Here is a 138,523-nt window from a genome sequence, read left to right on the forward strand (position 1 = left end):
AAAATGTAATTAATAAACGAATATTGTTGTCTACACTTCAAATAATGGTGAGAAACATCAGTAAATAACAATTTTAACTCTGATTTCCATCGACAGTTAACTACCACCGGTTAAAATCCATTGACAGTTAACTGTCGAAGATGTTATGTTGATATTTTCGTGATATTTTCTACCACCCTTTAACGTGGGAACAACAATCTTCCTAATAAACCACACAAATTGTCCAATAGATAGTGGAAAATTGTTTGGATTCGCTTTAATTAGCATGTCTAAGGTGGAAGCAACATAGTTATATTTATGGTCAAATTAAAGAGCCTCATGTCATCATAATGATACCTATGGGAGTTAATTATCTTACTATAAAATGATGGTGGGGTACCTTTAATGATGGAGCTAGTACAAATGAATCTTCCAACTAGGTTATGTCCTAATAAGCTTTTTTAGTAGTACCTTCAAAAAATAAGTCAATTCCCAGAGTTATGTGTATCTTAGGCGGAAATCCATGTTTTCTTATAGAACTATAGAAGTTTCAATATTGCAACAAGATTATTGTGTAAGATCCCTCGTGTCTAGGCATTTTATAAAGCTGAGCTAATCACTTGAACTTATTGAATAGAACATGAATTTCATTACTTGCATGTTGAATAATGAATATGTACACTTAGTACTTAATCATAAATTGCAAGTAGGAATGCACGTTTTTTAAAGTAAATTTGCATTGAAAAATAGATTTTTTTGAGTGAATATCCAAATTCGTCCCTAGATTTTCACGAATCGGACAAAAACGTCCTCAAATTAATCGAAACGCACATTTTGTCCCTGAATTTAACAAACGTCAATCAAAATAGTCCTTCCGTCAAAATGCTCCGTTAGTGCTGCTGAGTTGTCTTCCTGCATGGCTTGTTGTCTTGTACACGTGCCTACAAGGAAGCCACATGTACAAGGACCAATTTGATTGAAACGCACAAAATTTCGGTTGTACTTTTTGAATTCAATCTTTCCTGTTTTTCCAAATTTACCCTTGTAATACCTATACCTTTTCATGATCACATTTCAGCCATAACATCAAAAACATCCCTGACCATTCTCCTTCCCGCTAAACCCTTCATCATCTTCATCAACATCATCTCCGGCGAGGAACGTTGCAAAAGATTCAGTTTTGATAGAAGATTTCGTCATTTCATAAGGTAACGTCGTTCCTGTTCGTTTTCCATTCAGTCATGTTTGTTCTCGTTCGTTTTCTCCCTTTTTGTGTCCATTTTTGTGATTTTCGTTTTGAGTTTTTAGGCATTCATTTTCGACTTTAAACTTCATTAGATGCTTGCTTTGATGTTCGTTCTTGTTTGCTTTGATTGTGTGTTTTAGATTACTGATATTAGGGTTTTGTGTTGAAGACGTAAAACATAAAAATGGCGTGTTTTTATGTTTGGTTACTAAAAATTATGCACATTAGAGTAGTTATGAACAAGATTATTGGTTGATTAAAATAGTATAGATATAGATTGTTTTTTTTTTTTGTACTGATGATTTGCATTTTTATGTTCTTTTGATTGTGCTTATGACTGATGCATTGCAAAATCTCTAGGATGGAAGACAATATCACATTAATCTTGCATCATGGTGGTTGTTTAGAGTGAGATGAGTATCGGAGGCTAACTTATGTTCGTGGTGAGTTCTGTGTGTGGGAAAAAATGGGTCTTGATGAGCTATGTTTGTGGGACATTGAGAATATGGTGAAGAAATGCAGAGGATACTTCAAGGTATCTAAGATGTGGTACTTGAAGCCGTTCAAAGGTGCTGAAGATGATCTTAATATTTGCTTGAATCCATTGACAACAAATAAGCATTTTTTGGATATGATGAAAGTTGCAAAGGCTAATGGGAATGAAGTGGAAATATATGCACAACATGTGGTGGATACAAGTGAGGTTGAAATTGTACCATTATCAAGTGAAGAAAGGGAAGGGCTTGAGAGAGAAATGGAAGAATCTCTGAGAAGTATGCAAACTGAAGCTGAACCATGCAATGTTATGGATGTTGACATACTTACTGTTGAGGAAAGTAGTGTTGTAGAAAGTTTGGTTGCTAGTGTGCAAAACAGGGTTGGTGATGAAGAGGACAATGTTGGTAATGTAGATAATGTTGGTGCTACTCAAGAAACTCAGCCTCAAGAAACAGTGACACAACAAGCAACTCAACCTCAAGAAACAGTGACATAAGAAGAAACTCAGATTGAAGCAAATAGGAACTTGGAAATAGGAACATTGCTTATCCTCAATATAATGAAAATGCTGAATTTGGTCAAGTAAGTTTGGAACTTGGAATGAAGTTTACTACCCTCCAAAAGTTAAAGGATGATGTCCAGGATTTTACCATTCACAAGGGAAAGGGAATTGACTGGATGAAGAATGATAAAACAAGGGCAAGGGCTGTTTGCAAGCATGATACATGTGATTGGGTAATATATTGTGCAAGGAATGAAAATAGGAAGTGTTTTCAGATCAGAACATTTGTGAGTAAACATGATTGCCCTACAGATTTCAAGAATAAACAAGCTAATAGGAAAAATGGTGGTTAAGATGCTTGAGAAAGTCTTAAGGTTTGATCCTGAAATAAAGCATAAACAAATATTTGATTTGTTCAAGAAGGATTATAAGGTGATTCTTGATGACAACTTGATTTTTAGGGAAACAAAAGAAGCAAGGGATTTGGTTGAAGGCAGTGAAATGGAGCAGTATGGTCTTTTGTGGGATTATGCAAATGAACTGATGATACTTGGCAGCAAAGCAGGCTAGAGAAAGAGAAGAATGCCAGTCACAATTGGACACCATTGTGGAGTGGTGATACTCCAATGCAAAGGTATCAGATAGAAAATAGCTACAAAGTGAAGGTGGATGTTGATCTGTTTAAGCAAACTTGCACTTGCAGATTTTGGCAATTAACAGATAAATGTTGCATTTTTAGACTTATTTTGTTATTTTATATTCGATATACTTAAAATTTTGCAAATGTTGGAATGTTGTATTTTACATTGGTTGTATTGTTGATTGTATTCACAAGAATGCCATGTATGCATGCATGTTCAACACTTGCTTTGAGATGCTTAAAGCCAGAAGAACATTGCCATGCTTGGTTGACCCTTGGATCATATAGGGAAACTTATAAGTACTTTATCTAACCAGTGAATTCTCAAATATATTGGGAACCAACTCCTTATGAAAAACCTGTGCTCCAAAGGTGAGAAGGTCTGTAGGAAGACCAAAGAAGAACAGGAGAAAAGATGGCAATGAAGAACCTGTTGGTGGGAGTCAAATAAAGAGGACTTACAATGACACTCAATGTGGAAGGTGTGGATTGATTGGTCATAACTTAAGAGGATGTAATAAGCAATGTGTTGGTAGGAGACCAAAAGTCTGGATTGATACTGAGCCAGAAGAAGAAAATGTTGAAGGGAATGCAGAAAATGTTGGAAATGTACCAGTCAATGCAGAAAATCATGTTGCTGAAAATGGTGGAGGTGTTGCAGAAAATGCTGGAAATGTTGTAGCTGGAAATGATCAACAAGTTGCACAAAATGTCAATGTTGAAAATGTTGTTGCTGGAAATGATGCAATTCATGGACAAAATGCTGTCAATGGTGTTGCAATTGAAGCAGTGCTTACACAGGTATGACTGTTAAATTCTAAGGATCGATTTACTAGTAAGTGTAGAAATTCAAGGACTAATTTGATTGAATGTTTTATAAGTCAGGGACTAATATGATTTAAACTCTTGTTGAAGGTTGTTCCTGCAAGGAGGTATGGCATTAGAGGGCCTATTATTTCAAATGAGAGGCCTAAGCAAACACCATTGAGGGGTCTTGCACCATCACATCCAACTGCTCCTGGCGTTATTCGAGTGCCATATCCAGATTATGGTCCATCCAATTCAAGTCAACCTAAGTTCATGAAGTTTATCCCAACCCCCGACTTTCCAAAGAAGTGAAGCTTGATGCATGCTTAGATTATGCTTTTTTGGAATATTTTGACTTGTTTACATTATGCCCCCTAATTGGGTTCTTTTTTGGCTATGTAATATTTAAGAACATCCTCTATGACTTATTACTTATGACTTGTTAATGCCCCATAGTTGGGTTGCTTTTGCCTATGTAATATTTCAACCTTAAGACATATGACTTATTTAATGGTATTTTCAAGGATGAAGTTGTGTGTTTTGTTATTTTTAATTCATTTTCTGCAAATATATGCACCAAGGATCAACTTGGAAATATGTTTTTATCATTCAAGGACTTATGTGACGGTTTTTTGAAATAATTCAGGGATCGATTTGATAGTAAGTTAAAATTAATAGGACTTTATAAGAAAATATTTTCTGAAATCAATCAATTTCGTCCTTGAATTTTTTTGACATTATACATCAATTTAGTCCCTGCTTATGTGACATCTGACATGGCACCGCATCTGAAACGTTAACAGCCACGTCATCACCGTTAACGCCCCAAATGGACGTAGGGACTATTTTGATTGACATTTGTTAAATTCAAGGACAAAGTGTGCATTTCGATTAATTGGGGGACGTTTTTCTCTGATCCGTGAAAATCCAGGAACGAATTTGGGTATTTACTCTCTTTTTTGTAGGACTAGGATAGTTCCCCTCCTTCCATTTTTATGGTAAGTATATATATATATATATATATCCATTCAAAAAAATTTCTTCTTCTTTTAAGATCATCAAGATGATTAAAATAAGGCTTAAATATGCAAACCGTCCCTGTAATTTGGGCGAATTTTGATTTTCGTCCCTGTAAAAAAAAAAAATTTAATTACATCCCTGTAAATTTTTTTTTGTTTTAAAAAGGTCCCTGGCCCCACTTCCTTGGTGATTTGGCAAGGTTTTGGCCACGTGGCAGTTGCTGACTGTGCAACTTTTGCCACGTGGCGGTCCACGTCATTATTTTTTATTTTTTTTAAAAAAATTGATTTATTTTTTTTTTCAAATTTTTAAAAATTTGAAAAAAAAACTGAAAATAAATAAAAAATCATAAAAAAAATTCCAATTTTTTTTTTTTGAAATGTGAAAAAAATAATTGGAAATTAGTGTTTTTAAAATCTACAAATAAATTTTTGAAAAATAAAATTAAAAATTATATAATCTCAAAATTTATAACTTTTGAAAATATAATTTAATTTTCAGAATTAAAAAAAAAATGAATTTTCGTCAATTTAATTTTTAGTTTTTTTTTTGTTTTTTAAATTTATTTTCAGATTTTTTAAATTTAAAAAAAATGAATTTTCAGAATTTTGAAGAATTTTTTTTTTAATTTTCAGTTTTTTTTTCCGATTTTTTAATTTTTTTTATGATTTTTATATTTATTTTCGGATTTTTTAATTTAAAAAATGAATTTTTAGAATTTTGAAAAAAAAAAAATTTAATTATGTGGCATGACACGTCAGCGCCACGTGGCAAAAGTTGCACAGTCAGCAACTGCCACGTGGCCAAAAATGTTGCCACATCACCAGCGAAGTGGGGCCAGGGACCTTTTTAAAACAAAAAAAATTTTACAGGGATGTAATTAAATTTTTTTTTTTTACAGGGACGAAAATCAAAATTCGTCCAAATTACAGGGACGGTTTGCATATTTAAACCTTAAAATAATAACCAATTCAATACAAGTTAACCATTGTACTTTGTACGAGGTAACCAGCCTGGCATTTTAATGTTAATTATTATCTGATGACTTTCTTAAACAACTTAAATAATAATTTTGCCTTGGTACCTTCCTAGTTGTACAATGAATTATAACCTCCAATTCAAGCGTACATTAATTTGTTTTTTTTTTTTTTTTCTTTCTTTTGTTTCAAACATACCCTATGAAGCCCGGATACGAGATACGATACGGATATGATACTGCACCGATATGAGAAAATTTCAAAAATCAAGATACGATACGGCTTGGATACGTTAATAAAAAAATTATAAAATTTAGTGTACAATATAATTATAACCATTTTTTTAATATACAAATATATTAACAAACAAAATAAACCAGTCATAGGCTCGGTGTAACGCCCTCTTTAATTATTTGATTGTTTTAATGAGTTTAGAATATACTTATATGATTTGAGTGATTTATATGATTTATTTTGATGAGTGATATTTTGTTATGTTATATGTTGGTATTTATTAGTATAATATATATGCTATTTGGTTTAGAAATATATATGTTATAGAAATATATTTGTTATAGAGATATATTTGTTATTTGTTATAGAAATATTTTATATTATATTATATATATATATATATATATATATATATATATATATATATATATATATATATATATATATATATATATTAGAATAGAATATTGAGTTTAGGGGTTGTTATGAGATTTTAGAGAGTTTTGGGGGAGAAAGAGAAATAAGATAAAATAGAAAAGAAAAGTTATAAATAGGAGAGACCTAGTTTAGAAAAACATAACGTACAATCAATTTTGGAGAAAAGGGAGAAAAAGCCAAGAGAAGGGAGAGAGGCCTACGGAGCTGCGATTTTTATATTCCAAGGTAAGGGTGGGACTAATATTCAATAATCTTGAGTCTATGATTCTGAAAATTGTATTTAATATGTTGTAGGTTTAGTTTTTGAGAATTTGAGAATTAGGGTTAAGAGTGATGATTGTGATGATTTTGAATGAAAGTGAAGTTGAATAATATAGGTTGCTTTTTCTGATTTTTCTTTTCATCTCTGCCCCGAATTTGAAATGAAATCTGGTATTGATAGGTCAAGAATTGGTCTTAGGTGTAAACACGAAAGTTGCAGGTATGAATGTTAGCTTTCTAATGCCGTTGGTCTGACGTCAAAACGATTTATAGAACTTGAGTTATGGTCAAATTACTGCACGTAGGTCACAATGAATTTTTATGAATTTCAGCACAACTTTGTCCGAATTTGAAATGAAAACTGGTATTGATTGGTACAAAATTGGTCTTAGGTGTAAACACGAAAGTTGTAGGTATGAATGTTAGCTTTCTAATGCCGTTGGTTTGACTTCAAAAGGATTTATAGAACTTGAGTTATAGTCAAATTACTGCACGTAGGTCACAGTGAATAATTGAATATGATTGATGAATTAGTATATGAATGTATATGTTTATGAGTATGATGTTGTTTATGATTGATGAATTAGTATATGTATGTATATGTTGTGAATAAGATATTGTCCATGATTGATGAAGTGTTATATGTATATATGATGTTTTAAGATGTTGATTATTATTTGATGTTGTTATATTGTGATATAATTGTATATGCATTACTTAAATTATATGTAAATAATTGAGACGTTGTTGATTTGCATTTGATATTATTATGTCATGCTGTTTTTGTATACTGTTGTGTTGCTGTTGTTATTTAACTAAGTTGTATGAGTCGGTCTAAGTTGATTAAGATGATGAAGTTCCAAATTATTGGATTATATAAGAGGTTGTCGATTTAAGATGTTAAGAGGTCGAGTCTATGCATTAACATTTCATTGTTGGGGGCTTGATGCCCTGGAGCCTTTGCTCAATTAAGTTGAGGGCTTGATGCCCTGGGAGCCTTTTTACGCTCAAATAAGTTGAGGGCTTGATGCCCTGGGAGCCTATTTATGCTCAAATACGTTGGGGGCTTGATGCCCTGGATTGGTACCACATGCATATAAGAGGTAAGTTGCATAGTCAAGTTGGAGTCGCATTTGTCGAGTCAAAGATGTTTAAGTTGCCAAGTTGTTGAAGCTGTGATTCTTTATATGAACTATTAAAGATGTGATATATGATATATTATTGTCTATGATGAATATTATGATGATTTTAGGTTGTTAAATATAATTATTGAATTATATGCTTAATATTATTGTTTTGTGAAATCTCACCCCTTCTGTTTGGAAATGTTGCTCTTCGTATGAGTAACTTGCAGGTAACCAAGAATAGTTGATGTCGTGTGAGCTTTCTCTCTCGTGTGTCTTAGGTGCTATGATACGTAACGGGATGAGAACTTTGTTATTGTTTTTCTATTCCTTACGTATTGTTTTTGAAGATTTAAAGACTATGTTTTTAGATTGGATTTTTATGAGACATTTATGAAGAGACTTTCGTGCCAAAGACTGTTTAGTTATTGAATAAATTCCGCTGCGAAGTATTAACTATTTTGTTATTGAATTTTAAAGGATAAATAGTTATTTATTCAATTTATGATTTTAAGAAAAGAATGTGACATTCCGTTTATGTGAATACTCTGATTATTTTTATGAAATTTTTATGTTGGAAAAACGGGGTGTTACACTCGTAGCACATCAACATAAATATAATAGTGACGATTAAGAGAGTGATGATTAGTCAATTACATACACAATTTATCCCAAAAAGAGCACCATAAGTGCTATACTATATCCAAAAGGAACATTGTTAGTGCTATACTATATCGATCCAAAAAAGAAGCACTATACTCAAGAGTTAAGTTATTTTAATTAACATTAATTGAGAAGTATTAGGGCATGTATTGGTGCAGGATAATTATCGGATACTCTCCTGATACGTATCGGAAAGTATCGGGTAATTATTTTTTAAGAAAATAAAATTTAATCTTCAGATACTCTTCTAATACGTATCAGGAAGTATCAGACAGATATCGATGCATGATACGCAGGGGATATAATACGTCATCCATTATGAAATATTGGGACTTCAGAGAACATACCACTAGAAGTTAGAGCTGTGAAAATATGTATTAATAATCTTCATTAAAGAACCCCCCTCTCGACAGAATTATTTTTGTAAGCTGATAATTTATTTTCATAATTTTTGTTATTTATCCCCTAAATATTACTCCTACCCCCACAGACCTTCTAAATTACAAGTTTCCCTTGATAGATATGTGCAAGAGATGCAATGTCATCTCACCCAATGACATCTATGAATCCGGGTACAAATATTTTTTCAAAAAATATTTTTTCAAATTGCAAGTATGCAAGGATTGAAATAATCAATATTTAATAATATAAATGTTCAACTCAACCAATAGAGGTTGGTTTAGTGGATGAGATGTGACTCCCAAAATATGACAAATTAAGATTTGAATTTTATTAGAAGAGATATTCGCAATTAATATCTTATATATACTCCATAGAAAGATTTTGTCGGGTCGATATAACTTATAAGAAAACAAAAAAATGTTCAACTCAAAACTTAATATTTCAAAAAATGTTAACAGTTTTTATGATTAAATACGAAAATTGTTTTCTCAAACTTAGTGAGCTCGTTTTTAATTACCTCTGATTCCATGATCATCCCATATTCAAACCAACATCAAGAGATAACAACGCATATTTGAGCTTCTTAAAAAAAAAAAATGCAATTTTGAAAATTTAATTGAAAAGTTTAATTAACACATAATTAATTTTTTTTCTCTCGCACCTCCACCTTAAAGACAAATATTAATAAACCTATATTCTCTTAAAGAAAATCATCCTATACGTAAAAATTGTCTTAAAAGTTAAACATTCAATTTTTTAAAATTCCTAAAAAGCTTAAAAATTGATTATTTACTATGAAATTTTTATGTTAGATTTTTTAACATATACCATTAATTCGCATAAGTTAAATTAACCTATTAAAAAATACTTTCTTTATCCCAAAAATATAAGCAAAAATAAATCAATATAAGTTGATGTATTTGGTACAAATTTTGAACTAAATATATTTATTTTTGTTGACCAATTTTTCTTATATTTTAGAAAGGACGGAGTATTTTATAATTTGTTTCCGGAGACACCCCGACCGCGGCTAAATTGCGTCCTCATGCATCAAACCTGAGAAATCTTGGTTATGAAGCGATAAAATATTTAAACACAGCCAACCTATGTGTCTTACTTTATCAGATAGATTTTAAATTAAATATGTGTATATAATATAGTTCACGTCTCCATAAAACATGTGGTTTATGACCTGTCTTATGATTCTCTTGTTTGTTTCGTATAGTCAGATATGTTCTTTTAAGTACTTGCATTGCATGTTTGCACGACAACTATATGCACGATGAGGAACGAATGATTTATAACCCTTGGATGAATCATGTACAGCACTGCCCTTGTTGTAATATTGTTTTAAGACTTTTTCTTTTTTTGGTACATTAAGACTTTAAGTAATCAAAAGATGTCATTTTTGTTTTTGTTTACAAAAATGTGTAATTATAACTTTGACAAATATTTGATTTTTATTTTTAAGATATATATATTTTTTTTTAGTTACTTAAACACTGTCCTTAAAAGACTTGTTATACTGACCTTATTATATTCTATCAATTGTTGATTTCCATATCTTCGGTTGTTGATTCGTGTTAAATAGCACCAATCTGTTTTAAATTATCTTAATTTTTGTTTGTTTGTAATTAACCATAATCTTTTTCAAATCTAAACTTATATGAGTTATCTATGTTTGTCGTAACTACAAAAAATGTAGGTTTAGGAGGAGTGATATGAATTTTCTTTCTTACACTCTTTATAATATACTCATTCTTTTATTGAATGAAATCTATAATAATACCACACTTTAGAAATGTGTTCCACATAAAGTGATGAGATACACATGAGTTTCATCCAATAACATAGTGAATGTTAAAATGTTAGATAGAGTGTTTCTAACATTTTTTTAGGTTAAAATATGTAATTTGTGGCTACAAATATACCACTTTTTGGTTTTATCTATGCAATTTTTTGTTTAGTTTAATTTGGTTCTTGTAAATACTTTTTATTTTGCTTTTGGTCATTGTTCTTTTGTTTTAATCCCAGCAAAATTGTTTTATATTGAAACAGATGCTTGTAATATGTAGAATATTTGATATTGTTGAAGTTGATTTTAAAATTGTTTGTAGTTTGTTATTTTTCCCACATTGCTCAGTTCTTATGCTGTTGAACATATAAATATGTTTGAGTACCCTCATCCTTTGAGTTAACTTTTGGAATGAGATTCAAGCCTATTTGAAAGATGTAAAGACTAAAATCAATTATTCTACATAACATCAATTTTGCGTTTCGAACAAGTGATTTTTTTCATCATTCTACGTTTTGAACAAGTGATTTTTTTCACCACAATTCCAAGAGAGTCATAACATCAAAAGTTTGAACACTTGAACTAGGATCTTAGATCCGCCACTGCTTAAATACTAGTTTAAGTTGAAGCTAGTCTATGATGCAGCAAGCACTTTCTATTTGCCCACCTGACTTTTGCCTCGGCTAGGTACCAAACCATTTTTACTTATGAATCCAAACCATTCCCTGTATCGATATAAGAGTATTGATATTTCAACAACCATTTGATTACAACTTTTATGACAATAATATTTTTCTCTATTTTTATTGATAAAAAACAATTGAGAGAGTGATAGAGAAAAAAAAAGAGATGATAAGTATATCATGTAAGTATAAGAAAGAGAGATAGTTGTTCAAACGTTGTCACAAAATAATTGTTCAAATATCATTTCGCGTAAGCGTAATAATATTCATCCTTGGCATTATTAAAAAGTAATCTTAGGCTTTAGTATTTTTTTAAGATAGAAAGCATCTTCATTTTCATTTAATTTACTAATAAAAAGTGATTCTAGGTTTTATTTTTCAAAGAAGTTTGTGTTTCCCGCCATTTCGTTAACTTGAAGTGATCTTACCATGTTAATCCCTTATATGCCAACTCAAATCACATTGGAGTTGCTTGTATGAATAGTTACAAATGGAACACGCAAATGTAAAAAATGTCAAATCTCACTACTATATAATAACGAACTATATACAGCCAAACAAGTACATATTACATAATTTGATTTTAGAGAAAAGTTTCTATATATCTTCAATCTTCTCAAACATGAAGATATTCTTGTTTTTGCTAGCATTGGTTTTTGCTTTTCTAGCTTCTTCACTAGTTTTTGCTGGTACCGTGGAACACACTTTCAAAGTAAATTGGCTATCTAATTTGATTTTCTTTTGCTCCACAATTTTTGGAATCATTTATAACTTATGTTGTTTTGTTTGTTTCTATAAGCAATTTTGTGCATGTTTGGTATTACCGTGACAAAATCACAATGTCACTTTGATTTTCTTTGAAATTCAAAAGTGTAGATTTTGCTAAAATAAATTGAGTAAAAAAAGAAGAATACAAACAAAATATACAGTCATTAAATTTTACCTAGATAGTTATTATTTGTTTGGACAGAAGCCTAGCTAGAACTTAATGATTACATATTGTTACATTATTGCAGGTTCAAAACATGACTATCAAACGCTTGTGCAATAAGAGAGAAATTGTTGCGGTTAATGGAAAATTCCCAGGACCAAAGATAAATATCCATGAAGGTGACACTGTGATTATCCATGTGATCAACAATTCACCCTACAATATTACAATTCACTGGTAAACTCCTCTCCATATAAAGGCTAAACATGAATTAATATACTTTATAATATTGTACATATTTCTGCACAATTTTATTAAGAGAGATTTTTATAATATTTTACATATTTATGTATAATTTTATTAAAAGAATACAAAGACTAAACATGAGTTGACTTAAAAGTAGGGAATAAAGTGTGGTGATTGAAAATTTTATAGGAACTAAAAATCGAAGGAAAATTTTAGAAAAACTAAAACGAAAAGTTGATATATTTATAGGAACAAAAAACATATTTAATTTTTTTTACCTTCTAATGAAGTCTTTTTCAGATGAAAATATATTTTTTTTAAAAAAGTTTTTGTTTCATCTGGATGTATACATTTTTGCCACATTTCGAAGTACACATCCAAAAATATTTTAGAAATACAAGAGATGGACAAAGTTGACATATTTTTCATCTCTAATTTATGTCTTCAATTAATTCTATTTTTCCTAATAGTAAAGCTTAATTTTGTGTAAAAATAAGATAAAAATAGTAACTCTGAATTTGTAAATTATTGCTGAATTTAACAAAATTTATTTTTAATATTTATTTGCAATGTCCTTGCATCATTTGGATTAATAGCTCAATCTGTTTAGAAATATTGGACTTAATTTATGTAGGCATGGAGTGTTTCAACTGTTTAGTGCTTGGGCAGATGGTCCTGAATATGCAACTCAATGCCCTATAATTCCAGGAAACAAGTACACATATAAGTTCAAAGTGACACAACAAGAAGGAACTTTATTTTGGCATGCTCATACATCAGTTCTACGTTCCACAGTTTATGGTGCTTTCATCATTCAACCTCATTCAAATCGATTTCCATTTCCTAAACCCTACAAGCAAGTTCCTATTCTATTAGGTATACAATTTAGCATTTGATAATTGATATACACGTTCCTCTACTCGTTTTTGACATCTACCACAAGGTCTAGCGCAAGTGTTTGGAGCATAGAGTGTATGAGTGTTTTACGCTTTAAAATACCGATATTGATTCCTACTAATAAAATAAATTCTTTTTGACATGTCTTTTCTTTAATTTATACAATCTCTCTTCTTTAATGACAATATTTTTTCTTACATGAATCCTAGGAATATAATTACAAAATTTGCAATTATTTGAAATTTGAAATATTTTCCATAACAAATGTTATATGTCTTTAAATATAGGTGACTGGTATGATGCTAATGTTGTTGACGTTGAGAATGAAGCTCTCGTCACCGGTGGCGCTCCAAATTCATCTGATGCCTACACAATCAATGGATTGCCCGGTGATCTCTATAATTGTTCCAAAAATCGTAAGTGATCACTTTGTAAGAAACAATACATTAGCTAGATTTTGAGATGATTGAGTTAGTCACAGAAACTCGATCCATACTTCATAGGTTTAAATTGATATTGTTGAGTTTGTTAGTCCTTGATCCGCGATAGAGTAATGTTTTAAGAGTCTTACATCGAGTAGTGATGATTTAAACTCACTTAATGCCTTTTCAACTGTCGTATTTGTTAGGAAAGTGTTGTTCCAATATAAATTTATTTGTCATTTTCAAATTGCAATATAAAATTAACGACATAATTAAAAATACATAATCTTCTTTTTAACATAATTCAGATATGTTCAAGATGAAGGTGAAACCAGGGATGACATACTTGCTACGGATAATCAATGTTGCACTCAATAACAATCTTTTCTTCAAAATAGCAAATCACAGTTTCACAGTTGTTGCACTGGATGCTGACTACACGAATCCATTCGAGACTGACATCATCGTTATCGCCCCTGGCCAAACAGTTGATGCTTTGTTCACAGCAAATCAACCTATAGGATCTTACTACATGGCTGCCTCTCCTTACGAAGTTGGTGTCCGCGACTTTGCCAACATCACAACTCGTGGCATTGTCGTTTATGATGCCTTATTATCACCACAACTACCTATCATGCCTTCCCTACCACCTTTCAACGACACACCAACGGCTCATAGATTCTTTAGCAACATAACCGGCTCGGTGAGGGCACCGCATTGGGTTCCAGTCCCACTTAATGTTGATGAACACATGTTTATTACCGTTGGATTAGGCCTTGAAAGGTGTGATCCTTCAAACGTCGCCAATGCCACGTGTCTTGGTCCGTTTAACCAACAATTGTCTTTTAGCATGAACAATGAGTCTTTTGTTATTCCTAAAGGGAGAGGACTTTCTATGTTGGAAGCATTTTTCAACAACGTGAGCGGAGTTTACACCGCCGATTTCCCTAACAATCCTCCGGTTATATTTGACTTCACTAACCCTAACCCGAATTTAAATACGAACCTTTTATTTGCTCCGAAATCAACCAAGGTAAAGAGACTCAAGTTCAATTCAACGTTGGAGATTGTTTTCCAAAGTACATCACTTGTTGGTGCACAAAACCATCCTATGCATATTCATGGTTTTAGCTTCCACATTTTGGCTCAAGGGTTTGGAAATTTCAATTCCACCACTGATCGTGCCAAGTTTAATCTGGTAAACCCTCAAAGACGTAACACGATTGCTGTTCCTGTGGGAGGATGGGCTGTCATCAGATTTCAAGCAAATAATCCAGGTATTAATTAAATCACTATAAAAAAAGTAAAAGAAATTGTGACAAAAAATTAGGATGTGTGTGCGTGCGCGTGTTATACTTATGATGATGATGATAACATATTAAAATTGATGCATACCTTCGTTATGTTTACAGGAGTGTGGTTTGTACACTGTCACATGGAAGATCATGTTGCACGGGGACTAGACATGGCTTTTGAGGTTGAGAATGGACCAACTCCTTCAACTTCACTCCCTCCACCACCTGCTGATCTTCCTAAATGTTAACCAGGTTGCAATGTGGAGGAAGCAAATTAAAGCGGGTTCTTAACTTGTCGAATAAATATAACTATAATGATATTGTTTAGGAATTCAAATTCAGATTTATGTTGTTACCAAACATGTCTGTCTGTAGTAGTATTGTAAATAAGACCAATTCTTCACATTGTGTTGGAATAAATTGGAGTTGTTCCTGTCATGTAGAAATGTAAGAGTTAGAGTAAATTGTGTGTGCATGTGAGTGATTTGATGTTATTAATGTATTTTAGTTTTTTTTTATTTACTTTTTGATTTAAGAATTGTGAGATTAATTGTAGTAATAACTACTAACAAGTGAGATTATGAAGGTTACTTGTACAACAAGTTAGCCAACAAAATAACTACCTAATAACTTTTTCTCAACTAGAATCTATAAATATTTGTATGAGCAACACATGTAGTTCAGTTTTTGTGAATCAATTAATTACATTTTTCAATTTCTTGCTTTCTAAGATTTTCTTCTCCATTAATGGAGATTCAGTTTTGGCTTTAACATGATATCAGAGCCCTACAATGGGGCCTTGCCATCAATATTGTGTTCTTCTTGATTAAAAAACTCTTCAGTTCATTATGAATTTAGTTTTCTTTTCCCAATTTTTTCTTTTTCGATTGATTCTTGAAAATCAATCTTGATTCCTCATATTCTTTGCAGCAATTTTTATTTCTTTGTGCAATTCATCTTCTTTTTTCATCATGTCTATGGATAGTATAGATGGTAGTGTCAATGGAGCACGCATCCTTAATCATTAGAAGGGTTATCAAACTGATCCTTTGAACCCTTATTTCATGCATCCTAATGAAAATCCGAGAAACATTATTGCTACACCATTGTTGAATGTAAAACCAATTACAACCCTTGGTCACGTGCCAGCATTGTTCCATTGCGTTCGAAACACAAGTTTTATTTTATCAATGGTGCTCTACCTCATCCTCTTGATGAAGATTGTGATTCCAGTTCTTGGGATATATGTAACCCGGTGATAATGTCATGTCTCAAGAACTCAAAGGAACCGAAAATATATCAAAGCATCTTGTGACATCTTTCATATTTCTGACATTAAAGAGAAGATTTACATATTAAAGCAAGATGATTGACTGATTGATCAATTTCCTCATATTATACAAAGTTAAAGAAACTTTGGAAAGAACTTGATATATAATTTTAGGCCTATTCATGTCACTTCTTGTATTGATAAAATGCGTGAATACAGAGATATTGATCAGTTATTCGTTTTCTCAAAGGGCTTAAGGATCAATATTCAGTTGTAAGATCTCAAATAATGTTCATGGAGCCTCTTCCTAATATTGACAAAGTATACTCTTTACTTGTGTAACAAGATACACAAGCTACTCTCCCTCTTGATGAATCTAAGATTCTGTTTGCTGCACAATACTCTCAATCTTATGGTAGAGGTTCATCTTCTTGTGGAAGAGGATATATGGTAGATGTAGAGGCACAAGAGTATGCACTCACTGTGACAAAGAATAAAAGTTTGGTGGAAAAAATGTTCAGTGTTTTACTATTGAGGTTTGTGTTAGGTATATAGTTCAAAATTAATCATGCTATTGACTTGGAATTTGTGAACATTCATGCTGTGAGCGCACTTGCATTGCATTTAGGAGTCACTTTACATTCATACTTTGATCCTAGGAAGGTTGTCAACATGTATCTTGCTTGTTCAATCTAGTGGAATCATGCATATTTCAAAGATTTCAAAATGATGTATTATTGATTAAAAACCTTGAAATTGAATATGCATCAATGTTGATTTAGTTTTGATTTTTTTTTTTTTAGGATAAACAAATTTCTAAGTTGGAGAGATTTAATAAATGCCAAATTTCGGTTATTTTTACCTATTTAGTTACGAAACTTATTAACTTGTTTTTCAAGAAATATCAAGAAAAACCCTCAAAATCATGTAAACATTAAGTCCTTATACTTATACTGGCAGTTCAACTACATGTATCTATTTCCCTTCCTTTTTGTAGGTCTTTTGAGTTGAATTGTTAAGCAGAAGGATAAGAGAAAAGATTTTGAGTTTAAGCAAATCCGCTAAGCGAGTCAAAACAATCCAGAAGTGAGTAAAGGCAAAAAAATTCCCGAATTTCCATTATTCAAAATGTTGTCAAAACCATTGATTGAGCATGAATTCCACTGAGCGAATTTCAGAATCTTGTCAATTATGGTGGGCGAGCAAAAATTCGGTGAGGGAAGTTAAGGAGGCTTAGAAGGCGATTTTTGAGCTAGAAAACACTTAATCTCGCTGAACAAACTATTGGATCACCATGCGAATTTTCACTCTTAAGAATCTATAAAAAGGAGCTCATATCTCATTTTTTGATATCGTTCCATATCACCATATACCATAAGTCTCAGGCAGAGAAGAACTCAAAAACTAAGCTAGGGAGAGAGAGTGATCTTAAGGGAGAGGTTTATGACGTAAGAGAATGAGGAATCGGCTTCGACATCAATCTCTTTTCTTCTTGTTTCTTATTGTAAGATTATGTATGACTAATTCTCTCTATTGTTAGGATTAGGTCTTGTTGCTATGAATTTGATGTAGATAATTAATCTAGCTGGTTGTATGTAAATTCTATTTCGTTATATCTTTGCTTTAATTATGTTCTTAATGCTTTTACTGACGTGAAATCCGAAAATGAATTTTTGTTTTAAAAAGTGCGAGACATTGACATTTTATCTAAGGGATCTGGATTAAATCATGTGTAGATGCTAATGCCTATACATAGGGTTAGTTTTGCATTCACACAAACACTGTCATGTCATATTCCATTGAATCAATTGTCTATTTTGCTTAACAACATAAGTTAATTGATACAATTAATTTTTTGTATGTACGATGGGGGACATGTGTGTGGAGATATAATTGAAATATGAGGAATATATAATTGATTAAGGAAGAACATTAGCAGGACCGTCTTAACAAATTCATAGGCTCAGTTTTAATTTTATAAGGGATGCAAAAAAAAAAAAAATCTGGGCCCCAAAAAAATAAATAAGTTATTTAAAAAAAATAAAATTAAAAATCACACTTTGTTGAGTCTTGAACACATGATCTCACACTCAACAAAAAGTGGCCATGCCACTAAAACAAGGTGTATAGACTACTAAAATAATTTGCTTTTAATAAATATATAACCATTATTTTCGTGTCTTACATATAAAAAAATATATTTTGGACCCCAAAAAATTGGAGGCCCGGTATCGTCGCCCAGCCTCGACGGGCTATGGGCCGGTCCTGAACATTAGACAAATGAGTTGTTATACATAAACCACCATAGGTGGCATACACCCTTTTACACCCACACACATTTGTGACATGTGGCAAAAACATTGAAAGAAGAGATGAAAAGGGGTGAGGATGTGATGTGAAATTACTAAAATACCTCTAACATATGAGATGTACATGGAAAATGTATAAAAAAGGATGTCTACCTATCTTTTTCCTAAACTTTAACATATGTTTAAAGCAACTCACTTTTCTTACACAACTATTTTAATATATCTTAAAACACAGTTATCACTTACATTGCATAAACTTTAACATATCTTAAAACACAGTGTTCAATCGACCTAATTTTTTTTTTTTTATTGCAATGACTTCAACAACAGTCTCTTAGCAAAAATATTTATTTGATGAAAACGGCTTTGAATAAAGAAAATGTCAATTTCTTTACCAACTTCCTTTTAATATAAATTTCTTTACCTACTTTGATGAGACCATTTAAACGATTTCAATAATTTGATTTCTTTACAGTAAAAAAATATAAAATTGATTTCTTTATGTTTTTTTTTTGTAAAATATATCAAGTGTGAGCTCCTTATAAGATATGCTCTTTCTTGATTTGCTAGCCTTTTTCAAACACGTTATAAGGTTCAATAGCTAATGATACAGACCTTTATTTTAATTAACATGTTTTTTTCTCAATAATTTCTTACTGTGGTGAACGGTAGCACTTAATTTTCACCAGTTTATTATGATTAAATATATAAATGACAAAATTTAAGTGCATTTCGTATAATTTTTAGTTAAAATATTCATGATTTACTCAAATATGCACAATTTTTGCAAAATATGACTGGTACCAGGCTAGAAGTTAAATTTGATTTTGAATATATGTGTTGATTTTACTTTGAAGAGTGTTGTTTTTATGGATTGCATGTTTGGTATTTCAGTTAATTTATCAAAATCATAGTAGCCATGATTTTAAAAAATTCATCTAAAGACGGTGACAAGTAATTGCAAATGATTTCAGATATACAAAATCAATTTTATCATTTAAATATCCTTAAAAAGATAAGCCATTTTCCATATGAAAATCACTTATTCAATCAGAATGCTAGGCCATGGATTGAGCAGAGCACCTAAGCTTGTGATCTCCATCTACTGACCAATTTGTAAAATATTTTACACCGTGTTGTTCATTTTTAGTTCAAATTATTGACTTTGGGATGTATTTTTTAATGTCTAAATATGTTTGTTAATCAACTAATACAACTCTTTTGTTTGATTAGTCGTTTTGTTCAGTCAAAATTAAAATAATCATATATATTATTATGTAAAGAGTTTACTTTCTCTCGTGAAATGGTGACAAAATCTTGTGAAAAGGTACTCTTTCTAATACTATAAAACATGAATTTTGCATATCTGAAAGCAGAGGGTTAGGGAGTTTGATGGAACACGAGAGCAACAACGTATCAATGATTCAAGATTAACAAGAGGGTTGGACACAATATCTCCATCCAAATTTGATATAGGGTCACCACCATTCATGTATCTGACATTCAATTAATTCATAATCGATATGAGACTAACCATTCACATTTGACCTAATTTAGTATACTACATATTATTCCTATTTATTCTTGTTAATTGAATTTGTGACACTTACAATTTTCTTATTTTATTTTGGTACAAAATTTTCTTATGCTCTATATAGTTTAAACAACCATGCAGTTGAAAAAACAATATATATTTGGGTCATTAACAGACAAAATTACATTGAAGAAATTCATGTCCCATGCAATATTTTATTTTGGTAAGACCAATCCTCATGCAAGTGACACTTAATTTATAACTGTAGTTGATAGCAACCCTTTATTTTATATTTTATTTATAGAAATCCTTTAACGACGGCATGCAAGTATAACTCAGTTGGTAGCTACCAGGGATAATTTGTGCAGAGGTTAGAGTTCGAACTCCGGATTCTCCATTTCTCTGCACATAATGTGTGTGAATCTAGCCACTAGATTACTTGACAAAAAAAAAAAAATCCTTTAATGACATAAATATCCCAAATTTTAGACAAATGTCTTCCTGTAGGCTGTAGTATTGACTTTCACAAATAAACTTCACATGAAAATTTATTATTCCAACTTGTGAAGCTTATTTTGTCTTCATTGCCAAACATGTCAATCAAGTGTGATAAAATAATCAAAGAATTATGTACCCTACATTGCAAGATATGACCAGGAAAAATTGTAAACAATATAATTTCCTCTGTTTCCGAAAGATACATGAGAAACATTATACACAATGGAAATACAATATTAGTTATAGTGAGAAAAATTAAAGTCAATATTATAATTTTTTTTTGAGAGAGGTCAATACTATAATTTTTATATCTTCAACTCTCATTCCAAATATTAAAGTATCTTTTTTGATAAAAAAATTTGAGATTAGGGAACGATGCCCTTAACTCAATCTAATGCTACTAAAAAAACACTTACAAATAAATTTAATTTTATCTTCATTCAAAGACAAAAGTAGAGTTCAAATCCAAAAAATTTAGATCCAAATCATGTCTTTTTACCACTTAGACCAAATCCACTACTCAACAAGTAGTATTATGCTACCACCTGTGATTATAATAAAATGGGTTTTTCTATCATGTGCAAATTTGCACACGTTAAGAAATTTAAAGTAGTAACTTTGACTTGGAACTTGTGTATTTTATATTAAATATTTAAGTTTTTAATAATTAATTGTTGGTTTTGAATGAAAAGTTACTACTTTTAGTTGCCTTAACATGTATAATATTGCACATGTTAGACAAACCCTAATAAAATATAGCGCACCGTAATTAAGAGGAATAAGAAGTAAAGATCAATTTGCCTAAGAACATTTTTTTTTGTGAGAGGCATTTTATTGATTACTTCATTCTACATCATTGTTGGACTTGTGCAAAGATAGGACCATACATGAAGCATATGTTTACGTCCAATGATATGTTACCATATCAATTAATGTTATATGACCGTCTTGTTTGGCTGGTTATGGTGTTCTTCTGGTGGACCGAGGGTGAGGGGTGCCTTCTAATTTGGTCTTGAAGTCTGGTGGGTCGATCGTTTTTGATTCGAGATCGGGAGTCAATTCCTTAGCTCAAGTTTGGTTTTGGGTTTTTTTTTTTTTTTTTTTTGTGTTCTTTCGGTGTATCGGAGGTTGAGAGGTGGTGACAGTTGAATGATCTTTCGAATATGAGCTTTTCGGATCTGGTTCAGCTTTGATGATGAGGACCGAGAATTTCATTTAGAGCGGTCTTCTTTTGGGGTGAGTAGTGATGATGGGTAGTTATGTATATCGTTTTTCAGTGGTTGTTTTCGTGAATGAGTCTGTTTTAGGTGGTGGTGTTTATTTTGGTGGGTGTTGTCCTCATGTGTGTTGAAGGTAAGGTATGACTAGGTGTTGTGTGTAGGGATGTCTTTTATGATGTTTATTTTTGGATGCTCCGCCTATATACGATGCCTTTAATTTGTATTCTCTGAATCACCGATCTTTGTTCGTTTTGAGCAGGTTGTTAAATAAAATTTTCGTTTAAAAAATTAAATAATATTATATGACAAATTATACATTCTAAATTCATTAAATGATGTGAGAACACATGATTAAATATATGTACAAAATTCGAATACACCAACTATGTATATAAATTAAACTCAACTTGTACATGTAAAACTCTTCCCAAACATGATGTTTTTGTACCAAAAAATCCTCTAACAATTTTCTGCCAATTGATATCATATGATGATTAGCACCCTTATCTATTTGGCAGAGATGTTTGTTTGTCGAAATTGAATATTGAAATTTCTTGTCTAACATCTATACATGAGCACCTACCTGCTCATTACAAAAACACGAGCATCTACCACCATCTCTATAGTTAACCAAAAATTCAAAGACAATGACCTAGTCATATATAATAATATATGTTCAAGTTGAATCATATTGAAATATTACATCACCATTGTTTTCATTTTTCGTATTTTAATTTCATTTTCTTGTGTCCTATGCATTTGTTTGTCGAATCATATTGAATGTAACATATGATCATCAATATCACCATAGTCCAACCTCTAAAAAAATATCAAACAAATTTCTTCTAAAAAATTATAAAAAAATTAAACTAACCAAAGTCCAAGATGAGGGAAGACATGGCCTGTCTAATGAGGCCAAAACTATATCAAATAAAAGAGGGATGACGTATTCACAGTCAAAAAAGTCTGCCATGATAACTATACTCATAAGATACTTACTTATAAGGTTTTGACTTGTAAATATAATTTTATTTGCAAAGGGGCTGTGTAGACCAAATCTTCAATTGATAGAGGCATAAAAAAAAAATTAATTCACAACAATTTGCATTATTTTATATCAATATTATTCAATAAGTAAACTGAAAGTGATCGATATGAAAACAACAAGAACCACACTACCTATTAACACCATAAATATAGGTTCACTTTCTCACAACTATTTTAAGTGTAATCATAAGCTATCTGCTTATTTATCCTACAAGTTGGTCACTTCAAGATGAATATTTTGTTGTGGCAAACATGGGCTTTTGCTCTAATTTTATCTTCATTTATGGCTTCTGCTGCTACAGTTGAACACACTTTCTTGGTAAGATTTTAATGTGCTTAGCTTAGTGTTGAATTTTTATTTATTTTGTATTGACTAGTCTTACTTACATGACATTTAATTCAATCAATCTTTCACTTTAACTCAATTCTTCACTTAGCTTACCCAATATAACTAATTGCAATCATTTCTCAAGGTGTATACTATTACCATGCCATAAAGTTTTGCAAGGTCGGTCTATAAGAAAGTGAGATTTAAAATAATATTCTATCTCATATCATGTGAAAAGTTAGTTTTTTACTGTTGGAAAGTGGCACGTCGTACGTGGTCAGGGTTTAATCCTCGATTCATCTAAAAAAATTATTGAAGGTCAAAAGTAAATATTATTTTACACAATTACTATTATATAATTTTCTCTTTATCTTTTGCGGGGAAGGGTTGGAGAAACTAGAACTCACCATCAAGAGTCAGAGTGAATGAGTTCCAATTTCTCTGACCTAACGCAAGGATGATCACTATATTTTCTTTTGGGACAGCAAAGTAAAATTGTCTTCTCTTGTATTTTTTGGTACAATTTGTCTTCGAATTTGTATACTTAATTTCATACTATTGAAATTGAATGAGTTGCAGGTTGAAAACAAGACTATCAAACGATTATGCAATGAACAAGTGATTGTTACAGTTAATGGACTTTACCCAGGTCCAAAGCTAGAGGTCAGAGATGGTGACTCTGTGATTGTTCATGTAATCAACAATTCACCCTACAATATAACAATTCACTGGCAAGTAATTTGAATAATATCATCTTTTTGCCAAATTTGGTTCGTCACAATTGAAAAATGTCTAGTCTCTACATGTTGATCAAATAGCTTAGTGATTAGAATTTCAAATGAATAAATGGAGAATACATAGTTGGAACCCGGCCCTGCATATATAATACGATGTCCCTACCCCAAACTAGTAAACCCCCAAGAATTAGAATAGATACATGAACAAATATTTCATTTAAGTTGTAAACAAAAACAGAACACACCACCATCAAAATCCACAGAAAGAATTCATATAAAATCTTAGCTATATATAGTTTTACTAGAGTTTTGCTATTTCTTAAGAAACTAATGTCTAATTGTTTATGAATTTTTCAACTATGTATAGGCATGGAGTGTTCCAGCTATATAGTGCATGGTCAGATGGACCTGAATATATAACACAATGTTCAATTCGTCCTGAAAATAAATTTACATACAAATTTAATGTGACACAACAAGAAGGAACATTATGGTGGCATGCTCATGCATCAGTTGTACGTGCAACAGTTCACGGTGCCATTATCATTCAACCTCGTTCTGGTCGATTTCCATTTCCTAAACCTTACAAGGAAGTACCAATAATACTAGGTGATTGGTATGATGGAAATGTTGAGGAGATTATCCAAAAAGAACTCGAAACAGGCGATAAAATAGCATCTGATGCTTTCACTATCAACGGCTTTCCTGGCGATCTCTTCAATTGTTCAAAAAATCGTATGTTTCTATTTCGCCCTTCTCTAATTTAGTGTAAATTAGACTTGTATACTCGAATTCATGTGTTATGTGTATATAATTTGACTTATATATTTCAGAGATGTATAAGCTGAAAGTGAAGCAAGGAAAGACCTATTTGTTCCGAATGGTCAACGCTGCACTCGCTAACAATCTTTTCTTCAAGATTGCCGATCACAAATTCACAGTTGTAGCCATGGATGCCGCATACACCGAGCCCTATACCACCGATATAATCGTCATCGCGGCAGGCCAAAGCGCTGATATACTTTTCACAGCAGACCAACCAAAAGGTTCATACTACATGGCTGCATCACCTTATGTTGTTGGTGAACCAGTAGGACTCTTCGACAATTCCACAACTCGTGCCGTCGTCTTTTACGAGGGTTACAAAAAATTAAAAACAAAACATATAGTACCTTTAATGCCAGCATTACCACTTCATAACAATACACCAATAGCTCACAAATTTTTCAGCAACATAACTGGTCTTGTAGGGGGTCCTAATTGGGTCCCTGTCCCACTTGAAGTGGATGAACACATGTATATCACAATTAACATGGGTTTAGTACCTTGTCCTGTAAATGCTAAGTGTACAGGTCCACTTGGACAAAAATTTGCATCTAGCATGAACAATGAGTCATTTTTGCTTCCTGTTGGAAAAGGATATTCCATAATGGAAGCATATTTTTACAATGTGAGTGGCATTTACACTACAGATTTTCCAGATAACCCTCCAAAATTTTTCGACTTCGTAAACCCGAAAATATTTTTGGATCCTAATGTTACATTTACACCGAAATCGACTAAGGTGAAGCAATTCAAATACAATTCAACGGTGGAGATTGTGTTTCAAAATACAGCGATTTTGAATGCGCAAAGTCATCCCATGCATCTTCATGGTATGAATTTTCATGTTTTGGCGCAAGACTTCGGGATTTTCAATCCTACTACTGATAAACTCAAGTATAATTTGGTGAATCCTTCAATTCGCAACACGGTTGCTGTGCCGGTGGGAGGATGGGCTGCTATTAGATTCCGAACAAACAATCCTGGTATGTATAAGTATTTTATGTAACAATAGTTCACTCTTTTAAAAATTTATTAAAAAGGACAACTTGGTGCACTAAAACTCTCGTATACGCAGGGTCTGAAAAGGGGTCCTACCATTTTTGGTGTATAATAATTTGTTAATTGTTTATTTTGGCAGGGGTATGGTTTTTGCATTGTCATGTGGATGATCATAATCTTTGGGGATTAGTCACAGCATTCATAGTTGAAAATGGACCAACGCCTTCAACTTCACTTGGTCCACCACCTGCTGATTTGCCTAAATGTTAATTGGCTATATGCTAGAAAATGCAGCTGTATATTTTAGAAGTCAAAGTCTCCTCTTTCATATTTTTCTTTTGATTATTCAGTCAAACGTTTTAATTTTAAATTTCAAGCAATAAGTACAACTTTTGGTCACGTGGTAGGATGAAAATTGTACCCATATCTACAATATACAACTTTTGGTCATGTGGTAATCATATCCATGGGTATCTAGTAAGTGAAATTACCAGAGTCTTACATTGATGCTATAATTGATTAGTAGTCTGTGAACACTGAAAGCTGTTTTTTGATGAATAGTGTGATGTTTAATTCTGCAATTATGCACCAAATCTAGTGTCCCAATGTTATCTAGCCTCAAACTCAGCTTATTTCAACCTTATTTTTAAATACTAGCGATTTCAAATAGTAATTTATCATAACACCACATAAATCATTTTCCATCTCTAATCCAAAGGCTTAAGAAACTATTTTAGATTCATGCCTACTTAAAAGAAATGCATTTGTTTTATTTTATACATGAATTCAAATTGAATTATTAATATAATAAAAAATTGAAGATTAAGTTGTTCGTTAATGTGGTTCCAGGTTGTTTAGGAAGAGATTAAGTTGTCTCCACTTTCTTTTTAGCTTAAAGTGCAAATGAAATTGAAAGCAGAGAGTAGCAAAACGAGTTTGGTCAGTCGGACCAACCGCTATTTTTATTTTAGATGATACTGATTGAAGTTTTAAGTCAGCTGATAAGAAGTTGATTCATATGTAATGTCATAGATTTAACTTTTATTATCAATATGAAATCTCTTTGATGAATAATATGTAACAATCTCGTAAGTTCAACTCATGTAAATTTTTTATTTAATAAAATATTTTTTCTAAAAATTCTAAATAGACATTTAAAAATGACAAAAAGTGGATTGTTTTATTAAAAAAATAGATTTTTTTTTTCTAAAAAAAAAAATCTTAAACAATGGCACCCATCACTAAAAATAAAAGAAGAAATTCACTGGAAAACAAAAAAAAAAAAAAAGACAATGTCCCCACCACCCACTATGTGAAAAGGCTTACTCACTCTAACGGTTACTTCTTCCACTCACTCTGTTTTCTTCTCTGGGAATGGAATATGGAAGAAGCAGATCGACAACAATCATGGCGAATCCGCGTTACTGCTAAAGCAAAGCATTTCAACTTCAGATTCAGATTCGCCGCAGCAACTCACTCATCAACCACTCTTCAATCCCTCTCCTTCTTCCGCTTCTCCCTTCTCCTCAACCTTCCTCATTTCCTTTTCACATTCACCTCTCACCCCAAAAAACCCAAAATCAATCAATTTTTCCAAAAATTTCAACTCAGGAACAAATCCAAATCCAACATTGTTTCTAAGTTAAAGACATCATCAAAATTTTCAGATCAATTGCAGTTGCATGACGCGATTTGTATTTGCAAGAAATATTGTGTGAGAATTGTGACGATGCTGATTTTCCTTGCTTCAGTTCTGCTCAAGAAATTCAAGATGGTTAAGGTTATGAATTTTGCACCATTTCGTTTAGTTGGGGCAGTTACAATGGTTTATTACCTATTGATATTTTTTTATTATAATTATAGTTATAATTTTTGGGAATTCATGGGTAGGTCTATGTGGAATAAAATGAGTAGTCTCAAATAGATAAGAGGATGATGAGTGTTGTTTCTGTTTCTTTATTTTTTTTAATGATATTTTATGTAATTTTGAACTGTTTCTGTTTTTCCTTTGCTTAGCAACATATTTGTATGATTGAGATTTGAGAGAGTTAGGATTATCAATTCTCTAATGTTATTGAACTTAGGGCCTGTTTGGATTGGCTTATCCGAGCTTATCCACTGATATAACATAAGTTTTGTAAGACTGTTTGCGAGAGAAGTTACGAAAACAGCTTAAAAGATAATTTCATAAGCTTTTTTCAACTTATTTTTCATAAGTTCTCCAATTATCGTTATTTTATCTTTTACTATAAAAATAGTTTATGCAAACTTATACATAAGAACTTATCATGATAAGCGCGTGTACTATAAGCTGCAAATAAGTTGTTACTCCAAACAGGATATATGTTTGGACCGGTAGTGTGTTTGATGAAATAGTGGTGGCACCTTGATTTTATAAGCTTTGACAAAAATCATGTTGTGATTCCAACAAACTTCTCGTCAACCCAAACATGCACTTAATGTTCCATATAAAAAAAGTGAAAACAGTTTCAAACAATTTGATATGAGGTAACATGATTGACTTTGCAATCGAAACATGAATGTCATTATAATCCATAAATTTAGTTGGATGCAAACATCCTCCTAATCTCTTACTGCTAAAAGTTGTCAACAAATGGATTGCAACATGTTTTGAAATTCTGCAAACTAATCACCTTGTGTCATCAGCTATTGGTTTAAGCAAAATTGATTAGCTACATGAATGTGCTGAGTAGGAGGAAAGGATGGGAACAAATGCACTCTAACCAACCCTGCTGCAAGGGAGATGCTAGATATCATTGATAGTGAATGTGTAATACAGAGATTTAGCTGGAATGCTTGAACAACTAAATAAAAAACTAAACCATTTGTTATCTTTGACCTTTAAATTTTGCATACTACTCTATCTTCATGTTATGATTCTGGTAGTTTGGTTTGATATAGGTCAATAGCACAGAACAGAGTTCATAGGATGAATATATTAAGCTCATAATCTCACTTATAGTGAGTTTATGTTTGGATTGGCAGGGAGATTTACAAAATCACGGTGAGCCACTGTTATACTTTTGTAGCTTCAACAAAATTATGGTGCTATCCTGATTTAATAATCAGATTCGCCCTCAATCTAAACATACACCAAGAACAGGTTTTCAAATGCAAAATATTGAGTTTCTTTTATGTTGTTTTTTAATATTGATTGGAGACCAGGCCTTCAACTAAATGCTCATAAACAAGGGTAGAATAATCATTAACATTTCACATTTTTATGCACTTACAACTGATGTTTTTTTTTCTTCATAAATGCAGCTTAGTCTAGTTTACTTAGGAATTTAATCTAGTTTACAGTGAGCAATTACTTCTAAAAAAAAAAGATGCAAAAATTGTACAGCATCATTTGCAAGACAACGACTATATAATATTAAGGGCATCCTAGGCTTCAGCGAGTTATTTTTTAGATGCATTCCAAAGTTAATGTCGACAAGATTCATCTTTAGGGCTGAAAAATAAGTCGAGCTACTCAACATTTGAGTTCGTCTGAAAGTTTAATTTGGAATCGAACTCGGCTCAACTAATCATCACAAACAACTCTGTTCAGTTGGATAGCTCGAACTCGATTCAACTTGATATAGCTCAAATTGAATTTATCTTGACAACTCACTTTATTCATAGCTTGAATCAAATGGACTAAAAGCACTGCATGTTCCTTCAACCTCAAACTTAAATATAAATCAAATAATTGAACTAAGGGCCATATAATTTACACAAGGCTTGAAGATCAATTTTCTTAGAAAAGAAAATTGCGCATAAGACTTGGATTAGGGATGGGAAAGAGGACTCCTCCGTCCAACTTTTAACCTTGAAAAAAACAGTGTCATGTGAAGTTGCACATTAGATATAACAGTAGAGCTTGAGCAACATATAAGTGAGTGAATCCATAAACTCATTTCTTTAAAGTTTGGGATGAACATGTGGTGTCTAATTTCCATTGTGGGGTTGCTCTTAGCCTAATAGGATGATCCAACCCAATAAGACTCCCTCTCATGAACCAATAATGGTATTAGATTACTCAACTTTGTGGGGGAGTGGAAGCGATACTTGGTAATAGATGATCAAACCTAGACTCCCCCTCATGACCCAACAAAACAAGACGAGGCAGGGCAATCCAAATTAGATGACTGAGTTTGAATTCTAACCCACCCCGCCTTTTGGTGGGTTGACCCATAAAACATTTTTGTTTTTCATTGACATGAATCATAAAAATTTGTAGTTTTGTTGTTGTTATTACCAAAAATTAAAAAATTGGGTTAACTGATGTTTACCCTTAGAGCATATGATGGTGCAAACTAAACGAGGTTTTTAATTATTTTCATTTCAGTTGAAAAAGAAAAATTACTTTGAAAATTGTATATTCTATTCTGTAAAGTTGAATAAGTGTTATATTCAATGCAAAATTTGTCTTTTCTTTGTATTTTTAATTGCTTAACTACCTTTAAAAAAATTTGCTTAACTAGTGGTCGGACTTTTTATTATTAATTAACACTTAATTAAAAAAGACATAATAAAATAAAATAAAAACTAATACAAAAATGTCCGTCATGATTACACATTCACCTATTAATCTTAGGAAAATGCTATTTCTCTAGAAACATAGTATCAAGAATTTTTCAAGACACAACTGACAAGTTTTAATTGCATGATATTTTTGTTCACTTTCTATTTTTCAGCCACACCTCCTTGAATTGTGGCAAATAGTGCATTGTGATAGGCTGCTCTTTATTCTTGAAGAATTCTTGATGTTATATTTGTAGAGATATAACATTGCTCTTAACCTTAATTCTTCTTCCACCCATTCATCCTACACCACCATTGTCACATATTCATCTTCTTTCTTCCGCGAGACCTCTCCTAAGTTAACCCATCTTCATCCTCGAATTCTTACACCACCACCATCCCATCGAATTCTTCACTTTCAAGTCAATGTAGCACACTCGGCTCTGCGGTAACAGTCACCGCGGCTTGCCTCTGCTCCATCACTCTTTGTTATGCTTCTGGATTGTACAAAAGGGAAGCACGCAAAACTCCTCAAGGATTGAAATCCAAGAGAAAAAAAGTTCTCTCTCACCTGGGCCCGCAAACCACAAACCTTGGCCCATTAACAATAGTTATATATAGCATCGATAGAGTTGCATGCGTTAGGGTTTTTCTGTTTCAGATTTGAGTTCACATTGATAGAGTTGCATGAGTTAGGGTTTATTCAACTTCAACACACTATACTATAATGGATATTCCTCCAACTAAGAAACGACGATGTCGATCAGGGAGATCTATTGCACCGTATCCAACCTTGTTCCTCCCGGATGAACTCATCATAGAAATCCTATCTTTTCTTAGGGTTAAAAACATTGTGCAACTCAAGTGCCTGAGCAAGTCATGGTTCACTATCATATCCGATCCAACCTTTGTCGAAAAGCACCTTAAGAATTCATCTAAACACCCACATCTCACATTATTTTGGAACCAACGCAAAGAGGGGTTTAACATCGCCTCCTTCCCCATGAATCGTTTATTCAAAAATCCATCCATCACTGTTTACAGCCGCAATCTCCATCGTTTGAAGAACCATTGCATTGTTGTTGGTTCTTGTAACGGATTACTCTGCTTGGTTTTCCAATCTTATGTACATAATAAGTGCTGGCTCCGTTTCTTGAACCCTGCCACCAAAACAAGATCTAAAAAATTAGGGTTGTTATGTTATAGCACCCCTCACTACACTTCTTATTCATACTACCATTCTAAGTTCAGTTTTGGTTACGATGCTTCAACAAGAACTTATAAGGTTGTAGTGGTTCATGCTGAAAAGAATGAAGCTTCGTGGAAAAGCGAGGTTGAAGTCTTCAGTCTAGGTAATAATTGTTGGAGAAATATTCAGAGCTTTACTGCGGTTCCTCTTAATTGGTTTAATGTTCATATTCGACACAGTCACCTCAACGACGGTGTGCATTTTAATGGCACTATTAATTGGATGACTTACAAGTCTATTATTCATGCTGAGCAATTTCAGATTCTTTCACTTGACCTTTCAACGGAGACATACAAGACGTTTCTGCTGCCTTCAGATTTTAATGGGGTTCCATCTCTTCACATTCAGCAGCCAGTTCTTAGGGTTTTGAGTGACAGTCTCTGTTTTTCTCACGATTCCAATGAAACTGAATTTGTTTTATGGCATATGAAGGAGTACGGGGTTCAAGAGTCTTGGACTCAATTATTTAAGATTAGTTACCAGAATCTTAGAATGCATAATATTCTTGATGGTTATCAATTGGCGTGCATTTATGTAAATGGTGATATGGTGATTTTTGCAAATGAATTTCGCAATTGGGCATTTATCTATAATTTAAAAGATAAAACAGCAGAGAAAATTAAAACGAGAAACTCCATACAGTGGTTCCGTGGGGCAAAGGATTACGTAGAAAGTTTGGTTCCGGTTCATTAAATTAGAGTAAGTATATCTATAATTTACTGATTTTGTACTAATAGATTGTGTAAATTTTTTTGCAGTTTGCTTAGGTTGTTTGGATTTGTTTTAGTTTTAATATTTATTATTATATAAGATATAAGTTTAGTATATTTCAATGTAACCAGCTAGAACTTGATTCTCCTAAAGTGAAATTCATTGTCCGGGAAATATTTACATAGAAAAATTGAAGAAGAGTGAAATAGTACTTGATCTGTAAGGAGATTACATTACTTGAAATTGATTGATTGATAAATGAGAATTCTTCTACTGATAACATTTTAGTGTTAAAACATGTTCTGGTTTTTTTCTCTAAAAAATATGACGTTGACCATAATAAATTTTTTCAGTTCTTGTTTGAATGAATATTAGTACTGCTTAGAAAATTTATATTGATTTCTTTACTTCAAATTTATAATATATTGAATAAGCAAAGTGATTCTCTCATAATGTTTAGAATTAGATTCATGTCATTCTGGTTGTAGCTAAGATATTTATTTGTTTGCATAATGATTCGCTTTTGAGTTTGTGTTTACATTTTATTTTTGTTTTGTTTTTTCACTTCTTGTCTAATGGGTATTTTTTAAATATTAGATCTGCGACCCCAAGTCCAAGCACATTGAGGACTATCGTTGTTACTTGGAAGTTTGGTGGAAAAATCTTGGGAGAAAGGAAGAGGAAAAGCATTTGATAACACAAGATGCGGATAAACTAAGCAACCTTGGTTAGGGGATGATCAATGAGACAATCGCTTAAATTATTTTCTAGGATCTAAACATATGAAGTAGGAAATAGTAATTTTCATTTTGCCATTTTCTTATATTTGTTTTGTGGGGACCTGTGCATTTGATCTTTGATCAGGAAGCCATTTCTTTGTAATTATTTTCATGATTTGGACCTTGAATTACCTTGATGTTTATATATACTATATCAACTTATATAATTCATCCGGAAATGATTAAGTGATGATGTAGATAGTGTGTAGTGTAGATGGTGACAGATTTGATGAAAATTTCTCTCTACAATTCCAGAAACAAAGCACTAATGTGAAATCTAAAAGTTAGGATTCAAGTCATAAATTTCATACATCATATATCATTGATAAAGTAGTTGGATGATAATGTGAAATTTGATAAATTGGAGATCTGAAAGACGTAACTTGGAGGACGTATGCTAGGTGGCAATGCCAAAATTCACTGCTAAGATTGTCAGCATATAAAGGCAGAGAAGTTCTTCTAAACTCAAGGTGGTCCAATAATTATGTCTCGGGTAAATAAAGAAAAAATGATTTTTAAGGAATAAATTTATGTCATTTCCATCGGAATAATGTTAGGCATAGAGGTTTGAGGAAAACCAACTATTATAATCTGCCAATAATATACCATGTAACTCCTGATTCGTTTATCATCACACGTTGTTTTGAAAATCTGTTAACCGATCACCATATATATGTCATCAACTATTGGTTTAAGAAAATTTGATCAGATGCATGAATCTGCTAAAGCATTTGTTTTAATATTTGTTCGGAAGAACTTCATAGGACTTCATAAAATTTGATCAGAAGCATCTGCTAAAGCTAATAATTTGAGCAAATTTGAACAAAAAATATTTGTTCGCCCATGCGTTGCACGGGTGGAAATACTAGTTGTTTTAATATTTGAACTTTAGACATTTGCATACTACTCTATTTTCATGTTATAATAATGGTAATCTGGTTTGCTCTACGTCAGTACTAATAGCACATAGCATAATTCATAGGACGAATGATTTGGCTCAGAATCGTTTATACTCAGAATAGGTTTTAAAATGAAAGTAAGATGCGATTAAATTTAGTACGATGATCAACGGAACACAAAAAAGCATACCTAACTCTGAATTTCTTTTTATGCTGCTTTTTAATATTGATTGGAGAGCATAAGCATTTCAAATTTTTTATGTAGTTGTAACTGATGTTTTTTTATAGATGCAGTTCAATCAGGTTTACTTGATAGGAATTTTTGTGTGTGTTTTTGCATTACCGGCTCCTCAAATGCATCTTCACCTATGTATGATAGTTTTAAACATTGCGGGCATGGTTCAGTCAGGCATGTTGTGAATATTGATATACTATGATTCAACTTGCTAAGAATATGAAGGTTAGATATGGAATGTTTAAATCACCTAGTTTGAGTTTCAAGAGTTTTGACATTAGACAAGAGGGGACAATGATATATCATCACTATATTTAGAAATGGTACTTGGAAAACTTTTTAGTTATCCGACACCGTATATGTATACGCCTAGAACACTGCTCTACAAAACAATCCACACCTATGACCAGCTGCACACACGCCTTCACTTCACTAATAAGATATGAAGTTAGCCAGAATAAAAATATCAGGAAATATGAGAAATTCCTCTTCAAATTTTATCTTTCTGCATAATTAAATCTTGGAAGTTAGAAAGCTCAAATAATTCGAACCTCAAGCCACCAAATCCACCGACCCTTCCTCATTTATCTTTCGCTAATGAGTTTCTTTCTCTCCATTATACTGTACTGCAGAAACTTGGACAAAGAATGAAGAATAGCAATTGTGGAAGAACAATGATTGACGATAAATGAAAAAAGGAAGGGGATAATCTTCAGTAATGGCCTACAAATAGTACTGCACTAATTTGGTTTCTACTAATATTTTTGTACAAGTAATTGCTTACTAAATTTCCGTGTTTGCAATTATTTGATACTAATTGTTTTTGTGAAATGCTCTCACACATCAGAATTTGAACTTGCAACGGTGGTTGGAAAGGAATTTGACAGGTTGGTAATGCTAAACAAACACATGTAAACAAAACTTCCTAGAAAACAATCTGTCTCCCTCTTTTTTTTATCTGGAAATGAACTTCTGTTGGTAGGTGACCATCATATTTTACTTACTTTTTATATAGTAGCATTGACAATATATTTTGTTGCTGAGATTTTGAATGGCCAGATGTATGATTAAGTTTCTCAAATCTCTGCCCGTGCAAAATCGCTAAAATCTTAATGTATACTTAGAAATTGTATTTTGGTCTGATTTTTTTGCATAAGTTTTCCTACTTGTGAAGTTTGGTGTCATAAATTTGGTTAGATTCATTTCAGCTATTGATCAATAGATAAATGAGAATTCTTCTACAGCTTTCATATTAGTTTTAAAGAATGTTTGTTGTGTCTTCATTTTAGATGATTATAGCACACAAGTGTTTATTATGGTGGGCGACCTAAGCATTAAAATTTTAGTTCGCAATAAGGAGGAGGATACTGTTGTAGTATTTCAATTTTATCATTTAAGAGTTGAAATTTAGTCAAAGTTTTCATTAACAAAGAAAATATTTTCTTAAACATTTCAGTATTTTTAATCTAGATTAACATATTTCAGTATTTCAAACAATCTATTTTAGCTAGTGACTTGCAACAGGAATACATATTTAGAATTGGATTCATGTCATCCTAGCACTAGCTAACATATTTATTTGTGTACATATGAATAGTGATTCATGTATGAACATTATGAATTCATTTTTACTTTTGAGTTTGTGTTGAATTTTATTTGTGTTTTGCTTTTACACTTCTAGTCTAATGGATGTTTTTTTCAATATTAGATTTGCAAGGACTATGGATGTTACTTGGAAGTTTTGTGGGAAAGTCTTGGGAGAAATGAAGAGGAAAAACATTTGATATCACAAGACGCGGATAAACTAAGCAACCTTGGTTAGGGAATGATCGATGAGACAATCACTTATAGTGATGCATGTTATTTTTGATGAGATGCTCTAATAAGTCTCTTAAACCAGAGATAATTTATTTGTTTTTTGGATGCATGTTTTGTTTTGCAGCAGTTTTTTAAAAAATGTATGTAGTTTGAACATCCACAATTTTACCTATTTACTTTTGCAGCTCAATGGCTTTTGAAAATATATATAGGTAACACATTTGGGCCTGGCCATATGTATTAGATGAAAATTTCTCTCTACTATTCCAGAAACAAAGCACTAATGTGATATGTGTTAAATTAGATATATGAAAGACCATAATATCCATGATGTGTGCTAGGTGGAAATGCAAAAATCCAGTACTAAGATTGTCAGCATAATGAAAGCAGATAAGTTCTTATAAAGACATTGACACCCTAACAAGGGTGTGAGCAACAAGGTTTGGTTGTCTTATGATAAAATAATATTATAGTTTTGATTAACATTCAAAAAAGCTTTATAAAATTGAAGAATATATTCAAATTCAATGGCATCAAAAACCTGTCCATTGAAATTATCTACAATTGCTTTGCAATTCAATTTGACAATGACATGTTGAAAACCTTTGCCGTGTTACCAAATTAGAGTTTCCATAAGTCTCGTTGACTCCTCCTCTTTTTGTTTTTTGTTTTGGTAGATAAACAAAATGACAATATCCACTTAAAAACTTACATACAAGTGGATGAGCCAGAGTTGCAACCCCGGTCACGACGTCCGGCATAGCTATATCAACATTTTTGCCTCCTCCTCTTTTGGTGATAAAACAAATTGACAGTGCCTGCATAAATTCTGCTACAACATCATGGAAAGGTCCTTCTGCTTCTGTTCACATATCGATGCTGAGAGGCTCAAAAACGCTTATTCATGTTTAGATTATAGTACGGAATTCATCTTGAACTTGTACCTCTAGAAACTATTATAACCATAGAACTATACTTATTCATTTAATCATCGCAAACTGTTAACTGATCACCATGTGTCATCAACTATTGGTTTAAGCAAATTTGATCAGCATAGGAGAGGCTTGATATCACTCTGGTAGTCAAAGTGCAGCATAGAGGCTTAGTGAAAATACTTAGTGAAAACATTTGTTTTAATATTTGATCTTTAGACCTTTGCATACTACTCTATTTTCATTTAATGATTCTGTAATTCTGGTTCGATCTTTGTAAATAGCACATGACAAAATCGGTAGCATGAATGATTTTTTTCATAATCACTTATAGTCAGAATATATTTTAAAATGCAAAATCTTGAAACATTTGCATGCTACTCTAGTTTGTTTCATGCACTTACAAAGGATTTTTTTTTTCTAGATGCAGTACAATATGGAATGTTTAAATTCTTTCAGGTTATTTTTCATCCCTTGTTTGAGTTTTGACAATAGTCAGTGTTGTCAGTGTCTAATGTCCAAAGCTGATTGTGTGGTGGTCAGAATATATCATCAATCAAAGTCTCTTCTTTCACTTGTTTTTCTTTTAATTATTCAGTCAAATTTTGAAGAAAATTATGCATGCTTAAGAATTCAAAATTTTTATATACTTATTAGTTAGGGCCCAAATTAAAGATTCGCCCTTAGGCCATCAAAATCTCAGAAGTGCCCTTGTATAGAGAATGTGCTTGAGTCGGGTTTCGAGAACTATAATTCAAAAGATATCCATGAGTTTTGAAGTGACAAAATAAAACACTAGAAAAAAAATATGAATGCATAATGATAATGGTCAAAAGTGCAGCCATATCCGTTGGTAAACAAAGAAAGAAATTGGCTTGAACCACGATGCCATGAATGGTCATTTCAATAAATAATAAGTTTTATTGCATTATCACTATTCATTTCAAAATCAAAGTAGTCTATTCTAAATAACTAAGTCCACGACTTTTGAACTCCAAACTCCTTCATTTTCCATATAACAAATTCAGTTAGTTCCCTTGAAATCATGCAAAAAAGCAAAGGTAGTCCATGAAAACATGAAGAGTTGGCTGAAAGTGTGGGACTTCATCAAAACTAGGAGGTAGCAAAAATTGCATGTATGTATTGGTCAAAAGATTAAGGGAAACAGTCATGGAATATGCAAGACTTCTAATATAATGTAAGTCAATAAGAAAATTGATTCATAATTTCTGGGTTTGCAAGGCTCTTTTGAAGATGCCCATCCACGTATTGTTGTAATTATATCTTTTCTACGGTCTATCCTATCCATAGCAAAATTGTCGAATAACTTTTCCAAGTTTTCTGGTATGATAGTAAATTTCGAAAGTTACGTAGGGGGTGAATGTCTGTACAAGTGAAATGCTAAAATTGATACTATTATGGTTTAAATATGTCTTTAGTCCTTGCACTTTCATCAGATTTTGACATTGGTTCCTAAATTTTTTTTTGTTTGGAATTGGTCCCGGCACTTTGTAAAAATATTGGTATTGATCCCTCTATTAACTTTCTATTAAAAAAAAAACACAAAATTATTGGTATTGGTCCCTGCACTTTGTAAAAATATTGGTATTGATCCCTGCACTTTGTAAAAATATTGATATTGGTGCCACGTGGCGTGAAATGATTGGGCCACGTGACACTCCGTTGGTTTTGTGTTTTTTTTTTAATAGAAAGTTAACAGAGGGACCAATACCAATATTTTTACAAAGTGCAGGGACCAATGCCAAACAAAAAAAAGTGCAGGGACCAATGCCAAAATCTGATGAAAGTGCAGGGACCAATGACACATTTATGGTTTGTAGTAAATGAATAATGAGTAAATATTACTTTTAGAGGGAAACATATTATATAATATTTTTTCATAAAAAAGATAATACATTGATTAATAGATCTTTACCCTCGTGATATAGGTCATTTCTAGTTTCACCCTGTATAATATTTTTTTTGATTTACCCCCTGTAAAAAAAAAATTGTTTAGATTTACCCCTCTCATAGGCCAAACAAAAACCAATTTCATTTTATTTTTTAAAAAATTTTCGTTTTTGTTTGGCCGTAAATCAAAACAATTCTTTTTATAAGGGGTAAATAAAAAAAAAAAGTTTACAGGGGGAGACCCGAAAATGATCTATATTACAGCGGATAAAGATCTATTAACCCATATTATATATAAAAAAAAAAATTATAAAAAAACAATTTAATTGAAAAATCCCCTAAAAAAAATATTTAACTAGAAATAATATCTTGGTGACAAATTGACAATCAAAGCATCAAGAGTGGTTTCCTAAAAAAAAAAAGTATCAAGAAAAAGAAGATATCTCTCTTATGTCCTCTCACCTGGGCCCGCAATCCTTCAACCTTGGCCCATTTACAATAGTTATAGAGTAATGATACATGTACCACCTCATGTGGCAATACACCCTTTACACCCATACAAAATTCTGACACGTGGCAATCTGGACCCCACACAAATAGAAGATAAAGTGTGGTTGTGAGATGAACTTACCAAAATATCCCTAATACATAGGGTGTACAATGGGATGTAGGAATAAAGGGTGTTCATGTAACATTTTCCATAGTTATATATAGCATTGCACAACTGAGTTTGGTGGTACGTGTTAGGGTTTGTTCAACTCTCTTGCCGCATTTGCAGAATGGATTTGCGTTGATAGAGTTGCATGTGTTAGGGTTTTTCAATTTCTTCAACCTCACTATACTTTGATGATGGATACCCCTGCAAATAAAAAGCTACGACTTCATGACCTATGCAAGCAGACTTTGTTCCTCCCAGACGAACTCATAGCAGAAATCCTATCTCACCTTACTGTTAAAAACATCTTAATATTCAAATGTCTGAGCAAGTCATGGAACACTTTCATCTCCGATCCAACCTTTGTCCAAATGCATCTTAAGAAGTCATCACAGAACTCACACCTAACCGCCTTTTTTCGGGATAGATTCGATCGTGTGAATGTCAAACCTGTCCCTGTGCATCTTTTGCTCAAAGATCCATCCATCACCGTTGATAGCAACGATCTCTACCGTTTGAGTAGCCATTGTATGGTTGTTGGTTCATGTAATGGATTGATCTGCTTGCTTTTCCATTCTGAAATAACTTCACCAACAGTTACATATTTAAAGAGTTGGTTTCGTTTCTGGAACCCTGCCACCAGGATAAGATCTGAAATATCAGGGTTGCTACGCAATATCATCCCTCATGACGAAATTGGTATTCACACTTTTTTATGCCGTTTTAAGTTCACTTTTGGTTATGAATCTTTGTCAAAAACTTACAAGGTTGTAGCTTTTCGTGTTAAAAAGAACGAAGGTGAGGTTAAAGTTTTCAGTCTTGGAAGTAATTGTTGGAGAAATATTCAGAGCTTTCCTGTGTTTCCTCTTAATTTGTTGCCTCGTAGACGTGGACGAGGACCATGCTGCCTTAATGATGGTGTGCATTTCAGAGGCACTATTAATTGGTTGGCTATGTACAACCAGCCTATTATTCACGTTGAGCAATTTGTGATTGTTTCACTTGACCTTTCAACGGAATCATACAAGCAGCTGCTGCCGCCTCCGGGTTTTAATGAGGTGCCATTTTTTCAGCCAGTTCTTAGGGTTTTGATGGACGGTCTTTGTTTTTCTCATGATTCCAAGAGAACTGAATTTGTTTTATGGCATATGAAGGAGTACGGAGTTCAAGAGTCTTGGACTCAATTACTTAAGATTAGTTATCAGAATCTTCACATCCGTAACATTAATGATACGTTTGAATTGGTGTGTCTTTATGTAAACGGTGATGTGGTTATTTTTGCAAAAGAAAACTCCAACCAGATATTTATCTATAATTTAAAAGATAAAACAGTACAGAGAAGTGTAAACCGCATACGGTGGTATCGTTCAATGGATTATGCAGAAAGTTTGGCTTCAGTTTGTTGATTGAGGGTTAGTTTCTCTTAATGTTGTCTTATTTGAATTTATTTTAGTAAACTGTTTCTGTATCATTGTCATTATGTATAAATAGATTGTGTTATTTTTTGATGATTGCTTAGGTTGATTCTATTGCTAATTGATTATATATTGAACAATGTTAATGGTTTCATGATTTACTTCATTGAATGAGTTTGTTTTATATTTATTTACACCGGCGTGTTCCACGATTTGTTGTTATATTTTTATGAATTTTGATGTTATATTATGTGTATTAGATGTTAGATATAACATATTGCCATCCAGAGACCGTTTTGTGAGTTTTCACATCCAAATTTGTTATCAATATAGTTGATGGTTGCACAGAGTGTGAATATCTCTTTAGTTATTATTGCAAAAATCTTAGGAGTTAGGACCTTCATCTTAGGGGGTGATCCTTTTTGCTTCTGTTTGGGACGGCTCTTTTTCAGCTTTTCTTCTGCAAGCTTTTTGTAGTTTTGGTTTCGCACAGGATTGTGTGCTGCAGGCCAGTTGTGTTTCACAGTGTGTGTGGGGTTTAATTGGATACTATCACTTAAGGAGATTTTGGTGTTATTCTGCTAAGATTCTCTCAAGGTTCTGCTGAATTTCTGTTTGCAATCTCATGCAGTTTTCTGTAGTTGTATACTTAGTTTGGTTGAGTTTATTGTTATACGATGGCTGCTCCTTTTCTTTGACAGTAGTTGCCCTGCTCTTTGTGAGTTATTTCGCTTGTAGTGGTTTGATTGGTGGGAGTTTTAGTACTTTATTTTAGGTCTTATTTTGGTTTCTTTTGTTCCTGCGTGGTGTCCCATTTTCATATAGAACATTGCGAACGTCGGCCACCAAACATGTAATTGATACCCCAATCAGAACTTGGAAATCAATACTATGTTTATTAGTGAATGGAGTGAATGTTCAAAGTAGATAATAGAAACCAATGAGCATTTATGTTGGATAGGAAATAGAAGGAAATATTTTCATCAATAAACCTGTAATTAGTGGCACAAGCAGGGACAATTTGAGGAGAGTGTTGGAGAGATGTTACTCATTGAAACCATGGGCATTCTTAGAACCATTTATAGATTAAAGGAGGTGATTATTAACTAAGTATGTTGAAAAGAGAATACTTGTTGAAGCAGTAGAGAAAATTAAAACTAAATACTCAAAGGATTACGTAGAAAGTTTGGTTTCAGTTGAATGATTTAGAGTATAAGTTTCTCATAGATGCTCACTTATTTGAATTTATTCTTGTCTTTATGTACTAATAGACTGTGTGAAAAGAAATTCATTTTGCTTAGGTTGTTTGTATTGCTATTTGGTTACATACTGGCCAATGATAATGGTTTGACAACTTACTCGATAGAAGACGAGTTTCATTGTATGATATATGAAATAGTTCTTGATCTGTAAGGACAACACATAACTCTGAATTGAGGTGCAGGAGAAACATTTAAGATAATAGAGTGAAAGAGGATAGTGGGAAATGGTTAATGGGGAAGGAACATTTATCGGAAAACTTAATTAGATTTATTTCGGCTATTGATCGATAGATAAATCAGAATTCTTCTACTGATATGATATTAGTCTTAAGATGGTCTTGTTTTTCTAACAAAATGCCCTTGACCATATTAAATTCTTCTATTATTCTGCTGATTTCATATTCTTCAATTTTTCAGTATTTCAAACAATCAATAGTGAATACATTTTTGCTTGAGTTTGTGTTTACATTATTTTTGTGTTTCGTTTTCTCACTTCTAGTCTCTAATGGTTGTTTTTTGTATATTAGATTTGCGACCCCAACTCCAAGCACAATGGAAGTTTTGTGGGAAGGTCTTGGGAGAAATGAAGGGGAAAAGCATTTGATATCACAGGAAGTTTGGTTAGGGCTTGATGGATGAGACAATCAGTTAATTTACCTTTTGCCATTCATCTGATCTTTGAATAGGCCACTGATTTATAACTATTTTAATGAGTTGGATCTTGAATTATTTTGATGTTTATATATGATGTTTAAGCAATTTTGTCCTAACAGTTCTCCATGCGTTCCCACTTCTACAGCTACAGTCAGAGATAATTTAGTTGTTTCTTGAATGCATGTTATGTTTTGGACATGCATACTTTACCTAATTACTCTTTAAATCAAAGCACCAATGTGAGATCTGAAAGTTATTTTCAAGCTCAAGCTCAACGGAAGATAAAATGTGAGGAAATTGTTTCAGTTATCAATAGATATAGGTAACACATTCGGGATGTGCTATACCATTAATAAAAAAGTAAGTAGAATAAGACCATAACTTGCATAAGGTTGTTCATTAATCCCCTCAAATTGCTGCTCAACTGATTGGTTTGTAACTATCAATCACCTTTTTTTTGTGTGTATACTTCGATCGGGTCGTAATTGCTAATCCACTTTTTTCAAAAATGTGAGCAATTTTGAGGAGGCTATTTAGCAATCATATATTTAACGGAGAATTTCAAATTAATTTCAAAAATAATGTTTTTTCTAGAAATGGTTTTAAAGGCCCAAAGTTTTTTCTAGACTGCTGTACTAGTGTAGCTTGTTGAACCTTTGTCAATATCAGTATTTTTCCACCTTTGTAAGGCTTGATAGCCACTTTTGACTGTATAGATTCCATCTGCATCTAGCATCCACATAAGTTCATCATCATACCTGGGATGTATAATAGGAATTTGTTTAATAATGTCTTGTTCATAGGGAATAAAATTAGCTGAAATGACCTCTGAGTTCCACTCAGTGCCATCATCTTGGATGAGGTCTCTAACAAGAGTGATATTGGATGAGTTCAGTTTAGGAGATAACACTTTGTAATTAGAATGGTAAGGGAACCAATTGTCCTCCCAGATTTTAGTGTTGAGTCCATTCCCAATTCTCTTACAACTACCCCTATTAATGATCCAAATGGACTGGAATATACTTCTCCAAGCATAACTAGGGTTGTAACCCTGGGAGGCTTGAAGAACATCTGTAGTAGGAAATTATTTGGCTTTATAACATCTGGCAATAAGGGATTGAGTTTGAGTGTGAAACCTCCAAACCTGTTTGGCCAACATTGCCAGGTTGAAGTCTCTGAGATTTTTGAATCCCATTCCTCCATCATGTTTGGATTTAAACAAATGGTCTTTCTTAATCCAAAGGATTTTCCTTTTAGAGTCAGTGCTTCCCCACCAAAAGGAGAAAACAACTCTTTCAATCCTGTCACAATGGGAAGTAGAAAACAACTCATGATATAGGTAGGGATTGCTTGAGCAACAACCCTAATAAGAATTCCTCTGCCTTCAAAGGAAAGACATTTCTCTTTCCAACCTTTCAACTTTTTCCATATTCTGTCCATGATAAAGTTAAAGTCCTGCTCCTTAGATCTTCCAAAATGCGTAGGCATACCCAAATATTTGTTGATATTGTCACTGATTTTAACTGGAAGAATGTCTTGAAAGCTTTTCATGTAGTCCATAGAGATGTTAGAACTAAAAATCATTTCAGATTTCTCCATATTAACCTGTTGTCCAGATGCAGTTTGATAAGTCTTTGGAATTTGCATAATTGCAGTTGCTTCTTCTTGTTTGGCTCTACAAAATAGGATGCTATCATCATCATAGAGAACATGAGAGATAGCAGGAGCATTGGTAGCTATAGATATACCATGAATAAAACCATCTTGCTGACTTTTATTAATAAGACCAGACAAAACCTCTGCACAAAGAATGAATCGATATGGGGATAGAGGGTCCCCTTGTCTAATTCCTCTTTTAGGTTGAAAAAAATCAGTATGTTGGCCATTGATTAAAATAGAGAAAGAAACAGTTCTAATGCAAAGCATAATGGTTTTGGACAAATCTGATAGGAAAGCCCATGATGCATAGAGTATTTTCTATAAAATTCCACTCTAGGCTATCATATGCTTTGGCAATGTCCAATTTTATGCCAACAAAACCATTATTTTTCTTCCTGGGTTTTTTTAGGTAATGTAAGGTTTTAAAAACAAGTAAAGAATTGTTTGTAATGAGTCTACCAGAGAGAAAAGCACTTTGATTTTCATGTACAATATTGGGGAGAATTTGTTTGATTCTATTAGCTATAATTTTGGTAATGATTTTTAAAATAACATTACACAAGCTTATAGGTCTATAATCAGAAGGGGTGTTAGGAAAGTTGGTCTTGGGAATAAGACTAATATAGGTTTTATTGATAGATAACAGTGGAGCACCATTCTTAAGAATGTTAAGAGTGTAGTCCAGGATATCAGGACCTATGATTTCCCAATATTTTTGATAAAACAAAGCTGATAAACCATCAGGGTCAGGAGCTGAATTAACTTTTAAATTCTTGACAGCTTCTTGGACTTCCTGAATTGTAAAATCTTTGTTTAGGAAATCATAATCCTGATTGGAAACCCTGTTTCTAATAACACTAAAAAATTATACTGAAAAATTAATTGTTTAAAAATATCATAACTCAAATTTAACTGTTTAAATTTTATTGTATTGTCAAAATTATACTTATATTAATTTAAAATCTCAATATTATCTTTGTAACAATTATTATTATTATTATTATTATTATTATTATTATTATTATTATTATTATTATTATTATTATTATGTTATCTTTGTAACAACTTTTATTATTATTTTTACGTTATACAATCCTTGTAACCACTTTTATTGTTTTTGACAAATGTAACTACTTTTATTATTATTATTAGGTTATTTTATCCTTGCAATAACTATTATTATTAGGTTATCTATCACTCTTATTTATTACCGATAAAAACCACTCTTCTAACCCTACTGCTACTCTATTGCCGCCAACTGCTGCTTCAGACCTCCTCCAACATAAACTGTGGAAAATCCATTATCTCATCGTCAACATCGTGTTGTTATTGATTACATCTTTATTGTTTCATTATTTTATTATCCTTATTGCTATCACTGCTTCATATATCGTTATTGTTTCGACAACCTGTTTACATCATTCATATATTTAATTACTAGCGTAATTCCCCTGTGTTGCCTGGGTTAGATAATTATACAATTATTGCTCACGTTATGCAAAATAATTTCAAAAAAATGTATATATTTCTTAAATTATTATCAAAATAATTACTATTGATCATTTGATATCATATTTCAATTCTGAGTTATAATAATAAATTTAAATATGTAAAAAAAAATGTGGACTCATTAATGTAGATCATCGAAAAAGTTGACAAATTTATAAATTAAATAAAAGTAAAATAATAATAATTATGATAATCTTAACTATACTATATCTATATATAAAGAAAATAACTCATTTCAATTCTTTTGGGTTGATTTTTTCTCTTTCACAAAATGCTCTCAATTTACAATACAAATAACACATGTAACAAATAGATAATAATAAATTTAAATATTAAAAAAATATAACAAACATGATATAAATACAAACAGACATACACATACATACATACATATATATATATATATATATATATATATATATATATATATATATATATATATATATATGGTTTTATTTACTTTATCATTTTAAAAGTGTAACATATTTTTACTTACTTTTCATTATTCCAATTATACCCTTAAACAATTGTGTTTGCTTGGCAACTTTTGTTCGCCCGGATCCCTATCAGTTAACTTGCAAAGAAGAGGTGTGCTCATGGGAAATGGTGTATGTGGCTGCATTTGGTGCTAATCGGTGGCTGAATCGGAGGACCACTTATTTGTATGGTGTTTGGCATGGGATTTTAAAGTGGCTTGAAGTAATCTTAGTCTTTCCAGGTGAGGTATTCATACAATTACTTCTTGGGACTATTCCTGATCGACTGGGAAGACTTTGAAAGGATTATTATTGATATGACATTGAACTATTTGTCCAATTTGTTGTGCACAAAAATCATTCTTCTTTTCTGCTAAGGATCATTTGGTTGAGGAGGTGGTCGATTTAATATGCACTTGATGGAAAACCTTCCTGGCTAAATGTCCTTGAAATCCTTGTATGTATTATGAATAGTTTGATAACCCAATAGATTGTATTTTAAGATAGCATTGATGTAATAGTTTTTTTAAGAGATTGATATAATAGTTGTGGCACCAAGGGTGTCATCTTGATGTACTTTTTTTTTTGGGAATGTACCCATTGTACTTTATCCAATCATTGGATGTAGTACTCTGATTATTGTAGTTGGTTCTATCTTCAATATGTGAAATATTTTTGCCGTTAAAAAAACTAATTGAAACCATCTAAAAAAAATATTAATGAGAATAGCTTATACCCAAACATTTAATTATTTACCCCTACAAATTATTAAAATACCAATTTAGCCCTTTTATCACTTAACTTCACCCCTCATAAAATTTCCAGAATACTCATATTAAAGGTTTCTGGTAGATTAAGCTGTAACAATTTGGTAAAGAATGACTATTGGTATTCTTTCTTCTTACATGGAGGTTTGAGAGGAAGTGAGAAAGGGCAAGTAATAAAAGGGTAAAATTGACGGCAATTTCTATGGTACACTCGATAATTTTGAGTGTACCGGTACACCCGTGTATTTAAATGAATAATTTAATGATTTATTTTCTTTATAAAAAAATATTTTCTATCATTTATAATAATAATAATTATATTTTATTTTTCAAAAGTGTCGGAAAAGCAAAATTCAAATTATGTAAAAGATTAAATGATAATGGACAAATAGCATGGTGACAAATTGACAACCAAAGTATCAAGAATGGTAATCGAAGGAAAAGAAGTTCTATTATTCTAGGCCCGCAATATTCCAACCTTGGCCCATTAACAGTAGTTATTATATATAGCAATGCACAATTGAGTTTGGTACGTCTTAGGGTTTTGTTAACTCTCTCGCCGCATTTGCAGAATTGATCTGCTTTGATAGAGTTGCATGTGTTAGGGTTTTTTCATCTTCTTCAACTTAACTATTCTATGATTATGGATACCCCTCCGAATAAAAAGATACGACTTCATGACCTATCCAAGCAGACTTTGTTCCTCCCAGATGAACTCATAGCAGAAATCCTATCTCACCTTAGCGTTAAAAACATGTTAAAATTAAAATGTTTGAGCAAGTCATGGAACACTTTCATCTCCGATCCAAACTTTGTCCAAATGCATCTTAAGAAGTCATCACAAAACCCACACCTCGCGGTGATTTATCGGGACATAATTAGTCGTGTGAATCTCATACCCGTCCCCGTGGGCCTTTTGCTCAAAAATCCATCCATCAGCCTGGATGGCAACGATCTCTCAAGTTTGAGTAACCATTGCATGGTTGTTGGTTCATGTAATGGATTGATCTGCTTGCTTTACCATACTGAAAGTACTTCACCAACTGTTAAACATTTCAAGACTTGGTTTCGTTTCTGGAACCCTGCCACCAGGATACGATCTAATATATTAGGTTGGCTAACTTATAGAATCCCTCGTGACGACATTGATATGCTCACTTTTTTATGCCGTTTTAAGTTCACTTTTGGTTATGAATCTTTATCGAAAACTTATAAGGTTGTAGCTTTTCGTATTATAAAGAACGAAGGTGAGGTTAAAGTTTTCAGTCTAGGAGATAATTGTTGGAGAGATATTCAGAGCTTTCTTGTGCTTCCTCTTAATTTGTTGCCTCCTAGACGTAGACGAGGACCATGCTGCCTTAATGATGGTGTGCATTTCAGAGGCACTATTAATTGGTTGGCTATGTACAACCAGCCTATTATTCACGTTGAGCAATTTGCGATTGTTTCACTTGACCTTTCAACGGAATCCTACAAGCAGTTGCAGCTGCCTCCGGGTTTTAATGAGGTTCCATTTTTTCAGCCGGTTCTTAGGGTTTTGATGGACGGTATTTGTTTTTATCATGATTCCAAGAGAACTGAATTTGTTTTATGGCATATGAAGGAGTACGGGGTTCAAGAGTCTTGGACTCAATTACTTAAGATTAGTTATCAGAATCTTCACATCCGTAACATTAATGATACGTTTAAATTGGTGTGTCTTTATGTAAATGGTGATATGGTTATTTTTGGAAAAGAAAACTCCGACCAGATAATTCTCTATAATTTAAAAGATAAAACGACAGTAAAGAGAAGTGTAAATCGCACACGGTGGTATCGTTCAATGGATTATGCAGAAAGTTTGGTTTCAGTTTGTTGATTGAGAGTAAGTTTCTCTTAATGTTCACTTATTTGAATTATTTTAATTCACTGTTTCTGTATCAATGTGATTTGGTATGAATAGATTGTGCAATTTTTCTGTATCATTGTCGTTATTTACAAATAGATCATGTTCAATTTTTTGAAGATTTCTTAGATTGATTCTATTGCTAATTGATTGTATGTTGAAAAATGTTTATGGTTTCACAATTTACTTCATTGAATTAGTTTGTTTTACATTTATGTTTATCCGCATGTTGTTCTATTTTTATATCTTTATAACATATGGCCATCTAGAGACAATTTTGTGAGTTTTCACATCCAAATTTGTTATCAATATAGTTGATGGTTTGCAGAGTGTTAATATCTGTTCCGTTATTATTGTAAAAATCTTAGGAGTTAGGACCTTCATCTTAGGGGCTGATCCTTTTTGCTTCTGTTTGGAGCGGCTCTTTTTCAGCTTTTCTTCTATAAGCTTTTTGTAGTTTTGGTTACGCAGAGGATTGCGTGCGGCAGGCCAGTTGTGTTTCACAGTGTGGCGTTTAAATGGATACTATCACTTCATGCAATATTCTGTAGTGGTTAACGTAGTTTGGTTGAGTTTAGTGTTAACTGTTATACGATGGCTGCTCTTTTTCTTTAACAGTAGCAGCCCCGCTCTTTGTGAGTTATTTCTCTTGTAGTGGTTTAATTGGTGGGAGTCGTGGTGATGTATTTTAGGTCTTGTTTTTGTTTCTGTTGTGGTGTCCCATTTTCATTATAATAGTTAGAATACATTATATATATAATAGCAATTGAGTGGAAGGAAGGCTGTATACCTTATATAGAACATTGCGAACGTCAGACACTGTAAATCCATATGACCTTTCAATTATGTTCTTAAAATAACCAAGTCAGCATAATTCTAACATGCAATTAGGAAATTGAAAATTCAAACTAAAAACTCACAAAAGATTACTTAGAAAGTATGGTTTCAGTTGAATGATTGAGAGTAAGTTTCTCATGGATGCTCACTTATTTGAATTTATTTTATGTCACTATTTTTGTATCCTTTTCTTTATGTACTAATAGATTGTGTGGAAAAAAATTCACTTTGCTTAGGTTGTTTGTATTGCTAATTGGTTACATATTGGCCAATTATAGTGTTTTGACCACTTAATAGATTGAATGAATTTGTTTTATTTTTATATTTCTTCATAGTTATTAGCTATAACTTGATTCTCCCATAAAGTGGAAATCATTGTTTGAGATAAGAAATAGTTCTTGATCTGTAAGGACAATACGTTACTCCGAATTGAGGTGCAGGAGAAACAGTTAAGATAATAGAGTGAAAAGGGATAGTTGGAAAATGGTTAGTGGGGAAGGGACATGTATCAGAAAACTTGCTAGACTTATTTCGGCGATTGATCGATAGATAAATGAGAATTCTTTTACTGATATGATATTAGTCTTAAAGGATGTTCTTGTTTTTCTAAAAAATTTCCCTTGACCATGTTAAAATCTGATTTCTTCTACTGATTTCATATAGGTCTTAAAGAATATTTGTTTTGACTTCAATTTAGATGATTATAGCACACAAATGTCAGGTGGCATAAACATTAAAATTTAGTTTGCATTCAGCAGGAGGTTACTGTTGCAGTATTTAAATTTTATCATTTAAAAGTTGGAATTTAGTCAAAGTTTTCATCAACAAAGAAAATAGTTTCCTAAACATTTCAGTTTTTATAATCTCGATTAAAATATTTCAGTATTTCACACAATCTATTTTAGCTGGTAATAACATATACCAGGAATACATGTTTAGAATTGGATTCATGTCATCCTTGTTGTTGCTAGCATATTTATTTGTTTACATATGAATAGTGATTCACTCTTGCGTGATTCACAATTTATTTGTTTACATATGTATCATGAATATGTTTCGTTTTCTCACTTCTAGTCTCTAATGTGTGTTTATTGAATATTAGATCTGCGACCCCAAATCCAAGCACATTGGGTACTATCGATGTTACTTGGAAGTTATGTGGGAAAAGCTAGGGAGAAATGAAGAGGAAAAGAATTTGAAATCACAGGAAGCCGATAAACAAAGCAGGAAAATCATTTGGAAGTTTGGTTAGGGGTTGATGGGATGAGACAATCAGTAATTTACTTTCTGGGAGTTAATTTATATTTTGCCATTTTCTTAGATGTTATTTTATGGACACCTTAGCATCTAATCTAAGTATGCACTGCTACTATTTTAATAAGTGAGATCTTGAATTACTTTGATGTTTATCTATGCTATACCAACTTTTATATCAAGTTATGCAAATATATGATGGTTAAGCAATTTTTTCCTAACGTTACTCCATTCGTTCCCACTTCTACAGCTACAAGCGGAAATAATTTATTTGTTTCTTGGATGCATGTTATGTTTTGGACATGGCTTTTGGAGCACCTTTTTGAAAATTTATGTAGTCGGAATATGCACACTTTATTTAATTACTTTTTAGATCAAAGCACTGATGTGACATCTGAACGTTATTTTCCAGCTCAAGCTCAACGGACTGTGATTTCGTCCGGAAATGAATAAGAGAGAAAGTGAGGAAACTGTTTCAGCTATCAATAGATATAGGTAAACACATTTGGGATGTTCTGAAGCTGAATCTATGGCTGAATTCATAAATAGCATACATCAGATACCTCATACCACTAATAAAAAAGTAAATAGAATAAGACCATAACTTGCATAAGGTTGCTCATTAAGCCCCTCAAATTGATCAACTTGTCATAACTCCCGATCTACTTTTTTCATATATGTGAGCAATTTTGAGGAGCCTATTGAGCAATCATCTGACTTACATGATGTATTTTATGTGGCTATTACAATAATTATCACTAATTAACTAATAATTGTTTCTTGAGGTGCAAGATCCTTGAAGTCCAAGTTTCTTAATGATAATTATTCTAATAGTGGCAATGCCAAAATTCACTACAAAGTTTGTTAGCATTATAAAAGTAGGAAAGTCCTTGCAAAGCACTACAAATTTTCTTTGCCAAAATCATCGATTATTGATTGTTCTCCTAATCGTTTCCTTTTTCTATGTTTGTTCTTTTGCTTAATCTTTCACTGGAATTAGAATTATTGATTGAGGTTTAAGGTTTTTTGGGTTTGTCAAGGTTTTCAGGGGTAGTGGGTTACATGAATCCTTTATGGAATCGTGTTATGAATTACCAGAATCGATCTCCGAATTATTGATTCCCGGAACACGTATACGAAGTGTTTTGGTTCTTGCAGTTTTTTGTCCTTCCGGAATCGTTTCGAATTCTTCCTGGAATGGTTGCGTGAAGATTTCCGGTTCAGGCACTTTGTTTTATTTTTTTTTTTCATTTTTAAGTTCTTACTTTTTTTTTAGACTCAAACTGTTTTAATGAATGAATTATGCCCATAAATCAAAGACATTGTTACTGTAAATCAATGAAAATTGTTTCTTTGTAGGCCTTTTTGTTCAACTTTGTGACTTGTGAGGGTACTTTGTAGATTGAATGTTCCTTCCATTGATCTATGTCATTAGCTTCTGAAGGAGCATTGGTCTTGATCTCCTCATTGATTTTATCGGTCCACCTCATTTCTAACTTTACGTATGCCTAAGATGCAAGGTCTATCTAACCAGCATGAACCGGAAAGGTAGTTGTGATATCCGCTATATATTTCGGAAAGCTAAACATGAGTTTTCCGAATTATTTTCGGAATCGTGTATATGAGTCTTTCGAAAATATTTTCGGAACTATATATGGTGGAAAAAAAAAATGGAGATACGTAGCTGGAAAAATATCAGGTGGGGTGAACTCATACTCAATTAGGAGATGTTGAAAATGTGAGTGAAAAATTTATGTGTAAAAGGTTTAATAGCAAAAAGGGTAAAATTATAATTTTCAATAATTTGTAGGGGTGAAAGTACATTGTAGGGGTATCGGGTAAAATTTTCCACTACTAATTAGGTATGGCTCAATTTTCCTAACCCATTAATCAAGCGGGTCGACCTACTCTAGCTTATTTATATCAGCTCGCACACCGGGCCGCAACAAGGGAGCCTTGAAAAAGAAGAAAAACAAAGTGATCAATTTTATTATGTTAGACAAGAAAGAAATTTTACTATGTCATAACATTAATTTATTACAATAAAATACTTTGATTGTTTATTTAAGAATTTTTTTTATAGTTTTGTTTCTCGTAAATATTTTTAAGATTGCAAATTTACAGTAAATATTAAAAATACTGATATTAATGTAAATAGTTGTGTTTAAAAAAAATAAAAAAATTTATTCTCATAATTTGTAAACATATAGTTTAACTTAAATAAATATTTCACAAGTGTGTATATATATGTATATATTTATCATAGAACAAAAGTTTAGGTGGGTTGAATTTTACGGGTTCACTAGGGTCACAAGAGGTCTATAGGCTAAACGAACCCTACTAGAGGTTGTTTACCGATCCTCCACCAAATATGTCCTCACGCTAGTAATGGGAGTTAAACTGATGACATTTCGATTGAGTCAACTTTTTAACAAATTTATTTTGGTGCATAAGTTGTTGAGGTGCTACAAATGATGTTTGGACCGTTGAGATCTCAGTTGCTAATACAACAAATTTTTTAGTAGCACTTCTAATACAACTTATCATACAACAATTAGCCAGAGGCTACATTGTTCAACTGGTTTTAGCTAAACTTATCATACAAACTCGAAAATTGACCCCCTTTATTTTGTTTTGGAAAATCAGAAATTGACATTTGCTTTTGAATATAAAAAAAAATATTTAGCAGAACTCTAACATTTTTACAGGGGAAAGAAGATAATCTCATTTTAACTAATTCAATTCAACAAAGAAACTAATTTGTTCCTTTGTCCTCACATGAAAAGCTAATTTATTGATTTCATTTAAAGTTTATTCAATTTAATAAAAAGATACCTAATTCGTTAGTCAAAGTCAAAAAAAAAAAAAAATACCCATATTTTTTCTTACTAAATTTGAATTCTTAATTTATCCTATTTTATTTTTAAAATATCCACATATTTTAAAAACATATAAATTCTAGTAACTTCAAAATCTAAACTTTTTTTTGTGGAATTTCAAAATCTATATTATTGTTGACTGAATTGAATTCAAAAGTTTTCTTTTACCCTATTCTATTTCTGGATTATTTTTAGGTATACCAACAAATATGGTTATTTTCTGCAAAAAAAAAAAAACACTTTAGTTTTAAAGATACAATTCATTTAACCAAATAATCGGGTTCAAATGGCTAATGAGCTCATTCGATGGAAAAATTATTCAGAAGAACCTAATTGGATTCCATCAAGGAATGAATCATTCGGGAGAAATCATCAAATGCAGGGTAAAATTCTGGATTACCAGAGACATTTATTTTAAGAACTTGAGAATTAAAAAAAAATTCTTGTATGACAATTCAAGAAAATTCACTCATCTTTGGTCGTAACGACAATTCATATTATTTGAAGTATGGTTCTCATATTGCCGGTTCCTGCAACGGTTTGATGTGCCTGTTTTCCAAATTTCTTGATAAACCACATCAATACTACTCCATCTATTTATGGAACCCTTCAACTAGAAAAATATCTGCAGAATTACGGTCGTTTCATTGCAGAATCCCACAAGAACATAACAGCAGTCGTTTAGAGCTTTTTAAGTTCGCCTTTGGTTATGATGATTCAACGAAAACTTATAAGGTTGTAGCGTATCGTGTTGAAGAGAATAAAGATTCAGTGAAGCCAAAAAGTGAGGTTAACGTTTTCAATTTTGGTGGTAACAGTTGGAAAAATATTCAAAGTTTTCCACTGATTCCTCTTAATTGGTTGGATGATAGTAATACTAGTCTTAACAATGGAATGCATTTAAATGGCACTGTTAATTGGTTAGCTATTCACGAGCATTTCTATTCTCATTATAAGTATGAGTCTATTACCAATGTTAAACAATTTGTGATTGTTTCTCTTGATCTTTCGACGGAGACATACAAGCAGTTTCTGCTGCTCAAGGATTTGACGAGGTGCCATGCTTTCAGCCGGTTCTTAAGGTTTTGATGGAAAGTCTATGTTTTTCTCATGATTTCAAGAAAAGTGAATTTGTTTTATGGCAGATGAAGGAGTATGGGTTTCAAGAGTCTTGGACTAAATTATTTAAGATCAGTTACCAGAGTCTTCAATTTGGTGATGCTTTTCAAATGGTTTGCATTTATAAAAATGGTGATACGGTGATAATAGCAAATCAATTTGGCCAATCAGCAATGATCTATAATTTAAGTGATAAAATAGTAGAGTATATTAGAATTACCAATTACATAGAGTGGTTCTATCATGCAAATGATTATGTAGAAAGCTTGGTGTCAGTTCCTTGAAAGTAAGTTTCTCTATTAGAATTACCGAATACACTTAATACTATTAGATTGTGTGATCTTTGTTTACTGGATTGAATGAATTCGTTTTAATTTTATATTTATCAAATAAAACCATGCTTGACAAGTTAGTGACATGTATAAGCAAACGTATATTGAATTCATTGTCTTCACGTATGAGCAGTATTGTTTCATTTTTTTACTTTTGTTTTCTGCTTTTTCATTTCTATTCTAATGTGTATTTTTTGATTATAGGGGATAGAAGTGAAATTTCAAATGGAGTTGGAGATACAAGGAAGAGGAAAATCATTTGATGTCATAAGACCAGGATAAATTAAGCGACATTGTCTTGGGGATGATGGATGAGAGAACCAGTAATTACTTTGATGTTATTGTGAAGAAGGGATAATAATCTGATCTTTTTCTAGGTAGCCAATGTTTTTGTAATTTTGTTTTATGATGATTTGGATTTGAATTACATTGATGTTCATATATGAACTATCATCTTACATATGATATATCAGTATGTGGGATTTTTTCATTAACTGTTTGACTTAAAAATGTGTGTTTTAAAAGTCTTTTCTGCTGAAAAGTCAAAGCCATTAGTTTTGAAGTTTGATCATGTTCTTTAGTTCGAGCAACACTTAAATGGACACAGCCTAAATAAAAATGATTTAGGTACACACATCAAAGTATATATTGTTTATTTATTTAAAAAATAACTTTGTTTAATTATATTTTCTTTTACATTTATGCATTCATGTGTGTATGCCTAAAACATTTATATTTAGGTTTGTGACCAAGTAAGAATTGACCCTGTCGTTCTATCCTTGCACTCATTCCCACTTGTTTTGATAGATGTTTTATGATATGATACAATTAAATTTCTGTTGATTTGGTATTTTAAATTATTAGATTTATCGTATCCGTGAGCTTAGCTCAGTTGATAGGGATAATGCAAAAATTATGCAGGGGTCAGAGTTTAAACCTTTCTTTTTAATGCTTTTATTCCAAATTTAACGGTATACGCACAGCCCTAATTTTATTCCTTCCCACAGGGCAACCCATATGTTGTTCTCGGTGTGCAACCCCATATAGGTTTGTCAGTTTCCACATTCTTAACCCTCTCACACTCTTTTGCAGTGTGTCTTAAAGAATCTTTGTATATAGAACCACACAATTTCTCATGAAAAGGAATCGCCGCCTATTACTCTTTGCAATGTTGTGTATAAGATTGTAGCCAAGGTTCTTATAAATAGACTTAAACATGTGTAGGATAAGTGTATGTCTATTAGCCATGCAGCTTTCGTCAAAGGTAGACTAGGAATATTAGTAAAGTATATGACAGGTTAGACTATGAATATTTGTTTGATATTATGGTTCAAAAGGGATTTTCATCTTGTTGGGTTAGTTTGATTATGTTATGTGTTGAGACGGTAGACTATTAGGTTCTGGTTAATGGAACATATGTAGTTCCTTTTGCCCCGGGTCGTGGTCTTCGTCAAGGTGATCCTCTTTGACCTAACCTTTTTATTTTCATTTGTGTTGAAGTCCTTTCCTCCTAAATTTGTGAAGTTGAGTGTCGTAATGATATCAGAGGTGCTATGATATGCACAGGTGCACCAGTTATTTCACATCTTCTCTTTGCGGATGATTGTTTCCTATTTTTTAAAACCTCTGAAAGAGAGACGGTTGTTATGAAAAACATTTTAGGTACCTATGAAAAGGCTTTGGGACAAGCCATTAATTTATAAAAATTAAAGTTATTTTGTAGTCGCAATACTTCGGATGAACTCAAGAATCTTATTGCCACTACTCTAGATGTTCCTCATGTTTTAGGAACCGGTAAATATTTTGGATTGCCTTCTATGATAGGGAGAAGTAAACACGTGACGGAGAATACCCTATGTGCAATTCAAAAATTGGGTATGTTGAGTTGTGAGGACCCAATCTCAGGTTATTATTGGTACACAAGGCTAACATTGACCTATCATATATTTAGTCGAACAATCTTAATAAATAAACTATAACATATGCACCTCTCTGAAATACCGAAATATTTTGGTAATGTCTAGTAAAATTTCATAATGCAAATTAATTATTACGAAGTATATAAAAATATCTCATCATTTTCACACTTCAAAAGAGAAGAACAATTATTATTCCTAGTTGCATTGTATATAAATAACATAAATGATCACCATTCAAGATAGACACCTACCACAAAGAATAAATTTTTAGGTACACAAGATTCCTATTTTGCAAACAGAGAGAAAGTAAAAACATGACGTGAGTATTTTTTTGTTACAAGGCAAAAGACAAAAGGAAGAAACAACAAAAAGAAGAAGAAGAAAAAAAAGACAAGATAAAAAAAAATAATAGAAGGAACTACTCTCTAGAGTAGAGGGTTCCAACTGCGTCCATCCTAAGTAGATGCAAGAGATCATCGGGAGGATAGCCATGGTAGAGCAGCTCAGTATCTGAATTAGGTCTAAGTTTAGCAAAGAAGTCCGCACAGTGATTTTTCTCTCTAAGAGTATGGCAAACAATGACATTATGTTGCCCAATTAAATCCTTAACATCTTGAATCAAGACAACATAAACATGGTTTCTCGTTGGTGGCCCCTTGAGGAGGTTGATACAATGCAAGGAGTTGGTATAGCAAATAAGCTCAATTATATTCAAGATTTTTGCCAAAATAAGCTCCTGCTAGATAGCGTAAAGCTCAGCATACAAGATGTCAAAAGAAACATTGATGCAGTCAGAAAAATTTGATAAATAGTATTTTGCACTATTTCGGATAATTCCACCAAAACCAGCTCGAAGGGTGTATCCAATCAACTACCAGCGACATTAAGAATGGGACAAGTATAATTATCATTATTCAATCTAATGAATCTGTCAACCTGAGCAATTTGGGAATTATTTTTGAACCAAATATTGAAAGAATCTACCATACTGTGAATGTTGTAGGAGAGACGACTGAGAGTCCAGGTCTCGTTGTTAAGACAAATGAGATTTCGATCACGCCAAACCCACTGAAAAATGGCTTGTATAAATATTATTTCTCTAAAAAAAAATATGCGTCATCATTAAAAAAAAGAATAAAAATAATAATAAAGTGGTTATAGGGAGACACCAATAGTTATGGTCAAGTACAAGTTTTGCGTTATGAATAATTCTAACTGTGATTCAGTGCAGTCATGAAAATGATGTAGTCACACATTCAAAGAAAAGAAAGCCATCCGATCAAGTCAATGGTGAAGATTGAATTTTTTTAACTATTCCACTTTAAACTGACAACACACGGAATGAAAAGTGAAAACATCACCACATCTCGTCTTAATGGGAACAAAGTATAATCAACAAAATGAAAACACAGTCGCGACACAACACACAAGATAATCACCTTTACCAATGTTGATCTTTGTTGAATATTGCATTCACTGGAACAGTTAACCTGAAATTCATTCTAATCAAAAACAAATGAATTGATTATCGAGAGGGAGAATTTGCTCATTTACAAGAGAGTTATAATATCAAGCAATGAATTTGCTGCAATCATAAGTTAGGGTTTTTCATTGTCGCATAGCTGATTTTCATTCACTGAGCTGTGTCAATCAATATTTCTACGTGAACCCGTGTTATGATGGATATCCCTCTATTATGATCATCACTCAAGGTACGATCCGGTGTTTCTAATGACTTTGTGTACTGTTTCGTTTCTGTTCTTCAACTGTTAAGGTTTTTTTTTTCAACTTCAATATCACTGCCATGATGGATACTGCTCCGATTAAGAAGCAACCTCAATCCAATGCACTGCAGCCGATAGGACAGTTCCTTCCGGACGATCTAATCGTCGAAATCTTGTTATTCCTTGACGTCCAAACCATCTTTCCCCTCAAATGTCTTAGCAAGTCATTAAACTCTCTTATTTCCGATCCAGAGTTCGTTAAAAAACACCTTAAAAATTCCTCTCAATACCCACACCTCATTCTCACAGAAAAAAATTCAGAATATGTTATGAGTAGTGTCAAGACCTTACCGGTTCGTCGTTTGCTGGAGAATCAGCCGTTTACTTTTTCCGGTGATCGTCACCGTGGTGGTATGAATTCCAATCGCATGGAGCTAATTGGTTCTTGCAACGGATTGCTATGCTTTCTGTACAATACTTTGAATGGGAGGAATGGGAGGTATGTTAGGTACTGGTTTTATATATGGAACCCTGCCACCGGTACAAGATCTGAACCATTTGGGACTCGATTTGACTATTCCCTTCGTCAGCCTGTATCAGAAGTTTCAAATTTCTCTTTTGGTTTTGACATGTTAACTGGAACTTACAAGGTGGTGGAGTTTCGCGTTGGGGAAAGAAGCTACCCTTCATCGAAAATTAAGGTCAGAGTTCTCAGTTTGGATGATGATGATTGTTGGAGAAATATTAACAATTTCCCTTTAATTCTTTGGAATAGTGTCGTGCATTTGAGTGGCACTGTTTGCTCCTTGGCTGTTGTGGACTATGCTGATCCTTCTTATGATTACGAGATTATTACTCATGTTAATCGATTCGTGATTGTTTCCCTTGATCTTTCGACCGAGACAACCATGCAATTTTTGTTGCCTTCCGATTTTGATGAGGTGCCATGTTTTCAGCCAACTCTTCAAGTTCTTTCGGACCACATTTGCTTTTCGCACGATTTCAAGAGAACTGAATTTGTTATTTGGAAAATGAATGAGTTTGGAATTCGAGAGTCTTGGACTCGACTATTTAGAATTGGATACTTTGATCTTGAAATGCATAACCTTCCAATGGACAATTACTTGAATTCTACATTGTTGATGCCATTGTATCTCTCTAAGAATGGATATACCCTGATATTGGATTATTATGGAGATGATGAAGCAGTTATCTATGATCAAAGAGAAAATAGAGCAGAGAGAATTAGAACTTCTTACAATCTATGTCGGTTCTTATACGTTGAAAGTTTGGTGTCAACTTCGACTCATTGGAAGTAAGTTCTTTCCTAATATCTTTTGTTGTTTGAATATGTGGTAATTCATGCATGTGGTTTTACAGTCTTTGTCATGTTATAATAACATAGATGAATGATTGTCTATTGGTCATTGTTAATAGTTTGGCAATCGATTGGATAGAATGAATGAGTTTGTTTTGGTTTTATATTAATTATTATTAACTAGAATGATTCTCATAAAAGAAGTTAATTCCATTTATATAATACAAAAAATGTTAAATACGAAGGAACCCTCGATAAAACAAAGTGGAAGGTGGGATATAGGACACAATAATTACTATATCTATAGATCTACTGATAAATTACAATCCATTGATATGCTAAGAACAATCCCTTGAAAAACCAATGTTATTTCAATTCTTCATACTATTTTAATTTCATTTGCTTCAGCATTGTATTACATATACATTAAATGAACATAGTGATCAGCTATCAATTTGTCATTTAAGCTAAATACTTTTGCAAATTAATATTATTTAAGCTATCTAGTTCAAGCACATCCATGTATACCTAATGATAATGATATTGATATTGCAATAGAATCTATTGTTTAATGACACAACCGTGGTATAGCCTGTTGTACTGTACAGGCTCGTATCCATGGTTGAAGGTTGATACTGCTTTCTTTTTAACAAAACTTTTGACCGCTTTCATTATGCATTCATTTTTTTTTTTTCTTCTGTGCTTTTGTTTTATGTTTTACTTCTAGACTAATGGATATTTTTGAATTATAGGTCTGCAAGACCAACTCCAAGCACATTGGCTATTTAAGGAATTGTGGTATGAAACTCTATCTAAATGGGGGATGAGAGTGAAGTTGGAGATACAGAGGAAGAAGAAGAATGCATTTGTTACCAGGGAACAAAATAGATAATTGATCTTCGGTATGATGGATGGTGTACAATTTGTTAGATTTTCATTCTGTACTATGATCAAATCATAGGAAATAGTACTCTTCATTTTGCTATCTTCTTTATTTAATTTATGACTTGGATCTTTATTTATGTTGAAGTTCATATATGATATATTAACTTACATATCATCCATGTGCAAATGGTTGTTTACTTGTTTGATTTAAAAATCAGAGATGAGAGTGAAATTGGAGAGATATCGGAGATACATAGGAAGATGAAATCATTTGTTACGACGGGACACATATTTTCGGCTGTAATAAACGCACGCTGTTTCATGCTGTTTTTGATCTCCCCCATTAATCTGAGATCGAACAATTAAGATTGATAACTATGTCTTTTTAATTAAAAGGATCTCGGCTGTGCAGTTTTGCAATAGGAAGTTAACCTTTTGCTACGTGAATGTTAATTCTGTTGTTGTTTTATAGATACCATTCAAGGTATGCATATTTTTTATACTTTAAACTTAAGTATCTTTTATTGGTTCCAAAATCACAAAGCTAGAAAAACACAGAAGAAAAGGTTCACTTCTGATGTTAATGTTGTTCCTATTATTCAAAGAGCACCTAAGGGAACTGGAAAGGGCATATACCTTGAATACAGGCCAAGAATTGATAAAAATTAAGAATTTTTTTATTTCAATACTTCACGATAATGACATTGCTATAGCATCTATATTTTTTTTTTAAACATGATCCTGGGATTACCAAATTTCAAAACAATATAACACTTTTTTGTTATAAGTTCTACCCACCGACTTGTGGTGTTGGCTTGAGACATTGGAATGTTCTCCTCCTCATTGTCATGTTATAATAACATGTTGATATTAGCTTCAAATTTGTGGTCTGGAAGAACAGAGAAATCGTGACACGATTGTGGCATCGTGGCACGATTTCAAGTGGCAGAGAGCTAGTTTGCAGGACGCCAAATCGTGGCACGATCTTGGGAAATCGTGACACGATTCAGAAACTTGCTCGTTAAGTATCACTGATAAGGACTGGTCAACCTGGGGACCGTTGCAGATCGTGACACGATCTAGGGAAATCGTGGCACGATTTCTTCAGGGGAAGACTAGTATATAGTGTTCTTGTGCTTTTTTGAAGTAAGACATAAGAGAGAGCTTGTATGAGCTTTGAGAGAGAACTTGGATAGCAAAGGAGGGAACCAATGGGTTGAGTGTCTTTGTTGAGAGTGTCTCTTGGGTTTGGAAAAACATTGTAATCACCGTGGGTTTTAGGGTTCATCGTGTGAGAGTGGGAAAATACCAAAGGGTAGAATCTAGGGTTTGTTCATGTGTAAAGCTTGAAGGCTAGAGTCTTGTAACCTTTTGTAACACTTTCTCATATTGGATTGGAGAGCTGCTCTCTCCCCCAGATTAGGCCATATTGGCTGAACTGGGTCAACAATCTTGTTCGGTGTTTTTGTTCTTCCTTTTCTTGCTTATCTTGTTTATGCTTGTTAGCTCTTTGTGTGGTTTTGCTATATACTAGTCATAGGCTGTTTTGTTGTTGTTTGCTTGGAGACCATTTGTTCTCATTGATTACCACTATCACTTGCTCCACACATCATTGTTTATTTCATTGGTGTGAAGGTTTTCTTTGGAACCGGATTCACAACATAACATGTGTGAATGATAAATTTATTCCTTCTTGTATACTATAAAAAATGTTAAATACAACTGAAACCTTAGATAAACATAGTGATTGTAATCTGTTCAAAACTCAGCTTTCTATTTGTCATTTATTTTAAATAGATAGATGTGCACAAATTATTCTTGATCTTGTTTTATTTACTCCAGTTCAAGCACATACATATTGCAATAGAATCTATTTTAATGACACCACCCTAGCATAGCATGCTGTACATGCTCAGCTTCATGCTGTAGACTTTTGACCATTTGTATTATGCATTCATATGTTTTCTTTTGTGATTTTGTGTTATGTTTTGTTCTTTCACTTCTTGTGTAACATTTATTTTCGGATTAAAGGTCTGCAACACCAACTCTAAGCACATTAGATTTTCGTGGCAAAATGGTAGGAAAATCTATCGTAAATGGGAATGAAAGTCAAATTCCATCCTAAAGGGGGAACTTGAGCTGAAATTAGAAGAATGCATGTGTAAATAAGCGACATTGATCTTGGTCGTGATAGATAGTTCAATATGATATATTTTGATCATCTACTATGAAATAATGATATTTTTATTTTGCCATCTTCTTGATTGTATTTGAAGTGTAGAAATGTAACAATTATGCGCTGATTTATAGTTAATTCAATCAAAACAAGATCACGAGAGAACCCATCACAAAGTTGTAAATCGAATACAAACAGAAGGACCATTCTTCAAAAAATTTAATTCAAACGATAAATTCAAATCCGTGGATTTTAACCACTAAGTGAAGTAACGTTAACTCCTTGTGATGGAAAATTATGGAATTATTTTCCTTCCCAAAAATCCAAACGCAAGCAAATTATATCAAACGTAGACAGATACACACCTTTCTAGAAAACAAAACGAACCTTCAAACTAAAGAGCATGGTCGGAAGGAGAACAAGGAACATCACAATACGAAGCCAATTTAAAACATGAATCCAAACATTCCCAAAGAATTCACATTCATAAAAAAGTGATTAACAATTTCATCTTTCCTCATTCCTCCTGTACATAAAAGTGATTCAGAATTTAATATTCCACAACGAGTCAAGTTTTCCTTGTGGAAATCCTATTGTTCAAAAGCCTACATACATATAGAGAAACATTTGCGAACTTGATCAAATCATAGGAACTAGGAAATAGTAATATTTTTTTCTGCCATAATCTTGATTATATTTTACTTTTAAGTTTTGAGGGTCTAAGAACTTGAACTTCTTAAAGCCCGCCATACTTTTTTCATTTTAATTTATGACTTGGAACGTTTTTTGTTTTGAAGTTCATATATGTTATATTAACTTATATATCATCTTATACAAAGGATTGTTTACTTCTTCTATTCAAAAATTGGGTATGGAGAGTTGTCAGGACCCAATCTCAGGTTATGATTGGTACACAAGGCTAACACTGACTCATCATATATTTAGCTGGACAATCCTAATAAACTATAACATATATACCTCTCTGAAATACTGAAATATTTTGGTAAGGTCTAGTAAACATTCAGAACATCTCAAAATGCAAATTAATTATTACGAAGTTATTAAAAAATATCTCATTACTTTCACACTTCAAAAGAGAAAAAATATTCCTAGTTGCATCATATATACATCACAAAAATGGATTTTTTTTTTTCTGACCCACTTTTCGAAAAAAAATTCAAGTATGACCCCCTTTGAAAAAAAATTCCCAAAATGACCCACTTTTGGTTTTTTTTTTTTTTTTTTTGTCTTTTAGTGGCGTTCCCGCCACCTGAAATGGCGGGACTGGCCGCCGGAGCTGACATCCGTCGCGTCAGGCTGGCGCTGCTTTTTTTTTCGTTCCCGCCGTTTCATCTGGCGGGACTGATTATTTTATTATTTTTTTCGTTTTTTCTATTTTTCAATTAAATAATGATGATAAATAATAATAATAATAATAATAAATAATAATAATAATGATAAATAATAATAATGATAAATATTTAATAAAAAAACTACTTTCTCCGCGGAAACCAATTACGCCAATGTAAACTATGACCTCCCGTAGCACATAATTTATCTTTTTTTCGTTTTTCTTTTTGTTTTTTTGGCAGCATTATTTTACATTTTTTTTTTGAACAAATAGCATTTTTTTACATAAAATAAAACACAACAAATAATAATGATAGATAAAAATATATTAATTTATTTGAACACATAATACATAACGTTATTAACTACCGATTATTTAAACTCGGACAATTTCTCCTAATATGACCGGTATGCCGACACAACCCACACCGTCTCGGCGTTGGAGTCCTCTCCACCACCTCCTCGTCCATTTCAGTCCTTATGCGGGTACTATTGGGTCGACCTTTCTTTAGTCTTCGCATGTTTGGATTATGGCAAAGCACGGGACCGTCGTATGGAAGCCAATAACTCTTGTCGTGGACTACTTTGAAGGCTGTGTTGTAGATGGAGTAAACACTCTCGTTTTTGAACACAGGTGGAATAAGGGTTGTGTAGTCATGGCGAAATGAAGAACACGCGGCTATGACATGAGAACATGGCAAATGTAAAGCTTGAAATTTCCCACAATCACACCACCCCGCTCGTAGGTCCACCTTGAAAGTTCCCATTGGCCTTCCTTCCCTGTAGTTGACGGTCTCACGGACTGAGAAGGTATACCTTTCTCGGTCAAACTGTTCGACATGATGGGTGTTGGACTTAACAATGTCATCCTGAATCGCATTTTGGCAATATTCACTGAACAAATCTCCGGAACCTACCCTTGCAAACGCTTTTTGAGCCCTATCAGCAAAGAGACATGCCAGCCTATAGTAGGTTGATTGAACTATAGGTGTAACAGGTAGGTTGCGTGTTCCCTTAAACACAGAGTTCCACGACTCAACGATGTTGCTTGTCATTTGGCCCCATCGTCGACCCTCATCATATGCTTGAGTCCATTTTTCTTTCGGAATATTGTCCACCCAATCTAATGCACGCTGATTTGCCTCCTGGATTACACCATGATAGTAATTGAACAAGGGTACGTTTAGGGCATATCCTGCATGTTAAGAAAAAACAATTAGTTAGATAGTGAACCTATTTAATAATAACACGATATAAAAAAAAACTGTAACATAATATTGTTACCCATATTATTGACAACATCCTTAAGATCTCCATCCTTGATTGTCCTCATGAAATTCTGCTTAATGTGTCGAATGCAGTACACATGAGCTGAACCAGTTGCTTGCCAACCATTCCTTGGGTCATTGAATGCGCTTTTAATTGATTCATGTCTGTCGGAGACCATGCAGACAGATATTCCCTTTGTGACGTGCCTTCTTAGATTTTTCAAAAAAAAACTCCAGCCCTCCTTTGTCTCACCTTCGACAAGCGCAAAGGCGATTGGAATCGTTTTGTTGTTTCCATCTTGTGCTACCGCAAGCAACAATGTTCCTTTGTACTTGCCATACAACCACGTCCCGTCGACATGGACAACTGGTTTGCAATACTTAAACCCATTGATGCATGGATAGAAGGCCCAAAATAGACGATGAAATTGTGTCTCTCCATTCTCGCCAATCTGCGTTTTTAAATCGAAGACGGTCCCTGGCATCGTCTCCTTCATCACATTCAACCATTGCGGAAGATCATTATATGATTCCTCCCATTTCCCGTAAATAGATTCGATGGCAGCGTTCTTTGCTAACCACGTCTTTCGATACGTGGTTGTGTAGTTAAACTTTTCTTTAATGTGCGCAATGATCAATTTTGGCGTTACCGAGGCATCCGCATGCACAAGTGTCTTGATGCTTTGGCTTATAAGCTTGTAGTTGAGCTTGCGATGATCCTGCGACATTAAAGTCGATGTGCAATTGTGTGGACCCATCATGGTCCCAATCTTCCATTTGCCAGTCTTTTTTCTAAAGGAAGCTCTCAACTTAAATTGACAAGTCTCGAGTGTACATTGAATGACATATCTTGTTGGATCTGAGTGTATAACATCGTAATCCAGCGATTGTCGAATGTGGAAAGACTTGATTGCATGCAAACAATCTTCTTTGTTGTGAAATGTCATTCCTTCCTGAATAGCCCCATCGACAGGAACATTCGTATTCCAGTGATCGTCGGTAGTCAGAGCATCATAAGCATCAACGTCAACGTTACGCATATGCAACGGGGGACAGTAAGCGGCTCTGATCGGCACTGCCTGTAGCGGTGGTTGTGGTTGTGTGCCAGCCATAATGTTCCTCCAAATATTTTCTTCTTCATTTCTGTTTTCATGTTCGTCTTCTTGATCCGCATCATGCTCAAGTGCCTCGTCTTCTTCACTTTCACTTTCATTACTAGTTTCTTCTTCTTGATCTTGAATGGTGTCTGGGATGTCTTCAAACTGACGAGTGAAAAGATCTTCTAGGCGGGTTTGTGTTTGTGGTTGCGTTTGCGGTGGTGGTTGTGAAGATGATGGTTCAAATTCACATTGTGTTTGTGAAAACGGTTGGGTGTACGGTAATTGTTGTGATGAAGAAGGGGGGTCAAACTCATATTGTGTTTGTGAGAGTAGCTCGGTGTATGGTAATTGTTGTGATGAAGATGGGTGTTCAAACTCATATTGTGTTTGTGAAAACAATTGAGGTGTTTGACGCGGTTGTGGTGTTTGACGCGGTTGTGAAATCTCCCGGTTTTCAATAATAACCGATAACTCAATGGAACCAACCGCATTAAAATATTTGTGAGTGGCAAACATATCTGCAATGTCATCGTTGTCGTATATTTCGGTGTCATTATACTGGATATGACCTTGAACGAAGGCTTGTGGTGCTCGATATATAATTTTAGATATCACCTGAGATTCAGTGAGATGTAGTTTCTGCTCTATTCTTTTTTTCAAATGATCAATGTTGCTTTTGATGCTAACATAAAAACATTTTCTTTGCTCACTTTCAAAAAATGAACCAAATTGATTTCTTGAAACTTTTCCATTGTAGTGGACAATGAAAAATACATTCTCTGGTGTGGGTGCCATTGTTGTTATCTTTCTTAAATAATTTTGCTTGTTTCTAAGTGTTAAGAAGAGCACATAATATAGAGGAATAACTGATAAATGCCATGCCACGTGTCAATTTTTTACTGGGCCAAGCCATTCCCGCCATTTGGACTGGCGGGACCAAGGGAAAAGCCTGCACGCGCTACAGTAAAAATCAGCTTTGCAGGCGCGTGTACAGTGTTGCCAGACGCGGGAACAGTCTTTGCCAGGCGCGTGTACAGGCTTTTCAGGCGCGTGAACAGTCCTTCCCTGAACCAGAGGACACGTGTTGAGTTTTCATTGGACAGGACGGTCATTCCCGCCGTTTGGAACGGCGGTAACGGAAGGCAAATTCTGCAAACGTGAACAGGCATACAAATTCAAGATTCTTGGTACAATTGATGCATGCATTGGTTGAAAAGACCAAACTTAATAATTGAAAGTAGTAGTAGTTGTGGACATTAATTCAAGACTTCAATTTTTCTTCTATAAAATCAGTGTTCTAGTTTCACACTACTACACACCAGTTTTAAAATTCCTCTCAATCTAACATTTCTTTCCTTGTCAAAAGAAGCATACCGTAAAGCTTTTCTTACCTTCTAATATCAAGATGGGAGACATCCTTTATTTAGGCAACAAACATAGATCTCGTCATATTACAGAAACTATTAATGTAAGTTTATATTATTTTATTTTAATTGAAAGTTAATTATATTAAAATTATTTTTGTTTAATTATTTATGTATATCAATTCTATTAAGATTATGTTCTGTATGTATAATTAATAAGACTTAATTATTAACAATATTAATATTTTGTAGAATGAAGACCAACATTACCTTCGAGTTCGATGTCATCGTAAGATTTCCCCGGCGCCCCCAACCATTGAAGATAGCTTAAGGTCAGCCGGATTGTGGGACTTTGCTAATTTAAACAAATATAATGTTGATAATCGTTTAATTGTCGCATTATGTGAAAGATGGAGGCCGGAAACCCACACATTTCTTTTTCCATCGGGCGAGTGTACAATAACGTTGGAAGACGTTCATATGCTCCTTGGTTTAAAGGTTAACGGTGAACCGATTACCGGTAAAACAGAAGTTGGGTGGGAGATTGTTGAACCTATATTAGGAAGTAAGCCATTAAACTCTCGCCATGACGGGAAGAGTATAAGATTATCATGGCTTCAAGAATATATCAACGGTGTTGGTATGACAGGTCCACCCACGACTCTACATATGTTTAGAGCCTATGTCTTATACTTGATAGGCTCTCGAATAATGCCTAATAATACTGGTAATCTTGTACATTTATCGTTTTTGCAATTGTTGGATAAATCACCTGAGGAGGTTGGACAGTATAGTTGGGGTTCAGCTTGCTTGGCCACGCTATATAGATCCTTGTGTGACGGTGCAATATATGGCAATATCGAAATGCCTGGGTGCACAATTCTCTTGCAAGCATGGGCGTGGTCAAGAATGTCATGCTTAGCTCCCGTGCCAAGGATACCACCACAAGCTCATGCACAACTTCCGTTGGCAAATATGTAAGTAAAATAAATGTTATTTTTTTATTAATTTTTACATAAATTTATACAGACTTTACTAATTATAACATTTTCAAAATTAACTAGATGGCTAGAACATGGTAATAAATTCGTGGAAAATCCTCGGAATAATCTCGTATGTACGCGTTTAAAAATCGACACCATGACATATGATCAGGTATTACACTTTCTTTTAGTCATTGCTTTTTAGTCAACAATTGAAGACTAATATTCATTCTTTTTAAACAGTTCTCCTGGAGGCCTTATGTCAACTTCAATTACAACAACGAAGAAGAAAGCCAGATATGGTCTGCAAACACATATCTCATCTGTTTTCAGATTGTCGAGAGACATCAGACAGACAGAGTAAGGCTTCAATTTGGCTTACCGCAACACCCACCTTCCTTACCAAAAAATTTGAAAGATTTCCACAAAATTAATTTGTCAAAAGATAGAATTAAAGGCTCGTGGGGAGATAAGCATCATCGTCAAGTCCAAAACTGGAACCAACGTCATCAATTAGCACTTCACGGCGTTCGGTATAACCATGAGGTTTATCCAAATCGTCAATATTTTGCATGGTATTGGGAATTTTTCGGAGATTATTTGTGGCTTTCTAGACAAGTATTATTTTCAAACCCAAGGCAAGCATGTGAATCAATTTTACCAGGATTGCCGCGTGACTATCCTGCATTCCCACAAACTTATACGGTGCCAGATGAAAATATGTGGTCAAATACACCTCCACCCTATAACCAATTCATGACACCTCCACCCACTAACTTTGACCAAACCTTTAACCCATCCACCAACTACAACTACAACCAAACTTACCAATCACCGCCACATCCCACAAACCAAATCTTACATAACACCCCAATCCCATATCCAAGCTATTCTCAACAAAGTCATCATGGAGAAAGCTCTCGAACATCAAACTATTCATTTGATGACTACAATCCAACTCAATACACCACACAAACCGGTTATCCAGACCAATCACAATACTCCTCGTTCAACCTACCAACCCCTCCACACTTTGTCAACTATCCCCAAACAAGCTATGCACCTCAATGGCCAAATTCACAAACAAATACCATAGAAAATCTGGCAGCAGGGTTTAATGACGATGACTTTGTCAATGATATCTGGACCAATTCAGCTTCCCAAATGCAAAATGAAGTCGCTATGGAAACTAATGATGATGCTGAAATTCTTGACGAGGATGTGGAAGAGGAAGAGGAAGAGGAAGAGGAAGCGGAAGAGCAACACCAACGACCCGTACGGAACAAAAAAGATAAATTATGTGCTACGGGAGGTCATAGTTTACATTGGCGTAATTGGTTTCCGCGGAGAAAGTAGTTTTTTTATTAAATATTTATCATTATTATTATTATTATTATTATTATTATTATTATTATTATTATTATTATTTATCATCATTATTTAATTGAAAAATAGAAAAAACGAAAAAATAATAAAATAATCAGTCCCGCCAGATGAAACGGCGGGAACGAAAAAAAAATAAAAAAATAAACAGCGCCAGCCTGACGCGACGGATGTCAGCTCCGGCGGCCAGTCCCGCCATTTCAGGTGGCGGGAACGCCACTAAAAGACAAAAAAAAAAAAAAAAAACCAAAAGTGGGTCATTTTGGGAATTTTTTTCCAAAGGGGGTCATACTTGAATTTTTTTTCGAAAAGTGGGTCAGAAAAAAAAAAAATCACAAAAATGACCACTATTCAAGATAGAGAGACCTAGCACAAAGGAAAAAAAAATTGGGTTAATAGTGCTTTTCCGCCCGATAATATAGGTCATTTCCAGGATACCCCTTAATCGCCCATTTTCAAAAAAAAAAAAAAAAATCCAAAATTCTTGTTTTTAAATGGCCTGTTAGGGAGGTATTCTGGAAGTTTTTATTTTAAAAGGACTGATTCCAAACCAAAAATTTTCTAGGGGGTAAACCGGAAATGACATATTTTACAGGTGGGAAAAGCACGATTAACCCTAAATTTTTAGCTAAACAAGATTCCGATTTTGCAAATCTAAAAATGAAATAAAAAAAAAAAAGTTTAGTCACAAGAACTCAATGATAGCATGATATAAAAAATTGGAAATAATGGAAGGCTGAAAATTTCACATTTTTTTTTAACTCAATGATAGCATGATATAAAAAGAAAAGTTTAGTCACAAGAACTCAATGATAGCATGATATAAAAAAGTTTATCCAAACATTTTTTTTTAACTAAAATCTCATCCTTCGGAAACTCATCCATGCTTATAAAAATACTTACAACATTAAGGACAACATTTATTCGACAAAAATCCTTAGTATGACCAATTCTTAGTGGTACACATAAACTTATGAAACCACATCTACAACAAAAAAAAAATTAAGGTTTAAGGGATCAAATTGAAACAAAAAAATAAGTTAAGGGACCAAATGTTCAATTAAGCCAAAAAAATAATAATAAACTCAAATATGTCACTGAGTTCGACCAAGCATTGGTTTATACTAAAAAAAATTTCCAAAAAATTGTTGGAAAATTTGTTTAGCACCGAGTTTGGGTCCAGAAATTTGAGGTGCCGTCCCCATGAGTTTAGCTCATTTGATAAGGGATAATGCACAATATGTGTAGGGGCCGGGGTTCGAACCCCAGACACCCCATTTATTCATCTTTAAGGTGAATTTCTCTAGCCCTAGACTACTTGACCAAAAAAAAAAATTGAGGTGCCTATAAGTATTCAAAGGGGCCTATTAAATAATTTCACTTGGTGTTACCTCATGGGCCCGCATATCTCCAAATTTGGCCCATTAACAATAGAGTAATTATAACAGCACGCTTAGAACTTGCCGCATTGTTAGGTTAGGGTTTCTCTTGAAATCGCACAACTGGTTTGCATTGTTGGTGTCAATCAATACTTCAACGTCAACCCATTTTTCAACTTCAATGCCCTCACCTCAATCCAATGCCCTTTCGTCGACGGAACAGCTCCTTCCCGATGATCTGATCGTCGAAATCCTAGTATTCCTTGACGTCCAAACCCTCTTGCCGCTCAAATGCCTTAGCAAGTCATTACACTCTCTTATTTCTGATCCAAAGTTCATCAAAAAACACCTTAAGAACTCCTCTCAATACACACACCTCATTCTCACAGATGAACTTTACGATTACAGTATGAGTAATGTCAAGACCTTACCCGTGCGTCGTTTGCTCGAGAATAGGTCGTTTAACTCTTCCGGTGACAGTTGCCGCGGTTGTACCGATTCAAATGACATGGAGGTAATTGGTTCCTGTAACGGATTGCTTTGCCTTCTTTACAAGAGATGGCATTGGACGTTTAATCTTAGGTACTGGTTTTATATATGGAACCCTGCCACTGGTACAAGCTCTCCAACATTTGGGACCCGATACGACAGTCTCCTTCATGAGTCTCTCTCAAATGTTTCAAGTTTCTCTTTTGGTTGTGACATTTTAACTGGAACTTACAAGGTGCTGGAGTTTCGCATAGAACAAGATAAAGACAACCACGTTCCATTAAGAAGTCAGGTCAGTGTTCTCAATTTGGATGCTGATAATTGTTGGAGAAATATTAACAATTTCCCTTTGATTCTTGGGAATAGTGTTGTGCATTTGAGTGGCACTGTTTACTCATTGGCTATTCAGAACTATTTTAATCGTTGTTATGATTATGAGACTATTACTCATGTTGATCACTTCGTGATTATTTCCCTTGATCTTTCGACCGAGACAACCATTCAGCTATTGTTGCCTTCCAAGTTTGATGAGGTGCCATGTTTTCAGCCAACTCTTCAAGTTCTTTCGGACCACATTTGCTTTTCGCACGATTTCAAGAAAACTGAATTTGTCATATGGAAAATGAATGAGTTTGGAGTTCAAGAGTCTTGGACTCAACTATTTAGAATTGGCTACTTTAATCTTGAAATGCATAACCTTCCAATGGATGATTATTTGAATACCACACTGTTGATGCCATTGTCTCTGTCTAGGAATGAAGATACCTTGATATTGTTGTTTCCATTGACTCGCACTAAGGTTGGAGATAGATGGATATATTATTATTATGGAGATAACGAAGCAATTATCTATGATCATAAAGAAAATAGAGCTCAGAGAATTAGCACTGATGACAATCCATGTCGGTTCTCTTATGTTGAAAGTTTGGTTTCAACTTCAAGGCATTGGAAGTAAGTACTCTTAAACTATTTTCAATTGTTTGAATATACTAGATAGTAGATTGAAAGATAAATGAAATGGTACTTGATTTGTAAGGACAATACATTATTCCAAATTGAGGTGCAGGAGAAACATTATTAGATTTAATGATATGATGGAAGAGAACTAATATTCTTTCTTGAACTCCTAACATTGCTGGTGCTTATTACCTATGTCATACACCAGTACATGTTTCAGCAAATGTATCAGTAAAAGTTTGATTTAATAATAAGATGGAAGCAAATTTTCAGATGAAAAAGAGAAATTATATGCTTTGAATGTACCGACCAAATCTAAGTAGAATAAAGTTCCTTCCTTATATTGATTTGTTTGCTTAAAAATTATAATACATTGAATAACCAAAGGGATTCTCTCATTTTGTTTAAAATTGGATTCATGTCATCATGGTTTTAGCTAACATTTATTTTTTTACATATAAATGTTGATTCACAGATGAACATTATGAACTCGTTTTTACTTTTGAGTGTGTCTACATTTATTTTGGTGTTTTGCTTTTTCATTTATAGTCTAATGGTTATTATATGAATATTAGATCTGTGAGCCCAAGTCCAAGCACATTGGAAACTATTGATGTTACATGGAAGTATATGGTCGAGAATCGTGGAATCCCAGCACGCGGATAAACTAAGCAACCTTGGTTCGTAGATGATGGATAAGACACAGTAAGTAGGAAATAGTATTTGATATCACAGGACGTGGATAAACTTAGCAAACTTGCTATTTTCTTAGATATTATTTTGTGGCGACCTAAGCTTTTGAACTTTGTGGAGCAAGAGGCCACTGTTATTGTTTAAAGAGTGCTACTGAAGAGATTCGTACTTGTTTTGTTTTAATCAACCATTTTGGTATTGCGGGTCTGTTAGACTCTGGCCTGAGCTCGTTATCAGTTTAGATGTTGTCTTCTGTTTTGTTGTTCCGAACAGTTTCCTTTGCTGGTATGCAATTTTGTTGCATTCGAAGGCTTAAGTTAAGCAAATGCAACACATATTATTTATTGACACCTCTCAAGAAAGAAAAGAAAAAAAAAACATTGACAGTATTTGAGAACATTATTTGCTTCTTTTTTTTTTTTTGAGAAGATTGTCGATTTGTACCTTTGATTAAATTTGAAGTTAAAGTGTTAAATTAGGACAGAAAAAATTAGAAAACATCCTGTTTTTAATGCCAAATATTAGGAATTAATTGTTAGATTAGTTTTTCTCCTTCCACAGGGGTTGAACCTAGGATTTCCAACTCTTTATCCTTTATGTCAGATTAGTTATCCTTATTTCGTTGAAATTTCACATTATTGGAAGGTTCTTCAAATAAAGACGGCAAGCATGAAGTTTTCAACACTAATAATCACTAAGGTGCAATTATTTGCGTTGTTCAAATAAGATGAAAATTTGGGTTGAAATAAGTATGATTTCATTGACATTTTATAAACAATTAAGCATAAATATAAATGCAACTTTCATTCTATTCAACCCTCCATTTAATATCCATTTTATATGTATCCTGCCATTCGCTCCACCACAGCTTCTGATGTTCTGCATTGGTATTCTAAGGCACCATCCACGGCCTTCTCTGTCTCCAACAAACACCGTTTTCTCGAAGAAGCTATTGAGAAAGAACATAGACCCTTTTGCAACTCCTCACACATAACTTCAGCTGTCGATTGAAGATAAGAATTAAAACATATATCATTTGTATATAATTTTAAAATAAAAACTTTGTAATATTAACTAGATATTAATTGGAAAATATTAATCAGAATGTATAAATAGTGTGCGTACCTAAAGATGAATGGATAATAAGGGAACAAAAAAACATAATCAAAGGTAATTTGGATGAGAAAGGCATGGTTTAAAATTATGGCTTTTATAAGATTTGTGCATTGTGTATCAAGAATTAAGGAATAGAATGTAAAAAATGAAGAATGTATGGTTTGGAAGATATGCGAACAAATGCACCAAAGACTTGGTTATATATAAGTAAGAAATGGAACACAGTGTCTCTGATTAACGCATTAAGACTTTAGAAGAATAAAATGGTCTTCATTTCTAGGCTAGTTAGTTAGAAAGTCGACATTGTAAAACGACATTCAATTAGTTTATTATTCCCCACGTTTAGAACTTCATTCAAAGAAAAAGTCATTATAATGGTGGAAAAAATTTACTGAGGCGGTATGGACGAAGGCTCGAGAGCATAGTTTTAAAGATCAGATCGGTCATCTCTTGATAACAACAGAGAGTTATTTACTGAGTCACTTATTTGAGCACAACCGGAACATAATTTATTAAGTATGTATCAATTACACACGATATTTTAAGTAAATTATTAAATCTTAGCCCTTAATTAAATCATTTAAGATATTGGTTCTCACAAGATATATATTGTGAAACAAACTAAATAAAACAAATATGATTGCATAATAATTATAAAATAAAATAATGTTTCGTTTTTTGTGATTTTATAATTACAGTGATCAAGAGAGCAAGAATCAATAAAAAGAGAAACAAAAATTTGTTTTGACAACTTGGTTCCAGGATCAATGATGCAACAATAAATATTTTATCTCACATATGTTAAGATAACTTACATATGATAACAATCACTATTTTACTCTCTAATTGCTCCTTTAAAATTACACTAAATCACTATTTTACTTTCTAATTGCTCCTTTAAAATTACACTATCTCAGTGTGTCGATGATAATTTTTCTTTTTTTATTGATTATATTTATAGTGACATATATTTGATCTGGTTTGTTACACTTTTTTTTTTAAAGATAAATGAAAAAATTCGATATATACTCATAATGTGGTTGTTAAATGATATATTTTGCATGGTAACCAAAAAATATATATTGTGTTTGTTACACTTTTTTAATATTTGAATTCGCTCTCATTCATTATATTTTTTAAATCACAAAGGAAAAAAAATCGAACATATACAATATGTTATATTTTATCTATATGTATGTTTGTTTGTATTGAAGGAGGTTGAGAAACCTAGAACCGTGTATAGAAAATCTTGATTTTCTTAACCTATCGTTGTTTCAACACCTGGACCCGCAAACCCTCTAACTTTGGCCCAATGAGAAAAAAGTTTATGTTATATATAACGCTGCATTGCACGTAGTAAAAACTCTCGCCGCAATTTCTATTTTCGTTGTGTTAGGGTTTTTCGACTTCAACTCCGTTACTGTGATGGATACACCTCCTTTGCAGGCTTTGTTCGTCCCCAACGAACTCGTCTCTGAAATCCTATTTCTGCTTAGTGTTAAAAACATCGTACGACTTAAATGCGTGAGCAAGTCATGGAACGCTCTCATCTCCGATCCACTCTTCGTCCAAAAACACCATAACTTATCGTTGCAGAACCCACATCTCATGCTATCTTGGAAAACGATCACACCAGCCGTCAAGTTCGTTGTACCCTTCCCGGTGCATCTTTTGCTCAAAAATCCATCCATCACCGTTTCCAGCAACAAATCCCATGATTTTGAGCATAATTGTAGGATTGTTGGTTCCTGTAATGGATTGCTTTGCTTGCTTTTCAATTCTGAAACAGAGACATCAAAACCAAAGAATTGGTTACGTTTCTGGAACCCTGCCACCAGGACAAGCTCTAAAAATTTAGGGTCATTCCGTTATAGAACCCCTCGTCGCTATGATAACAGCTATGGTTTGTCCTGTTATAAGTTCTCTTTTGGTTATGATGCTTCAACTTTAACTTATAAGGTTGTGGCATTTCGTGTTAGAAGGAATAATGATTCATGGGAAAGCAGGGTTAAAATTTTCAATCTTGGTGATAATTGTTGGAGAAATATTCAGAGCTTTCCTATATTTCCTCTTAATTGGTTGCAGAATAGACGCCGCCTAGCCAGCAACTGCCGCCTTAATGATGGTGTGCATTTGAGTGGGACTATTAACTGGTTGGCTATGTACAAGCCTACTACTCATGTTGTGCAATTTGTGATTGTTTCACTTGATCTTTCAACGGAATCATACAAGAAGTTGCTGCCTCCTCCAGGGTTTAACGAGATGCCATGTTTTCAGCCACTTCTTAGGGTTTTGATGGACAGTCTTTGTTTATCTCATAATCCCAAGAAAACTGAATTGGTTTTATGGCAAATGAAGGAGTACGGCGTTCAAGAGTCTTGGACTCAATTATTTAAGATTAGTTACAAGAATCTTCAAATGCAAAACATTGATGCTGGTTTTGCATGTCTTTATGTAAATAGTGATACGGTGATTTTTGCAAATAAATACTGCAACCAGCCATATATCTATAATTTAAAAGACAAAACAGTAAAGAGAATTAAAGTAGGACTCAACCTAGACTGGTTCGATCAGGCAATGGTTTACGTAGAAAGTTTGGTTTCAGTTCCTTGATTGAGAGTAAGTTTCACTTTGATGTTCACTTATTCAGATTCATCTCATCGTGGTTGTAGGCAACACATTTATTTGTTTACATATGAATATTGATTTACTTATGAGCATTATGAATTCTGTTTTACTTTATGAGTTTGTGAGCATTATGAATACTGTTTTACTTTACGAGTTTGTGTTTGCATTTTATTTTTGTGTTTCGCTTTTTCACATATAGTCTAATGTGTATTTTTTTTTTTAATATTAGATATGTTACCCCAACTCCAAGCACATTGGGAACTATTGATGATACATGGAAGTTTGGTGGGAAAATCTTGGAAGAAAGGAAGAGGAAAAGCATTTGATATCATAAGACGCAGATAAACAAAGCAACCTTGGTTAGGGGATGATGGATGAAACAATCATTTAGATTACTTTCTAGTATCTATCTAAACATATAAAGTCGGAAATAGTAATTTACTTTTTGCCATTTTTTTTTTTAAGTTATTTTGTCGGGACCTGAGCATCTTTGATGTTTATATATCAGTATGTTTTCGTATTTTAGAAGTTATAATTTCACACTTTTCTGGTGCTCTCATGCGGTTTCATTTCATCATTCTTTTCTTCTAATTAATGCAACTTTGGCTGTGTTGTGTTCGTTTGTGTTTGTGTGTGATTGTTTTGATTGTTTTAAACGGGGGAGACATTTGTTTTATGTAATTATCGAAGACTTTTTCAAAACATTTTTCTTTAGCAAAGATTTTTTCAAGAAAAGTTATTGGCAAAAGAATTCTCATGTTGCAGTATTTTATGTTTTGTTCTTTTAAAACCCACTTTATTAAATGTAACAAAAAAAAACCACTTTATTAATCAACCATTTTGGTATTGCGGGATTAATAGACTCTGGCCGGAGAGAGTGAGAGCGTTATCAGTTTAGATGCTGCCTACTTTTTTGATGTTCTGAACAGTTAACTTGGAGCTGCTGTGTTGCGGCTTCTGTTATTCCGTTACTGTTGTTCAGTTTGATCACAGTTGCCTACCTCAGGCTATGCTAGTTCTGTTTTGTTGGTGTTTGATTTTGATACATGATGGAATTTTTCTGGCGCAAGTATGGCTGCAGTTTTGTTGCATATTTAGACTTAAGTTGAGCTAGGTTCTTTATTATGGTGCAGCTATGTATCTTTTGGCCGTTTCTGGTTATTTATTTCAGTCGGTTTAGTAGTGTTTCAAATATTTCGCTATTTCAAAAAAAACAAAAAGATCAACCAATTTGGTGTATTTGATTTAAGTTTCAAGATTATATGAAATAAATAGACAATAATTTATTTAAGTACTTTACCAGTTAGATTTGGTACATGATGGATAGATAAGATTTCCTTGAAGAACCCATAAATGGCGATAAGATATTGAGACTGATAGAAAAAGATAATGACCAAAACTAATAGCAAGAATTGTACTTGATCATATTATGTAACCCAAAATTATGGATACTGAATCCATCATAAAATATCAATGAGAGTTAAAAAATTTAACAAATAATGCATCACATTTATTGAAAGTATTTGGAGCACAACCAAATTCCAAAATGAGAAAATTCCCCGAGTAGCAACAAATTACTGTTTCTTCATCAAAGATTATTACAATAATCAAATCCAATAACATAATAATGAACTCGTAATATATTTTTGCAATCTATGCCAAAATAAAGTGAAAGTTAATTTATGGGGCTAGGATACTTTGTTTACAGGGGAGAAGGGGCAAATGCTACATGCTTGTCTTGTGACAGAGCAGAAACAGGGCCAGGTGCAGCTCCAGAGCTCACAAGCTCGATCATAGCGCGATGAGGGTTGGTCTTTTGTATCTCACAGAGGTCAGGCAAAAACACACCTGCATAGTATCAAAGTAATCTTCTTTATTATAATATCAAGAGAGAGAGAGAGAGAGAGAAAATAGTACAAGAAAAGAACAAAAAAAAATTATTTCTTGTTTGTCTCTATGATTAAATTTGAAGTTAAAATGTTAGATCATGACGTTAAGCTATATTGATGCTTTCATAGTGAAAAGTGAGCATGAATAAGCATTGCTTTGTAATTAAGCAAAAAATAAAAAATTTGTGATATGACCATTTTTTTTTTTTTCTTCATGAAAATGCAACCAAGAAATTAAGACAAAAAGAAGGTTTATTGAATTGTTCAAAATAAGATGAAAAGGACTAACACATCATTGAGTTTTCACCACAAATCACTATGGCCCAATTATTTGAACTGTTCAAAATATATGATGAAAAGGAATAACACATCATGAAATGCATCTCACTTTTATTTGAGTTGTAGAAGTCCAATTTTCATTATTTTCCACTCTCCATTTAAAACATAAAAGTTAATTATGATCTTTATGCATAAAAGTTATCGTACTAAATGAAAAATATCTTACCTTCCCCAGCAGCCAAATTGAAGTAAAGGTCAACAATATTGGGGCAATTTTGGTAACAAGATGATGAACAAAGTTTGGCTGTGAATTGTGGCTCAAGCAATGCATCGGAAGAAATTCCGACAAAATTCCTTTCAACTCCACATGCTTTCACACATTGATCTGTCTCTATGTATCCCGCCATTCGCTCCAACACTACTTCTGATGTCCTACATTGATACTCGATGCCACCATCTGCAGCCTTCTCTGTCTCCAACAAACACCGTTTTCCCGAAGAAGCTATTGAGAAAGAACATAGATCCTTTTGCAATTCCTCACACACAACTTCAGCTGTCAATTGAAGATAAGAATTATAACATATATCATTTGTATATAATTTGATAATAAAAACTTTGTAATATTAACTAGATATTAATTGGAAAATATTAATCAGAATGTATAAATAGTGTGCGTACCTAAAGATGAATGGATAATAAGGGAACAAAAAAACATAATCAAAGGTAATTTGGATGAGAAAGGCATGGTTTAAAATTCTGGCTTTTATAAGATTTGTGTATTGTGTATCAAGAATTAAGGAATAGAATGTAAAAAATGAAGAATGTATATGCGAACAACTATGTGTAAAAGGCACCAAAACATGGTTATATATAAGTAAGAAATGGAACACAGTGTCTCTGATTAACGCATTAAGAATTTAGAAGAATAAAATGGTCTTCCTTGCTAGGCTAGTTAGTTAGAAAGTCGACATTGTAAAATGACATTCAATTAGTTTATTATTCCCCATGTTTAGAACTTCACTCAAAGAAAAAGTCATAATAATGGTGGAAATTTTTTACTGAGGCGGCATGGACGAAGAAGGCTTGAGAGTATTGCCACTTGTCTGCGCAGAATAAAGGTTGCAACAACTAGCAGGCCATGATAAACCGTAAACCAAGTAGGTAGTATAATATTTGGTCACAAACACAAATAAAAAAGGTTTAAGCGCATACTCATAAATGAAAAAATTAAAGAAAAAATAATTGCATGAGGTGACTAAATTTTTTTTCATTTTTTTTCCCTCATTTATGAAAGCCCTTTCAACTTAGCAAATTTTGGGTTAGATAGAATATTTGTAACATAATTCTTAAGTTGAGTGTGTAATACCACTTTCGGCACATCTATAAAATCATTTGGATAAAACTCAGGCATCCTCAATAATTTGTTCACATCAAAATCTGCAAATGACTTTGCGGAACTAAGAGGGAAGGGAAAAAGAGAGTTATTTTACTGAGTCACTTATTTTCCATTTTATCAATTATAAAAAAAAAAATGGAAAAACAATATGTGGAGCTTTAGCTCCACATAGCACCTTTAGTGGATCTGCCCCTCCGTATTTAGGCTGGTTGTTATGAATTACTAAAAAAAAATCCACTTTATGAATTACTAAAAAAAATCCACTTAAACGAATATATTTGATCTATTATATAGATCATATAAGTAGTTATTGAATGAATATAAAAATTAATTATTTTTTTATGATAAGAACCCAATAGGCTATATGAATAATGACTTAGATATTCAATAATTTAATGATTCTTTAAAAATTAGAAGTTACTTTAGTTTTTCAATAAAATAGGGGATAGTATGACAAAGAAAGATGGGGATGTGAGAAAATATTCAATATTATATGAGATAGAACACATTAGTTGTTGATACTGATGTCATGGCTGAATCTTCCTTTGCCTTTCACATGCTCCATTTCTTAGGATTTTTGATGAGGCAAACCACTAATGAGTAGAATTATCATAGTGATGACAAATGGGATCTAGCATTTCTATTTATAACTATGCAATCCTAGGTACCACCAATCATGGACATACATTGATCAATTTCATTAGGGCCTAAGCATTATCAAATGGATCACAACATCAGTCCATTTTTATTAAAACTAAAACCAACAATTGATTGCAGCCCACAAAATATTAGAAGAAATTCTAATAGGAGAATCATAGAGAATATTATGAAACTTTTAAGATGTGGAAGAACTTTCTAAAAATACTACAAAATTAGGGCATAATAACTGGAACAACCTTAATATCTCTTGAATGTGCTTACCATCTCTTGATATTTCTTGTAATAGCATTAATTGCGCTTTTGGATAATTTTATTTTGTAATGTAGAGCCTTAGCAGAGTAGTACAAATAAGGCTCATCATCAAGTGTTTTGCCAATTCAAGCATTCAAACAATAATAACTTTTTTTCAGAAAATTAAAGAGTTTCTTTATTTATGTACCTATCCTTCAGTCCCTAAGCCATAGTAGATTCCTTGTGATTTTTCCGAAAAGCAACATGTTTTTTTTATAAAAAAAAAATCTTGTGGTCTAGATATATATCTTGGATATCAAGTCATCCATCAATGATTTATCTCGGGGAAGTAATGACCTCGAGTTTTTCTGCTAGATTATGGAGGAGGGAATCCCTGCCACGGCGGGGAGACAAATTTCCATATCCATCCTCATTGTCTTGCCCTAACGTAATGGTGAGGAGAGCAAGCATGCTTCATAGGAGTTTTGGTTCTCCTACCTTTTGGGTTTTTCTTGTCTTTAGTTATGTGCTTCGGGTGACGATTATCGCGTCGATAAGGACTGTGACGTTTGCAATGCTTTGAGACTTTATTTCTTCGGATGGATTTAGAGGTCTCTTCAACCATCACAAGTTTTTGAATCATTCCTCGTGATTATGTGAGGTAAGTGATGATTACCATAATTTATATTGCTATAGGTTCTAGACCTTGGTCAATAATTAATTTTGTTCGTCGATCAACTTAGTTTATTGTTAAATCATAGTGTGTGGATCTTATAGGTGCTCATCAGTGCTAGAGACATAGGACCAGAAGGGGTTTCATCGGCCTTTGAGTAAAGCATTTCTGATTATATAATCCAAAATATCTATTTTGTTTACACCACAATTTGCCTCTTACGAGGTGTTTGACACTTTTTGGATTATATAATTCTAATTGATTTAAGGGGTTTCATATTATATAATCTGAAACATATAGTTTTAACTGAGATTACACAAACATCTCTAAGGTGCTTTTTCTTCTAACATATTCTGAACTGTTCGGATTATATAATCCTAATCTTAATTTAGAATATATAATACCAAACAAAGAGTATTTTGAAAGAAAAAATAGGGCGCTTGAGAAATCAACAAGGTGGCAAAAGTAATAGTCTAAAATCCGGAATTTTTTCCGTGCCCTGTAATTTTTTCAAAAATGCCCTTGTGCATTCCAGATTTTAAAATTCGGAATCATGTTTACTATTTCGGATTTTATAATCCTGACAATTCTTATGTATAATCAGCCATCAGACTCTCTCACATTTTATCAGTTTTGAGTTTTGCTTTTTAAAGCAACAAAAAAACTAAGTAAAAAATGCTTAAAACCTGTCAAATAAAAATATAAAAATAGCACCAAAAAATTTAAAAAATCAAATAAAAAACATAAAACTAATGCAAAATTTTTCAAATTTTTCTGAGAATATGAAAAATTAAAACAAATGAAAAATGGGTCTAAACGATGGAGTTTTGGATTTTGAGGGGCGGAGTCCCGTAAGAAGTCCCACTACAGGAGTCATGGTCCTTGAATTTTTTCTGATTTTCTGGGGAAGTTTCGGAGCAGTCCGATCAAATAGCCTGAAAACCCGATTTTTGTCCCTAAAATGACCCAAAAACGGAAGGATGAGAGTTAGGAAGATTGATATTGTCCCTAAAATGACTATCAATGTTACAAACATGTTTAGAATTTGTGCTGATACAGTTCGGATTATATAATCCGAACTGTTTTACCTTGAAAAATGGTGTTTAGGGGGTTTCCGGATTATGTAATCCGGAAACATCATGTAACGCGCCTTATTTTTTGAAGTTTCCGGATTACAAAATCCGGAAAAACCCGTAACTCCATTTTTCACCCTATATCAAAGGAAAACACCATTCCGAATTATGAAATTCAGAAACTCAAGGGCATTTTTGGAAGAAAAAAATAGGGCGCGCGAGGAAACCCAAAAGTAATAGTCTTTTTCTTTGTAATAATTTAGAAAGATTTGGGCGGCCCATCATCTAGCCAGACTGGTATTTGACGAACCCAACACTGACTAGTTAAACACACCCCAAAAATAGACTCTTATTTATTAATCTATACCTAGTATAAAAAGAACTCCAAAATAAATAATCAGAAACCACCAATTTTCATTTTTCAACTCATCTTGAACAATACAATTTTTCCCTTCTCAAATCTACAACATAATTAAATGAACATAAAAGTAAACACTAGTTTTGATTTAATCTTTTTCTATTAAAAAAAAAAATTGATCTTTTTACTTATACATTTATCTTTAACAATACAATTTTTTCTTCCAAATTTAACATTAAAAAATATACAATCGATATTTAGATAAGTTTCAATGACATAAATATGATGAAACTAAAATAAGATGATTAAATTAAAATAACATTATGAAGTAAAGTATAGTATTATTATATTAAATACTTAAAATTTAAGGTCTAACTTATCCTTATAAAATTGGCTTAAGAGGTGGGGATTATCCTCACTTATAAATACATTGTCAGGTCATTTCTTATCTGACGTGAGACTCTTTAACAAATACTCCCTCCGTTTCAACATATAAGAAAAATTCATTTTTTAGGTTCATTCATTTAATGATGTATGTGGTCCATATTATGAACCACAGACATCATTAAATGAATGAACCTAAAAAGAGAATTTTGCTTATATTTTAAAACGGAGAGAGTACATTATTATAAATATATATATATATATATATATATATATATATATATATATATATATATATATTATATACACAGCCCATCAAATGAGCAATTATATATTTTTTCCATTCATCATCTTTTAAAGCATTCACATTGTCATCTTGAATTCAAATTTGAACTCACAAATATAGATAGACCCACAAATTATGGGTGGCATTTCATATGGGAAAGGTTAATCCTTTCCCACCATGGAAAAGTTGGATTCAATGATTAGATTAAGTGAAGAACATATTCTTAACATGCTCTCTCAACACTAGATTTTTCTTCACACTATCTTCCAACAATTTAAAAATTCTAAAAATTAATTTTCAGAAATTAAAAAAATATAAAAAAAATTCAGATAATTTTTTTTTTAAATTCTATAATTCATTTATTGAATGTTAGAAAAAAAAAATTAAAATGGAAAAAAAAAATTCAGAATTTTATTTCAAAAAATTTTCAAAAACCTTATTTTCCAGAATTTTATTTTCTTAGAAAAATAAAAAACTTTAATTTCAAAATATTTTTTTTTAGGATTTTTATTTTATTTTTCAGAATATCTTATTTTATTATGAAATTAAAAAAATATATTCTTTTTAGAAAAATAAAAACTTATCTTAGTTTCCAAAATTTTAATTTTATTGAAATAATTTTTTTTTTCAAAAAAAAACAAATTCTAACATTCAATAAATGAATTACAGAATTTAAAGAAAAAATTATCTGATTTTTTTCGATTTTTTTAATTTTTGAAAATTAATTTTCAGAATTTTTAAATTATTGGAAGATAGTGTGAAGAAAAATCTAGTGTTGAGAGAGCATGTTAAGAATATGTTCTTCACTTAATCTAATCATTGAATAAAACTTTCCCATGGTGGGAAAGGATTAACCTTTCCCATGTGAACACACACCCAAATTATGTACGTTTTATTGGTATGGTGATAAAGTTACAAACACCATTTGATATTCACACACATAGTTGTGAGGTTTCGAATTTGAACGAATGTATTCAGCAAAATAATATTGATATCGACATCCGTTCAACTATGTCTTATGAAATGTGTAATTTCTTATTTAAATTGAACGGGACTGTAAAATTCATATCAAAATATTAAAAATCATGACAACCATAAACAAGCCACATTCTAACTAATGGTTATACCACTTAATTTGATGAGATATTTCAATAGCATAAATAGCCGACATACTATCTTTGAAATATCTAAGGTTTACAATAAAGCAACCCACAATAGTAGCTAGCAATGCTACCTTGAAAATACTACCACAAGTTGCAGGACCCCAGAGAACCATGAGATATGCCGTCAATATTGCACTTAATTAAATTGTACGAGGAGAGAGCCAATCAACTTGAATAATATTTCAACATTCCTTTGATGACCATTTACTGTGAACAACTTCAGAATATTACAAGCATTGACGAAGGAGATGACAAAAGCTGTGTCGAAGAATCATTCTATAAGATTCTAAAGGGTTAAACTCTGGAGTAGTCTTCCAAATAAAAATGTTAAGGACTGATGTGAGTATGAAAGAGAGAGTTGTCACAAAATAATTGTACAAATATCATTTCTATAAACTCAGCTAAGTTTCTCTAAAAAACAAAGGGATAAATTTATAAACTTTTCGGTGTTTAAAAGCATATTTATGTTTTAAACAATATCTTTTTTTATTAGAGAGTCATCTTTAATTGTATACTCAAAATAATAAGAGTAGAGACACAATTTTGTCTCAAAATTTAATGTAGTCTTTAACAAAAAAAACAATACTCAAATCAGTCCTTAACATTTTTATTTGGAAGACTAATTTAGTCTCTGGTATATAGTTGAGGGACTAATATAGAGGGGTGTTACGTTGAGATGCGTAGTGATGATGAGTGGTTATGGATATCGTTTTTCGGTAGTCGCTTCGTGAAGACACCAACGTTATTGATTGAATCTGCACTAGATCTAAGTTGATCTGACAATCTGAATCGATCAAATACATGAGCAAAACAAGAAATACAAACAATGCCACACAAAGACGACGAACAAACACAACGTCGCACTAAACGACAATAAAAGGAAAGAGAAAAATGTGTTAGACGGGTGATTTTGGGTCAAAAATTGACCTTAAATCACCACTCTTTGATGGATTCAGAAGAAAAAAAACTAAGATTTTGATGACGGCTCACAATAGAAGGACAAGAGAGAGAGCTCATGTGATTTTTGTTAAACTAGTAAAAAAAACTAAGGATTAAACCAGTAAATTATAATTATTAGTAAATATAAAATTAATATTTTATTTAACAAGGAAATGAAAGTAACAATAATAATCCATTTTCATTTCCTCTTTTTTTTTTTACGGATTTTCATTTCCTCTTATCATCAAGAAAATAAAATACTCCATAGTTTCATTAGACCTACACAATAATACCTTTTTTTTTTTAAGGACCTACACAATAATACTTAAAAAGGCATAAATTAGTTTTAAAATTGTTAAGACTACCTTTTCATTCAAGAAAAAACAGACAAAAAATCCACCGTGGCAAAACAGAACCATTGGAATCCACAATCACAAAAGCAAAATGATATGAAGAAGATAAGTGGGACCAATAGTATCACAAACCATTACGAACCTTACAATCTCTTTTCCTTCAGTACCTTACAACACAATCCATCCATGCAACTCATTCACCACTAGAAACACACTAGTGCAAATTTCAACAAAAATGGTTGCAATGGCAGCAGCAACAGCATCATCACAATTAATATTCTCAAAACCTTGTTCTCCCTCACGTCTATGTCCCTTCCAACTTTGTGTTTTCGACACGAAATCAGTGTTATCAAGTTCAAGAAGAAAGCATGTGAGTGGCTCTGGAGGAGTGAGATGCATGGCTGTTGGTGAAGTAGCTGCTGAGACAAAGAAAAGAAGTAGTTATGAGCTTATAACATTGACTAGTTGGTTGTTGAAGCAAGAACAAACAGGGGTTATTGATGCTGAACTTACTATTGTTTTGAATAGTATTTCGTTGGCATGTAAACAGATTGCTTCTTTGGTTCAAAGAGCTAATATTTCTAACCTTACTGGTGTTCAAGGTGCTGTAAATATTCAAGGGGAGGATCAGAAAAAACTTGATGTTGTCTCAAATGAGGTATGTATAATTACATGTTATTTAATTAGTTTTGAACTAGGGTCGAACTCTGGATTACCAAGACCTCTTTCTCTTAGAAACCGGAGGATTGAAACCTAAAAAGTTTCATGGCCGGGGTTGAAATAATTGATATTGCAGAGAATCGCAATTAAATGCGGCTAATGTTAAACCCACTTGGGTTAGCCTACTGGTATTGGCTTTGTGACCTGGGAGTGTGTCCTCCTCAAGGTCGATTCTCTCCGGTGTCAATTTAAGTGGGCTAATTTAGCTTCTTAAAAAAAAAACGCGGCTAGTGTTGCCTCAATTAGAGTCACTTTGAATATCAAGACGTCAAAAAAAAATTATGTTGCAATCCAAATCACGACTGCGGATAATATGCTAAAGGAGTGTATTAGAAGGGTTTACTCTTGGTCACATTTATGATCAAGTATGTATGTACTTAAACTTAAAGTTTTACTTAGGTAGCTACTAATGTTAATAGACAATGTATTGTTTTCTATTTTTTTGTTCAGGTATTCTCAAATTGTTTGAGGTCAAGTGGGAGGACAGGGATTATAGCATCAGAGGAAGAGGATGTGCCAGTGGCAGTAGAAGAGAGTTATTCAGGAAACTACATTGTGGTCTTTGATCCACTTGATGGTTCATCGAATATTGATGCTGCAGTTTCAACTGGTTCTATTTTTGGGATTTACAGCCCCAATGATGAGTGTCTTGCTGACGTAGGCAATGAGTCCGATGACCCCACAGTAAGTGAATGCTTCGAAATTTAATTTTTTCATTTATGATTAGGAATCGAACTCGGTAATTTAGAGTTGGCCTGATGACGTAGGCTCGTTTGCATTTGATCGATAAATTAACTTGTTAAGAAAAATGTGACTGATATAAGTGTGAATGATTCAAGTGAAATACACTAGTGATAAATGAACTTGTCATTTTTCAGGTATTCAGTTGAATCACTACATAACGTTAAAAGATGCAGTAACAAGCAACTTAGAAACCTAATTAGGATTGGTGCAATTAGTAGGATCAAACAGTGTTAAAAGTAAAACATTATACATTCATTTCTTAAAAATAGTCATTAGCCCTTATTTGAAACTTATAGCTAGCATATAACCATAGGGCCATGGAATGAGAAATGTCATACTCATAACCTTTTGATCATCAAAAAGGAAATAATAAAATAGGAATATGAAGAAGCACATGTGGAAATAGATTTTTGATGGATTCCATTTTAATACCAGACCGAGAAGGCTGGTTCAACTAGTTGAGCCGAGAACCTGCAAGTTCATCGGTTGGTTTGATCCCAAATTCCCAATGATACCTTAATCTGGTTAAACAGAGGTTGAACCACAATCGGTTCAACCCGTTTTTACATTTTGTATTTGCTTTTCACTTTCTAAATATCTTTTAAACTTCCGGTTCAACTATGGTTGAACCGATTGAACCATGATCGGAAAGTCTCACCAATTTGATTTCCAGGCCAATTTTTAAAACATTGTTTAACACAAATACATATGTAAATTGCAGCTTGGCACAGAAGAACAACGATGCATTGTGAATGTGTGCCAACCAGGAAGCAACCTTCTAGCAGCCGGTTACTGCATGTATTCTAGCTCAGTAATCTTCGTTCTAACAATCGGCAAAGGAGTTTTCGTATTCACATTAGATCCAATGTATGGGGAATTTGTTTTGACTCAAGAAAATCTCCAAATACCAAAATCAGGGAAAATTTATTCTTTCAATGAAGGAAATTACAAGTTATGGGATGACAACTTGAAGAAATACATCGATGATCTCAAGGAACCGGGTGCTAATGGCAAACCTTATTCAGCAAGGTATATTGGTAGTTTGGTAGGTGATTTCCATAGGACACTGCTATATGGTGGCATTTATGGTTACCCTAGGGACAAGAAAAGTAAGAATGGAAAGCTTAGGCTTTTATATGAGTGTGCTCCAATGAGTTTCATTGTAGAACAGGCTGGTGGAAAAGGTTCAGATGGTCATCAGAGAGTACTTGACATTCAACCCACCGAAGTAAGTGTCGAATGACTTTGACCTTGTTTAGATAAACTACTTAATTAAGCGCTTATAGTTTAGGAAATCATCATACAACTGCTTATGTATGATCTATTTTTGTTACAAAAGATAAAATAAGTCGAATTGTTTTTATATAAACAATAAGCTAGTTTCGTAAGTAATTTTGGAGAGTTTAGGGAAATAAACTGAAATGAGCTTATGGACATGACATAAGCTAATCATAAGCTCTTCCAAACAGTCTTTTAAGTACTTATGTCAGTAGATAAACTCAAATAAGTAAATTCAAACAAGTCTTTTACATGTTACTAAAAGCCACGGTTTTAAATCACGATTAGGATCACTTTTGTCATAAGCCAAGGTCGTGCTGTGATCCTTAAAGTTGCAAGGAATTGCAGTCAAATGCGACTTTAACAGTCGCAGAAGACCAAAAATTGTGGCTGCATATCTTCTACTAAACCATGATAAAATATTTAGTAGTTTATGATAAATGTTATGATGGATACTCTTATTCAATTTTTCCTTTTTTTTTTGGGACAGATTCATCAACGTGTTCCACTGTACATTGGGAGCACAGAGGAAGTGGAGAAGGTTGAAAAGTACTTAGCTTAAAAGATATGTTAATGCAAAAAAAGTTATTTTGTAGCTTATGTTCTATGAAACTTGTTACAGTCAAGTGATTTTAAGGAAGAATTCTTTTTGTATTCTTTCTCCCTTTTCATTTCTCTATTGCAAAAGAAAAGCAAGAAAAAAAAATATTTCTCTTAACACTATTTTGTATAAAAATTTAAAATAATCATGATTTTTGTAGCACACTTACCTAGCCTTCCTTAAATCACATTTCCTCAATGTAAGTAAAGTATGCATCAAGGTCTTAACCACTAAGGTGTTGTTTCCTATTTTATTTTATTTTTATAATCAAATTCTCAGTATATATACATCAAGATTTAAGACATTTGATAAGTTTAAAGGATGAAATTCTCGCACGTTAGACTTAAGATGTTCTATGCAATGTTCCAACACCAGTCACAGATAACCGATGTCGTATGAAATGTTTAGAACATTAATCTACCAGACATAAACAAAATAAAGCAAGATAACTGACAAGAAAGTAAATGGCACAGTGAGTTTGCTAACCTAGTCGGTGCAACATCACCTACTTTGAGGGCTACCCGTATTGACTTCAACCTAGGAACTCCTAGATCTGAGATCACATCTCACTCCCTACAAATAATCACAGCCCCTGTGATTCTCAGTTTACAGACACAATCAAAGTTGAAGTTACCTTCAAAACAAACAATCTACAACCGTGCTTCATAGCTTTGGTGTAGTACACAAACTACCTAACTTTTTGCTTCACAGCTTCAGAGAAGTGAACAAAATACAACTCAAACACAGTCCTAAGCATGCATCAAAATGATACACGAAAGGCTCACAAAGAACAGACTCAAAACCTTAAATGATCTATATTTCAAATGACGGCTTGAATAATGAATTAGGTCTTGCAGTCTTGTTTAAATACTGAAGCAATACGGATCAGAACAACTTAATGGGCTTCGGAACAAAACGGTGATCGTTTCAGAACAATCAGAACCAGATAAGGAAAGTCCTAATATGTAGGCAGATTATTTGGAACATCCTGATCAGCTCCAAACTTTCCTAAGTAGATAGCACTCCCTTAGGAAATCACAAACGATCTGATTCTGTACTAAAAGCATGCAGCTTGACCAACAATAATTAAGGCGTGAATTCCTTAAATAAATAAACGCGTGCATAAAACCAGGCAAGGTACAGGTCAACTGAACCATGCGTGTCCAACATCACATTTGAATATTTGTTTTAGGAAAAAGTGAATTCAACATACAAATTTCCAAGAAAGGAGTTTCTCAATTACAAAGTAGTGGTCGAGACAACTTCCTATTAATTTAGTCCTATCTCACTATATAGGATAGGGTACATGGTCCAAATTACACCATAAAGATAGCCGATAGAAAAAGAATCGAATATGTGATGCACAAATTACAATCAGTTTTTATACAAATAGTTAAACATTCACTACGGTTAAACATGACAGTTCTAATATCATAAAAATTATCAAATTACAACGTAATCAAATAAAAAAAGGTTTTTTCTAAATTACCTTTGAAAATTCATGGACAATTTACTCAAATCAATCAAAAAATTTCATGTGTACTCCATTAGAATAATAACAATTATTATTTTATTTTGCAAAAATTTAGCATGTATTTTATTATTTGCATATTCACCCCATCTTAAATTAATGATTTTTTACAATTTAAACCATCACAATAATTAAATTTCTCCTCTAATCCAATCACTCTCCAAACCTCTTTTTTTTTTTTTTTTTTTATCAATTATCACTCGTGGGAATCGAACTTGAATGCACCCACTTATTTGAAATGTTTTCCCAAACCAAGAGACCAATACATTTTTTATGCATTAAATTGGAATGCAAAAATATGTTATTAGTGAGCAATTTTTTTTTTTTTTTTTTTTTTTTGCAGTGACTTATAACCTAGCTTTAGTAAAAATAATAATAATCATTTTATATGTGTTATGAAATAGTAAATCTTTCTTAAAAAATAATAATAAATTCATTCAATTGATTTTTTATATTGTAAATATCATTCTTTTATATAAATTCATACTTTTATATAGATTCGATGAACTACAACATTGTTTCATTTGTGATCAATCGAATTTTGACTTATTTTAGGTACTATCTTTCATTTGGATCAGATAAATTGTTTAAAGGTATTGATTTTTTTTTTTTTGCAGAGTCTTATAAGTTATAACCTAGCTTTAGTAAAAAAAAAATTATTTTATGTGTATATTTATGAAATAGTAAATCTTTCTTAAAAAAAAAATATGAATCATTCATTTGATTTTTTATATTTTAAATATCTTTCTTTTATATAAATTCATACTTTTATATAGATTCGATGAACTACAAAAATGTTTCATTTGTTATCAACCAAATTATGATTTATTTTAGATAATATCTTTCATTTGGATCAGATACATTGTTTAAAGGTATTAATTTTTTTTTTTGCAATGTCTTATAAGTTATAACTTAGCTTTAGTAAAAAAAAAAAAAAAAAAGCTTATTTAATTCTTTGGTTTTATTTTGGTCTCACAATTAATAAAACTCACGTTTTAGTCCTCCACTTTTCCCACAATTTGCCAAATAAATTAACTTTAACCTCAAATATCTATGGTGAACCCACTGGTCCACTATAGATCCTATTATTTTTTTAATATAAACCGTTTGATCTTTTTTAATAAAGAATGACTGTTAGATCATGCATGTCCAGTGTATCTTACTGTAAACCAACAACATCTAGCATTATATTCCATACTTCATCTTCTTCCTTCCCCTCATTCATCACCTTCATAAAAAAAATCCAGATAACCACCGTCAAAACCTCTTTTTCAAAACCACCATCAACACTGTTGTTTATATATCCATCATCTCAATCCCTCTCTCTCTCGATCGAACCCACGCACCCCAAATCCGAATTCGAATTCGACAATAAAAAATTGAAGCTGGGATTGATTTTTTATTGAGAAGCCAAAAATGAAAGAGAAGGAGGAGAATGCAATGAAGATGATAGAAGGGGAAATGGTATCCGATGGAGAAGAGAGAGCATGAGAGGTAAGGAATGGGTTAGGAAAAAAGGGTTTAAGGGAAGAGAGAGTAGATCGGGATTGAGAGAGATAGATTGGGAAAAAAAAATCAATTTTTTTTAAGCATTGTCATTGAGAATATTGTGATTACATCTATGATTATGGAATTCTTCTGCTTAATAGTCCTTCTTGGTTCAGCAAAAACGATGCAAATCTATAGGAAGATGAATTGGGTTAGAAATTGGAATAATAAGGAATGAATGAATATGAATCAGAAGAAGCAAAGAGATATTCTTGACGTGGGAGAAAAGATTAATGAGAATTAGAATCTTGTCCAAATATTATGTAACAACATAAGAATCTTAAAAAAATTCCTTTAAATTTATCTATTTATTTTTTAAAATGTTGGATCTTCTTGTTGTTGATTGATGATTATGGATTTTGTTTTAATGGTATAATTGGGATAATAAAAAAGCAAGTATTAAATATACTCATATAGTTTGTTACACTTTTTAAATGATAAAGGAAAAAAACCAGACATACATATCGTGTTTGTTACATTTGTTTTAATATTTAAATTTATTCTTATTTATTTGTTACATGTGTTGTTTGTATTAAAAATTAAAGGTATTTTCGAAAAGAAAAATCCTGCCCAAAAGTGCTGAAAGAGATAATTTTCCTTATATATAGTATAGATACTATATATAACTAGCGAAAAAACGGGCAAGTGACATGTGTAAATTATGAACGGTATTTTATATGAAATTTTGATTTTGATTAAAATTATAAGTACAAATATTTGTGAAATTAAAATTGTAACAAACCCTAAAAAACCATGTTTATCTTTTACCACAACAACACAGCAGTTTAACAAATATAATACAAATTCTTATCTTTTTTTAATACCACCAAGAATGTAACATTAATACAGGAAAATCTATTTAAGGGTATAATTAGAATTATAAAAAATTCAGCCCAAAGTCTCTATTCCTTTCATATATAGTATTGTTCCTGTTGTAGTGGTATATTTCCTATTTTAATGAGATTTCATTTTTCTAATTCAAATTTAATATAATATTATTAAAAGATAAAATAGTAAATAAAATATTTTAAATGAACGGTAAAATCAATAGTATATGGTATAGTATATACATATAAAGTAATGTTTTTATGCCACATGTTGCTTTTGTAATGCCCTGAATTCTGGTCCAAGACATTACGCCTCATTCATTATCATTTTTCTAAAAACGATATATTTTTTTTATCATCAATAATAAATTCTTAGCAAACGAATACAAAATTCTTAACATAATTTAATTAAAATTCTTAAATTAAATATCCTTCAAAAATCTCTTATGAAGTTGCAATTAAATCAAAAAACCCAATTTTTGTCCCCGCGTACGCTTTCTCACACATCAAACTTCATACATCATCTTTGATACCTACAACATTATATTAATGTAAGGGTCAATTTCATTATTCGGATATTACAAAGAGCGCCGTCGCACTCTACCTCACCTTTTGATTGTTTTTTTTTTTTAACGTTTTTCCCTCTTCCCACATCCAACAGAACCACCTACCACTACCAACAAAAACTCTTTCTCCTCCTTTAACATCCTAATCTCTCTGTTTTCATGTAGCCATGGTGTGCGTGGTGCGCGCGCCTCACTGTCGCATCACCTCTACACCCCGAAGGTGAGGCAAGGCTGGATACAGTGGCTTTTCGTCGGCAACGGTAGTTTCAGACTGGTTTACAGTCTTCGACGCTTTTGCAATCGTCGATGATTTAACCCATGGATCTATTAAAACCACCGACGCCTCCTGATCAGTTGTGGTCGTTGGTTGAGTGTAACACCTCGTTTTCCCAATATAAAATTTCTTAACAAATATTAGAGTAAACATCACAAACGGGATATCACATTTCACATAATCGTAAATAGTTAAATAACAATTTAACTTTCAACAAAATACTTCAATCATCGCAGCGGAATTGTTTCATCAATCATAAATAAGTTTGGCACGCAGGCCTCATCATAACATCTCAATAAATTCAGTTTAAACAACTTAAATCATAAATATCATAGTCAAATACGTAAAGGAAAGGAAGCATGCAATCATAAAACCCATCCCGTTACGTATCAGAGCAACCTAATCGAATCTGTGAGGAATACGTCACTCACGACAGCAACACAACGCTCTAAGCTCGATCACCTGTAAGTTACTCATACGAAGAGCAACATTTCCAAGCAGAAGAGGTGAGATTTCACAAAACAATAATATTAATCAATATAATTCAACAATCGTAATTAACAACATAAATCTTCAACTTAAGCATCTTAAACATCATGGCATCATAGATAATAATGTATCATGTAATCACTTCATTAAAGCATCATAAATCTCATATCATCTTAACATCTTTCATCATTGACTCGACTATGCGACTATGCAACTTAGACCTCTTATATGCATGTGGTACCAATTCAGGGCATGAGCCCCCATCGCTATTTGAGTATTAATATACTTCCAGGGCATGAGCCCCCATCTCTATTTGAGCTAAAGCTCCATCGCGTTGAGTACAAAGCTCCAGGGCATGAGCCCCCAACAAATGTATGCTAATGCATGGACTCGATCACTTATACATCACAATCATCATCTCTTATTTATCCAATAATTTGGAGGTTCAACATCTCTTTGATCATCTTATACTGACTCATGCAACTTGGTTAATTAACAATAGCAGCATAGACAAGTTACAACAATAGTGTGACATTATACAACGAATATCAATTAAAAGCAAGCATCATCTCAATCTTTCATTCATAATTCAAGTAATGTATTTAAACATCATATCACATCATAATCAACACTAACATCTCATAACAGCTTCACAGATTGCAGTTAACTCCTTATATAGGTCTCATTACTACCCAAGGGTCCATCTCTAATCGAATTATGCGACACAGATCGCAATATTCTCACTTTCACTCAGTTCTGGAAGTGCTCGCAAGACGAGAGCATCTGCTCGCCATGGCGAGTACAAGCCAGATTCCCAACAAAAGTTGTTCTAGGTTAAACTAGGTTCAATCTCGTTCTAAGTTATCATTTAATCTTTAATATACATCTTCAGGCACTCAAAAACATCTAAGGTTCAACTCAAAAGTCAAAACTACAAAATCTTGCATGCACTCTGGTCATGCTCGCTATGGCGTGTTCAGTCGTTCGTTGTGGCGAGCTGCGACGTGCAACTCGCGAGGCGAGGGAATTTGGTTCGCGTGGCGAGCGATGAACTTCATCCCTCGCGAGGCGAGGATCATCGTTCGCGAGGGCCAGCGATGAATGTAGGCTCAGGCAGAAATGCAGTTTTTACGAAAATTCATCTTTTCTCATGGTTTTAAGCCTAACATTGATTCCAGAATTCATCCTACACATTATCTAAGGTCTAGGAATAGTTTCGACATTAATCTAACAACTTTTCACCGTTTAATCATGAATTCACTCAATTTGACCTAATTCTCGACTTCTCCAATTCAATCATATTTCTTGCTAAATACAACCAGATGGATTACATGAGTAATAAAATTGTAGAGTTAGTCTCACCCTTACCTTGTTTGAAGAAAATCGCAGCCCTAGGTCTTCTCCCTCTTCTCTTGGCTTTTTCTCCCTTTCCCTCAAAAACAATCGTACGTGTAAAGTATTTCTAAAACCCAGGTCTTCCCTTTTTACAACTCCTCCACTTATCTTATCTTATCTCTCTTTCTCCCCCAAAACTCTCTAAAATCTCAAAACAGCCCCTAACTAAATATTTTATTTTATTTTCAAATCTTATTTTATTAAACAACAAAATAAGTCTCATTTTCTCATAAAAATCGTCACATCACATAAATCATCGTAAATCATCACATATCATCACAAATCATCACATATATTATATAAACATAATATAACTCGTCTAAACTCAATTTAATAATTAATAAATCAAAACGTGGGCGTTACATTGAGCATAGGTTGCCTCCGCGTGGTGATCTCGGATTGCTGAGTCAGAAATGACATTTAACTTGCTGTCCTTTGTCATAGTGAGTAGTTGGTTTGTACATTCGTGATCGTCTTGGCGCCGGGCTCACTACCATTCTAAAAAAGTCGATTTCTTGTGTTCGATTCGGTATGTAATGGATACTGAATTGTCTGGGACTTGTAAGAGTCATTATGCTCCTCTAAGTCATGGATGTGATTCGTAACAGGTCTTCTAGGCTAGAAATGGTCATTTACCTGTTGTCTGTTGTTGTTGCGAATGGTGGGTGCAGGTGTTACCGTGTTGGCGGTGCCCAAACTTGTTGATTGACCATCCCTCGATCTGGCCTTCAATTGGATTTGAGCTGCTTTCTATTGGATTTGGCCAGAAATGGCTGTGAAGCTTTCTGTTGCAGCATCACAGGTTGTAGGAGTGAGGTTCTGTATTTGTATTGGCGGTCGGATTTCTCACCTTGACGGAGTTTAGCACTATATAACTTGGGGGAGGTTTCAAAATCCTCATCGGTCTTTGATGTTGGATTTTTTAGCTCGAAAGAGACGCTATGCTTGTTGCTGTCGCAAGGAGTTGTTGGTTTTTGGATCTATCTCGTGTTAATGGTTGGTCCATACACCGCACGCTAGACATTCGCCAGTGTTATTTTTATTTCTTTGTATCACCCGATTGGGTTTGCATGCACTCTGTGTGAATTGACTGGGTTAGGTTTATGTCCCCCAGTTTTTCTTTGTATTTATTTTTTCTTTTTTTAATAATATATATGAGTACCTGACATAAACGGGAATCTATAAGACATTTCAACTTTGTTGGAGTTTCTTCTATTCCTTTTTTATTGTCATTGGACTCTTGCCTTAAAAAAAAAAAAAATCCTTATCCAAATTGATTCATACTCAAAGCACTAGAAACAATGTCATAAAATAGATAATATCAAAACTTCTCAATCAAAAAGAAATAAGAAAAATACATTCTAAGTCATATACTTTAAGGTAAAAGCACTAATTTCCTTTACAATAAAGAGTCTAATCAGTTATCAAATCACCAATATAAAACAGACTCAATGCAATTATGTGTAAGATGCATGCTCCTAAACACTACATGATCCGATTATAATGAGCCCACCACTAAGGCACCACAAAGATAGTACCTAAAATAAATCATAATTTGGTTGATCACAAATAAAACATTGTTGTAGTTCATCGAATCTATATAAAAGTATGAATTTATATAAAAGAAAGATATTTAAAATATAAAAAATCAAATGAATGATTCATATTTTTTTTAAGAAAGATTTACTATTTCATAAATATATACATATAAAATGATTTATTTTTTTTACTAAAGCTAGGTTATAACTTCTAAAACACCGCAAAAAAATAATAATAACTTTAACCAATTTATCTGATCCAAATGAAAGATAGTACCTAATTATCTGTTTCACTTTCGAACTATTGTTGTAGGTCATTGATGAGTCATTAATTATCTGTTTTAGTATAATATTTAGTTTCGTTTTAATTAGATTTAAGTTTATTTTATTTTAATATTATTTCCTTTTTAGGATAGTTTACTACAAATTGCATTTTATTATATTTTAGGAACGAATATTGGATGGATTGAGTCTTGCAGCAAAAGAAATAGGTTTGGAGCTGATTCGATACAAAAATACGTCTCCCCCAAGTCAGAAGCTTGGCACGACCCGTGCTAGGCTTGGCACGGCCGTGCCACCTCCCAGAACCACTTTTGCTGCTTTTGCTTAGATTTTAAGCTATTCTATTTTAGCCCGCAGTTTCTTGTGGAACATTCTAGTGATATAATTGCTTAGATTTTAAGTCGAATGTATGCTATAGATAGAGTAGCTAGCCATCACAAATATTAATCTTTTCTTAGAATCCAATAAGGGACAATTGTCTTTCTAATAAAAGTTCTTTTCTTTTCATTTACTTTCTTGTTATTTACTTTTATGCTTTCTCTTCTTCTTCTCCGTGTCTAACGATGAACATGAGTGAGTAGACTTCTCCTTGTCTTGGGATTGTTGGATAAGTCTAAATGACATAATCCTAATCAAGCCAAGCTTTAAACCTTAATCTCATGTAACCCTAGTTTCTCTTCTAAATTCACCGTTTTAACATGGATTAAATATTATCAAACTGTGGAAGCGAAAGTGGAGGGTTTGATAATCGTTAGTCCATTATCCCAAATATCAATTCATAAAACGAAAGTGGAGTTTTGATACGATCAAGTGAATTTAGACAAGGATTGCGAAATATGAAAATAGTCTAGTGAACCTTGAGACATATAGAGTTTCGAACATTCAAGGATTCTAATAGTGATCAACCATGAAAATAGGCGTGGTTACTAGAGGAACACACTCAATGAGACCGATTGTAGATGTGATAGGCTTAAGATAAACTCGTCTTTAGAAACTAGGTCTAACATAAGGTTTTAGGTTTAATGGTTTGGTTTGTGAATGATTTGTCGTCTGTGACAGACCAACAATCCCAAAAGCTCTCTTTTATTATATTTCAACCGTTTGAAAAACCCCAACTTTGCATCTTGATTCTCTTCTAATCATCAATAAAGTTAATTGAATTAAACTACTCCCTATCGGAACGATACTCTTCTCATTACTACTTCGATATAACCGTGCACTTGCGGTTTTATCCCATCAGTCGTCGAATCTATATAAAAGTATGAATTTATATAAAAGAATGATATTTAAAATATAAAAAATCAATTGAATGAATTCATTTTTTTTAAGAAAGATTTACTATTTCATAAATATACACATATAAAATGATTTTTTTTTTTTTTTTACTAAAGCTAGGTTATAACTTATAAGACACTGCAAAAACAAAAATTAATACATTTGAACAATTTATCTGATCAAAATGAAAGATAGTACCTAAAATAAATCATAATTCGGTTGATCACAAATGAAACGATGTTGTAGTTCATCGAATCTATAAAAAAGAATGATATTTAAAATATAAAAAATTAATTAAATGAATTCATTTTTCTTAAGAAAAATTTACTACTTCATAATTATACACATATAAAATGATTTTTTTTTTTTTACTAAAGCTAGGTTATAAAAGCACTACAAATAAAAATAAAATAATTTGCTCACTAATAACATAATTTTGAATTCCAAATTATTTCATAAAAAATATATTGATCAAGTGGTTCTAGAGTACATTTTAAATAAGTGGGAGCACCCAAGTTCAATTCCTAGGGATGATAATTTTAATTTTTAATGATTTTTGCCAAGCTATTTGATAAAAAAAAATATAAAAAAAAAAAAGAAGAGGTTTGGAGAGTGATTTGATTAGAGGTGAAATTTAATTATTGTGATGGCTTAAATTGTAAAAAAAATCATTAATTTAAGATGGGGTGAATATGCAAATAATAAAATACTTGCTAAATTTCTGCAAAATAAAATAATGTTATTATTCTAATGGAGTACATATGGAACTTTTGATTGGTTTTGGTGAATTGTCCATGAGTCTTCAAAGGCAACCTAAGTCTCACTAAAAGCAAACAAAATTTGCTTTCGTAGTCAAATTAAAAGTGTAAAGCATAGTTGTTAATAACTAACTTCCTAATTCAATTGGCACCCTAATCATCCACAAATTACGTAATTTCTTCTCTATTTCACTTTCGAACTCGGAATCTTCTTCGAACTCAGGTGGAAAATTCGCATTCATCAACAACTGAAGTAATAATTCAGTGTTAAATCTTTCAGGAACATAAGCAGAATTAATTTCCGAGATTAGCATGTTTTCATGTGATTTGCAGGATCGTGCGAAACTCTCTTATTTGATTTCAATTTGGTACAAGTTGGCATAGCCTCTTAATTGGAATGCACATTCTCTTGATTGCAAGGCGCGACAAAAGAAGTCTCCAGAGGATATATTTATAACCATTTGTTGTAAGATATTTCTTTGGGAGTGATGAATTATTGGAACCATTAGTGACTCTCTAGTCATGCAATGTTGTGCTCATGGAGGGCATAATGTAAATCATTTGTGCTGATGAATTACTTTTAACATCCTCCATTGTAATTATCAATAATAACAGTGTTGGTGTTATCTATTGTCTATACTATATATAACTAGTGAAATAAAGGCATTCACGTATCGTCTTTCCATTCTTTTTATTGTCCTAATGTTCAAAAAAAATTGTGAACGATATTTTTTTATGAAATTTTGAGTTTGATTAAAAACATAAATATAAATGTTCGTTACTTTCGGATTATAACAAACCAAAATAGTCATATTTATCTATTTCAATGATACCAACAAAATAACAAAAAATATAATATAAATTCTTATATTTTTGATGACATCAACAACAATCATTATTTCTTGTAAAAAAAAAAACAACAATCATTATTTTTTTTAAAGAATCAACAACAATCATTATTTTATCTCATAAAAAAAAAATCATTATTATATGAAAAGTTGATTAAGGGTATATTTGAAATAATGAAAAAGTCAGCCCATAATCTTCTATTTTTTTTTTTTTAAAAAAGATCTTCTATTTTATTTGTATATAGTGTATATGAAAATATACCGTTTTGGACTAGCTTTTTCTCATTTCAATTATACCTTTAAGCAAATTTGATTATAAGAATGCTATTTGTGTAATTCAAAAGATAAGAATTTGTTATATTTTTTTTTTTTTACAAAAGATATTATATGTGTTATATTGTTGATATCATTGAAAAATTTAATCATAGTTTGTTACAATATAAAAGTACAAAATATCTAATATATATATATATATATATATATATATATATATATATATATAATTTTAATAAAAAAATTGTTTATAATTTACACATGTTAGCGCATAAAAAAGAGTAGACAGACGGCCATGGAGTGTCCGTCTGAACGCTAGTATGTATAATATTTATTTATCTTTTTGAAACAAGTATGTATAATATTTATTGAAAATGCATATAATTTAAAAGTAATAAAAGAAAAAAGATTGCTCATATTATAACACATAATTTTTTTGTGGTGATATTACACGTAACTTGTTAAATAAATTGTTAATATATATATATGCCTAAAATATGGATTTAAATGGGGTCCTGCAAATGGACGGCGGGATTGAACCCCTTGAATTACTCGATCTTTGAACTAGATATCAAGTTTTAAAAAAAAAACTACTTAAAATATAAAATAAATAATAAATCCTAGTTATCAAAGTTGAAAAATTATCAAGAGTTCGTGTTTAGAATGACAATAATGAGCACATGTGGGCAAAAAAATTATTTCCTTGAAAATATATGAAATTAATTAAAGAAAATAATTTAATCAAATAATCATCTAAAATTGCCTCAATCAATTTAATATTTAAAAAATGAATGAATTGTCTATTAAATTTGTTAAAATATGAATAGATGGGAATCCTTTAAAAAAAATGAATAGGTGGGAATGTCAAATACCATATTTTTTTTTTTTTGGTCAAGTAGTCTAGTGGCTAGAGCTCACACAATTTAATTGTGGAGAAGTGGAGTGTTCGGGGTTCGAACCCCGGCTCCTGCATATAATATGCAATATTCCTACCAACTGAGCTAAGCTCACGGGGATAAAATACCATATTTTTTTCAATAATACATAATTATAATAGGATTTCGAATTTACAACCACTTTATATTTTCAATTTTTTTTTTTTTTTACAAGCTATATATCAAACATATATAATATAGATTGTCACATGATATAAATGACTATGGCAGTCATATTTAATTCATGAAGAATAAGGAAGAATGAATTTTTTTCATGATATATAGTTGGTGTCATGCTTGTAGTCGATGATGTTCTTGATAATCGACATGCATGATTTCAAAACTCATATTTAGTACATTGAGAATTAGCAAAAATCAATTGTGTATGATTAATTTAATATTCAAAACTTATTTTTTTAATATAAACTTAATGATATATTAATTGTGTTTCTCTATTGTATTTAATTAAAACGGTGACTCTTAAAATCTAAGGGACATGTTAACGAGTACTCCATGACACTCTTTAAGAACCATAAGTAGTAAGTATTATAATATTTTTGAAAAAACATGTAATTGAAGCATTGAAAATCGAAACATTTGACTTTTTAAAAAATAATTTTTTATTTTTTATTTTTTTGGTCAAGTAGTCTGATGGGTAGAGCTCATACAATTTAATTATGGAGAAGTTGAGTGTCTGGGGTCGACACCAGACCCCTACATATAATATGCAATATCCCTACTAACTGAGCTAAGCTCACGGGATAATTTTTATTTTAGAATGATTAAAAATGTCCCGGGAATCTCGTTAACGATACACAAAATCTAATTACTTTACTGATTATAAAAGTCCTTTTGTGCCACTTGTCTTCATTCTATATATGCACTTTCATTTCCTCCCTTTTTTTAAGGAGATTTCCTCCCTTATAAAACTTATATTTTATTTAATTAAAGTATATACTTTATCATCATTTTTAAATGAAAAAAATCTATTTTCTTTTATTAATTTTTTAATCTACCATTTCTTTTTCTCATATCTCTCTCCCTTCTCTCTTTAATTTAGTCATCTGTTATTCAATATTTTCTTATGTTTTATTACTTTATATATACTTGCATATTCAAATTAATATTTTATAAATTTAAGTTCTTATTATGTCTTGTCAAAAATAATGTTCTCATAGAGTTAAAAAAATAATTCTCTTTTTTTAATTGTCATTATTCTGTCTTAAAAAAAGTGTCATTATTCAATCAATATCTGAAAACTAGTCGACAATGTGGCCGCCTTTGATAATTGGTGGGCAACCTCATTTGCTTGTCTCCGCACAACTCAACACTACAGTTTTCATAAAAACGATTAACTAGAGATTTACAATCTTTCAAGATAGATCCAAATTCCGTGTGATCATAGTTATTTGACTTAAAACTATCAACCACCATATTTGAATCAAGTTCAAAATCCACACGTCCTAGGTGAAGCTCATGTACCCAATGGAGTGCCTACAATAAACCCAACGCTTCTCTGATGTGCACATCACATTTAGGTTCAAACCATTCTGTTTTAGAAAGGACAAAAGTACCTTCCTCGTTTCTTACACACATACCAATACCGACTCTATTGTCATGATTTGGAAAAGAAGCGTCAATATTACATTTCATCTTACGACCTGGACTCGGTTTCTTCCACTTAAATTCCTTGTTGTGCTGTTGTTGTTGAGTATTATAATTGTGAGCAGAATTCTTCCCGGCACTTGCTATCTTGACCGCTTCCCAATCAGCTAACAAACACTTTGCTCTTTCGATCACAAAACATTGCGCATCAACAACATCATTCCATACCTTTTTATTATGTTGTTTCTAAATACTCCAGAGAATACACGCAAACAGTGTTGCATCTCCATTCGACAACAGGTGCAGAATCTGGAACATACAGTTGCTGCAATTATCTTCTAAATTAGTGACATCACTCACTGTTTGGGATAAAGCAGACATATTCCAAATATTTCGAAATATTGAAGCTGCTCGGACAACCAAAAAATAGGTGAAAATTGTGTTCTTCTGCAGAATTGCAAAGTACACAGGTTCCTGGACAGTTGACTTTCTTATCACAAGTAGCATGATTATTAAATATTAATGTGGGATATAATGTGAGAAACATGACCTAGCCTAAAATGCCATAATGCAGAAAATGGAATGGTGAGATTTTTATTGGTGGAAACATGATTGATAGAAAGAGTATTATTCAAAGGAAAAGCAGAAAAATCTAACACTAATCTATAGAGACCTTCAACTTGATCACCCTAATCAATCATCTTCTGAGAGTGAAGATCATGTAACAAACACTTAATGTCATGAAAAGTGACAAAACATTGCAAGGATGCGCATAATTTTGAGATTGAAACCAATTTAAGGTTGAATGAAGGTGAATATAGAACATTGTCAAGGTAAAAGTGAGATGTGAAGTGAATTGTGCCAGCATATTCAACTAAAACAGATGAACCATTAGGTAGGTTAACAGGCTTCGGTGCAATTTTATGAAATGAAGTAAACCAATGTGGAGAAGACACGATGTGCTCATTAGCACTAAAATCCAAAAACCAAATATCAGACTTTGAAGAAATAAAGCAAGAAAAGATAGAAGATATACCTGAATGGATGGTGGAAATAGAACTTGAAACTGGTGAGGTATGGACATGATTGGCACTACCATTAGGGGAAACTACAGATGGTGCAGGAAGCAAATTCACTTGTTATAACAAACTAAGAAGTTGATCATACTTTTCCTGAGAAATACTGGAACTATGAGTAGAAGTATCAATGCAACTTCCTGATTGAGCCTCAGTTTCACCAGCACTACTTGAGGCATTCACAGAAGAACTCTGCTTCTGAAAATTTGGATGTCCATGTTTCTGATAGAAAAATTCAATGGTATGGTTATTCTTCCCACAAAAGGTGCAATGACTAGGGGGCCTGAATCCATTAAAGTCACCTCTACCCCTTTCTTGAGTTTTACGTGAATCAGCATCATTAACAATGGACAAAGGTTCATCAATGGAGGAAGATAAATAATGATTATTGCTTTCTTCCTGAATAAACAATGAATAAACCTTATTGATAGAAGGAAGTGGATCAAGTATAAGCACCTGAGTCTTAACTACATTGAATTGATCATTCAAACTAATCAAGAATTGGATAACTTGATCTTCAAGTCTGAAATTACGAGCTTCTCTCATGGCAACGCAATGGCAAGGATCAGGACAAGTGCAGCGAGGCATAGGACGATGAGAATTCAACTCTTCCCAAAGAGTTTTCATTTCAGTGAAGTAATCCAATACTGATTTTGAACCTTGTTTCAAACTGTTGATTTTGGAACGGAGAGTAGCAATGCGAATCCTATCAGCCTTTGAGAAACGCTCTGAGTTCTAACAAAGCATCAATGGCGTTTTCATTGAAAACGAGAGTTTGTGCAATTTGAGGTGAAACATAAATGATTATCCATGATTGAAGCAAATGATTGCAAGTTCCCATGCATTGCGATTCAAATCATCTTCATCATGAATATCCATGGATCCAGCAATGAACTTCAATTTATTTTTTGCACCAAAAGCTCGAATCATGGAGCAACTCCATGCGAGGTAGTTTGATCAATCCAATGGAGGAGAAACAATAACATAATTATGTCCTTCACTTGGATGAACGTAGAAAACAGATTCAGTATCGGGTTGATTTTGGCGAGGCATGATGAATCATGAAGCAAAAAAAGAAGAAGAAATAGAGAAAATATACAAGAAAAAGGAGATAGAATCAAGAACAAGCAAGAAAACTGTGAAGAAACAAAGGAAAATCGCAAAAATTTCTGCAAAAAAATGATGAAGAATGAAACTGTAACTAACTTCCGCCATGGAAATGGGAAGAAAAACTATAGATACCATGTTATGGAAAGCAAAAAATAGAAAATAGTCTCATTTCTCATAGATGTAAAAGTGAGTACATAGAGTATTTATAGGCAATATGTAAAGTACATTAAGCCTAATCACATGCTAATCTACTAGATTAAACTAAGTATAACTAGCTAGCTTGTAACTCAAGTAAACTAGGAGAAGTATCTTTATTTTGTTCTTCTTTCTCTATTAGTTCTAAGATATTTCTTTGGGAGTGGTGACTTAATTGGAACAATTGGTGATTCTAGTCATGCAATGTCGTGCTGAAGACTAAATTGCCGTTGGATTATTGAAAGCAATATCATCGAATTGTTGTAGTAAGATATGACCATCCCATGGAGATAGACTGCTACAACATCTTTTTGCTGCTGAAGGAGCATCCATAGCTGAGGTCTCCTTTCTCTTTCCTTCAGATAAATTCACGTTGAATGTCGAAATGTTCCTACCATTAGCATCTGAATTGCTCGAAAGAGGTTGTGACCGTGTATTTGATATGTTTGGCAGAGAAGTAGGAACACCTAGTAAATAAAAAATACAAAAAACTTCAAAAAAAACAAGAATGGTAAACAAAAAATTTAACTTATTAGTGAAATAACATGCAAAATTTACATAAATTGAAGCAACAACTTTGAAGTTATCTTAGAAAAATTATCAAGTAGCCTAACATAATATACATAATAAGCTAACTTTGTAAATTACTACATCAAATAACCCATTGCATTCTCTTAGAGAAATTTCATTCAATCATAGGAACTGCATATATAAAACTAGATTGTGGATGAAGGATTGTACCTGGCTGAGATTTGTTACTAACGACCGATTGAGGAACGAGTGCGAGAGCAAATTTTGCAGAAGTTGAAGGAAGGTTTCCACTGGCATTGTAAGTAGTCATGACATCATGCAGACCTTGAAGTAAATTCTGAACTTGATTTTTCTCTTGTGCTAACATAAACTTTTCTTGATCCATCATAATCTTATGCTCTTTCAAGCTAATATACGCATCCAACATCTCATCCAATGTTATCAAACTCTTTTGCTCCTGATTAAGAAATAGAAAGAAAAAAAAAACAAAATCCATTAATAATGAAAAACTAGACTTAATGTGCATAAATCCTGAACAAAACAAAGTTAACACAAAAGGGGTGCAAATAGATGATAAGTAAAGATGCAGAAAAATACCTTAGGAATGAGAGAAGAAGCTTCGTCTCTGAAAGTGGAACGAGTTGATGAAAAATTGTTGTCCAACAGGTATTTGTCAACGATGAATGCAACCTGTTGAGGGATGTTTTTATCGTCCATTGTAGTGAAGGTTAAACGATTTAAGCATGCTGTAAATAATTAAACGAGAAAGTAGTTAGTAATTGTGTGAAGTGATGATCGTTTAGGTATTCACATGAGGTTTTTTTGTTGATTAGAACATCAAATAGTTCTCTAAGTTCTCCTAGAAAAAACTTTAGTTTAATTAAAATTTGACAAACATAGGAACCGCATATATATTGGAACATGAAATAGAATGAATTATCGATATAGGATGTACCTGGATAAGATTTATTATTAATTCTTGTTTGCAGAACAAACTCGGGAGAAGATTTTGCAGCAGGTGGGGGACAGTTTCCACCGGCAATGTAAGCCGCCGTGACATTATGCATCCCTTGTAATAACATCATATTCCTATTTTTCTCTTGTTCTATGATAAACATTTCTTGATCCATTGTCACCTTATGATTTTTCAGGCTGATATACTCATATAATATCTCATCCAATGTCATCAAATTCTTAGGTGCCTGAATAAAAAACATTAAAACAATAAGCCAATAATTAAGAAAACCTAAACTCTAAGACAATATCTGCAAAAACAAAAGGAGGCATTTGCATCTAAAGAGGCTAACTTTGAGATTGAAATTGAAGACTAGATGTAGAAATATACCTCTTGAATAGGAGAATGGGCGAAGAGACGAGAAGCTTCGTTTCTGAATGTGTAACGAGTGGATGAGAAGTTATGGTCCAAGAGGTATTTGTCAACTAAAAAAGCAACTTGTTCAGGGATGACTTTTGCCGCCATTAGAACAAAGAATGAAGATATAGACCTGTGAGATCAAAAACAAATAGAAAACTTTTAGTTGTGTGCCTTCTAAATTCAATTTTAAATTTTGGTATGTGCATATGAATTCATCCTGTTTTTTTAAGGGCATATGATGAGTTCATCATATGTTTTGTTTTCCAAGGTAATTTATTTACGATCCCAATTCTCCAATTAATTATTTTCAAACCTAAAATTGTATTTTATTTTAAATTAAACCTATGTATAATTGAGAGTTTTTTGAGGTTTGTAGTTAGTAATAAGTGCCGCTTCTACCTTAAATTTCAAGTTAATGCCCATTGACATATATTTTACTGCTAACAAATCAACACACATCAAATTAATGGATGGGGAAGGGTTTGAAGAAGAAGAAAAAAAAGGAAGGATTAAGTTGAAGAAATAGAAGACATTGGAAGAAATAATTGGCCTAAAAAAATAAATAATTAACTTCCCCTAAAAAATTATTTATGTTAACAGACATATGTTAAGATACCAAATATAGAAATTGTATATTGGAAATTAGGCCAATTATTTCTCAAATTTTTTAAAAATTATTTTTCGTTAATAAAAAAACTTACTATTTTTCTAAATCCTAAGCCTACAACCATATTTCTATCTGTGGATTGACATTCTATCCCTTTTTTTTTTTTTCGTGACAATCTTCAGTTGCTATATTCTAGTTCTAGTTAAAAGAGAAAACACAACAGTACTACCTATTTTTTAGGAGAAACCCCTAATTCTTTCTCTATTGGAGAAACCCCTATATTTTGGTTGATGACTCATGCATTCTTGTTTGGTCAATCAAATAAACACAAAATTAAATAAACCCATGCCATCATCTTTCAAACTTATTTAGTCATAATTCTTTATACCTCTTAAAGCGTTCTTAAATCTCTTGCAAGTAATTTCTTTAGCTCCAATATCACCTAACAATCCAGAAAACAACTCATCATAATCATCATCATTACACAATTACATAACTTAATAAAATTAAACAACATATAAAATAAGAGGGTTTATTAAACATGTTCACCGGTTAAGAAAAGAAAAGTGGAAAAAAGAAGAGAAGAAGAAACGATACAAAATTATAAAGAGAACTAGAGAGAAGACACTACCTTCAATGGTAGAGAGAGAGGCAATGAGTGACTTTCTCAAGAAGGAATAGTTGGATTTATAGTTTTTTTGTTAGCATGCGTGGATTTTATATAAAAAATATTTAAAAGAAATAAAAAATATATATACACCCTACAATAATGGATATTGACGGTTAAGAATAAATTAAAAATCTATCCCTAAAAAAATTAATTTTTTATATAATAATTTAAAAATAAAATAATAAAATAAAAACAACCTTTTCCCTATTTCTCAGCCAATTCAAATTTAAGATGCATGCAGTATGTTCCTACGTAATTCCTTAAATTTAGTGAATCAGTTTATTAGTTAAGAATTCTTTAGAATGAGAAATGAAGGAAACTATTGATGTTTCGTGGAAGAAGTATAGAATGCATTGAAAATATGATTAAATATAAGAATTATATTTTTTTATGAAGCATGTGAGTAGCTCCGGAGTGATATGCATGACTAGCTGGTTTTTGGAGCAAGAACAAACAAGGTTATTGATACAGAAATCTCTTTTGTTCATTCTAGTATTTCCATGGCATGTAAGCAAATTGTTTCTTTGATTCAAATAGCTAATATTTCTAACCTCCGTACTTGTGTTCAAGGAGTTGTAAGTATTGAAAAGGAAGACCAGAAAAAACTTGATGTTGTCTCAAATGAGGTATGTAGTACACGTTTCCTTAGGGGTCGTTTGCTTTGCGAAGTCATTTCCTATTTTTTTTCTTTTACAAAAACAAAACGATATTCATTGATTCAAATCGATAGAATACCTCAGATAAAATAACATAATCAACATCGCTAAAAACGTAAGGGTGAATCTCCGAACAAACCGCCAAAGTTAATAGCATACAACGATAAAATGCCTACAAATAATATGATAAAATCTAAATCACCAGAATCCTCATGCTTCCGGGTCTGCAACGTTGACGTTCAAATCATTGATTGAACCTGTGATTGATCGAAGCTGATATTTCAATATGAATCAAACGAACACCGCAACAATACGCCAAATCAAAAAACGCCGCACAAGACAACGAACAACACAACGCCGCACTCAGACGATGAAATCACGAAAAAGACACAAAAGAAAAAACTTTATACGTGTGGAAATCACTTATATAGATCGAAAGAAAGGGAAAAAGATGATGAGTGATCACTTATTTAGATTGAAATAAAGGGGGAAAAAGATACAGAAGGGTGGTTCTAGATCAAAAAATGACATAAAATCATATCCATCATCGATGAGTAAAAAGAAAGAGAACTCATAGAGAAGTTAGAGTTTCTCTCATTAAAACTAGGGCCAAGTCATTTCCTATTTTTATTTTCTTTTTCATTTAAGAAAATTTTAATTTTTGAAATTAAATTTCAAGAAAAAGAAAATGTGTTTGTTTTAACATCTCATTGTCATTTTCAAAAATTGAAAATATTGAAATTGTATTTAATTTTACAAATTTTTTGTTACCATTTCATAATATATTTATGATGCTTATAACATTTTTTATAAGTATAAAACTTTAAATATTGTAATAATAAACAAAATTATCCTTAGCAACTCAATTCCTTTTCAAAAAAGTTCTTGAAAACAAAATTAAGAGCAAACTTGTAGCACAAAAATATTTTCTTTTAGTTGAATATTTTCAATTTTTGTCAAAAGTGTCGGCTAATAGGTTAAGACAAGTTGTTTGTAAGGGGGTTTCGGAAACTCAGTCATCTTTTTTTAAAAGGTAGACAATTTCTGGATGGTATTCTTATTGATAATGAGCTAGTGGATTATTATGTGTGTAGCATGAAGAAAGAATTGTTGTTATTTAAGGTTGACTTTAAGAAGATATATGATTTGGTGGATTAGAAGTAGTTAGATGATGTGATGATTAAAATTAATTTTCCACCACTTTGGCGAAAAGGGATTTCATAATATATTACCACAACAACGACATCGATGTTAGTGACCGGAAGCCCAACTAATGAACTTAAACTTGAAAGAGGGCTTCGTTAAGGTGACCCTCTTTATCCTTTTTGGTTTCTTTTAGCTGTTGAATGATGAATACGTTGGTAGAGAATGGCTTGTATGTTGGTTATGGTGTAGGGTTGCATTTCAGTGTGGTTGTTTCTCATTTATAGTTTGTAGATGATACTTTGTTGGTTTGGGTTAAAATTTGGGCTAATGTTAGAGCGTTAAAGGTTGTTTTAATTCTTTTTTAGCTGACGCTTAACCCTCCATACCTGGCACTAGGTGCCCAGACAAGGGACAACATTTTTGTAAGGAATTCTTGTATGAATAATGTTGTTGATTTATGAAAGTATAGATATGTAATACTTGAAATCCTATTATACTATACTTGAATTCTTAGTTTCTTAATGTTGAATGGAAACTTACCCTCTAGTGAGTTTTGCCGCCTCGCCATTGTAAAATAGTGTAGACGTGCAGGTGGAGGACGCTTGAGACGGAGTGAGTTTCGAGGATTAGCTTGAGGATTCTTCATTTTCTGTGCTTTGGAGTCTAGTCTAAGCTCTGATTAGGATCTTTTCAGAGTTATTTTATTTATATTCTATGTTGGATTAATTAAAAATTTGACTTTTTTTTACAATAATTAAATGTAAAAATTTGAAGTTCCAAAATATTCACCTATAACAATAACTATAAAAACCTTTATAATTGATTTCTAAAATGAGTTGGTTTGGACTCTATTTGGTCAAATAAATCTATAAGTTAGTTGATAGTTGAAAAGTTAGCTTATAGTTAATAGTTAATAGTTGAAAAACTAGTTGATCAAAATTAAAGTGTTCGACAAATCTAACTGTTGTAAATATAAAATTACGTAATGTTGCAAATTATTTAATTTTAAATATTTAATTTTATTAATAGAATTAATCACAGTGCATGTTTCTACAAATTCTCTACTTCTTACAGTTTTTTTTTTTTTAATTTTCCATTTCTTATTAATTAACTTATACCTCGTACATTTCATTTTATGATATACTAATTTGGATTCTGTCACGTGAGCTTAACTCAATTGATAAAGATAACGCATAATATATACAAAATTCGGAATTCGAATCTCAGCCACAAAAAAAATATAAAAAAAATACTAATTTGGATTCTTCGTCCCATGTGGCACCATCAATCTCACGTTATTAAATTTCTCTTTCCCTTGCACAAGGTATTTCATGATGTTTTATTTCCTTCTCTTGAAATTTTTATCAGGTTTCGTAAGGAAAAAACATATTGTGACCAACATGCCACTTCATATCATATTTGCAATAAGCTTTGTTGAGATTTTTTTTTTTTTTTTTGAGAGAAGCTTTGTTGAGAATTGTGATTAACATCTTTGGCATTTTAAATAAAAATTTAAAATCTTTGTTGTGAATAAAAATTTAAATAAAAGATTGTTTATAGTATAAATACACCGAAGACCGAATAGAGGATATGTCTCATATTCTTCTCAGATATGTGTTAGCTAAGAAAGTCTTTCATGGACACGATCCGACATAAATATTATTTGCATAGTTTTAAAACTCAGATCGGACTGGCCAGTTGAACCGTGTGAAGGTGAAAAACACAAGAAGGGATGGTTGAATTGTGTTTTCTTTTTCTCTTAAAAAATACTTCTTCTGATAAAACTTCAGAAGCAGTTTGATTGCTTCTGATGAAATGATCAGAGTCAGATTGCAGCGGAAAAGAACAGAGCAGAGAAAAGAAAGACAAAGACACAAGCAGTTATCCTGGTGTTATACCCTGATTTTGGACCTAAAAATACTCGTTCAAATTTCTTTTTTAACACTGATGTTTGTCAATTCTCTGTTATTTTTCTCTGAATCTTTACTCTCTTTTTAAAACATATTTTACTGCCTCTGTCTGTCTTTTCTTGCATTACAAGTCATTTAAGAACTCTCTGAAACGTCGCGTTACATTTTCTTGCATTTTATTTCAAAAATCATACAAAAGGGTATTTTGGTCATTTCCTGCAGTGGAACCCATTTTAATCACTGTGGTTGTCTCTGAGTCTTTTCAATTTGTTTGTACAAATCTTTGTTGAGTCTTTGTTTAAAAATCATTTCAAAAATTGCATCTGAGTCAGTTTGAGTCAGTTTAGTCCCTAGGGGCATTTTGGTCTTTTCCTGTCAAAATTTCGGCAGATAGGTATTTTAAAATACCTCATTTTTGGAACTGGTTCATTTTAGTCCTTTTGTTGATTTTATTTTTGGTTTCACTTTACGTTTTGCCCAATTTACCAATTTTAATTCAATTTTATTTTTTAATTACATCTTAGTCCATCAAACAATTTCCAGAATTGCATTTCAGTCCACTACTCTTTAAAAATTGCATTCTTAGTCCTTTTTTTTTATTTGCTGTCCAGTCCTTTAATTTCATTTTTTTTGCAGAAAGGTCCCAAAACAGATGTCCTTTTCTCATTGGTCCAGAATCACACATGGCAGTCTATAAATAGACTTTTTCTGCACAGATCCATTAATTGCAATACACATCACCAAAAAAGAAAAAACAGATTCTCACTTTCTCTCTCTTTTCTGTTAGATCAAAACAAAAAAAAATTTCTCAAGAACACAAAGAACCCTAACCGAAATTCATCATCAATTCTCAGAGATTCGTGTACGAATCTTCATCATTGAATCGATTCCACCGCAATACAAGGTGCGAATTCCTCACCGGAAGTGAAGAACTCAAGCACCGATCACGGTGGGAGAAGAGGAAGGGAAAATCGAATCTGTACAGAGGAAGGAGAAGAGGATAGAATCGAAAAAACGCAAGCAATCGAAGCCAGCAACAGAAACGCAAGCACACGAAGCTGAAGCAACAGCAATCGAAGCCGAAGCAACAGCAACGAAGCGCACACGCGAAGAACACGAAGCAACAACGCCAAGCCAAGAGCCGCTGCAATCGTGAGTTCGAAGTGCCAAAGAGGTAACCGCCGTCGTTCTCCCTCTCTTCTTTTCCGTTTTCTTAAATCTTTTTTTTTTTTTTTCATCAAGGTTCAAGTTTAGATCTACTCCGATTCAAAACTCCTTTGAAAAATCTAAGCTCGGATTCGAGTAGTATGCAAAAAAGGATGTCCAAAAACGTAAAAAGTTTTTGAATCGGAGAAGTTTCGAACTCCGGCGCGGAGGCGCCACCGCCGTCCGCCGCGCCGGAAAAACCATGTGAATCGGAGAAGGTGACCGAAAATCCTAGAGAGAAGTGAGAGCTTCTCTCACTAGATTGAGGGAAGAAAGAGAAAGAGGAGAAGAAAAATGAGAAAAACCGGTTTTCACACCTATATATAGGCTGCTGAACCGAACCGGTTTATTCTTGGTTCTTTTCTTTCTTTCTCATCCGTTGGATCTAGATTTTAATTCCTGGATCGATCCAACGGTCCCTGTGCTCTCCACCTGATCCGTTTCCAGCAGCATGGGTTTGGGCCTAGTTTTTTTTCGTTTTTTTGTTTTTTTTTTTGCTATCTGCACCCCGTTTCTTTACTAATTGAACCTCTGCATGTTTGAAAATACTCTAAAAATTGCACAAAAAATATCACATGATTCTTGGTGGATTCTCATATCTTTGTGATGCTTTTCAACTAAAAAAAAAATGATAAAGATCACATGTGATGTTTTTGTTCAATTAGTGTATTTTTGGTCCATGTATGTGCATTTTTTAGTGCAATATTCCTCATGAAGCGTTGACATGTGATATGACTTCTTGGAGTGCAATTTTGTGATGATTTTGCTGCTGATTATATGTGCAATTTGCTGCTTTTGTATATCAATTTTAATTCCCTCTTCACCTTGCAATTTGTATGCATTTTCATTAGTGAATAAAGTGTCAAAATGTTTTGAAAGTGCGCCATAAATTCTAGCATAAAATATGTCCCATCTTTTTCATTTTTTTTTTTTACACAAAGCAAGACCTCTAAAAACGCCAAAATAAAGGGATTATGGGTCATACATGTGCTAGAGTTTTATGTCCATTTTCACACACATTTTGCCACTTTATTTGCTTCTTTTATGTCTTTCCTTTCAATATTATTTCTTGTGCACTTCTATTATTCTATGCTTTGTTTTACTAATCATCTCACCCTTTGTTTTATTCATCTCATGAGCATTTCACCATTCCATTTCTATTTCCACTAGTTTAGCCATTTTTTTTTTACTTTTATTCATATGATAAATGGTGTAACATTTTAGATAGTTTAGTTTCCATTTTAATTTTCGCAAGACCATAGAATGTATACTAGGACAAAATGTAACGGACTATGGACACTATAAGTGATGTACACTGACACAAGCACCGACACGCACACACGTTGCATGACTACCGTTTAGATGTATGCTTAGGAAACGCGATTTTTAGACAACTGCCCATTTTCAAAAAATAATGAAACAATTCCATCACTCAAATATTTCCAAACAAACCTTGGAGTCAAAACTCCATTGATTTTCTTCCCTTATTTTCTTAAACAAATCCAAATGAACCCTAATTTCTACTTAGACTTTTTTGATAAACAATTGAACCAACACTCACCATTTCCTTCTCTTATGCCTTTAAGGCCTCTTTCTTTTCTTCAAAACCATTTTCCAACAAAAAATTAAAATCAACCAAACACACCAAAAACCTTTTTGAGAACGAACTACGTTTGGTTTTGATCCCTTAAAAGGGTACGTAGGCAATGAGTCAAAACTCCTCCAAGCCAAATAAAAGTAAAATCCCGATCATCTTCTCTTCCCCAATTCTTCACTCAAATAAAATTTCTCTTTTAAATAAGTAGGCAATAAAAATAAAGCGTAGAAATAGACTTAGGAGAACGGTTCTTATGGAATACCATAATCGTTCCGGGTGCCTAACAACTTCCCGTAGCGAAAGCGACCCCCGAACTTAGAATCTAAGGGTTTTTTCTCAATTTTGCCCTTCCCAAGAAAAAATAGAGAATATCAAAGATTGAAAGGTTCAAGCCTAATTTATGACTTGACACCCGAAAATCGCGATAACACCTGGTTCCTTCCACAACACGGAAGTAGTCCAGTCCCCCTTGCACTTTCAAGGAGATTTCACTATAATCACAAAGATTACAACTGCTCAATACTTTCTAAGTATGAGACTTCACAAATATGCTCAAGCACACACGCAAGAGTCTTCCAATGCTCAAGCACTAAGCAAGAGACTTCTAATGCTCAAGCACGCAGGCAAGAGACTTCTAATCAAACAAAAATACAGAGAATTGAGTTTGAGTTGAACACTTGATATACAATCAGTGGTGTTCACAATACAATACAGTAAAGACTCTAGACTTTGAATTTCTAAGATGTATCAAATCAGTGCAGAAATTCAGTGTGCTTTGTAGAATCAAATTGACAGAGTTTTGGCGCTTTTGAACTTATGTATCTCTATCTACAATCTTCAAGTCTTCACTCCTTTATATAGAGGCGTGAAAGAGACGTTGAGATAATCAGCACGTCTAAAGAGTCGTTTGAAATCCTTTGATTATCCACCAGTAATCCTTTGCCTGATTTGGGTGTAGTCCTTTGAAGAATAAGCTTCAAATTCATTCCCATCTTGAACGTACAACTTCTGCAGACATGGCTGTTGTTTTGTCTTGTAGCGTAGACAGAAAATAGAGTAGTGGAGGTAGTGGTTGTACACTTGTACTTTGTCAACTCTATTAACGAGATACAAGTGCTCAGTGCTATCCATATATCCGTTGATACCTCCCTTTCAATTCTTCGTTCTTCTTGGATAAGACTGAATTGAGAATCAGCTACTTTGAATCTTTAGTTTGATTAAAGGATCAAACGTAGCTTCTGGTGAAGATATTGCTTCTGATGAAAACTTTTGCTTCTGATGACCTTCTGCTTCTGATGACGTCATTACTTCAGAAGCACTTCAGCTTCAGGAGCAGTTTTCTTCAGATGCTCAGAATTTCTTTTTCTTTCCATTGTTCTTCCAAGACCTATTGAAATAACTTGAGTAGCCTTTGGTCCTGTACACTTGAACAATTATTAGTAATAACCAATTGACAATTTTTAATACCTTGTTATCATCAAAACTTAATAAGGTTCATTGTGAAACACATTTTGTTCCAACAATCTCCCCATTTTTGATGATGACAAACAATAGTATTTAAAAAGTTCAATTGTTGTTGATCTAATTAATAAGTTGACCACTGGGATAGAGGTTTGTAAGCTCCACCTGAGTCTAATAGATCTTTAAGGTGAGGTTTGTAAGCTCCCCCTGAGTTCTATTCTTATTAATTAAATTTCAATAAAATACTCATAAAAATAATATCATAAGTATTTAAAAAAAATTAGAAGTGGTTATAGTGGGGCTCAGTGCCTTAAAATACTATACATTTACTCCCCCTTTTGTCATCAACAAAAAGAATAAAAACAAAAGAAAGAGTATCAGAGCAATAAACATATAACCTTTAAAAAAAACAGTATATCAGAGCAAGCAACATTAAAAACAGTAAATATCATCAGAGTTAAAGCTTGTAAAACATATCGAAGGTGAAAAACACAAGATCCAGAAACAATGATAATATATATATATATATATATATATATATATATATATATATATATATATATATATATATATATATATATATAAAAGTTAAGATACAAATGCAAGGCAACTAAAGTACTTAGAACAAAGATTAAAACAAGCAAAGAATAAATGGGTGTGCAACTAAGGTTGGGCTTGCTTGTACATCTGTTCCAAAAGATACTTAATCTGCTCATCCTTCTTCTTAAGTAGCTCATCCTTTTCTCTCATTCTTCTTTTATACCCAGCATGAATTCTTGCAGCCCTTGTGATGTACTCTTCTTCTGGATAGAAAGGAGTGATGTCCAGCAAAGGCACATAATTCAGCTCTTTCACTTTAGCTGCTTCATGCATATCATCCAACATCTTTTGCAGCATGGCAGAGTGAGATGAGACACACTTAGAGCTTAGCTGATCCAGCAGGTCATCAAAACTCTTTTTCAGATCCATCCACTGATCAAGATAGTGAATAGGAGGTACAGGAACTGTTCTGCGAAGAATCAGTGTCTGAATCTCATCACTAAGCCTGATTAGCTGTTCATCTATATACTCAGATTCAAGGATAGAGTCAGGGATGGTTGAAGGTTCAGATTGAGTTGTATGAGATGTGGAGGGTTGGTCAGAGGCTGTTTGTTGGTCAGAAGAGGTTAGGTCAATTATTGGTGGTTCTGGTTGTTGTTGTTCTGTTGTTTGATGGTCAGAAGCTGTTTGTTGTTGGTCAGAAGCAACTTGTTCAGAAGCAGCTTGTTCAGGAACAGTTTGCTCAGGAACAGTTTGCTCAGGGATGGTTTCTGTTTGTTGGTTTTCTAACACAGTCTTTCCAGGGACTGTCTTAGAGGCCTTTGTAGGTGTAGGTTGCATTTCACCACCTAAGTGTTTTTCTAGATTGTGAAGGGTTGAGGATTCTTGTTGTTGGGGGATTTCTGAAGTAGTTGCTTCTGAAACTACTTCAGAGGCTCTTTGTGGAGTTTGGTCATTTTGTGGGTTTGTTTGGTTAGGTTCTTGGTTGGGTTCAGGTTGTTGTACACTAACAGGTTCTGGAATATCTGGATAGAGTGGATGAGTAGCAGGCAAATTGAATTTCTCACAAAGTTTAATCCTATTCTTAGAAAATTCTATTTGAGTTCGCTCATAGTCAAGTGTTCCAAATTCTGTTAGTTTGGTAGGTTTGGTTTTTAGAAGTTTGTCTATGTGTTGGCTAAGGGGTTGGTCATCTGATTCAGTTGATGATGATGAGGGTGAAGAGGGTAGAGAAGGAATCTGAGTATAGATGTCAGGTTTGGATGAATTACCTGAAGATTGAGCTTCTGGATGAACTGCTTCTGGAGCTTTTGAAACTGGTTCTGATGAAGTAGCTCCTGAAGCTTGCTTATTCTTCAAGGCTTGAGAAAGCAGAGTTGCTCCATACTGAACTGTTTCTTGCTCTAACTCAGATGCTAAAGCAGCAATGACAGGAGTAGGCACATACCCTGCAGCCTTGAGACGCTCATCCCTTTGCTTCTCATACAATTCCTTCATCCGTTTCCTTTCTGCTATCTTGGATGCAGAATACTCCCTAGCATATTGCTTTAATTCCTCAGAAGCTTCAAAACTAGGCATGACTATAGTCTCAGAAGTTATAGTTCTTTTTGCCTTCTTGGGGCTTGAATCTTCTTCCCAGTTTTCTTGCAGCTCTTCCAACATTTCCTCCCTGCGTCCTTCAGCTGTCTTCAGATTTCTTGAAGATCTCTTCCTTTTGATGGTTTGAAGAGCGGCTTCTCTTTTCTTCTTAGGACTCTGAAGCTCTTCAGATGCAGCTTGTTCAGAAGCAGGTTGTTCAGAAGCAAGCTGTTCTGCTGTTTCTTGAGCATTCCTTGTCCTTTTTCCGATGATTGGGACTTCATCTAGGTTCTCCATTTCCTCTTGAATAGTGGACAAAGTTGATTTTTCCTTCTTAGCTTTCTGATGCTTCTGAGCACCCTTCTCAGTAGCATCTTCAGCAAGATATTCTTCCTTGGTGATCTGCTTCTTCTTTGATTTTCTGCCTTTGGCCACAGGCAGATCACCACCATACATCTCCTCAGGGACATCTTTCAAGCTGATCTTCTTCTTGTAAGTTTTGTAGAAGTCCAAGATGTAAGCCCTTTGCACATCCAGGGGATCCTTCTTGCAGATAGGGATGTGATGAGTGACTAGATCAGATATTGCATCAGATTCATGCATATCAGAATCTAGTTTCTTGTGAGCATTTGCTGGAATCAATTTCATCTTCACAAGTGTTGATGCATTGATTATCTTCCCAGTTACTGCTCCCAGCTTCTGGTTATCATAGATGCCCACATCCTTCAAGGCACTTAGAATTCCTCCTTCTTGAAAGATTACAGAGAGCAACCTTCCATAAGGAACAAACTTCCTGTTCTCCATCTGACTCTTCTTTAGTTCCTTGATCATGTATTTGAACATGTACTTGGGAACATTCATCGTGGTTTCTTGAGTGATGGTGTGATGCAGAAAAACCTTGTGTCCAAGTGAAGGTTGATCACTTCCTCCACCTTTGGGAAAGATGTTCTCATTCTGAATCTTCAGCAGCAACTTCTTCTCAATGCTCAAAGTGCTGTAAGGTTGAGCAACCTTAGATCCATAAATGGTTTCATTGACAATTTCCTTCCAAGAGCTGGTTCTTGGATTAGGAATCTCTTCTCCAAAATACTTGCCAGAGGTATCCCTTCCCATGGCTTGAGCAATAACCTGCTCATTTATGGTTACAGGAATACCCATGACATTTGATCTTATCTCTGTGCCGGTGAAGGAGAGTAGACCCATTTCTTCTCTGGTTTTTCCCTTCAGAGTAGGATCAACCAAAATCAGTTGAGCTTCTTCCTGTCTAGCAGCATCAATGTCAAAGATTGAAGCCCTTACCCAGAATTGTCTGACCAGAACTTCATACGTTGGACCGTTGAGAAGACTGAAGTAACTCGTCAGCTTTTGCTTCTTGTAGAACCTTACTAAGTCGCATCCATGGTGAGTTAAGGAGGCGAAATCTACTGGATTTTCTGCTTGAATGATTAACTCTCATTCTTCAATAGACATGGTTTTTCCTTTAATCTAATAAGCTGGAATATCTATTTCCATATTTGACGATGAACCACCGGCAGAACTTGAGCTTTCCATTGATTTGAAGGAGTTTTAGGGTTCTACGGTGTTTTGAGAGGGAGAGTGAATGCGCTTACTTTCGCAGAGGGTTGAGAAGAAAATAGAAAGTGTTTGTTGTGAAGTGAGTAGTGTGTGAATTGACTTAGTGTTTTTAAGTAAAACGTTTACAATTCAGAAGAGACAAACAAACATAGCATTAATGACAAATTGGGGGCGTGTGTTAGTATGTTAAAAAGCAAATAAAACATCATTGCCCTTTTTGTTATACTCCAATACAAATAGACCACGTCAGAGACTCTTCAGAAAACTACCTTTTGGGTAATGGGACAGCTGTTACAAAAAATAACTGCCAACGTTCCCACTAACCTTGCTATTCAGAAGCAAAGAATACCGCTTCTGAAGTCTTAGCGCTAACGTCATCTTCAGAAGCACATTTTCCTCAGAACCTCAGTTAAGAGCTTCTGATGGACCAGATGCTTCTGAATAGACTTCAGAACCAAACTTCTTATTCAGAGGCAAGCAATTTTTTAATCAGACACAAAATGCATGTTCAAATTTTTCTTAATAAAATCAAATCTTTCAACAGATAAAGGTTTTGTAAATATATCAGCCCATTGATGTTCAGTATCAATGAATTGTATATCTAAAATCCCTTTTTGAACATAGTCTCTGATAAAATGGTGTTTGATTTCAATATGCTTGGCTCTTGAATGTATAATTGGATTCTTTGACAAACAAATAGCAGCAGTATTATCACAATAGATGGGAATACTGTTAGCATTAATCTGATAGTCTTCCAACTGATGTTTCATCCAAAGTAGTTGTGTGCAACAACTTGCAGCTGAAATGTATTCTGCTTCTGCTGTAGACATAGCAATAGTTGCTTGTCTTTTGCTTGCCCAGGATATCAGATTCTCTCCCAGGAATTGACAATTTCCACTGGTTGATTTTCTTTCAATCCTGTCACCAGCATAATCAGCATCACAGAATCCAATCAACTTATAATCTAGGGATTTCCTATACAGGAGTCCAAGATTAGTTGTTCCTTTCAGATACCTGAAGATTCTCTTAACTGCAGTTAAATGAGATTCTCTAGGATCTGATTGAAATCTTGCACACAAGCATACACTGAATAAAATATCAGGTCTAGATGCAGTGAGGTATAACAGAGAACCAATCATACCTCTGTATAGCTTCTGGTCTACTACTGTTCCAGTATCTTCTTTGCTTAAGGTGCAGGTTGGATGCATTGGAGTGTTCATCACTTTACAATCTTCTAGCTTGAACTTCTTCAGAAGCTCCTTTGTATATTTTGTTTGATGAACATATACTCCTTCTTTACTTTGGTTGATTTGAATTCCAAGAAAGAACTTCAATTCTCCCATCATACTCATTTCAAATTCATCCTGCATTAACTTAGAAAATTCTTTGCAAAGAGATGCATTAGTAGAACCAAATATTATATCATCAACATATATTTGTACAATCAAAATGTCTTTCTTAAGAGTCCTTCTGAAGAGTGTTGTGTCAACTTGTCCTCTTTCAAAATCATTTTTAATTAAGAAATTACTTAGTCTATCATACCAAGCTCTGGGAGCTTGTTTCAAGCCATATAGTGATTTCTTAAGTTTATAAACATGGTCAGGATGCTTAAGATCCTCAAACCCAGGAGGTTGTTTAACATACACTTCTTCTTCAATGACACCATTAAGAAAGGCACTTTTGACATCCATTTGATATAATATTATGCCATGATTAATTGCGTAGGATAGAAGTAACCTGATTGCTTCCAATCTTGCAACTGGAGCAAATGTTTCAGTGTAATCAATGCCTTCTTGTTGACTGTAGCCTTGAGCAACAAGTCTGGCTTTGTTTCTGGTTACTTCTCCTTGTTCATTCAGCTTGTTTCTGAATACCCATTTTGTTCCAATAATGTTCTTCTGAAAAGGTTTAGGTACCAGATCCCACACATCATTCCTTTGGAATTGATTTAGCTCTTCTTGCATAGCTAATATCCATCCATCATCTGAGAGAGCTTCTTCAACAGTTTTAGGCTCAATTATTGAAAGCAATCCTATTAATGACTCTTCTTGTCTGAAATGTGATCTTGTTCTTCTAGGACTATCTTTACTTCCAATGATTAGCTCCTCAGGATGTGAAGATTTGTGCTTGAATTTAGGTTGAATAACCTGCTGAGTGTTATCTTGAAAATCCTCATAAGCACTTTCATTCTGTACTATTGGACTAGGTTCTGCTTCTGAATTAGACTCAGCTTCTGGAGTGATTTCAGCTTCTGGACTAGATTCAACTTCTGAATACTTTTCAGAATCAGAAGGTTGATCAGATTCTGATGCATCTTCAGAATCAGTTGTACCTGCATTACTTTCACTTTGCTCTGGAGTTTTACTTCCAGGCTCTCTATCATCAAATTTTACGTGCATAGATTCTTCAACACAATGTGTTTCTGAATTATACACTCTGTACGCCTTTGACCTTTCAGAGTAACCTAAAAAGATTCCTCTTTGAGCCTTGGCATCAAATTTCTTCAGATAGTCTTTAGTGTTTAAGATGTAACAAGTACATCCAAACTGATGAAAGTAAGAGATATTGGGTCTTCTTCCTTTAAAGAGTTCATATGCTGTTTTCTCCAACATAGGTCTGATATAGATCCTATTTTGAATATAACATGAAGTATTAACTGCTTCTGCCCAGAAATGTTTAGCTAAGTTGTTTTCATGGATCATGGTTCTGGCCATTTCTTGTAAGGTTCTGTTCTTTCTCTCTACAACCCCATTTTGTTGTGGAGTTCTAGGAGAAGAAAATTCATGGAGAATCCCATGTTTTTCACAAAAAAATTCAAATGGCTCATTTTCAAATTCTCCACCATGATGACTTCTGACTTTCAAAATTTTCAATTCTTTTTCAGATTGTATTTGAGTGCAGAAGCTGCTAAACACTTCACATGCATAGTCTTTACTTTTAATGAATTTTACCCAAGTCCATCTGCTGTAATCATCAATAATGACTAATCCATATTTACTTCCATATAAAGATGCAGTGTTAACTGGACCAAAAAGATCAATATGGAGTAATTCTAAGGGTCTGGAGGTTGATACAATGTCTTTAGATTTGAAAGAACTTTTCACAATTTTCCCTTTCTGACATGCACCACAAAGTGCATCTGAATGATAATCAATGTTAGGCAATCCTTTGACCAGTTGTAACTTGCTAATTTTAGAAATTAATCTCCAATTAGCATGTCCCAACCTTTTATGCCATACCCATTTTTTATCATTCATTGACAGAAGGCAAACTACCTTCTGATCAGCCAGATCAGAGAAATTTATTTTATAGACATTCTCAACTCTCTTTCCCTTGAATGTAATGGATTTGTCATCCTTGTTGACTAGTGTGCAGTTGGTCTTACTGAACATTACATCATACCCATTGTCACAAAATTGACTAATGCTCAATAGGTTATGCTTCAGACCATCTACTAGCCACACATTATTAATTGAGATGGAGGAATTACCAATAGTACCTGAACCAATGATCTTTCCAGTTTGGTTGCCACCAAACTTCACTTCTCCTCCATCTTTCATTGTAAGGGTAAGGAACAAAGCTTTCTCTCCAGTCATGTGCCTTGAACATCCGCTGTCTAGGTACCATGACCTTTGTTTCTCTCTTGCCCTTAGGCACACCTGCAGTTTTAGCCAATTCAGATTTAGGTACCCATATCTTCATGGGTCCTTTTGGGTTAGTTTTGGAGGTTTTACTTTTCCTCCCTTGTACCTTAGGGTGAATGCTGAGTGGCTTCTGATCATTCAATACTTTAGGTTTAACACCTTTGGGTATTGTTTTCTCAGAAGCAGTAGCTGCTTTGTTCTTCTGATCCTTTTGTTTTGGGATTTTAGATTCTGGTTTAATCAGATTCTGATGAACAGGTTCTGATCTTTTCAGAATTTTAATCTTTTGACTCTTAGGATCAGATTTTGTCATAACCTTGAACTTAAGGTTTTCTGGCTTTGATGTGATCTTAGCCTGTGAACCAGAAGCTTCAGGTTTTGACTGAACAGCAGTTACAGCATTTGTACCTTCAGGCACAAAGGTGGATTTCAATCCATCCTTGATACAATCACAGTAGCTCTTGAGACTGTATTCTTTGGATTTCTCCTCAGAATATCCAATCCCTTTGCCTTTGTTCTTGTATGTGCTGTAGATCATAGAAGCAACTTTGCTTCTGTCTATTCCAGCCATAATAAAATCATCCAAGGCAATCTCATGTTTATTGCCTGAACCTTTATCACATTTTTCTTGTAGCTTCTAACAAAGAATCTTGAGTCTATCTTCATATGTTGTTGATATGAGGTTAAACCCTTTGAGTTCTGTTATCATGGTTTTTGGGTGCCAAGCCATTAATTGGACTTGAACCTTTTGACCGTTGATATCTCTCTTTTTTCTTGGGAAGGGTAAAAGGAGAAAAACCCTTGAGTTCTAGATTCGGGGGTCGTTTTCGCTACGGGAAGGTGTTAGGCACCCGGAGCGATTATGGTATTCCATAAGAACCGCTCTCCTAAGTTTATTTCTACGCTTTAGTTTTATTGCTTATTTGTAAAAAGGAGGGTATAATTAGTTAAGAATGGGGGTGAGAAGAAGTAGGATTTTGATTTTATTTCGGCTTGGATGAGTTTTGACTCATTGCCTACGTACCCCTTTAAGGGATCAAAACCGTTCGTAGTTCTTGCTCAAAAATGGTTTTTTGTTTTTGTTGGTTGATTTTAAATTTGAAAAGAGATTTTGAAGAATAAAGATGAGAGGCCTCAAGGGCATAAGATTTGGAAAGTGTGAGGTGGATTTAGTCATTTTGCAAAAACAAAGTCCAAGGAGGATTAAGGTTTATTGAAAATTTTACTTAAGAAAAATAAAAGAGAAAATAAGGAGTTTTGACTCCATTTTATTTCCAAAAAATTTTCAAGTGAAGTTATTTGCATGTTTTTTGAAAAAAGGTTGGATTTTTATCTAAGTATTCAAACCTAAACGCTTATCTAACCATACAATCCTATGCATACATCTAAGGTGAGTGTGTGCGTGTCGGTGCGCCATAGTGTCCATAGTCCATATTACAAAAATTGCCTAAATACATTCTATGGCCCCTTTGCCAAGCTACAAAATAATGATGACAAATTACATCTCTAAAACGAATTAAAACTTGCAAAAATAAATGCTAAGCTAAAGAAGGTGAAGGGAATGCTAAATGAGATGCATGAAACATGGAAATAAACTTGTTAGTGAGAAGAAGAAAAAAAATATAACAAGTACTAAGAAATAAAAGCATGCAAGATGGCACAAAAAGTTAACAAAATGACATCAAATCCTAAAAACTTAGGTATGACACCTAAAGCACTCTTGGCCTCTAATTCTCATGCTTTAACAAATTTGAAAGTGTTTTCTTTATCTCAAGTTATAGCATGGAATTATTGGAAGCATGCAAGCATGGTCTCATGCCATATTTTCTAGGATAAACTTGGCATTTTATATCTTTCAAAATGTGCAAATATTGTTCATAAAATCAAGAACTTATGAACCAAATCAAAACAGCAAATCAACATGAAATTAAAGGCACCAATCTCTCATATTAACACATCAAGTAGCTTTTATCACATATTCTCACATCAAGGACAAATGTGTGAAGAAGAATTCATAACAAATAATTCAAAGAGAATTAAAATGCTATGAATTAATTATACAAAAATTTCATAGATCCTTAATGTGCAAAAATGTCATAAAAACACTAAGAAAATATCAAGAAACATGTATGAATTTTTCTAGGAATTTTATCACAATTTTAATCAAGACATAGGTGCAGGTAGCAGAAAACAGGGGTGTGAATAGCACAGGAATAGCAAAACGTGAAGATCCAAAGAAATCAAAAGCCCAACCCAAAACCCTAAAGAACCGGATTCACAGGAGCCACAGGATTGATCCAGGATCCTGAAACCCTAGATCAAACGGCCTGGAATCAACAGGATTGGACCGGTCTTGGACCGGTCTGGTTCACTAGCTTATTTATAAGGCATGGCACCGGTTTTTTTCATTTCTGCAAATCCTTTCTCTCTCTAAGTCTTTTCTCTTCTCTCATCTCTCTCTAAACCCTCACCGCCGGTGAGGATGAAGCCACGGCGGAGACCTTGAAGGTCCGCCGGAAGCTTCATCTTCTCCGGCGCGCCTAAGCAACTCCGGTGACCTAAATTTCCAGAACTTCAAAGTTTCTACATCAAACGATTCGTCTTCTAACCCTAAACACGAATCCAGTAATCGTTTTTTCAAATTCGGTTTGAAACGACGTAGATCTTGGAAAACTTCATACGGTTTTGAAATAATTTTTGATTTTTTGAACAAAAACGTTTAGATCTTTTAAAGATCTACATCGTTTCGTCGTATGATTACTTTTCTGGTACTCGTTCTTGCTTTCAAAACTTAGATCCTTATGGATCTAGGTTTCGTGTTTACGGTTATGGTTTTCTCTTTGAGTTCTGGAAATTTATTCTTCTCGCTTACGTGATTTTTACAGGCTTTAAACTATGATTAACACCTTTTGAAAAGAGATTATGAGTTTTTACCTAAGGTTTTGGTTGAAACCTTTAATGGAGGAAATCTTTGGAAATCTTGATTCTGCGCTTGATGATTTTGATGATTTTGCTTGCTTTTGGACCGAAAATAAATCGGTTTACCGGTTCATCTTCATCTTCTCTGATTCTTTCTCTGCTTCTCTGTGATTACGTGCTTGAGCTTGCTTCAACGTTTTTGAATCTGCGTGAAAAATCCCTATGATCAGTGCTTGAGCTTGCTTCAATGTGAGCTCGCACTTTGAATTGTAGGGGAAATCTTCAATCCGGTGATGAAGATTCACACGAATCTCTGAGGATTGATGTGAAAATCAATGAATTTGTGTATGAATTTGGTTCTGGAAATCTTAGGGTTCTTGTGTTCTTGGTGATTTCTCTGTGATTTTCTTGGTTTGATCTTAACTGACAAGAAAGAGAAAGATTGAATCTGTTTTGGTGAAGTGGCGTGTGATCATTGCCTCTGATTCTGACTCAATGCTTATATAGTTGACATGTGTACACTTGAGCCAATAGAATTGTGACACGTGCCCTGGACTTGCTTACTTGGGCGCTGCTTGCTATTTTCATTTAAGGACCAATCTGCAAATTGTGAAAATGACAAGGACTGGACTGCAAAAATAAAAAAACTTGGAATGAAACAAAAAAATAAAAAAAGTTTGGACAAAAATGCAATTTTGGGACCTCAATTGAGGGACCAAAATGCAATTAAAAATAAAATTTGAATAAAAAACAAAATTTGACCAAACGTAAAGTGAAACAAAAATAAAATTGACAAAACGGACTAAAACGAACCAATGGCTTAAATGAGGTACTTCAAAGTAACCTCCCCATGCCAAAATTTTATGTGAAATGACCAAAATGCCCCTAGGGCTAAAATGACCTAAACAGAATCAAATTGACTCGACACTGACTCAGATGCAAGTTTTGAAATGAAATTTAACAGGGTTTACTGATGAAATGTTAAAAATGAATTTGAAAAGACTCAGAGACAGTCACAAGGATGAAAATGGGTCCCACTGCAGGAAATGACCAAAATACCCTTCTGTACGACTTTTTGCAAATTTTGAAATAAACTGTAGAAAAAGCAATGTAATGATTCAGAGACACTTTTGAATGACTTACAAGACAAGTAAAGACATTTCAAAAGGTTTTAAGAAAAACATAAGTAAAATTGTGATTGAAAATACTGCGAGGCAGAGACAATCTGAACTGTGCAGTTGAAATTCGATTTTTGACAAAGTTTGAAATGAAATTGGGCCCAGTATTTTTAGGTCCAAAAACAGGGTATAACAGCTGCCCCTATTTAAGTTTCTTTGTCTGGAGAGTCAAGAGACGGAGTCTTTGGCTTGACAGGACGAAGATACTTAAATATTAGCATTTGCACTGTGTTTGGACGTAAAAATACGCCTACCCATTTTCAAATAATATGCATGCCATGCATCATTTGGATTATGAATGCAAGACCTCATGGGGATTGGAATTAACAAAATATGTCGTATCCATTGCGGGATTGGTAGACATTGACAAAGATAGTGAATAGCAGAGTAACGGGAAACTAGAAACAAGTTGGACAGGTACAAGCTGTTCTTGGATTCAAACTAGCCACTTGACCGGGGATGAAACAAACAGACAACTGCGAGTTGTTCTTATGGATTCGAACTGGTCACTTCACAGGGGATAGAGGTTACTGGACAAACATGAGTTGTTCTTATGGATTCGAACTGGTAACTCACTTGGGGATATTGGAAAGTGCGAGTTGTTCTTATGGATTCGAACTGGTGACCCGACTGGGAAAAAGAGAAAATTGGCAAGTACGAGTTGTTCTTATGGATTCGAACTGGTGACTCGACTGAAAGCAAGGCAAATAGACAGGTGCGAGCTTGTTCTTGGATGCGAACTGGTTACCCGACTGGGAAAAAGAGAAAATTGGCAAGTACGAGTTGTTCTTATGGATTCGAACTGGTGACTCGACTGAAAGCAAGGCAAATAGACAGGTGCGAGCTTGTTCTTGGATGCGAACTGGTTACTCCACCGGAGAGAAACAGATAGACAGGTACAAGCTGCTCTTGGATTGAGCTAGTCACTTGACCAAACGGAAACATGTTGACAGGTACAAGCTGCTCTTGGATTGAGCTGGGCACTCGACCGATAACATAAGCGAATTGATAGGTACAAGCTGTTCTTGGACTTGAACTAGCCACTTGACCAAACAGAAACATATTCACTGGGGATTAGTTTGTTGACAAAATATAGATTGAGGTTGACTTGACGTTGATTTGAATTGAAAGGCAGAAATTGACCGATATTATTGGCTCACAAGGTTTTGACAGAGAACCTGACATGAGTATTGAATTGAGACTGATGTTGACATTGGAAATGCAATATGCATGGATGATATAACAATTTCATTAAATGCATGGGCACGTAATATGCATGATTATGCATGTATGAATGCTTGTAATGCATGACCGTTGGCATTTTGTAGGCACGACTTCACGGGGAAGACAAGACATTAGAGTATTGGGCACGTAGTGGCTCGTGCTATATTACACATTCTTGGAAATCCTCTTTGGGGATGACGTCGTTGGGAGACGTATCGGAACCATGGCTGAGGGCAGGTAGCTATGCATCTTGCTGGGGATAGAATCTTGGAAGACCCCACTGGGGAAAACGCCGTTGTGCTGGGCATTTCAGTGCTGGGTATGTTGTAGACATTGCATCTGTGGTCAATGCTTTTTGCATGTTATATTCTCAATTTCATTCATTCATTTTTTGCATCCCATTTTTGCCTGGATCGCCCTTTCGGGTTTTCGGTCCACCGGGGAAATAAATTCTTTTCAATGCCCCATTTTTGCCTGAACTGCCCTTTCGGGTTGTCAATCCAGCGGGGTGCTCATTTTTGCCTAAGCCGCCCTTTCGGGTTTTCAACTTAGCGAGCTCATTTATTTTCATGCATTTTCATTCTGTTTTTTCATTCTTGCCATTGACCACAGACTATCCTGGAGGAGAACCTGCTTGTAACATATATTGAAATAGACATCAACATACTCTCGCTCATGCATGTTTCATTTGAAGGTATCCTGTTGCTCAGGTTTGCTTTTCAAAATAGACAAAAGGTTTTCAATTTTCAAAATGTTTGTTTCAAGCATTGTCATTATCAAAATAGAAAGAAAATGTTTTGTGTATAGCTTTGAAAGTAGAAGAACAAAATAGAATTTTCAAACAAAAGCAAAGGCTCAAATTGATGTATAAGAGTGGTGGTCAGCCGAAGGCGTGACTCCACGGATTCACAAAGCTTGGAAAATGGTAATTTTATTGGTTGGTGGTACATTGAACACAGTAATCATTACATTTCCCAAAAACTTTGATTTCACAAATGCGGAAGCTTCAGATGAAGATGGTCATTAACAGCTGCAGATGCCCCAAGGGGGACGGTGGTTAGCCAGATATAGTTACTTGCCTTTTGTTTCATTCTCATTTCTGCATGAACCGCCCTTTCGGGTTTTCGGCTCATCGAGACGCTCATTCTTGCCTGAGTTGTATACAATCTCAGCGAGCTTTTCATTTTTGTTTTGTTTTTTTTTTTTTTTTTTTTTTTGTCCCTTATTTTTGCCTGGACCGCCCTTTCGGGTTTTCGATCCACCGGGAAGCGCATTTTTGCCTAGGCCGCCCTTTCGGGTTTTCGACCTACCACGCTGTTCTTTTCATATTTCTAGGCAAAGTATTTCTTGACTATATCGGCATTCACTGGATTTGGAAGTTCTACACCATCCATGTGTGTAAGGATTAAAGCACCACCAGAGAAGGCCTTCTTGACAACATAAGGACCTTCATAGTTAGGCGTCCACTTGCCCCTTGGGTCGGGTTGCTGGCTTATTCTCCTTTTCAATACAAGTTCCCCTACCTTGAATTCTCGAGGATAAACTTTCTTGTCAAAAGCAGTCTTCATTCTTGCTTGATATGACTGTCCACGAGCCATGGCATCCATACGTTTTTCCTCAATCAAATTCAACTGATCATACCGGCTTTGGCACCATTCAGCCTCAGATAACTTTGCTTCCATGATCACACGGAGGGATGGGATCTCCACTTCCAAAGGAAGAACTGCTTCCATACCATATACAAGAGAGAAAGGGGTTGCCCCGGTTGAACTGCGCACAGTAGTACGGTAGCCATGCAGAGCATAGGGTAACATCTCATGCCAGTCCTTGTAAGTGGTTACCATCTTCTGGACAATTCTCTTGATATTCTTGTTGGCGGCCTCAACTGCACCATTCATCTGAGGTCTATAAGGAGAAGAGTTATGATGCTCAATTTTGAATTCTTCACAAAGAGCTTGCACCACATTGTTGTTCAGGTTGGTACCATTGTCGGTAATAATCTTGCTGGGAACACCATATCGACAGATGATGTTATTCTTGATGAACTTAGCTACCACTTGCTTGGTCACATTGGTATAAGATGATGCTTCAACCCACTTGGTGAAGTAGTCAATTGCCACTAAGATGAAACGATGACCATTTGAAGCCTTCGGTTCAATTCTTCCAATCATGTCGATGCCCCACATTGAGAACGGCCATGGGGATGACATAACATTGAGAGCATGCGGAGGCACATGAATCTTATCAGCATAGATTTGACATTTGTGGCATTTTCTGGCGTACTGGTAGCAATCATGCTCCATAGTCATCCAGTAGTAACCTGCCCGTAGCAACTTTCTTGACATAGTATGCCCTGTAGCGTGGGTCCCGAAGGTACCGTCATGTACATCATGCATTAACTGCTCTGCTTCATGTTCATCAACACATCTTAACAATACCATGTCATAGTTTCTCTTGTACAGAATATCTCCATCTAACAGGAATCTACCGGCCAATCTTCTCAAGGTCTTCTTGTCTTGTTTGGAAGCACCCGGCGGGTACTCACGGCTCAGCAAGAACTGTTTGATGTCGCAGTACCAGGGTCTATAGTCAACCACATTTTCACCAGCCTGATCGATCACATCCCCAATAGCAAACACATGTGAAGGTCTTTCAAGGCGTTGCATTTTGATTATTGGCACATCATTCCAATGGTTTACTCGAAACATGGAGGATAGAGTAGCAAGAGCATCAGCCATTTGGTTCTCATCACGAGGAATATGGTGCAGCTCAACTTTTGTAAAATATGTCAGCAAACGTCTCGCATAATCACGATAAGGAATCAGCTTAGCATGGTGTGTCTCCCATTCTCCCTTTATCTGATTGATGACGAGCGCAGAATCTCCATAGATGTCGAGGTGTTTGATTCTCATGTCAATTGCTTCCTCGATCCCAAAGATACATGCTTCATACTCAGCCATGTTGTTTGTACATTCGAACAAGATTCTGGCGGTAAAAGGAATGTGATGCCCCTGCGGGGATACAATGACTGCCCCAATTCCCTTACCATAAGCATTGACAGCACCATCAAAGACTAAACCCCACTTGCTATTGGGATCTGGACCTTCATTAATCAACGGTTCTTCGCAGTCTTTGGATTTCAAATACATGATCTCTTCATCGGGGAAATCGAATTCAATTGGTTGGTAATCATCAAGAGGTTGGTAAGCAAGGTGATCGGCAAGAATGCTACCTTTGATTGCCTTTTGAGTTTTGAACACAATATCATATTCAGACAAAAGCATCTGCCAGCGTGCGATCTTTCCAGTAACGGCAGCTTTCTCAAAGATATACTTGATCGGATCCATTCTGGATATCAACCAAGTTGTATGATTCACCAAATAATGACGCAGACGTTTGGCAGCCCAAGCTAGAGCACAACAAGTCTTCTCAAGCATTGTATACCGAGTTTCACAATCGGTGAACTTCTTGCTCAGATAGTAGATAGCATGCTCTTTCTTCCCAGTTTCATCTTGTTGACCAAGCACGCATCCCATGGATTCATCAAATACTGCCAAATACATAATCAAAGGCCTTCCTTCCACGGGTGGGACAAGGATAGGTGGTTCCAGCAGGTAATTCTTGATGCTATCAAAAGCTTCTTGGCATTCATCATTCCATACAACAGGCTGGTTCTTTCTAAGTAGCTTGAAGATCGGCCCGCAGGTTGCAGTCATATGAGATATGAATCGGGAGATGTAATTCAAACGTCCCAAGAAACCTCTGACTTGCTTCTCTGTCTGTGGAGCTGGCATTTCTCGGATGGCCCGGACTTTATCAGGATCGACTTCAATGCCCTTTTGGCTGACAATGAAACCTAATAACTTTCCGGACCTGACACCGAATGTACATTTGTTGGGATTCAATCGCAGCTTGTATTTTCTTAACCTTTCAAACATCTTTGTTAAATATTCAACATGCTGCTCCTCATCTGCTGACTTCACAATCATGTCATCCACATATACCTCAACTTCTTTGTGAATCATGTCATGAAACAGAGTGGTCATTCCCCTTTGGTAGGTAGCACCAGCATTGATTAGACCGAATGGCATCACTTTGTAGCAGAAAGTACCCCATGGAGTGATAAAAGACGTCTTTTCTCTGTCTTCAGGAGACATCTTGATCTGATTATAACCGGAAAAACCGTCCATGAAGGAGAACACCTTAGATTGAGCAGTATTATCAACAAGCACATCAATATGAGGTAATGGAAAGTTGTCTTTTGGACTGGCCTTGTTCAGGTCTCTGAAGTCAACACACATCCGAACTTTACCATCCTTCTTTGGCACAGGCACAATATTGGCAACCCATTCGGGATACTCAACTGTCATGAGGAAACCCGCATCAATCTGCTTTTGAACTTCATTCTTGATCTTGAGAGCCATATCAGGATGAGTCCTTCTCAATTTCTGCCTGACGGGAGGACATTCAGGCTTGGTGGGGATCCGATGCTCCACAATCGTAGGGTCTAGACCTGGCATATCTTCATAGGACCATGCAAAAATATCCGGATATTCCCGGAGGAGCTGGATGACCTTCTGTTTAACCCCTTCCTCTAGAGTAGCACCAATCTTGATTTCTTGCTTGTTTTCCTCGGTACCTATGTTGATAAGCTCAATCTCTTCTTGGTGAGGCTGAATGGCTTTCTTTTCTTGCTCAAGTAACCGAGTAATCTCATATGGTATGTCATCACCTTCCTCATCTTTGGCTTCATACACAGGGAATTCAAAACTTGGAGGAACCGTATGATTACTGTGTTCAACGGGTTTATTATGGTTCAACCTGCATATAATGATTGGATGATTTTAGAAAGAGTTTTTTTTTCATGCAGATTTTTGAAATTAATAAGAAAATACAGACGTTTTGGTTTTTTCTGGCATTACCATCATTTCCAAGGGAAAAAGCACTAAAAAAAGTAGTCGTGGAAGAAACGACAAAATTTTATTAATCAACGGCAATGCCGAAACAAACATGCCCTTACAGAAAACATCACTCTCGCTTTGGGCAGAGCGAGAGGATTGTTATTTTGAAAACAAAGCATTAAAGCAACAAGACACATTACTCAGAAACATGCATGATTGAAGGAATGTCAATGGCATCCCAATTTGTCGCAATGCCTCCTGGTGTAACAAATGCAGGTCTGAGACCAGATCCAGTGGCTTCTTCAGAGATAGCATTAACAAACCCTGCACTGTGGAAGACTCCCGAGGAAACCCTTGATGACGGGGAGAACCCGAGACCTTCTTTACGCTTGTTCTCACAGAGCTGTATCACCTTGCCCCAGCCGGCAGTCTGACCTTCTTGGATGGCTCTCTGAGCATCTTTCAATGAAGCCATAGCAGCCCCAGCTTCCTTAGACTCTGCACCTTCAATGGTCAAACCCTGGAAAGCAGTCCCTTCAGCAGACCCTGCTTCAATACAAGAAAAAGAAGACAATTGGCTGACTAAGTATGCTTCTTCACCATGAATAGTAACAAGCTTTCCATTCCTTATAAATTTCAACTTCTGATGTAAGGTAGAGGTTACCGCACCTGCATCGTGTATCCACGGTCTTCCCAGCAGACAACTGTAGGATGCATTAATGTCCATCACTTGGAAGGTAATCAGGAAATTCTCAGGGCCAATGGTTATCGGTAAGTCTATCTCCCCCAGCACATTCTTTCGAGATCCATCAAAAGCTTTGACCAAGAAAGTACTCCTCCTCAAAGGGGTCCCACGGTAGCTCAACTGATCTAGAGTTGTCTTGGGCATTACATTGAGAGAGGAACCGGTATCCACCAACACATTTGATATCATGTCTGATTTACAATTTACCGAGATGTGCAAAGCCAGATTGTGACTCTTTCCCACTTCCGGCAGCTCTTCTTCACTGAACCAGAGGTTGTTACAAGCAGTAATATTTCCCACTATGCCCCCGAAACGATCTACCGTAACTTCGTGGTCAACATAAGCCTGCTCCAGCACTTTTAACAAGGTATTCCTGTGAGCCTCGGAGCTCAAGAGTAATGACAATACAGATATCTTCGAAGGAGTCTGCAGCAATTGATCAACGATCTTGTAGTCGCTCCTCTTTATTATTCTCAGAATCTCGTCTAAATTCGAATCCTCTATAGATTTGCCTGGCTGATTCACATCTGTAGCAATGGGTGAAACAACGGTTGGAGTTGCTTCTTCAACTGGTGGAATGGTCGGTGTAGCTACTTTCTTCTGAAATAACGGCGGACGGACCTTCCCGCTTCTTAGCGCTGCAGAAGTCCCTTCGGCAATATTGCTTACTGTGGCAAACGAGGCTAGAGGCACCTCTACTCCATTTTCTATCATAGTAGCATTGTACTTGTATGGCACAGCCTTGTCTGAAACATAAGGAGTTGGTCCTGGCAACCTTATCACCAAAGGCTCAGCATTCTTCTTCAAAGGCACACTCTTGACAGGCGGATCGTGAAAAACTGGCACAATTACACAAACATCACTGACAGTCAGAAGATTATCATTCATCAGGCTTTGGATGTCTTCTTGAACAGTATAACAACCCAAAGGATCACGGAGACATCCCAGACACTTGGCATGATCATGACTGAACAGAGAAGCTTTGCACAGCTTGATGTGCAGAGGCACCAGAGGAGTTGCGACATTACGGACATCAAGCCTCGGAGCTTCTTCACACACTTCGATCATATTCACAGCGGCATGATTTGGTAGCGGATTGTCAAGGACATGTGGAACATTATTCTCAAAAGTCAGCTTCCCTTGATCGATGAGCTTCTTCACGATATATTTCAAAGCATAACA

General features: G+C 33.6%; 11 protein-coding genes across 11 annotated transcripts; 8 read left to right on the top strand and 3 right to left on the bottom strand.

Moving 5' to 3' along the window:
* Positions 1-11,891: 11,891 nt before the first annotated feature.
* Positions 11,892-15,578, top strand: LOC25498651 (laccase-7). Its single transcript, XM_013593584.3, has 6 exons — positions 11,892-11,981; positions 12,286-12,437; positions 13,081-13,322; positions 13,631-13,759; positions 14,074-15,042; positions 15,178-15,578. Exons 1-6 carry the CDS (start codon positions 11,892-11,894, stop codon positions 15,306-15,308), a joined length of 1,713 nt encoding a protein of 570 aa, XP_013449038.1. The 3' UTR covers positions 15,309-15,578.
* A 7,459-nt stretch (positions 15,579-23,037) lies between these two features.
* LOC25498652 (laccase-7) lies at positions 23,038-26,420 on the top strand. The gene is made up of 5 exons (XM_013593585.3): positions 23,038-23,257; positions 23,846-23,997; positions 24,371-24,738; positions 24,837-25,811; positions 25,967-26,420. The coding sequence occupies exons 1-5, from the start codon at positions 23,168-23,170 to the stop codon at positions 26,095-26,097; spliced, it is 1,716 nt and encodes a 571-aa protein (XP_013449039.1). The 5' UTR covers positions 23,038-23,167; the 3' UTR covers positions 26,098-26,420.
* Positions 26,421-31,084: 4,664 nt separating this feature from the next.
* LOC25498654 (F-box/kelch-repeat protein At3g23880) lies at positions 31,085-32,299 on the top strand. Its single transcript, XM_013593587.1, has one exon. The coding sequence runs from the start codon at positions 31,085-31,087 to the stop codon at positions 32,297-32,299; it is 1,215 nt and encodes a 404-aa protein (XP_013449041.1).
* Positions 32,300-39,740: 7,441 nt separating this feature from the next.
* Positions 39,741-40,952, top strand: LOC25498655 (F-box/kelch-repeat protein At3g23880). The gene has a single exon (XM_024770946.2). The coding sequence runs from the start codon at positions 39,741-39,743 to the stop codon at positions 40,950-40,952; it is 1,212 nt and encodes a 403-aa protein (XP_024626714.2).
* A 6,979-nt stretch (positions 40,953-47,931) lies between these two features.
* LOC25498656 (F-box/kelch-repeat protein At3g23880) lies at positions 47,932-49,146 on the top strand. Its single transcript, XM_013593589.1, has one exon. It carries the CDS (start codon positions 47,932-47,934, stop codon positions 49,144-49,146), a length of 1,215 nt encoding a protein of 404 aa, XP_013449043.1.
* A 10,174-nt stretch (positions 49,147-59,320) lies between these two features.
* On the top strand, positions 59,321-60,556 carry LOC25498658 (F-box/kelch-repeat protein At3g23880). Its single transcript, XM_024770948.1, has one exon. The coding sequence runs from the start codon at positions 59,321-59,323 to the stop codon at positions 60,554-60,556; it is 1,236 nt and encodes a 411-aa protein (XP_024626716.1).
* Positions 60,557-77,123: 16,567 nt separating this feature from the next.
* LOC25498662 (F-box/kelch-repeat protein At3g23880) lies at positions 77,124-78,311 on the top strand. The gene has a single exon (XM_013593595.1). It carries the CDS (start codon positions 77,124-77,126, stop codon positions 78,309-78,311), a length of 1,188 nt encoding a protein of 395 aa, XP_013449049.1.
* A 1,475-nt stretch (positions 78,312-79,786) lies between these two features.
* Positions 79,787-81,317, bottom strand: LOC25498663 (uncharacterized). Its single transcript, XM_013593596.3, has 3 exons — positions 81,173-81,317; positions 80,721-81,047; positions 79,787-80,174 (listed from the first exon to the last, which is right to left on the bottom strand). The coding sequence occupies exons 1-3, from the start codon at positions 81,237-81,239 to the stop codon at positions 80,029-80,031; spliced, it is 540 nt and encodes a 179-aa protein (XP_013449050.2). The 5' UTR covers positions 81,240-81,317; the 3' UTR covers positions 79,787-80,028.
* Positions 81,318-88,136: 6,819 nt separating this feature from the next.
* Positions 88,137-91,470, top strand: LOC25498664 (fructose-1,6-bisphosphatase, chloroplastic). Its single transcript, XM_013593597.2, has 4 exons — positions 88,137-88,668; positions 89,181-89,414; positions 90,196-90,702; positions 91,243-91,470. The coding sequence occupies exons 1-4, from the start codon at positions 88,246-88,248 to the stop codon at positions 91,312-91,314; spliced, it is 1,236 nt and encodes a 411-aa protein (XP_013449051.1). The 5' UTR covers positions 88,137-88,245; the 3' UTR covers positions 91,315-91,470.
* A 16,354-nt stretch (positions 91,471-107,824) lies between these two features.
* LOC120576820 (uncharacterized) lies at positions 107,825-109,140 on the bottom strand. The gene is made up of 3 exons (XM_039827333.1): positions 109,007-109,140; positions 108,620-108,866; positions 107,825-108,345 (listed from the first exon to the last, which is right to left on the bottom strand). The coding sequence occupies exons 1-3, from the start codon at positions 109,124-109,126 to the stop codon at positions 108,098-108,100; spliced, it is 615 nt and encodes a 204-aa protein (XP_039683267.1). The 5' UTR covers positions 109,127-109,140; the 3' UTR covers positions 107,825-108,097.
* Positions 109,141-109,146: 6 nt separating this feature from the next.
* LOC120577056 (uncharacterized) lies at positions 109,147-121,239 on the bottom strand. The gene is made up of 4 exons (XM_039827962.1): positions 121,064-121,239; positions 109,755-109,914; positions 109,365-109,611; positions 109,147-109,268 (listed from the first exon to the last, which is right to left on the bottom strand). Exons 1-4 carry the CDS (start codon positions 121,237-121,239, stop codon positions 109,147-109,149), a joined length of 705 nt encoding a protein of 234 aa, XP_039683896.1.
* Between the last annotated feature and the right edge of the window lie 17,284 nt (positions 121,240-138,523).

The sequence above is a fragment of the Medicago truncatula genome, chromosome 7 (genome assembly GCF_003473485.1).
Source record: "Medicago truncatula cultivar Jemalong A17 chromosome 7, MtrunA17r5.0-ANR, whole genome shotgun sequence".
Lineage (NCBI taxonomy): Eukaryota > Viridiplantae > Streptophyta > Magnoliopsida > Fabales > Fabaceae > Medicago > Medicago truncatula.

What these genes read in the sequence shown, in the direction of transcription:
- LOC25498651 (XM_013593584.3), top strand. Translation starts at nt 11,892, where the DNA reads ATGAAGATATTCTTGTTTTTGCTAGCATTGGTTTTTGCTTTTCTAGCT. An exon ending in CCGTGGAACACACTTTCAAA is followed by an intron (nt 11,982 to 12,285) that starts GTAAATTGGCTA and finishes ACATTATTGCAG; the next exon opens with GTTCAAAACATGACTATCAA. An exon ending in TACAATATTACAATTCACTG is followed by an intron (nt 12,438 to 13,080) that starts GTAAACTCCTCT and finishes TAATTTATGTAG; the next exon opens with GCATGGAGTGTTTCAACTGT.
- LOC25498652 (XM_013593585.3), top strand. Translation starts at nt 23,168, where the DNA reads ATGAATATTTTGTTGTGGCAAACATGGGCTTTTGCTCTAATTTTATCT. An exon ending in CAGTTGAACACACTTTCTTG is followed by an intron (nt 23,258 to 23,845) that starts GTAAGATTTTAA and finishes AATGAGTTGCAG; the next exon opens with GTTGAAAACAAGACTATCAA. An exon ending in TACAATATAACAATTCACTG is followed by an intron (nt 23,998 to 24,370) that starts GCAAGTAATTTG and finishes AACTATGTATAG; the next exon opens with GCATGGAGTGTTCCAGCTAT.
- LOC25498654 (XM_013593587.1), top strand. Translation starts at nt 31,085, where the DNA reads ATGGATATTCCTCCAACTAAGAAACGACGATGTCGATCAGGGAGATCT.
- LOC25498655 (XM_024770946.2), top strand. Translation starts at nt 39,741, where the DNA reads ATGGATACCCCTGCAAATAAAAAGCTACGACTTCATGACCTATGCAAG.
- LOC25498656 (XM_013593589.1), top strand. Translation starts at nt 47,932, where the DNA reads ATGGATACCCCTCCGAATAAAAAGATACGACTTCATGACCTATCCAAG.
- LOC25498658 (XM_024770948.1), top strand. Translation starts at nt 59,321, where the DNA reads ATGGATACTGCTCCGATTAAGAAGCAACCTCAATCCAATGCACTGCAG.
- LOC25498662 (XM_013593595.1), top strand. Translation starts at nt 77,124, where the DNA reads ATGGATACACCTCCTTTGCAGGCTTTGTTCGTCCCCAACGAACTCGTC.
- LOC25498663 (XM_013593596.3), bottom strand. Translation starts at nt 81,239, where the DNA reads ATGCCTTTCTCATCCAAATTACCTTTGATTATGTTTTTTTGTTCCCTT. An exon ending in TATTATCCATTCATCTTTAG is followed by an intron (nt 81,048 to 81,172) that starts GTACGCACACTA and finishes TTCAATTGACAG; the next exon opens with CTGAAGTTGTGTGTGAGGAA. An exon ending in CAATTTGGCTGCTGGGGAAG is followed by an intron (nt 80,175 to 80,720) that starts GTAAGATATTTT and finishes GATACTATGCAG; the next exon opens with GTGTGTTTTTGCCTGACCTC.
- LOC25498664 (XM_013593597.2), top strand. Translation starts at nt 88,246, where the DNA reads ATGGTTGCAATGGCAGCAGCAACAGCATCATCACAATTAATATTCTCA. An exon ending in ATGAGTCCGATGACCCCACA is followed by an intron (nt 89,415 to 90,195) that starts GTAAGTGAATGC and finishes TGTAAATTGCAG; the next exon opens with CTTGGCACAGAAGAACAACG. An exon ending in TTGACATTCAACCCACCGAA is followed by an intron (nt 90,703 to 91,242) that starts GTAAGTGTCGAA and finishes TTTTTGGGACAG; the next exon opens with ATTCATCAACGTGTTCCACT.
- LOC120576820 (XM_039827333.1), bottom strand. Translation starts at nt 109,126, where the DNA reads ATGGACGATAAAAACATCCCTCAACAGGTTGCATTCATCGTTGACAAA. An exon ending in CTTCTTCTCTCATTCCTAAG is followed by an intron (nt 108,867 to 109,006) that starts GTATTTTTCTGC and finishes TTTCTTAATCAG; the next exon opens with GAGCAAAAGAGTTTGATAAC. An exon ending in TAGTAACAAATCTCAGCCAG is followed by an intron (nt 108,346 to 108,619) that starts GTACAATCCTTC and finishes TTTATTTACTAG; the next exon opens with GTGTTCCTACTTCTCTGCCA.
- LOC120577056 (XM_039827962.1), bottom strand. Translation starts at nt 121,239, where the DNA reads ATGTTGGAAGAGCTGCAAGAAAACTGGGAAGAAGATTCAAGCCCCAAG. An exon ending in CCCATTCTCCTATTCAAGAG is followed by an intron (nt 109,612 to 109,754) that starts GTATATTTCTAC and finishes TTTTTTATTCAG; the next exon opens with GCACCTAAGAATTTGATGAC. An exon ending in TAATAATAAATCTTATCCAG is followed by an intron (nt 109,269 to 109,364) that starts GTACATCCTATA and finishes AGTTTTTTCTAG; the next exon opens with GAGAACTTAGAGAACTATTT.